A 131,022-nucleotide genomic window follows, 5' to 3' on the forward strand; every position below is an offset into this window, starting at 1 on the left:
AGCAATCACAGAAGTTGGAGAAGTAAAATATCTACGATTTTAGATAGCTGCGAAGAAATCACGGATAACGGAAGAAATTCATTTGTGATCGATGGAGGAAGGGACTACAGAAATGTTGGAGGAAAATCAGGAATACAAAAATGCAACTCACTTAGCAATGAGATAAACAGGAAGTGCAGGAAACTAAACCAAACTTTCCGTATGAAAAATGGGAAGAAATCGAAAAATAAAGGATTGTTGGAAGGACTGACTCAGCACATAGAAAAGTCAAAACAACCTTTGAGGAAATTAAAGGCAAGGGTGGTACATTAAGAGTGCAACGGGGATTACATTGCTAAATGCAGAGGAGACACCGTATAGCTGTAAAGAGTACATTGAAGGCCTTTATGAGGTGGAAGACTTGTCTGATGACGCAACGAAGATGACGCGAAGGAAATGACGCGAAGAAAATGACGCGAAGAAAATGACAGGAAGAAGATGACGCGAAGAACATGACGTGAACAAGAAGAATCACGAGCCAATATAGAAGAGATAGGGATCAATTATTAGAATCCGAATTTGAAAGAGCGCTATAAGACTTAAGATCGAATAAGGCATATGGGTTAGGCAACATCCGATCAGAATTTCTCAAATCAATGGGGGAACTGGCAACAAAACGAACATTCATGTTGGTGTTTAGAATGTATGAGTCTGGCGAAGTACTTTCCGGCTTTCGGAAAAATCATCATTCAGACAATTAGAAAGATTGCAAGAGAAGCGAGAAAATTATCGTACAATAAGCTTGACAGCTTATGGATCCCAGGTGTTGACAAGAATAACATACCGAATGGCAAAGAAAACTGACGATGTGCTGTATGTCAATCAGTTTGGCCTTAGGAGGCATAGAGGTACGAGAAGAAATTCTGAAGTTTAGGTTGATAATGGAAGCAAAACTGAAGAAAAATTAGGACACGTTCAGAGGATTTCTCGACCTGGAAAAGCATAGGACAAAGTCAAATGGTGCTAAATTGTCGAAATTCAGAGAAATATAGGGGTAAGGTATAGTGAAAGAAGAGTAATATATAACATGTACACGAAACAAGGGGAAAAATGAAGAGTGGGAAACCACGAACGAAGTGTTAAGATAAAAAAGAGTTTAAGTTTAGGACGCAGTATTTTGTTCCAACTGTTCAACCTTCACTTTGAAAAAGCTATGTCATAAACGAAAAGAAAGGTTCAAGAGTGGAATTATAATTCGGGGTGAAAGGATATTAATGACACTATCCGCTGATAACTTTGCTATCCTGACTGGAACTAAAGAAAAATTACATTACCTGCTGAGTGGGATGAACAATCTAATGAGTACAGAAATCGGATCGAGAGTAAATAGAAAAAAGACGAAAGTAGAGAGAAGTAACAGAAATGAGAACAGCGATAAATTTAGCTTCAGGATTGATGGTCCTGAAGTAGATGAAGTTCTGGAAATCTGCTACCTAGGTAGCAAAATAACCAATGACTGACGGAACAAAGAAGACATCAAAAGCTGAGTAGTACAGGCAAAAATGGCATTCCTGGGCAAAAGAAAGCTACTAGTATCAAACATACTTTGAGGAAGAAATCTCTGAGATTGTACCTTTGGTAGTGGAACTTCAATTGTGGGAAAATTGGCAAATAAGAGAATCGAAGCAGCTGAGATGTGGTGGTACTGACGAATGTTGAAAACTAGCTCGTGTAATAAGGTAGGAATGAAGAGGTTCTCCAGAGAATCGGCGAGGAAAGGAATATGTGGATAATACTGACAAGAAGAAGAGAAAAGATGGTAGGACATCTCTTAAGACACGAGGGAATGCCTTCCATGGTACTAGGAAATCTGTAGAGGACAAAAACTCTAGATGAAATCAGAAATGGGAATACATCCAGCAAATAGTTGAGGACGTAGGTTGGAAATGCTATTCTGAGATGAAGAGACTGGCACAAAATATGTAATCTAGGCGGGCCATATCAAACCATTCAGAATCTGCTAACTCAAAAAATCTTAGAGTGGTGAGGCAGTAACGACTCACCTCACTAACCCTGGCTGTGGCCGTTGAGTGGGCGGCGGCTTCTACCTGGTGATGCTGCGCTGGTGCCTCACACTTCTTAGGCCACCAGCCTCCGAAGACCGTGGGCACCGACGTCAGTGGCACGTCGTGTTGCGCTGCAGTGGCGCACCCGTCGGGGAGGCGGTCCCTCTGCTCCGCACCCGGCCGTAGTAGCACTGTGTGGAGTCTGCAGCGTGCTCCTTGTCCAGGCGTCGCGAAGGCGCGGCAACCCCTCACCCTGCTTGCGCCACCGCAAGAGATCACAAAGGCGGCAGTATGCAGAGTGCGACTTGCTGCCCGCGGACAGTTGTCGGCTGGCGTTTGGAGTTTTGCCGTCGAGTCCCGCTAGGTACTCAATGGTGGAGTCGGTAGGTGCTGACAGTAGGTCAGCAGAGCTCAGAAACTAAGTCCCGTGAATGACTTAGTCCAGACAGCAGGTACAGATGGTCTCGAACCGTTGGATACAGCAGCGTTCTGGCGTCACTGTGAAAGTGCTGCCTTCTGTAACGTCCTTCGGATCTTCGATCTTGGCTAACATTCAGCGGTAGAGCAATGAAATTATTATTTCTTATGTATCGGTATCGACGTTACAAAAAGAACATTGATGAAGTGAACTCGCGACTTGTGCGAGATATTTACTTCGCCAAATGTCGTAATTAAATCGTTTATAATCGATGGTTTATCAGTTACTATTTAAATATTAATGATAAGTTCAAATTAGTTCCAGTGACACCAAATTCCCTACAGACTGGTTGTAATCTCAAATGTATAATCAGTCGTAACAGTGTTCTTAATTCCTAACGTCACGGAGTTTCTATATATGCGCCGAGCGCCTCAGTCAAATAATATCGCAGCACGTTATCTCTATAAACAATGTTGTAAAACTTGAATGATAAATGCGTGAATTGACACGATATGCTGGTTTATTACACAATATTAGTCACTTCCTAACAGAGCCGTGAGGAAGAAGCTTTCCGAGGTGTTGGGGGGAATTACAAATTACATGCTTCGTAACTACCGCCAAGTTCCATTGTCCATTAGTTATTACGAGTGAAATTGTCTATCTGTGTTCACATCCTAAATAGTGTAAACTTCAGGTTATTTAATTAAAAGTCACTTCTGTCTAATATATGCAACTCCTCTATCTGAATTCTAAATAACGTAATATTTGAAGTCAAAGTATTGTTTCACTGCGTCATAGTAGATGGTAATAATCAATTCTGAAAACAAAGCAATCTAACCGCGCCTACATATACGAGCATTCAAAAGTATGACCTGCTTCGGCTAACTCTCGTAACGTACTGACAATGGATTGAATTATCCTTAGCCATTACTCACGAATCTCAAAGAGCACTCACACGGAGTATTCTTTAGGAACATTGGTTCTACTTTGCAAATTTTAAATATAATGATTTAGCGATGTACTATGATTTTCAATTTTGAGTTTGATTTTACTGGAAACCTATCTTCCTTCCGTATGTTAATAAATTACTAAGTATTAGATTTTTGATTCAGTTACTGGTTAATATCCAAATAATAGTGTTAACTGGAAATTTGTTTGCTTGTTCATTTTTCATGGAATTTGGGACTTGTTTTGGGGAAATCTTTGGGAATTTCGGAGCTAATTTTTTATTTTCATTTCACGTCCGAGGAAGTGGCATTACACTTCCGGCGATGGCAAGTAATCCGTTCCGTAAAATACAGACTTATTTACATACCTCCGGCGCCCGTCCTTTCACTAAAACCTGGTGCCTACTCTCGTTTCCAGAATACGAAACTTGCCACGGTGTGATGACACCACGCCATAGGCTTCACGGTTACGGTTGAGCAGCGTCGTTTACCGCTGAGCTCGGCTATCCTCGCTGTGCAGCCCACTGGCCCGGATGTTACTGTAACCAGTATGTCGCCACACTTGCGGCTTCCGACCCGCAGCGGTTAATGCTACACTGGTGCTTCCATGCTGCTGTTCTATATTGTTGTTGTTGTTGTTGTGGTCTTCAATCCTGAGACGGTTTGATGCAGCTCTCCATGCTACCATATCCTCTGCAAGCTTCGTCATCTCCCAGTACTTACTGCACCCCACATCCTTCTTAATCTGCGTAGTGTATTCATCTCTTGGTCTCCCTCTACGATTTTTACCCTCCACGCTGCCCTCCAGTACTAAATTGGTATTCCCTCGATGCCTCAGAACATGTCCTACCAACTGGTCCCTTCTTCTAGTCAAGTTGTGCCACAAACACCTCTTCTCCCCAATTCTATTCAATACCTCCTCATTAGTGATCTGATCTACCCATCTAATCTTCAGCATTCTTCTGCAGCACCACATTTCGAAAGCTTCTATTGTCTTATTGTCCAAATTATTTATCGTCCATGTTTCACTTCCATACATGGCTACACTACATACAAATACTTTCAGAAACGACTTCCTGACACTTAAATCTATACTCGACGCTAACAAATTTCTCTTTTCAGAAACGCTTTCCTTGCCATTGCCAGTCTACATTTTATATCTTCTCTACTTCGACCATCATCAGTTATTTTGCTCCCCAAATAGCAAAATTTAAAGTTTTTATTTCTTCTCCATGGATTTTAATACCTACTCCGAATTTTTCTTTTGTTTCCTCCACTGCTTGCTCAATATACAGATTGAATAACATCGGGGATAGGCTACAACCCTGTCTCACTCCCTTCCCAACCACTGCTTCCCTTTCATGCCCCTCGACTCTTATAACTGCCATCTGGTTTCTGTACAAATTGTAAATACCCTTTCGCTCCCTGTATTTTACCCCTGCCACTTTTAGAATTTGAAAGAGAGTATTCGAGTCAACATTGTCAAAGGCTTTCTCTAAGTCCACAAATGCTAGAAACGTAGGTTTGCCTTTCCTTAATCTTTCTTCTAAGATAAGTCGTAGAGTCAGTATTGCCTCACGTGTTCCAACATTTCTAGGGAATCCAAACTGATGTTCCCCGAGGTCGGTTTCTACCAGTTTTTCCATTCACCTGTAAAGAATTCGCGTTAGTATTTTGCAGCTGTGACTTATTAAACTGATAGTTCGGTAATTTTCACATCTGTCAACACCTGCTTTCTTTGGGACTGGAATTATTATATTCTTCTTAAAGTCTGAGGGTATTTCGCCTGTTTCATACATCTTGCTCACCAGATGGTAGAGTTTTGTCAGGACTGGCTCTCCCAAGGCCGTCAGTAGTTCCAATGGAATGTTGTCTACTCCGGGGGCCTTGTTTCGACTCAGGTCTTTTAGTGCTCTGCCAAACTCTTCACGCAGTATCGTATCTCCCATTTCATCTTCATCTACGTCCTCTTCCATTTCCATAATATTGTCCTCAAGTACATCGCCCTTGTATAGACCCTCTATATACTCCTTCCACCTTCCTGCTTTCCCTTCTTTGCTTAGAACTGGGTTTCCATCTGAGCTCTTGATGTTCATACAAGTGGTTCTCTTATCTCCAAAGGTCTCTTTAATTTTCCTGTAGGCGGTATCTATCTTACCCCTAGTGAGATAAGCCTCTACATCCTTACATTTGTCCTCTAGCCATCCCTGCTTAGCAATTTTGCACTTCCTGTCGATCTCCTTTTTGAGACGTCTGTATTCCTTTTTGCGTGCTTCATTTACTGCATTTTTATATTTTCTCCTTTCGTCAATTGAGTTCAATATTCCTTCTGTTACCCAAGGAGTTCTACTAGCCCTCGTCTTTTTACCTATTTGATCCTCTGCTGCCTTCACTACTACATCCCTCAGAGCTACCCATTCTTCTTCTACCGTACTTCTTTCCCCCATTCCTGTCAATTGTTCCCTTACGCTCTCCCTGAAACTCTGTACAACCTCTGGGTCTTTCAGTTTATCCAGGTCCCATCTCCTTAAATTCCCACCTTTTTGCAGTTTCTTCAGTTTTAATCTACAGTTCATAATCAGTAGATTGTGGTCAGAGGCCACATCTGCCCCTGGAAAAGTCTTGCAGTTTAAAACCTGGTTCCTAAATCCCTGTCTTACAATTATATAATCTATCTGATACCTTCGAGTATCTCCAGGATTCTTCCATGTATAGAACCTTCTTTTATGATTCTAGAACCAAGGGTTTGCTATAGTTAAGTTATGCTCTGTGCAAAACTCTACTAGGCGGCTTCCTCTTTCATTTCTTAGCCCCAATACATATTCACCTACTATGTTTCCTTCTCTCCCTTTTCCTACTCTCGAATTCCAGTCACCCATGACTATTAAATTTTCGTCTCCCTTCACTACCTGAATAATTTCTTTTATCTCATCATAGATTTCTTCAATTTCTTCATCATCTGCAGAGCTAGTTGGCATATAAACTTGTACTACTGTAGTAGGGGTGGACTTCGTGTCTATCTTGGCCACAATAATGCGTTCACTGTGCTGTTTGTAGTAGCTTACCCGCACTCCTATTTTTTTATTCATTATTAAACCTACTCCTGCATTACCCCTATTTGATTTTGTGTTTATAACCCTGTATTCACTTGACCAAATGTCTTGTTCCTCCTGCCACCGAACTTCACTAATTCACACTATATCTAACTTTAACCTATCCATTTTCCTTTTTAAATTTTCTAATCTACCTGCCTGGTTAAGGTATCTGACATTTCACGTCCGGAGATCCGAATGGGGGACTATTTTACCTCCGGAATATTTTACCCAAGAGGACGCCATCATCATTTATCCATACAGTAAAGCTGCATGCCCTCGGGAAAAATTACGTCCGTAGTTCTACGTTAAAGATTAATAATGTCTCGAGGAAAGACTGGGTTGCAGAATTATAGCATATAAAATAATTTTTTGTGATTTTTTTTTTTTTTTTGAAGTTTGTGGTAGTTCCTGTGGGACAATACTGCTGAGGTCATCGGTCCCTAGGCTTACACACTAATTAATCTAACTGAAACTAATTTTCGCTAAGGAAAACACACACACCCATGCCCGAGGGCGGACTAGAATCCCCAATGGATGGAGCCGCGAGACCGTGGTAAGGCGCCCTAGACCAGGCGGCTACACCGCGCGGCTTTTTGTAATTACTACAAAAATTAATCGCTATTGATCATAAACAGGTAGCTCGTTTAAATGCGTTCCTTGTACGGGAATATCCGTTTGTGATAACTTAATTCAGTACAACATGTACCATATACAGGGTATGCACCCAAAATATCTCTGGAACTATAACAGCTATTGGAAAACGACTTTCACCGGTATCAATGTAGGGCTGGGGACCTTGAATGTACATATTTGGAAACATTCTAAAACGAAAGCATATGTGCTTTTTAACACAAAATTACGTTTTCAAAAAAATAGACTTCCTATATTTTTTCTTCAGCAATCCATAGCATGACAAAGCACATACACAATGGCGTTGATTGCATCGCAATATTCCCATTACATCCCGAGATATTAAGACGCGAAGTTGACGCTTGAAACACCCGTCATGCGCTGCTAGCGCACGTCCTGAGGCTCAGGCGTGAACCCCATGCTGCCCGTAATCGCGATGTGATTGACATGCTTAATCACACTTCCATAATTATCAAGAGGTCCGAAACGAATAATACGGTCTGCTGCCATCCTGCATTAACGTCGTACATTCCAGCAGGTATTTATCCCATAGGCTAGGGGTGATGCGGTTCTGTAACATATCTGTGTACCGCAACGTTAGTCACAAAGTTAACTCATCTTATCGTTAATCCGTTACTAAAAAGGTAATGCCGTTCAACGTTAAAACTTTACTTTACTGTAGATCTAGCGCAAGTGACAGTTAATCATTCACTCGTAATAGTTAAATTCATGTTGATGGTTTTAGTGAAACGAGCGAGTGGACTAAAAGTTTTACCGTTGTTTAGGTAAAAAGGTTTTGATTTAGGAAGTTCAGGTAGGACATAGAAGATGAATGGAAACATGATTAACCAATTAGTTTTATCATCACATAATTATCAATGTTATGTTTATCTAATGCGTTAAATGACAAATTGTTGCAAACAAATGTTTCTTAACATCACTGGGTAAAATGGCCCTTTGTAGAAACTTCCACTGTGATACCAGCACTACATACTAAACATAGCGTTCACATCTCATGCCCAAAGTGATGCCCATTGGCTTGCATACATAGGGTCACTCTGCGGATGAAGGATGCCCTACTTCGTGCTACTGTTTCCTCTTTGATGGCTGTACAAGCATCAATAATGCGTTGCTTCATGTCCTCTGGTGTTGTTGGTTCATGTTGGTAAACAGCATCCTTCACTGCTCCCCAAAGAAAATAATCCAGCGGTGTAAGGTCCGGAGATCGGGCAGGCCACCTAACTGGGCCACCTCGTCCAATCCACCTACCAGGGAACTTACGGTTCAGAAGTCGTCGTGCTCGTAAAGCGTTATGTGCAGGGCATCCGTCATACTGATACCACATGACCGTTCTCTTGTTCAGAGGTACGGTGTCCAAGAGAACAGGAAGATTGTGTCGTATAAATCTGGAGTATTGTGTGCCATTTTGGATGCCATTTCTAAAGAAAGGTCCGATAATGGTATCTCCTGACGGAGCCATTTTGGATTGTCTGCGAACCAATAATGCATATTCCTCATATTGACAATTCCTTTGTTGGAGAATGATGCCTCGTCGGTAAAGAGAACATCTGTAAAAAAATTTGGATTAGTCAGAAGTTTTTGCTGAGCCCACCGACAAAATGTTACCCTATTGCGGAAGTCATTTCCATGAAGATCCTGGTGTAAATGAACATGGTAAGGATGAAATTTATTACGTTTAAGAATACGCTATGCACTTGATTTCGACACAAAAACTTCACGTTCAATTTGACGTGTGCTGATTTGAGGATTCACAGCTATGGTAGCGAGCACAGAAAATTCAGCACATTCATCTGCGCGTGTTCTAGGACGATTTCGAGGTCTTGGATTTAAGCTTCCCGTTTCACGTAGACGGGATGTGAGACGACCAAACATCCGGCGCGAAGGCGATGGCTTGTCAGGGAATCGTCTTCTGTATAGTCGTTCTGCCTGAACAGCATTTCGTCCACCTACAACAGGGTATGTACAGGTATGTAGAGTAGAGTAGAAAACAGACATATTAACTTAATAATCATAATGTTCGCTAACAGTACTATCAACAAAAAACCAATCTCATAACGTATTTCCCGTCAACGTACATTCTCCATAGATCAGCAGCATTTCTACCATATCTTCATGTGTGTACATTATACTGTACAGTATAAGTTCCACAACACAACGTTTATTCACAATGTGTACTACCTTCGTGCCGTCACTAGATTACTCTGATGCACGACTACACTGGCAAGCGGTGTACTGCACGCCAAAGCAACAACAAATGGGATGCTCGGAGGGTGGTGGAGTACAGGGGTTTGCATGGGACGCAAATCATAAACAAGGCGAAGTGGTAACTGTGGCAGTAGTGGGAACTACGTTGGACACTTGACTAGGTAGAGCCAGGCCCTACGCGACAGGCACAATGGGTCATATAACGCATTAGATAAACCTTATTTTGGGTGTGCAGGATAAATAAGACAACCTGACGGGTGTACACCATCGGTACTGGTTCATATTGTGTACGTAGATACGTAAGACGTGCAAGAGGGAAACCATTATGTGCTTAGCTTATGAGAGTAAATGGCAGCAGACCGTATTATTCGTTTCGGACCACTTGATAAGTATTGAGGTGTGAGTACACATGTCAATCACATCGCGATTACGGGCAGCATGGGGTTCACGCCTGAGCCTCAGGACGTGCGCTAGCAGCGCATGTCGGTTGTTTCAAGCGTCAACTTCGCGTCTCAATATCTCGGGATCTATTGGGAATATTGCGATGCAATCAACGCCATTGTGTATGTGCTTTGTCATGCTATGGATTGCCGAAGAAAAAATATAGGAGGTCCATTTAAAAAAACGTAAGTTTGTGTTAAAAAACACATATGCTTTCGTTTTAGAATGTTTGCAAATATGTACATTCATGGGCCCAGCCCTACATTGATACCGGTGAAAGTCGTTTTCCAATAGCTGTTATTGTTCGAGAGATATTTTGGGTGGACAAGATAGCTGTGACACCCTGTATTTGATTTGTCTCTTTCTTTATTTAACTCGCTATATGAAATTAAATTAAACCCGTTGGAACACTTTCATTACACATAGACTGGCACACATGTAAAGGTCCGCCAACTCGTTTATAGTGAGGAGATTTACACATTAGTAGCAGGTGTAACAACATACAAATTCGATTGAAAAACAAAGTGTAGTCCATGCAGTCTACGTGAACGAAGCAGCAGGCTAAGCTAGACTGGTATGTTTTGCGTAATAGTTTCCGTTTCATACCATGTATGATTCAGTTGCCACACTGACAAAACAACAATTCAGGATGAATTCATCCTGGGAGTGGTGATGGAAGATAGGACCTTTCTATTTTATTTATTGTTCAGTGAAGAGGCTACGTTCCATTTACGTTAAAAGTGGACCACCACATCAAAAGAAAATTCGAAACGCAACTTCCACATATCATAGTGCGCCACGAGAGATACTCTACAAAGCTTCGGGTGTGTAGTGCATTTTGCCGTGAACACAGTTAGGAAACTTCTTTTTTGTGCACAAAATAGTTTGCAGGAATCACGAGCCTCGATCTGGCTTCTCCCAAAATTGCGATAACGTTCATTCTTTTGAAACTGAATACTTGGTATTCTTATGTGTAGTGTGAAATTCATCCCAAATTATTATCTTCCTTCATATATAAGTCATACTCCGAGGGAAATTGACTATTTATAAAAGGAGCTATATAAAACGACCAATACATAACGATCTTTATAAAACGAGAGAGTCACTAATATTCCCCATAGTTGATTATGGTGATGCTATTCTCCAAGGTTTATCGTAAGAGGGTTCATGCGGGCACGAACTGGCACTGAATGGCTCTTACAGTACAATTATGACATACACCATTTCGACCATATCATACCTGCATACGAGCAGCGAGCATTGTTACGCTCCTTAAAGAGTAGAGACTTTGAAACCCTGCGTTTGCACTACCGTCTTCTCGGTCGTTGCACCCCCTCTTGCTTATCTTCAACGCTTACACTATCACCTGAATAGTTCACCTGAAACACACATTCACAACAAAGTAAAACTCTCTCTGTGCCGTTCCGTAGCACTGCAATTTTGCCTAATTGTTTTCTGTTCCAGGAGCCCGACCTTGGAACATTCTTCCTCAAAGTATCTGAAAAATTGAACCAAATTTAAATTTCAGAATACAGTTAACGGCCCTTCTTCTATCACAATAGTTATCTCTATTACATAGAACTCTCTTTCATATGATAGCCTACAGCTCACCCTCTTCAGCTCCCCTCGCCCACAACTTAGCCGTTCCCCTCGCGGATATATCACTGGAAGATCAGTTCTTCGTGGACCCAGCACAACTGTGAATAACTGCTCCGCGGGGTCTTTCTGTTCGTCTGTCTCTGTCTGCCTGTCAGTCCGATTACTACGCAGGTTTGGCGTTTCAGACTTTTTTTTTTTAATGACATGTTCAAAATACCGTTTAACACACATTCTAAATAAAACAAATTTTCATTAAAATTGTTTACTCATTGTTTGAAACGTTCAGTTGTAATGTATTTTTTCTCGACTACAGGGAAGCGACGGAGCGTTTATAGTATGATTTTAGCACTCAATGTATGTTTGTATGTGGCTATGTGGCTATGTTCATCTGTGTTCATCAAGTGTGAAAATCGCGACTGCTGGAGACCATTGAGGAGTGCGCGCTCACGGACGTCTCATGCCTCCTCCTTATCTGAGCCTCCAAGTTGTGAACAAACGATGCCAGTACCTGAGGAACACGATGAGAAGTCGTTTGCACAGTTCCTTCTTCGAAAATCTCTTATGGATTATCTACATCTACATCTATACTCTGTAAACTAGTGCTAGGCGCATGGTGAAAGGTACATTCCATTGTACAAGTTATTAGGGTTTCTTCCACATCCATTCACATATGCAGTGCGGAAAGAATGGTTGTTTGAATGCCTCAGAAATTATTCTAAATTTATCCTCACAATCCCTTTGTGAGCGATACGTAGGGTACTGTAGTATATTTGTGCAGTCATCATTTAAAGCCGGTTCTTGAAACTTTGACAGTAGACTTTCTCGGATAGTTTACGGCCGTCTTTAAGAGTCTTTCAGGCACTCTCCCACCGATCAACAAACCTGTGTCCATTCGTGCCGCTCCTCTCTAAAAATGTGCGTGAAATCTTATGGGACTTAACTGCTAAGGTCATCAGTCCCTGAGCTTACACACTAAATAACCTAAATTATTCTAAGGACAAACACACACACCCATGCGCGGGGGAGGACTCGAACCTCCACCGGGATCAGTCTCAAAGTCCATGACTGCAGCGCCTGAGACCGCTCGGCTAATCCCGCGCGGCCGCTCTTCTCTGTATACGTTAAATACCCCTGTTAGTACTATTTGGTATGGGTCCCACATCTCAGCAATGTTCTAGAACTGGTCACACAAGTGATTTTTAAGCAGTCTCCGTTGTATAATGATTCCACTTCCCCAGTATTCTCCCAATTCTCCCAATACACCGAAGTCTATCACCTACTTTGACCACAACTGAGCCTATGTGATCCTTTGATTTCATATCCCTACAAAATGTTGCAAAAAATTGTTCAAATGGCTCTGAGCACTATGCGACTTAACTTCTGAGGTCATCAGTCGCCTAGAACTTAGAACTACTTAAACCTAACTAACCTAAGGACATCACACACATCCACGCCCGAGGCAGGATTCGAACCTGCGACCGTAGCGGTCGCTCGGCTCCAGACCGTAGCACCTAGAACCGCACGGTCACTCCGGCCGGCTAAAATGTTGCACGCAGGTGTTTCTGTAAGTTGGCTTATCCCAGCGCTAACTCACTGGTGTTACAGTCATAAGATAAAACGTTTTTTCGTTGTATGATTAGCACAGTTTTACATTTCTGAACATTTAAAGCACCTTCACAATCTTTGCACCACTTTGAAATATTATCAAGTTCTGACTGAATATTTATGGAACTTCTTTCAGATAGTATTTCATTATACATTGAAACGTCCCCTTTGAACAATTATACATATGAAACGTCCACTTAGAACAATTGTACAAGACTGTGCTTAACCTGGCACACAATAATTTTAGCGCAACGCGATCTGACTATCAAAAATCCCTGCAAAAGAATGGCCCTGACAAACATTAAACTATACCTTTCACAAATCACTTACCTCACAAAAATCTTCGCTACTCAAGCTACTGCAAAACAGCGAGCGCCACTACTGCCAGCTAAATAAAAGATTCAAACCACTGAAGGTACTAACTACTGATAGGGATAGTTAGCAAATGAAAGATATTAATAGAGAACAAACAATGTATTTACCTTAATATTCATAATTGACATTCAGTCTTACAGATTATCAAAACTCCGCCATCTCTCTCCCCACGTCCACCACTGCTGGCGGCTCACCTCCAACTGCCCAGCGCTACGCGCTGTTCGCATCCAGCTATAGCAGTTCATGACAACAATGGCAGACAACAATGCAAACTAGCCACATACTGCACACAGCACAGCCACAGAGAGCGCTACGTAACGTTGCCAATAAGAAAACATAAACATCAAACTTACATAAAGAAAACATAAACAGCCTACTTACATAGAGAAAACATAAACAGCCTACTTACATAGCCCCCATGCTCCCCACAAAAAATTTTACAAAATGTTTTTGGCCAGTGGCCAATACAGATTTGATAAAATTTTTCATAATTACAATAACAAAGATATCCAATGCACACACTTATTGATACAATGTTGGTCAAAAGCTAAAATTTTCTCACAGTCCATAAAGACAGTCCTGATCGTTCATCACAATAGTAATTACAGTTTTTTTTTCAGATTGTCTCATTAGTAAAAAAAATTGCACACAGAAGTAGTGGATTTCCATGCAGTCTTGAAGAAGTAGTGTGGTCCTTCCAACGGAAAGACAGTGCTGACTCTTGACATGCAGACAGGTAATGGGCCACAACAGAGCAAACCCACAGCAGAGTCATTCGACGTTTTGAAGAAGATTGGTTGATAGGTCATCACAGAGTAGACCTACTGTAGTCCTGGTAGAGATTGTGGTATTGGTGGGCCACCAGAGATGCAGACCCACTGTAGTCCTTGTAGAGACGGCCAGCAGCCATCTGTTGCGACTGTGCGGGTGCACAATCACCAGTGAAGAGTCTTGCAGTTAATATAACAAGTCCATAACCACCACTTGTGCACTCACAAAGTTTTTGGAATTGTCCTTAGAACCAGCAATGCTGTTATCCAGTCCCTTGCTGAATTATTAACACACGTGCAAACACTATCAGTCCCTATTTCTCACATATTGTCCATATACTATGACCAACAGAAATGTGTGCAGTGAAATGAATGCTTACAAGTTACTTAATTTGATTAACTGTCGTCAATTACAATTATATAACATAAGAATACAATTACAAAGGTACAAAATACATCATTAAAAACATAACAATACAGATAACATTTGTAGTACAGGCTTTACAAAAGAATAGAAATAAACATATACATCAGTGTTACAAGAATTGTGACATGAGTACAAAAATAAAAGATCAGAATAACTTTTAAAAATTCAACTTCACACATGAGCATGAAAACAACACAGAATAAATAATGTCTAAGCATCTTTACAAAGAAAATAACAGAGTATTAGAAAAATTCTACAGCATAGCTTTCATCAGCTAAACACATAAAGACAGGAAAAACACAAATACACACAGGTACCCAAACACATAGTGGGATAACACAAAAGGAAAGGACAGGGTTTGTTTTCAGTGTAACATTTGGTACTGCAGTCCACCCCACAACTTCATTCGATAGATCTTTCGTCTTATTTCAACATTTGTTTCCACCAAAAAAATCCTATCTAAGCATGCTTTCTGTATTTATATGTTCACACATTGCTTACCTCATCATTTATTTCCAAGAAAATCCTACCTATACCTCCTTCCTGTATTCTATTCATATTTCTTTCAAAATGATTATTTCTGATTGTACAACACTCATTTGGGCCCAAATCTTTTTCATGTAACCTTGCAATGCATACTTTACCTATTCTCCATAGTCAGTTTCTTATATAGTCTACCCCCTCTTAAGCTAACTTAAATCTACTGAGCTCAGATATATACCAAGGGACGAGGCAATGCAGCATCACAAAACACAGTTAATATAAACAGCAATGAAAAAAAACGCAGATTTGCAAAGCAAGCAGCAGTAAGAAATTAGCAAAAGTCAAATTCAATAACACTATGCCTGGCAAACAGCAGCAACTTATACCTAAACATGACATAGCGCAAGCAGAAAAAATATTACACTAAAATGGCCATGTCTAATACCTATGTCACATCTTAACATTAGAGTGATGCATCACAAAAACTTACGCTAGTAGATAAGTTACCAAATCATAAAAAATAATTTATGCAATTCCTGTGAAGGGAAATGTCTTTTTGTGCTCCCTCATTTTTTGGATAGATCATAAAATTATTTACTGGATCTGTAGGCATAAAATATTTATATTAGTACATATATTAAATTTTATTTTAACCAATGCTGCAGTGCAGCTAGAAACTTGATATTAAACAAAATATGTAAATAAATACATAAAGCAAGCCATATGGCATTTTTCTCAACTAGCAAGACAATAGCTGTGAAATGTTTCGCATCGTTTCATTAGGCATTTCAATAAATATCATAAATTACGAGCTCCACAGTATGCTTTCAGTAGCGCGTACAATGGCCTTCCCTTTCTGTTTTTTTCTACCTGTGCTTCTAACGAGGCACTCAAACTAATGGCTTGTTCTCCAGGTGTCTGACACAGCTGTGTGCCCACGACGCACATGCAGGTGGTCACTTAACATTCTTATGGAAATATTTACGACAGCAGTTTCCACTACAGTGACAGTCTCATATAAAAACATTTCACAGGTCAAGAATTTTATTGACATAAACATACCTCAACAGCATAATACACATCGTCGTCGTAAAAATAACATCATAACACCTCAGTCAAATGTCAAAAACGTCATAGCTTCCTCCAATGATTTCAAAACCTAAAGAAAATTCTCTGCTCATTTCGGTAGTGTCATCTACCTCAAACGTACTTTAAAAATTATGATCTCATACCAAAATACATCATTCAAAGCTCTCATAGTATCACAATGGTACCAAAAAAATATGAACAGTGCAAAAGGTACAGACAAAGTACAATTTCTTAAGTGTGAAGTAATCCAACTCTGTAATTGCGTAAACATGTGTCACTGACGTAGAAAAAAAATGTTTGTTTCTCTGTTAAATGATCAGATAGCTGTGTAATTTATGTGTTAGAGAAATATGGTACCGATGTGTTAAATTGTATAAGCAAATACCATATTAGCTAGGGCTCCTTGTGCTTGCCAAACACATGGTACACAAAGTAGGCGTGTACCCCCCTGAGGTTTATTGTAATTGTATCCTCAGGTATTACAGCTTACAGCAATGAAATGAAATGTGTCACGAAAAACTTTCTTTGTAATTCAAAAATCTCTAAAAATAAATGTCTTAAGTACAAAATTAATCACTCAAATACGTGTCCAGTAGCGCTAAATGTGCGTCTTGCTCTAAGATAATCTCTGGGAAGTGTCGTAGTTATTGTCCTCCGAAAGCTAAGTTCTGCAGAAGTCAATGTACTTACCTCATGATACACAAAAGTGGAATGCTTTGCGTATAGATATCATACTTATTACGCTTATTGCCGTGATGAAGAAAGAACTGTGCTGTAACGTATTGTTGTGCTACAGAAAAGGCTGTCTCATTGTAGCAATAGCACAAAAGTCACCACTAAAACATGTCTCACTTTATAGAAGAATTCGGAAAAAACTGTGCAGATATAAAACAGATACACCGCAAAAGCGACATTGTAAATTGTCACTCATTAGTAACATCGTGATATAATCGTGTAGCTGTCACATAAACTAACCACTGTGTCATCTGGCATTTCACATAAAGCACCTCAAATCCAGAATCCACTCGTAAGCAAACCAAAATGTTGCATGTTAACAGTTTCTCAGTGTGACAAATTGTACAAGTAGCGTGAAGTGAAAATTGCAAAGACTAAGTTAAAAAGCAGATTATCTGTCAATAAATGGTTTTACATGAGAAATGTGGTGTAAACCTTTACTCTTCCTAGTACGCAGAGTTTCAACTTCAACGCAATTATCATGTGGTATACGTCGGATTCTGTAAGGTCCATTGTAAACTAGAAAGAATTTGTGACTCAAGTGTTTCTTCTTATGTGACAATGAATGAGCTTTAATGAGAACTTTCTGACCAATATATAATTTCTTTGCATTTGCTTTACCGTGTAGTTTTCTCCTTTTGTCTGCTGCAGATTTTATATTTTTTAGAGCCAAATCAATTATGTCTTTATGTCGAAGTTTACGTGTATTCGGGAAAGGTACAAGCTCTCTGATTCTGTTCGGAGGTTCTTCATTCTTCAGTACAAGAGTAGGTGGTAAAGCAGTGGAATCATGAGGCATTTCATTCAGCACATTTTGAAATAAGTGTAAATATCTGTCCCAATGCTGATGCTTTCTGTGACAATAAAGTCTGCAAAGCTTATTGATTTCTTTCATAATCCGTTCAGACGGGTTACAATGTGGTGAATACAATGAAATAAAAACAGGTTTGATTTTATGATTCCGAAGCATGCGTGACCAAACAGCAGATCTGAATTGCGGTCCGTTATCTGAAATGACTTTACTAACGTGTCCAACTTCACGTAAGAAATTTTTAACAAAGGCGTTGGATACAGACCGTCCAGTGGCTTTACGTAACGGAGTGAAAGAAACAAATTTTGAAGTAAGTTCAACAGCGACTAGAACGTACGAAAATCCATTCGATGTTCTGACAAGGGGTCCCAGGAGATCAACAGCAGCAAATTCTTTTAATTTAGAAGGAATGATAGGAAACAGCGGAGCACGATGCGAGACAGTAGATGGTTTCGCCTTTTGACAAAGTTTACAAATAGACAAGACTCTTCGAATTCTCTTTTCCATATTGTTAAAATAACAAGTCGTTCGAAGAATATGGTAACATTTTCGTGGACCAAAATGTGCGTAGCTGAAATGAATGTACCAAATGAGCTTATTAACAAAATCGTCTGGAATGCAAAGTACCCATAGCTTGTCATCAACAGTGCAGCGTTTGAAGAGTATGTTGTTTCTAACTAGGTAATAATGCCGAATCTGAGTGTGTGTCTTTTCATGCCATTTACCTTTGATGTCTATCCAAATCGGATCTTTATCTTGTTCATGAGCAATGTCCTTTAAAGATGTGGTGATGAAGTTTTCAAAGGCGACTTTCTGAATGTAAAGAATACTGAAATTTTTCTCGAGGTTGCCTTCTGTGTTACTTTTCTCAAGCCCAGCCGGTGCGCGTGACAGCGCGTCCGCAACAATGTTCTCCCTGCCGGGAATGTAGACTATTGTGAAGCGGAATTCTTGCAGAAACAATGCCCAACGTTTTAGCCTGTCATGATTTAATTTTGAAGACATAAGAAATTGTAATGCACGATGATCACTGTATACTTTTACGTGCTTACCAGAAAGAAAGAAACGGAATTTGTTAAATGCCCAAACGATAGCTAAAGCTTCTAATTCAGTAACGGAATAATTTTTTTTCAGATTTTGTTAGCACTCGGCTAGCAAAAGCAATGGTTTTCTGAACAGTAATGTCATCTTCTATGGCTTCTTGAAATAAATGGGCACCAAGACCAACTTTGGAAGAATCAGTGCTAAGGCAGAAATCTTGTGACAGATCTGGATGAGCTAGTATTGGCGCGTGAAGTAACGCTTCTTTCAAAGAATTGAATTCCAACTGTGCTTGTTCGTCCCAGTTCCAAATAGTATTTTTTCCAGTGAGAGAACAAAGTTTTGGTGTAACTAGAATTTGCATATTCAGAAAACGACGGTAAAAATTTACGAGACCTAGAAAACTGCGGACTTGTCTTTTTGTGGATGGAACTGGAATGGCTCTGATTGCTTCTAACTTTTCAGGATCCGGCTGAATGCCTTCAGAAGAAATGATATGTCCCAAAAACTTCACCTTTGACCTACCGAATTCTGACTTTTCCAAGTTAACTGTAATTCCAGATTCTGCAAAAATACGTAACAAACTGTTGAGGATGCGGTTATGTTGTTCCCATGAAGCTTCTGCTATTAGAATATCGTCCACATATAAGGTTATGTGACGTTTTAAGAACTCAGGTAATATGGAATTTAACCCACGAATGAATGCTGCCGAAGAAATGTTCAAACCAAAAGGAAGTTTCCGAAACTGATAACAAACGCCGAAACAAAGGAAAGCTGTGTATTTTCTGCATTCTGGATGAAGTTCGATCTGATAAAAGCTGGATCTGAGATCAATGGAAGACAACACTTTTACACCATTAAAATTTTGAAGAAGTTCTTCCATCGTCTGCGGCCTGTCTGTTTCAGGAATAATGATAGTATTGATTTGTCTCGAATCTAAGACAAGTCTGATCGATCCATTTTTCTTCTCAACAACATGTAACGGATTGTTGTATGAGCTTGCTGCAGGCTCAATAATGCCCTCGTCAAGCATAGATTGTATTTCTGTTCTAACACGGTCCCTATAATGTGCTGGAATTACGTATGGTCTAACACAAAATTTAGTATGCTCACGAACACGAAATTGGTATTGAAATCCCTTGATTGTTCCTGTTTTGTGAGTAAAAACTGTGGAATGTGCTTGTAAAATCTCAAAAAGGTCCTGCCTATCAGTGTCATTACAATTCTCAATTGTTTGAATTTTATTCTGAATTAACTCATTAATTTCAAATATGCCGTCGATATCATCCCTTTCAGTACTTGCAGAGTGATTGTTGGTGTCTACTTCCGTAGAAAATTCCGAACTGTTGTCTAACAGAACATAAAGCCGATTAATTTCCTCATCATGGTTTGAGAGCCAGTCTTCAAATTTCAAAGCTATTGACTTACCTTCTTTCTCTAAACTTATTTCAGCATCGTGAAAGCTTAAGATTGCTTTATATTCATTCAAAAAGTCTACTCCCAGTATAATTTCCGTCGACAATAATGGAACAATAAGGAAGTTCATAGGGAAGCTATGGCTTTGACAAAAGAATTCTAAGTTGGTTTGTTGGCGTACATCTACACTTTTTCCAAAGATTGCACCTTGTAATTTAATCTTACGTAACGGAAGTGTGGGGCAATCGTTCGCTTTGTTGCATTTGCTAAAAGCTGTTTCGCTAATTACTGAAATGGGACTGCCAGAGTCAAGTACTGCCGTAAATTTTACGTCATTTACAGTAATGTGAATCACAGGATATGCAATGGTGTTACGTGTTACGTCGTGTTCCTGGAGTAAGATGTCCCTAATGTCTTCCATTTTTACGTAATTACTAGCTACGGCAGCTGCGTCATCAGTTTCATAAGTACGTCTTGTGGCTGCCAGTGGTGTGAGTCATCGCCTATTGTCTCTTTGTTGGCGCGCGTCGTTATTGGGATTTGGAGACCTAACTTCTACAAATTCATCGTGACGAGAGTGCTCTGCTCTGTTTAAATCTCGCCAGTTCTGATGCAATTCAGGTCTGTCGTTACGATCATATCGTCTGTCGTCATGTCGGTAGTTTCCATAGTTTCTTTCTTGTCGGTCACATGGTGGAGAATTTCTCCTTGAATCGTAACTACGCGCTGGACCGTGGCGTCTAAAGTTATTCTGTCTCCCTTGATAATAGTTATTTTGGTTCCCATATTGTCTGTTTCTCTGATTGTCTCTGTGATAGTCATTACCGCGGAAAGGTGATCTTTCCCTGTAACTATTACTCTGCCAGTGGTTATCATATGGGTGGTGTCTGTTTTGGTCACGATTTACGTTGTAAGAATAGGTTTGTCGTGGCCATTTATTGTTTCTGTCGTCACGGAATTGTGACGGATGTGACCTGTAATGATTGTTTTCCTGTTTTCGCATCCCGCGACTGTCTGTGTCAATTTCCAGTTCTTGTAACAGTCCCTGAAAAGCTTCAATGTCGTCTTTGCAACGTCCTGCTGAAATAATATGTCTCAAATGTTCAGGCAGTTTGATTAAGCAAATGCGGATGAGTTCTGAGGGGCTGTATGGGTTTGACAGGTATTGATTCTTGTGCAACATGTCTTCAAAATATTTCACAAGACTGGAAAATTCAGATTGTTCAAAGTGTTTCATCATCATGATGCTATGTTTTACGCGATCTTGTGTAGCTTGTGACCAATATGCTGAGAGGAACGCATGGTAAAATTCTCCTTCACTGTGACAATCGTGAATGACCGATCGCATTCTTACAGCTGGTTCATTCTCCAAGTAGCCACACACAAATTCTAATCTGTGTTCTAATGACCAGTTGGGAGGAAAACAATGAGAGAATTGATGGAGCCACGCTTGTGGATGAATGTCGTTGGCAGAATTCTTGAATGTTTTGAATTTACGTGTAGTAATGAACAGCTTATAGTCAAAATCATCGTGTCGGCGAGTAGCATATCGTGTCGGCGGTTCTATCTCAAAATTCGGTGTACCTTGCCAATTTCTTTCATAATTACCGAAATGCCCTGTGTTATTATTTTGTGGCTTTTGCGTATTTCTAAGTTCCTCTTCCCGTGTTGGAGCGCGAGTGTCCTCTGAAATACGTAATTCTTGTATTACCTGTGTCAGCTGATCTTGTACTTCCCGCATTTCTCTTTTGTACTGTGTGTTGATTTGATTTTGATTTTGTTTGAATTTTCTAATTTGTTCATACTCTTCTGTGTCAGTGAAGGCTACGGGTCTTGTGTCATTCAGATCATCATCTACCTTTGTAGATAAGTTAGTGACCTGATCCGAAAGTTCAGCTACTTTCTCCGATAGTGAACGCATTTCCTCAGTGTGTTTTTCTGAACCAAGTTTCAGAGTGTCCATTTGTGTTGAAATCGAATCTACTGTGTTCTTTAAGTTGTCCTGAGTTTTTGCCAGTTGCGTAACCGAATCGGTAGATGCAACTGAGTCAATTTTAGCCCACAAGGTCTCATGATTTTCATGAACAATGGTTTGCAGCTCTTTTATGGCTGCTTCGTGATTCTGTAATGCATTTTCATGCCGCGAAAAAATAGGCTGAAAATGCTCACAAATTTGTGTTTTTACGTCATTACAGACTTTTTGACATTTCGATTCAATGTTATGTAACTCAGTAGTTAAATCTTCACGTGTTTGTTCAAGTGTGGTGTCTAACTTCCGAAGATTTTGTTCCATTGTGTCTAACTTTTGCTGTGTTTGTCTCTGGTGTTGTTCCATTGTGTCTAACTTTTGAAGATTTTGTTCCACTGTGTCTAACTTTTTAAGATTTTGTTCCACTGCGTCTAACTGTTGCTGTGTTTGTCTCTGGTGTTGTTCCATTGTGTCTAACTTTTGAAGATTTTGTTCCATTGTGTCTAACTTTTGAAGATTTTGTCCCATTTGTTGCATTAATTGCAATAATAATGTATTAGTGTCTGGAATCTGTTTCTCTATGCTTTTTGGCAGTGGATTTTCACCGGCAACATTCACATTTTGACAAGCAGAAAATGTGTCTTGACTCATTTGAGAAAACGGTGAGGACGCAAAACCTGAATCTACAGTATTTGCAAAATTGTGTCCTATCATTTCGGATTCCTGAGGCGAGCTGTTGCCGACCGATCGATCGATAATGCTTCCCTGTTCACTACCTGTTTGACTGTCTACGCCATTGTTTGACGCCCGCTCCATTTCCCTATGCACAGTTACCAAATTACTACTTTGAACATTAGTTAACTCATTACACAGTGGCGCTAACACATTGCTTTCGTCTTCACTGTCGTTTCTCAGTTTACTTTGGAGCCGAGTGTTACGTTTTTCACACGCCATTATTGTGACAATATTTCACACGATAACACAGAAAAGCACAATTTGAATAGCAAAAATAAGAGAACACATTAACATAGCACTGAAAATAATATGTAGTTAATTACAAGCGCAGCTGCGAAATACTTGTTGCAAATCTACATGCATGCCACAACTGTTTTACATTACAACAATGAAAGACTGCAACTACAAAGGAGATTCTCTCTACAATTACGCGCTAGCAATAAACAAAAGCTACACTAAATACACAAACTACAAGAAAAAAATCAGAAGATTCCAATGAGGTATCCTGGCAGGGTCGCCATATGAAACGTCCCCTTTGAACAATTATACATATGAAACGTCCACTTAGAACAATTGTACAAGACTGTGCTTAACCTGGCACACAATAATTTTAGCGCAACGCGATCTGACTATCAAAAATCCCTGCAAAAGAATGGCCCTGACAAACATTAAACTATACCTTTCACAAATCACTTACCTCACAAAAATCTTCGCTACTCAAGCTACTGCAAAACAGCGAGCGCCACTACTGCCAGCTAAATAAAAGATTCAAACCACTGAAGGTACTAACTACTGATAGGGATAGTTAGCAAATGAAAGATATTAATAGAGAACAAACAATGTATTTACCTTAATATTCATAATTGACATTCAGTCTTACAGATTATCAAAACTCCGCCATCTCTCTCCCCACGTCCACCACTGCTGGCGGCTCACCTCCAACTGCCCAGCGCTACGCGCTGTTCGCATCCAGCTATAGCAGTTCATGACAACAATGGCAGACAACAATGCAAACTAGCCACATACTGCACACAGCACAGCCACAGAGAGCGCTACGTAACGTTGCCAATAAGAAAACATAAACATCAAACTTACATAAAGAAAACATAAACAGCCTACTTACATAGAGAAAACATAAACAGCCTACTTACAACATGACTGCATCTTCTGCAAAATCTGAGGTCACTATTAATATTGCCTGCAAGGTAATTGGTATGCGTGATCAGCAAGGGTACTAATAACATTGCAGGCAATATTAATAGTGACCTCAGACGTTTGCAGAAGATGCAGTTATCTATGCGTGTTCAGCAAGGGGCTGGCCGTTTGGACGAGCGGTTCTAGGCGCTTCAGTCTGGAACCGCGCGACCGCTACGGTCGCAGGTTCGAATCCTGCCTCGGGCATGGATGTGTGTGATGTCCTTAGGTTCGTTAGGTTTAAGTAGTCCTAAATTCTAGGGGACTGGTCACCTCAGATGTTAAGTCCCATAGTGCTCAGAGAAATTTGAACCATTTGATTCATCAGCAAGGGTCCCAGGCCCCTTCTGTGATGCACACCTGAAGTAACTTTTACATCTGACGATCACTCTCCATCCAAGATAACATGCTGCTTCCTCCCTACCAAGATGTTCTCATACCAGTCACAAATTTCACTTGATACCACATATGATCGTACTTTTGACAATAAGCGTAGGTGCGGTACTAAGTCAAATGCTTTTTGGAAATCAAGAAATACTGCATCTCTCTGACTTCCTTGATCCAAAACTTTCAGTACTTTGTTTGGGATAAGTGCGAGTTGGGTTTCACATGACTGATGTTTTCGAAATCCGTGTTCGTTGGCGCTGAGAAGATCATTCTGTTCAAGACACCTCATTACGTTTCAGCTCAGGATATGTTCCAAGATTCTACAACAAACAGACGTTTAGTATATTCGACGGTAGTTTTGCGGATCACTTCTACTCCCCTTCTTGTAGTGTGCTTTTTTCCAAGGTTTTTGTTCGAGGAACCTACGATAGATTACAGTTAGAAGACGGGCTAACTCAACTGCAGACTCATTATAGAATCTGATAGGGATTCCTCCGGGCCCTGCACGTTTGTTCAGTTTTAACTATTTCGCCTGTTTCTCAGCACCGCTGACGGTAATACTTATTTGATTCCCCTTTTCAGTGTGTCAGACTTCTGACTGGTTTGATGCGGACCGCCTCAAATTCCTCACCTGTGCTAACCTCTTAACCTCAGAGTAGCATTTGCAACCTACATCCTCAATTATTTGCTGAATATATTTCAATCTCTGACTTCCTCTACAGTTTATGCCCTCTACAGCTCCCTCTAGTATCATGGAACTCATTCCCTCACGGCTTAACACATGTCGTATCATATTTCTCCTTATCAGTGTTTTCCACATATTCCTTTCCGCTCCGATTCTGCGTAGAACTTCCTTATTCCTTACCTTATCGGTCCACCTACTTTTCAACATTCCTCTGTAACACCGCATCTCAGATGCTTCAATTCTCTTCTGTTCCGGTTTTCCGGCAGTCCATCTTTCACTACCATACAATGCTGTACTCCAGACGCACATTTTCGGAAATTTCTTCCTGAAATTAAGGCCGATATTTGTTACTAGTAGACTTCTCTTGGCCCAGAATGCCCTTTTTGCCATTGCTAGTCTGCTTTTGATGTTCTCCTTGCTCTGTCCGTCATTGGTTATTTTACTGCCTAGGTAGCAGAATTCCTTAAATTCATTTACTTCGTGGCCATCAACCCTGATGTTAAGTTTCTTGCTGTTCTTTTTTCTACTACTTCTCATCGTCTTTCTCGATTTATTCTCAATCCAAACTCTGTACTATTAGACTGTTCATTCTGTTGAGCAGATCATGTAGTTGTTCTTCACTTTCACTCAGGATAGCAATGTCATCAGCGAATTGTATCACCGATATCCTTTCACCTTGAATTTTAATTCCACTCCTGAATCTTTCTTTTATTTCCATCCTTGCTTCCTCGAGCTACAGATCTAACAGTGGAGGCGAAAGTATACATCTTTGTTTTACACCCTTTGTAATACAAGCACTACGTTCTTGGTCGTCCACTCTTATTATTCCCTCTTGGCTGTTGTACATATTGTATATGACTCGTATCTCCCTATAGCTTACCCCTACTTTTATCAGAATTTCGAAAATCTTGGACCACTTTACATTTTCGAAGGTTTTTTCCACGTCGACAAATCTCTTGAACCTGTCTTCATTTTTCGTTAGTCTTGCTTCCATTATTAACAACAACGTTATAATTACCTGTCTCGAGCGTTTATCTTTCCTAAAGCCAAACTGATCCTCATTTAGCGTATCCTCAATTTTCCTTTCCATTCTTCTGTATATTACTCTTGTAAGCAACTTGGATACATGAGCTGTTAAGCTGATTGTGCGGCAACTGTGGCACTTTTCACCTCTTGCGGTATTGCGTGGATGATGCTTTTCCAAAAGTCAGATGGTATGTCGCCAGACTCATACATTCTACACATCAACGTGAATAGTCGTTACGTTGCCACTTCCTCCTATGATTTTAGAAATTCTGATGGAATACCATCTATTCCTTCTGCCTTATTTCATCTTAAGTCTTCCAAAGCTCTTTTAAATTCTGATTCCAATACTGTATCTCCTATCTCTTCTAAATCGACTCCTGTTTCTTGTTCTATAACATTAGACAAGTCTTCCCCTTCACAGAGGCTTTCAATGTATTCTTTCCACCTATCCGCTCTCTCCTCTGTATTAAACAGTGGAACTCCCGTTGCACTCTTAATGTTAATTTCGGGGTAGCTGCCCTACATTTCCTATTTATTTCATTCCTCAGCGACTTGTTTTTCTCTGTTCCTGAGTTTCCTGGAACATTTTTGTACGTCTTCCTTTTATCGATTTATTGAAGTATTTATTTTGATACCCATGGTTTCTTCGCATTTACCTTCTTTGTACCAATGTTCTCCTTCCCAACTTCTGTGATTGTCCTTTTCAGTGATGTCCATTCCTCGTCAACTGCACTGTGTACTGAGCTACTCCTTATTGCTGTATCTATAGCCTTAGGGAACTTCAACCGCATCTCGTCATTCCGTACATGGCACGGCCATCGGTCCGATAGAGCATAAAACGTGATGCAAATGAGAAAGTCACCCGTCCGCACTTATTGGACGTTCAGTTGCTGTACTGGCATGTAAAGTCCAGCCTTTATCGCCGATTAACAGCAGTCAGCATGAGTGCATGAACCGGCGCTTGCTTAGCAACGTTCGCTGAACGGTCGTTGAGGAGGCACTCCTGGTAGCTGCTTGTTTCATATTGGCGGTCAGCAGTTGCACGCCTATTCGTCCGTACACATGTCCGCAGCTGTCTTTCACCACTGTCATTTATGGTCCGTGGTGCTTAATAGTTGCCTCGTCGCCGGTTTTGGATAGCGCTGTTTTGCCATGCACACGAATGGATTACAGAGTCAGCCGCTTCTGAAATGATTCAGTGGTTCGCCCTAAAACCAGTAATCATGCCCTTTGGGACATCAGAAAAATTGCTCCGTTTCCACGTAGCGACAACGACTGCCATGCTTCCCGCGTGTGCCCGACAAGCCCTCACGTGCTAGTGCTGCTACCTGCCTTCTGTGAGTGTTTATTCCACGTTTAAGTCGAACATAGGCGGTGGTCGTAGCGGACAGTATAGCGTATGTTGATTTCATCGCCCGTAAGAAACATTAGGGTTTAGCACCCAGTGACGACGTAGAACCCAAGCGCGACTTCGGGAAAGATGAGAAAGGAAATCGGCAGTACTCTTTTCAAAACATCCATACCGCCATTTTTCTTGTGAGGTTTGAGACAATCAAGAAAAATACAGATCTGTCTGTCTGGGCAGGTACTTAAACCGAACAGGAGATAAAAGTCTTAACCGCTGCGTCACCTCTCTAACAGCAATCTAATTTCATTCCCCGGTAGTAAGACTCCTTAATCAGAGCACAGTAATCTGTTACATCTTCTGTGGCAACACACGGCAATTAAAGCAATCTTATCGGACATTTTGCTGATGTCCTTGAGTTACAAACCGGCGAGTAGCCTACTGTGCCTGTATTGCTTTGCTTGGAACCTGCGCTACAGCCACCGCGATGCAGTTTGATTGGTCACTAATCATAGCGTTGTTGCTGCTCGCTTTCGCCACAGTCATCCAGGTAATGGTTTTCTCTTATCCATATTCATTGTAGGTCATTGTGAAAAAAAATCGAAGATCAAGAGCGAAATACGGCCTTGATCATTTTCAAATCTTGAGTAGTACCTCCCTAATTTTAAATATCTTTTTATTATGTAGTGAAAAGTCTACTATATTTAATGATATGTGTTTGTTTTCACTTGGTCAATATTAAGAGCCAACTTATAATATGTTCAATTCTTACAAGTACTTTTTCTGATAAATGAGCATCTCATTTACTTCAGACAAATCTATCAATAACCAGAAGGTTTGTTTGAACGACATTTTCAAACTAATAAATTATTTCTTGAAGAGAAGAGAAAATGTCACAATAAACCTCTGGACAGCCTTTGAATCAACCATGGCTCTTTGTATTGGTAAACTGCCACTTGTTTGTACTGTGACCTCTAGAAGGTATTCCATGATGTTTATATTACTGAAGAGACTATTGTAATATAGCACAATGAGTTGTAACTAAAGACCTTTTGTGGCCAAATTATTAACATATAAAAATTTAACAGATAAACTATAATAAAGGAATTGAAAATAGGCGGACTGATTATTTAATCAAAGCAGAGATTTAGTTTATTCTCTGCTCCTCGCTCCCAATAAGTCACAAGTAGAAAGTACAACGGCGTGCTGAAGAGTAATGCTTCTTAAGTTTCACTCTAAAAACTCTTCGAACAGTTTTAATAAAATAAACGTCATTAATAGTCAACATCTTTATTCTTCATGTCTACATTTCTTTTTTGGTCATCAGTCTTCCGACTGGTGCGATGTGCCCCGCCATGAATTCCTCTCCTATGAAAACCTCTTCATCTCAGATTAGCACTTGCAACCTACGTCCTCAATTATTTGCTGGATGTATTCCAATCTCTATCTTCCTCTACAGTTTTTGCCCTCTACAGCCCCCGATAATAGCGTGGAAGTCAATCCCTCATGTCTTAACAGATGTCCTATCATCCTGTCCCTTTTCCTTATCAGTGTTTTCTTCATATTACTTTCCTCTCCGATTCTATACAGAAACGTCCCATTCCTTACTTTATCAGCCCACCTAGTTTCCAACATTTGTCTAGCATCACACCTCAAATGCTTCAATTCTGTTACTGTTTTCCCATAGTACATGTTTCACTACCATACAACGCTGTACTCCAGACGTACATTCTAAGAAATTCCTTCCTCTAATTATGGCCTATGTTTGATGCTACTAGACTTCTTTTGGCCAGGAATGCCCTTTTGGTCTTTGCTAGTCGGCTTTTGATGTGCTCCTTGCTCCGTCCGTGGTTGGTTTTTTTTCTGCCTAGGTGACCAACAATCCTGATGTTAAGTTTCTCGCTGTTCTCATTTCTTCTACTTCCCACTACGTCTTTCTTCGGTTTACTCTCAATCCATATTCTGAACTCATTAGATTGTTTATTTCATTCAGTAGATCATGTGAATTATGATGGGTGGAGGTTATACTCAACAACCGAGTTAGGTTAATAATTGTCTCCTTTTACTGACCCCCTGACTCAGCAGCATTAGTGGCAAAACAACTGAGAGAAAATCTGGACTACATTTCACATAAATTTCGTCAGCATGTTATAGTCCTAGGTGGAGATTCAAATTTACCAGATAAAGACTGGGACACTCAGATATTTAGGACGGGTCGTAGGGACAGAGCATCGAGTGACACTATACTGAATGCACTATCCGAAATTTACCTCGAGCAATTACACAGAGAACCGACTCGTGGAGTTAACATATTGGACCTACTGATAACTACCAGACCCAAAATGTTCGACTCTGTAAGCGCAGAACGGGGAATCAGTGATCATAAGGCCGTTGCAGCATCCCTGAATATGGAAGTAAATAAGAATATAAAAAAGGGAGGAGTGTTTATCTATTTAGCAAGAGTGATAGGAGACAGATTTCAGACTACCTAAGAGACAAAAACGAAAATTTCTGTTCCGACACTGAAAATGTTGAGTGTTTATGGAAAAAGTTCAAGGCAATCGTAAAATGCGTTTTAGACAGGTACGTGCCGAGTAAAACTGTGAGGGACGGGAAAAAAAGCACCGTGGTTCCACATCAAAGTTAGGAAACTACTGCGAAAGCAAAGAGAACTTCACTGGCAATATAAACGCAGCCAAAACCTCTCAGACAAACAGAAGCTAAACGACGTCGAAGTTAGCGTAAGGAGGGCTATGCGTGAAGCGTTCAGTGAATTCGAAAGTAAAATACTATGTACCGACTTAACAGAAAATCCTAGGAAGTTCTGGTCTTACGTTACATCAGTAAGTGGATCGAAACAGCATATCAAGACACTCTGGGGCGCTAATGGCTTTGAAACAGAGGCGACACGCGTAAAGCTGAAATACTAATCACCTTTTTCCAAAGCTGTTTCACAGAGGAAGACCGCACGGCAATTCCTTCTCTAAATCCTCGTACGAACTAAAAAATGGCTGACATCGAAATAAGTGTCCAAGGAATAGAAAAGCAACTGAAATCACTCAACAGAGGAAAGTCCACTGGACGTAATGGGATACCAATTCGATTCTACACAGAGTACGCGAAAGAACTTGCCCCCCTTCTAACAGCCGTGTACCGCAAGTCTCTAGAGGAACGGAAGGTTCCAAATGATTGGAAAAGAGCACAGGTAGTCCCAGTCTTCAAGAAGGGTAGTCGAGCAGATGCGCAAAACTATAGACCTATATCTCTGACGTCGATCTGTTGTAGAATTTTAGAACATGTTTTTTGCTCGAGTATCATGTCGTTTTTGGAAACCCAGAATCTACTATGTAGGAATCAACATGGATTCCGGAAACAGCGATCGTGTGAGACCCAACTCGCTTTATTTGCTCATGAGACCCAGAAAATATTATATTCAGGCTTCCAGGTAGATGCCATTTTCCTTGACTTTCGGAAGGCGTTCGGTACAGTTTCCGCACTGTCGCCTGGTAAACAAAGTAAGAGCCAACGGAATATCAGACCAGCTGTGTGGCTGGATTGAGGACTTTTTACCAAACAGAACACAGCATGTTGTTCTCAATGAAGAGACGTCTACAGATGTTAAATTAACCTCTGACGTGCCACAGAAGAGTGTTATGGGACCATTGCTTTTCACAATATATATAAATGACCTAGTAGATAGTATCAGAAGTTCCATGCGGCTTTTCGCGGGTGATGATGTAGTACTTCTGGTAGCAGTTACTTCTGTAAAATATCTGGGATTATGCGTACTGAACGATTTGAAGTGGAATGGGAATGATCATATAAAATCAACTGTTGGTAAGGTGGGTACAAGGTTGAGATTCATTGGGAGAGTCCTTAGAAAATGTAGTCCATCAACAAAGGAGGTGGTTTACAAAACAATGGTTCGACCTATACTTGAGTATTGCTCATCAGTGTGGGATCCGTACCAGGTCGGGTTGACAAGAGACAGAGAACATCCAAAGAAGACCGGCGCGTTTTGTCATAGGGTCATTTGGTAAGCGTGATAACGTGACGGAGATGTTTAGCAAACTCAAGTGGCAGACTCTGCAAGAGAGGCGCTCTGCATCGCGGTGTAGCTTGCTGTACAGGTTTCGAGAGTGTGCGTTGCTGGATGAGGTATCGAATATATTGCTTCCCCCTACTTATACCTCCCGAGGAGATCACGAATGTAAAATTAGAGAGATTCGAGCGCGCACGGATGCTTTCCGGCAGTCGTTCTTCCCGCGAACCATACGCGACTGGAACAGGAAATGGAGGTAATGACAGTGGCACGTTAAGTGCCCTCCGCCACACACCGTTGGGTGGCTTGCGGAGTATAAATGTAGATGTAGATGTAGAATGCGAAAATGTGGGTCCCTGGACCTCGTCTTCCCGGCCTGTTGGCACCTGCTGATAGAACTTACGTTTTAAATACACATAGAGAAATCCGGTGGCTTCAAATCCGGCGACACAGAGATCCAATCAATGCAGCTACCTCTGCTGATACACCGACCAGAGTAAACATGCTCTAATATCTCCCGTACTTCAATCGCGTAACGCGCTAGGCAGCCGTCATGCCGAAACCACGTAGTTCTCGAATGTCCACAGCACCATCCTGCGGTAGTAATGGTAGTTCCTGTTCCAAAAACTTTCAATATTTGCTTCAATTCAACGTGCCGCCGATAAAATACCGACCTATTAGTTTGTTACTCATGATGCCTAACTATACGTCAACCGACAAAGCACGCGAACGATCAAGTTGCCTGTGTGGGGCCGTGAGGTTCTAGGCGCTTCAGTCTGGAACCGAGTGACCACTACGGTCGCAGGTTCCGATGGTGCCTCGGGCATGGATGTGCGTGATGTCGTTAGGTTCGTTAGGTTTAAGTAGTTCTAAGTTCTAGGGGACTGATGACCACAGATGTTAAGTCCATAGTGCTCAGAGCCATTTGAACCATTTGATCAAGTTGCCGTAACCAGTGAGGATTGTCTATACTTGAGAAATGCATATTTTACCGGTTAACACTAGCATGTTTTGTGAATGTAGACTCATCCGAAAATAGTACCTCGTTTGTATTTTTTGACGTGCCCATTCAGGAAACACTACCCGATTATGGAAGACAGCGGCATGAAGTTCTAGATGTTGTGATACATGGTATGGATGATACTTATGACGATGCAGTATTGTAACAGTACTATTACCTATGGGGATACCAGAATTGCGGTGTAAATGCCCGGCGCTTATCCGTGGGTTGCGGTGAACTATCTTTAGTAGAGCCATTTCATTAACTTCTCCTCTAACACTATTGCTTTTGGCGGTCCGTACGCTGCCATCATACATAAAGGCGTTCACAACCTCGTAAAAGAACGAACACGAGCGAGATTTCTTTGCAAAACACTCGGCATACAAGGCAACAACAGCCACAACATTTCTCCTACGCCGGCCGCTGTGGCCGAGCGGTTTTAGACGCTTCAGTATGGAACTGCGCTGCTGCTACGGTCGTATGTTCGAATCCTGACTCGGGCATGGATGGGTGTGATGTCCTTAGGTTAGTTTTGGTTTAAGCAGTTCTAGGTCTAGGGGACTGATGACCTCAGCTGTTAAGTCCCATAGTGCTTAGAGCCATTTGAGCCATTTGAATTTGTCCTACATTCCCCGCATCATTGTACTTTTTTATTCTCTGGTTGCAACATTCATCGTCTACTTGCCTTCTGCAAATGACAGCTAGGTGTCCCGTCAATAAACGCTGCGCAACTACTGTATTTTTAGAGACGCTACCTCTTCTACGTCTACATCTACATCTACATCCATACTCCGCAAGCCACCTGACGGTGTGTGGCAGAGGGTATTTTGAGTACCTCTACCAGTTCTCCCTTCTATTCTAGTCTCGTATTGTTCACGGAAAGAAAGATTGTCGGTATGCCTCTGTGTGGGCTCTAATCTCTCTGATTTTATCCTCGTCTCTTCACGAGATATACGTAGGAGGGGGCAATATACTGCTTGTATATGTTCTCGAAACTTCAAGAAAAGCCCGTACCGAGCTACTGAGCGTCTCTCCTGCACGATACGTGAACTCCAGTCGCAGTGTACTGCCTGTCATGATCGTCGTAGTTCGCTACACGGCCGCGGTGGCGCTTGCAGCGATCCTCTGTTCTATGTGGAGGAGGAATACAACGTTGCGACTGGGGTTTCGAATTACAAGTCATGGAATACTGGCCTGTTCCTATCCTCGCATGGTGGAGGTGAGGTCCCATGTGCCATTGGATATTCAAGGGCCTTGAGTAGCATGTCGGAAATTACGATTGTGTTCCCGTTTCTATTCCTCCGATTACAGCGACATCTGTTGCGAACTGAAGAAAATGCTTCAGACAAAGCGTATTGCAAATCTTGCCGTAGATCGTAATCTGCAATAAAAAACGGGGGTTTCCATTGAAGATTTCAAATTGCTCCCCGCCACCCATGCACAGCGTGCAATGGTGTGTTAAGTGTGTATCGTTGGATGGCCACCTCCGAGACAGATAAATTGGAATCATAACTGTTTTCGATCAGATGTGTAGTTTTCGAGATATTCCAATGTCCTCATTTAAAAGTAACACCTGATATAAACTTAATGGTATTGAGATCTATTATACAAGAAACGTTAGAATCACATAGAGCATCGACATCAACTACCGACCTGAAGGATTTACTAAATGCAGGATGGTTTATAGATCGATAGTAAGTGACCACTTTAGTGCATGTATCCCAATCAAAATGTTTATGAAGTTCTTTGTTGATTAGGAATGATAAACAGGAACTGTTTTTGGTTCGAAGGTCTATGGATAATATACATTAATAACAACTGGCGTGAAGGAAAACGAAAATATTTTGCTGGGTGAATTAGTGTGGAAAGTGTCTCACATATTTGTATTAGATGAAGAGCATCTGAAACTTTTACGTGTGTTGTATGCAGGTGCTCAGTTACCAGTAACCTTCCGTTCATAGGAACTTTACAAGCGTGAAAAAGTGAATCTGACAACGTAAACTAAGCAATTCTATGGTGTACATAAATTCTGAGTTTTTTCCCATATGTAACTTATAGCTTGACTCGAGCAATAACAATGTCAGTCTCTTTTATGGCATGTACCCAAAGTTCTGCTCTTCTTAGTATGAAGGCGATGAATTTGGATGCATGCTCAGTCCACAGAAGTTTAAAGAATTATAGTCCATAGCGATGATAGACCGTTCAGTAGAAAAGAGGCAGTGAAAACCGCAACTGTAAATACAGATATTTAAATTGAATCATCAAAAAACGTGTCTCCACGCACCGGAGCATATGCATTGTAGCTGCTTGACTGTCTCATAAACAACTCATATCTCAGACGAATCGTTCAGTGTATAGTATAAATGTAGAGGTATTGCACACGTGTACGCTTTTTTACTAGAGTGCCTCTGAGTTGAAACACCATATTGGATGCGCAGTGGTTTCAAAATAAGTTTGGCCACTTTGTGTTTAAGGATGTTGCGTTCGTTGCATTATCTAACAATGGATGAGCTATGCTATTTCATGTCATGCTATATAACAATCGTTGTTTCACCCATACCGTTTAGTGTAGCACAATTTGCTAGGAGCCAATGAGCCACTGTATGATTGACTCAATTTTGCCATGGGAAGGACTGGGATACTGAGCGAACTTCTCTTGAAAATAATATGACATCGATCCGAAACTATCATCACACAGTCGAAAGGCCATGAAAATGTTTTGTACGTGGGTGAAATGTTTAAAAGCGCATGAATCCGAAATCTCAAAGGGTAAAACTGATCATCAACTGAAGACCCATTCAGCCGGCCGTAGTGGCCGAGCGGTTCTAGGCGCTACAGTCCGGAACCGCGCGACCGCTACGGTCGTAGGTTCGAATCCTGCCTCGGTCATGGATGTGTGTGATGTCCTTAGGTAAGTTAGGTTTAAGTAGTTCTAATTTCTAGGGGACTGATGACCTCAGATGTTATGTCCTATAGTGCTCAGAGGCATTTGAACCATTTTTTGCAGACCGAGTCAAATGTTTGTGTGTTTAAAATAATTCACAAATACTTTTACATTGGATTACGAATAAATGATACCGTATTTTAAGACTGTGCATTTATTTATTCAGCTCCCCTACACCTATTTTCATACGGAGGTAGTACTCGTTCTGCTGTGTAGTCCTGCCCCATGAGCCATCACGGCCACCACAACCAATGCACAGACACCATGTCAGGATCAGGAAAAGGCATGCTTCATATGTGGTGCATCAGACATTAAAAAGTGATGCATGACACGTGCTAGCAGCTTTCCATCGCCATACTAGTGGCTCCACATAAAAAAGCATGATGTATTGGCGTAATATAACATATGATGATTATGCATTGATTTCTCAATTCCGTTCACATGCTCAACCAAGTCATGATGGTGAGGTACTGTATGATTCTAACAAGACATGTGTTTGGTTCAAAAGCTACCAAATGACTGTAAGTAGTGAATAGTGTGAGATCATCCGCATCAGTACTAAACGGAATCGGTTAAATTTCGCTTATAAATAACGCAAATATATAAGCTTTCAGTTCAACTAAATACCTACAATACATCGAATATCAACAACTTAAATTGGAAACGAGCTCATAGATAATTTTGTGGGGAAGGCGAACAAAAGACTGTGTTTTATTGCCAGAATACCTGGAAGATGCAATGGATCTACTAAAGAAACTGCCTACTCAACGCTTGCCCTCCCCGGCTAGACCAGTGTTGTCTTTTATGGGATACTTACCAGAGGCCGCTAAAAACGTTCAAAAAAAGGACACTAGTCTTGTATTATTACGAAACAGGTGAGAGAGTATCATGTATATGGTGTGAGGGCTGGGGTGGCAATCGTTAAAACTTGGGAGTTTTTCGTCGTGGGGAGAATTTTTTACGAAATTTCAGTCATCAGCTTTATCCCCCGAAAACGAAATTATTTTGTTGACACCCATGTAGAAAGGGAGAAATCAGAGCTTAAAAGGATATATTTAAGTTTTCGTTTCTCCCGCGCGGTGTTTGAGAATAGAACGTTAGACAAAGAGTCTGAAGGTTGTTCGATGAACCCTCTGCAAACCACTGAAGTATGAATTATAGAGTAGTCATGTTTATGTAGATTTAACTGTAGATTTTATTAATTCCTATTCTATAGAAGGCGAGTGCTGACACGTGCGAATATTATCAAACCAGCAGTTTAATAAATAATGTCTGCAAAATATTGACACGAATAATTTATAAATGAATGGAAAAGTCAGTGGATTCTGACCACAGGAAAGGCCAGTTTGGGTTCCGGAGAAATACTGAAGCACGCGAAGCAATACTGATACCAGCAACTAGTTTAAAAGGTAGGTTAAAGAAAGGAAAACCAATATTTATAGCATTCGTACATTCAGGGAAAGCTTTTGATGCTGTTTTCTACAATACTATTTTTTATAATCTGAAAGTGCCAGGGATAAAGTAAAGGGAGTGAACAGTTGTCCACAACGTATTCAGGAAGCTGGCTGCCGTTGTAAGAACCTAAGGGCGTGAAAGGCTGTTGTGGTAGAGGAGGGAAAGACTAGGAGTTTTATGCTCTCTTCTATGGTATTCAGTTTGTCCACTGATTAGGAAGTAAAAGAAGCTAAGGAGAAATTTAACCAAGGAATTAAAGTTCATGAGGAAGAAATAAAAACTTTACGGATTCCCGACGACATTGCAATTCTGTGAGGTATTGCAAAGGACTAGGAAGAGCAGTTGAAGGGATGGGAAAGTGTCTTGAAAAATATTAATGGAACATAGTCGAGTTCAATCAGGAGACCATGTGGAAATTAGATTACGAAATGATGCACAAAGGGAAGTCTAGAATTCTGCTATTTCGCTAGCAAAATAACTGACGATGGTTAAAGTCGAGAGATACAAAATACAGACAAGCAACAACACAAAAAGAATTTCTGAAAACCAGAAATTTGCTAGCGTCTAAAACCAATTTATATGTTACAAACACTTTTTTGTACGGAAGTGAAACATGGACGATAAGTAGTTCACACAAGAAGAAAACAGTATCTTCTGAAATGCGATGCTACACAAGAGTACTCCAGTTTAGGTATGTAGTACGAGTAACTAATGAAGCGGTAATGAATCTAATTGGGGTTAGAAAGAAAAGTATGGTACAACTCGACTAAAAGAAGGGGTGAGAAGATAGGACATATCCAGAGGCATCAAGGAATTGTCAGTTTGGTAATCGAAGTAAGTGTGAGGGATAAAAATTGTAGAGGGATACAAGGTTTGAATACAGAAATCAGATAGATGTAGGTTTCGTTGATTATGCAGAGATGAAGAGGTTTGCTCAGGATAGACTAGCGTAGAGAGTTACATCAAACCTTTCTTTAGATTAAAGAACACAATAAGAACAAGTTCTGACGATTTATTAAAGTACAAAACACGTGCTACTTTCTGTAACTGTAGTCAAATCCAGAGCCGCCGTTCTGTGTGCACTTGCTATTTGTCAGTTTCCATTACATGCTCCGCGTTTCTTCAGACTGACATTGGGCACCTCCATGATTGTAAAAGGTTTTCCTTCTGCGTACGCAGTTCCAACGTCTTCCACAAACGGTTGCTGAAGTGTGTTAGTCGTATCTGTTCGGTCTAAATGACTCCAATGACTGTTAGTGCGCACCAAGGACCGTGTGAAATAAATATACTGTTTGCTAACTATCTTCATCGTTCGCGAAACAATTTGCCATACAACCAAGCTGAACATAATTTTGAAGCAACAAGTTTCAAAATGCTCTTATGTCAGTTTCATCTCCAACGTAAATCTGAAGAACAGTTGCATTCTTCCTAACAAATAATTCTGTGGCCACATTTTTGAGTACACTAAATCACGTAAGGTTATGTTCGCCAACAAAAATTGAACCTATTCCAGGCGGAGGACGTGCTGGTGACTGTGCAGCAGGGCACTCTGAGAGGGACCACGGCCACGAGCCTCTACAACACCTCCTACACGGCCTTCCTGGGCATCCCGTATGCTCAGCCTCCAATTGGAGAGCTGCGGTTCCAGGTGAGTACCCACTGTGTGAACCACACTGCAACTTTTATTCCACAAAGTAACAAATTATGTCTACCGAAGATGTCTTTCCTAGAATGCAGTAGAACCAATAGTGAACCCTCTTTGAGATTAAAGGGTCGTTTTTGGTCTTTGATGCAGCTATTTCCGTTTCAAGAGCATCACCCATCATCTGACGCTTCTAAGTATGCCGCACCTTTCGGTTGACGTTCACACCTCTCTCAGGCATATTCTGAAACGACTCTCACGTGATTGTACCATGTCGGTCCGAGACGTACACTGTGTGGAAAAAAAGGTGAAGCACTCAGAAGGGGAGGAGGAACGACATGAAACTTCACTGGTTTAAAGGAGTCCAATTAGCAAACAACCTCGCAATATGAGCCCAGTTAGCAGATTGGCGTTGCAGCCGCTCTAACCCGGATGCACACACCGAATCGGATGGGAAGAGTGTCTTAAAGCTGTTGCGCCCACTCCTGAGGCAAGCCGCTCCGCAACTGCTGTAATAGTCCTTGATAACCTGGCTTCTGGGTCTAGGACGGAGTTGTCTGAGCTCGACCCACACATGTTCCGTTGCAGACAGATCTGGGGGCCTTGCTGGCCTCAGGAGCAGACAGTTCATAGAGGCCCGTAGCATGTCTGGGCACGTACTGTCCTGACAAAAAATTGTACCAATATGCTGTCGCATGAAAGAAAAACACGAATACGCACGATGTCCAAGAGCTACCATAGTGCCGTCAGTGTTCACTCAATCATTAGCAGCCGCGAACTAAAGCCATACCCTATGGCTCCCCTTATCGTGATGCCAGCAGTAACACCGCTGTTCCCCTCTAAGACGCTAGAAGATGATGACCTCTCACCTGACCGCCACCATACTCGCTGATGATAGTTATTTGGGGTAGTGCAGAACCGTGATTCGTTGCTGCAGGAAACGTGACACCATTATTCAGCAGTACATGCTTCCATGTCGTGCTACCACTCCGAACAGTACCGTTGGTATTGTGCTGTTGACGGTAGCCTAAGCTTTGGGCAGTAAGTCCCTAGACCGACTGCTGTCGGCCAAGGATGTGAGATGACACAAAAAGTTGCAGGGTGTTCCTGGATGGCAGGCGCCGGTGTTATAGGGTTACGATGTGCTCGATGATCAGACGTGGCTGACCAGAATCTTGACAACGTGTTTGTCTCCTCTAACATTCCCATGCAGTCCAATGTCGCGCAACTGACACATCTGAATGGCCTACAAATTTTGATACACCTCGATTTACCAGCTGGCCAAATGGAGACGCCAGTTAAGCTTCTATGAAACTCTTTTTGGTGTTGATAACGCTATCTCAAACCACTATCCTTCACAGTGATAACACCTGACGCTGTCCAGGTTCCTTATAAACGCCATCAGCCCTAATTGCAACATTGAACACCAATAAAACTATTGCACTCTGTAGCCATTCTACCCGTCAAAGAGAATTGCAATGACAATAATTTATACACCAAGTACGTCAACAAAGTTATTTTGAAATCTAGCCACGTCATCTGGATGCTTCACCTTTTTGTTTGTCAGATTACAATGCTGCTGCAGGACTGGTCGAACGGATCACATTTCTTATTCCGCTAGGTCGGCTGTCGTGTCCCGATACGCCATCATCCAGGCGAACGGCTGCTCGAATTATGGACTGCCATTACGAACACGTGACGATTGGGACGGTCCTATAGTATGGGGAGACATTCACTTGGGCTTTCGTGGAACCTGGGGCAGTAATCAAAGGCAGAATGATATTTGTGTATTACGTGTAGATTACTGCAGACCATCTGCATTCATCATTAATGAAATCTTCTCTGACAGTGTTGTCATCTTCTAGCCGAGCGGTCTAAGGCGCTGCAGCCTTGGACTGTCCGGCTGGTCCCGGCGGAGTTTCGAGTCCTCCCTCGGGCATGGGTGTGTGTGTTTGTCCTTAGGATAATTTAGGTTAAGCAGTGTGTAAGCTTAGGGACTGATGACCTTAGCAGTTAAGTCCCATAAGATTTCACACACATTTCAACATTTTTTGATCTCATCTTCCAGGACGTTAACTGAGCCTCAAAGCCAGAATCGTGTCACAGTAGTTTGAGGAACATAGTGAATCCATGTTGATGACAAGGCTACTAAATTCACCTGATCTGAACGTGATGGAAAACATCTGGGACGCTGTCTGGCGCCAGCTTCACACCTTCATACCACTGGCCACTAGTATACCGTAATTTCGTGACATGTGCGTTCACGTATCTGGTGCCACATACCTCGGGATTAGTCTCATCGATGCCACGCAGAGCCGGTACTGTATTGCGTTTCACACCTGGCCCAGCACGTTATTAAGCAGATGGTCATTATGTTCTGGCTCGTCTAGTTCGCCATAGTGAACGCCAGAGGCAGTGTCTGGTATACGGATAGAGAAGGTCTCATTCTAGCCAGGAAGTGATGGTTCACCTTCCTGTAAGACTAAATGGATTTTGGTCTAGGCATACTAACTTGATTTTATACACGAGTAAATTCCCTAGGATGGCCGCTGTTTTCTAGCACATGTTCACACCCAATTCTGTAATGCCTTGGTAGTAAGTTCTCTCCTGTAGAATACAATGAGCAACAGAAGCCGGAAGAGACAAATGAGAACCCCTCAATTCAGTTACTGAGGCTCAATGGCTGTACGGGCTAAATTAAAAATATATATATATATATGTTCTCGGAACCGTTCGGAGCTTGCGGAATCGAGACGTCAGCTTGGGGTGGAGTAGAAAAGTCGTGTCCTCCTGCGACAGAGGTGATGTTTCGGTGTGTGTCTCTAAAGAGCCCGTAATTCTTGTTCACTTTCACTGAGGATAGCAGTGTCATTAACGAATCTTAACATTGATATCCTTTGATCTTGAATTGTAATTCCACCATTGAACCTTTGTTTTGTTCCCGTCATTGCTTCTTCACCGTAGAGATTGTACAGTAGAGGCGAAAGGTTACATCCCTGTCATCCCTATCTTATACCGTTTATAATCAGAAAACTTCGTTCCTGGTTTTCCACTCTTTTGTTCCCTCCTGGCTCTTATTCATGTTGCCGGCCGCGGTGGTCTAGCTGTTCTAGGCGCTCTGTCCGGAACCGCGCCACTGCTACGGTCGCAGGTTCGAATCCTGCCTCTGGCATGGATGTGTGTGGTGTCCTTAGGTTAGTTAGGTTTAAGTAGTTCTAAGTTCTAGGGGACTGATGACCACAGATGTTAAGTCCCATAGTGCTCAGAGCCATTTGAACCATTTGAACCATCTTATTCATATTGTATATTACCTGTGTTTCTCTATAGCTTACCCCTAATTTTCTGAGAATCCCGAACGTCTTGCTCCATTTGACAGTGTCCAACGCTTTTCCTAACGGACTAATCCTATGAACATGTCTCGATTTCTCTTTAATCTCGCTTCCATTATCTACAGCTACGTCAGAATTGCGTGCCTGATACCTTTGCCTTTCCTAATGCTAAACTGATAATCACCTAACGCATCCTCAATTTTCTGTTTCGTTCTTCTGTATATTACTTCTCTCAGCAATTTGGATGCATGAGCTTTAACCTGCTTGTGCGATAATTCTCGCACTTGTCTGCTCTTGCAGTCGTCGGAATTGTATCGATGATACTTTTCCGAAAGTTTCATGGTATATCGTCAGACTCGTACACTCTACATGCCAATGTGAATATTCGTTCTGGTGTCTCCTCCCCCAAGGATTTTATAAATTCTGATGGAATGTTATCTTTTCCTTCTTCCTTTATCGATCAAAAGTCTTTAAAATACATTTTAAATTGTAATTCTAATACAGGCTTCCCTACCTCTACTATATCGACTCCAGTTTCTTCTTCTACCACGTCATCCTACAAGCCTTCCCCTCATAGAGGCCTTCAGTGTACTCTTTCCATCTGCCCACAGTCTCCTGTGAATTTAACAGTGTGTAAGTAGGCTGTTTATGTTTTCTTTATGTAAGTAGGCTGTTTATGTTTTCTTATTGGCAACGTTACGTAGCGCTCTGTATGAAAATCACTGGCTGTGCTGTGTGCAGTCTGTGGCTAGTTTGCATTGTTGTCTGCCATTGTAGAGGGGCAGCTGGATGTTAACAGCGCGTAGCGTTGCGCAGTTGGAGGTGAGCCACCAGCAGTGGTGGATGTGGGGAGAGAGAGGGCGAAGTTTTGTAATTTGAAATTGAACTGCTATATATATTATGATTATTAAGGTAAATACAGTGTTTGTTCTCTATTAATATCTTTCATTTGCTAACTATCCCTATCAGTAGTTAGTGCCTTCCGTAGTTTGAATCTTTTATTTAGCTGGCAATAGTGGCGCTCGCTGTATTGCAGTAAATCGAGTAATGAAGATTTTTGTGAGGCAATTGCAGAGGAGGAGAAACAGAACGATCAGTTGTTGCGGAGAATGCTTTCCACCCAGGGAACCACAATATTCGTTTCGAGGAGACGCAAGTACTAGCGGCCAGAAGCGGATATTACGAAAGGCTCTACAGGGAGGCAATGAAAATCACTGGCTGTGCTGTATGCAGCCTGTGGCTAGTTTGCATTGTTGTCTGCCATTGTAGTGTTGGGCAGCGGCAGCTGGATGTGAACAGCGCGTAGCGTTGCGCAGTTGGAGGTGAGCCGCCAGCAGTGGTGGATGTGGGGAGAGAGATGGCGGAAGTTTTGAAATTGAACTGCTATATATATTATGATTATTAAGGTAAATACAGTGTTTGTTCACTATTAAAATCTTTCAACTGCTAACTATCCCTATCAGTAGTTAGTGACTTTCGTAGTTTGAATCTTTTACTTAGCTGGCAGTAGTGGCGCTCGCTGTATTGCAGTAGTTCGAGTAATGAAGATTTTTGTGAGGTAAGTTATTTGTGAAAGGTATAGTTTAATGTTACTCAGGGCCATTCTTTTGCAGGGATCTTTGATAGTCAGATTGCGTTGCGCTAAAAATATTGTGTGTCAGTTTAAGCATAGTCTTGTACAATTGTTCTATGGGGACGTTTCATATGTCGACCCTTAGCCTAGGATAACTCACTGGAATCTTCTGATTTTTTCTTGTAGTTTGTGTATTTAGTGTAGCTTTTGTTTATTGCTAGCGCATAATTGTAGAGAGAATCTCCTTTGTAGTTGCAGTCTTTCATTGTTGTACTGTGAAACAGTTGTGGCATGCATGTAGATTTGCACCAAGTATTTCGCAGCTGCGCTTGTAATTAACTACATATTATTTTCAGTGCTATGTTAATGTGTTCTCTTAGTTTTGCTATTCAAATTGTGCTTTTCTGTGTTATCGTGTGAAATATTGTGACAATAATGGCGTGTGAAAAACGTAACACTCGGCTCCAAAGTAAACTGAGAAATAATAGTGACGACGAGCGTAGCTTATCAGCACCACTGGGTAGTGAATTAACAGACATTCGAAGTAGTAATTTGGTAATTGTACATAGGGATATGGAGCGGGCGGCAAATAATGGTGTAGACAGTCAAACAGGTAGTGAACAGGGAAGCATTATCGATCGATCGGTAGGTAACAGCTCGCCTCAGGAATCCGAAATGACAGAACACAATATTGCAAATACTGTAGACTTAGGTTTTGGGTCCTCACCGGTTTCTCAAAGGAGTCAAGACACATTTTCTGCTTGTCAAAATGTGAATGCTGCCGGTGAAAACGCACTGCCAAAAAGCATAGAGAAACAGATTCCAGACACTAATACATTATTATTGCAATTAATGCAAAAAATGGAACAAAATCAGAAACAAACACAGCAACAGTTAAACACAATGGGACAAAATCTTCAAAAGTTAGACACAATGGAACAAAATCAGAGACAAACACAGCAAAAGCTTCAAAAGTTAGACACAATGGAACAACACCAGAGACAAACACAGCAACAGTTACACACAATGGAACAAAATCAGAGACAAACACAGCAAAAGCTTCAAAAGTTAGACTCATTGGAACAAACTCTCGAACAAACACGTGAAGATTTAACTGCTGAGTTACATAACATTGAATCGAAATGTCAGAAAGTGTGTAATGACGTAAAAACACAAATTTGTGAGCATTTTCAACCTATTTTTTCGCGGCATGAAAATGCATTACAGAATCACGAAGCAGCCATAAAAGAACTGCAAACCATTGTTCATGAAAATCATGAGACCTTGTGGGCTAAAATTGGCTCAGTTGCATCTACCGATTCGGTTACGCAACTTGCAAAAACTCAGGAAAACTTAAAGGACACAGTAGATTCGATTTCAACACAAATGAACACTCTGAAGCTTGGTTCAAAAAAACACACTGAGGAAATTTGTTCATTATCAGAGAAAGTAGTAGAACTTTCGGATCAGCTAAATAATTTATCTACGAAGGTAGATGATAATCTGAATGACGCAAAACCGGTGGTCTTTAATGACACAGAAGAGAGCGAATAAATTAGGAAACTGAAACAAAATCTGAATCAAATTGATACGCAACATCAAAGAGAATTCCGGGAAGTACAAGATCAGCTGACACAGGTAATACAAGAATTACGTATTTCAGAGGACACTCGCGCTCCAATATGGGAAGAGGGACATAGAAATACGGAACAGCCACAAATTAATAACACAGGGCACTTCGGAAATTATGAAAGAAATTGGCAAGGTACACCGAATTTTGAGATGGAACCGCCGAAACGACGTAACAATGACCGACATGCGACTCGCCGACTTAATGATTTTGATTATAAGCTGTTCATTACTACACGTAAATTCAAAACGTTTAAGAACTCTGGCTACGACATTCATCCACAAGCGTGGCTCCATCAATTCTCTCATTGTTTTCCTCCCAACTGGTCATTGGAGCACAGATTAGATTTATGTGCGGCTACTTGGAGAATGAACCAGCTGTAAGAATGCGATCGGTCATTCACGATTGTCACAGTGAAGGAGAATTTTATCATGCCTTCCTCTCAGCGTATTGGTCTCAAGCTACACAAGACCGAGTAAAACATGGCATCATAATGATGAAACATTTCGAACAATCTGAATTTTCCAGTCTTGTGAAATATTTTGAAGACATGTTCCACAAGAATCAGTATCTTTCAAACCCATACAGCCCCTCAGAAATCATCCGCATTTGCTTAATCAAACTACCTGAACATTTACGGCATATTATTTTGGCAGGACGTTGCAAAGACGACATTGAAGCTTTTCAGGGACTCTTACAAGAATTAGAAACTGACACAGACAGTCGCAGAATGCGAAAACAAAAAACCAATCACTACAGATCACATCCGTCACAATTCCGTGATGACAGAAATAATACACGACAAGGCTCTTCTTATAACGTAAATCGTGACCAAAACAGACACCACCCGTATGACAACCGTTGGCAGAGTAGTAATAATTACAGGGAAAGATCACCTCTCCGTGGTAATGACTATCACAGAGACAATCAGAGAAACAGACAATATGGGAACCAAAATAATTATTATCAAGGGAGACAGAATAACTTTAGACGCAATGGTCCAGCGCGCAGTTACGACTCAGGGAGAAATTCTCCACCACCTGACCGACAAGGAAGAAACTATGGAATCTACCGACATGACGACAGACGATATGATCGTAACGACAGACCTGAATTGTATCAGAACTGGCGGGGTTTAAACAGGGGTGCGCCCTCTGGGCAACGTGAATTTGTAGAAGTTAGGTCTCCAAATCCCAATAACGACGCGCGCCAACAAAGAGACAATAGGCAATGACTCACACCGCTGGCAGCCACAAAATGTACTTATGAAACTGACAATGCAGCTGCCGTAGCTAGTAATTACACAAAAATGGAAGACATTAGGGACATCTTACTCTAGGAACACGACGTAACACGTAACAACATTGCATATCCTGTGATTCACATTACAGTAAATGACGTAAAATTTACGGCAGTACTTGACTCTGGCAGTCCCATTTCAATAATTAGTGAAACAGCTTTTAGAAAGTGCAACAAATCGAATGATTGCCCCACACTTCCGTTACGTAAGATTAAATTACAAGGTGCAATCTTTGGAAAAAGTGTAGATGTACGCCAACAAACCAACTTAGAATTCTTTTGTCAAAGCCACAGCTTGTCTATGAACTTTCTTATTGTTCCATTATTGTCGACGGAAATTATACTGGGAGTACACTTTTTGAATGAATACAAAGCAATCTTAAACTTTCACGATGCTGAAATAAGTTTAGAGAAAGAAGGTAAGTCAATAGCTTTGAAATTTGAAGACTGGCTCTCAAACCATGATGAGGAAATTAATCGGCTTTACCTTCTGTTAGACAACAGTTCGGAATTTTCTACGGAACTAGACATTAATAATCACTCTGCAAGTACTGACAGGGATGATATCGACGGCATGTTTGAAATTAATGAGTTAATTTAGAATAAAATTCAAACAATTGAGAATTGTAATGACACTGATAGGCAGGACCTTTTTGAGATTTTACAAGCACATTCCACAGTTTTTACTCAAGAAACAGGAAAAATCAAGGGATTTCAATACCAATTTCGTGTTCGTGAGCATACTAAATTTTGTGTTAGACCATACGTAATTCCAGCACATTATAGGGACCGTGTTAGAACAGAAATACAATCTATGCTTAATGAGGGCATTATTGAGCCTGCAGTAAGCTCATACAACAACCCATTACATGTTGTTGAGAAGAAGAATGGATCGATCAGGCTTGTTTTAGATTCGAGACAAATCAATACTATCATCATTCCTGAAACAGACAGGCCGCAGACGATGGAAGAACTTCTTCAATATTTTAATGGTGTAAAAGTGTTGTCTTCCATTGATCTCAGATCCAGCTTTTATCAGATCGAACTTCATCCAGAATGTAGAAAATACACAGCTTTCCTTTGTTTCGGCGTTTGTTATCAGTTTCGGAAACTTCCTTTTCGTTTGAACATTTCTTCTTCATTACCCGAGTTCTTAAAACGTCACATCACCTTATATGTAGACGATATTCTGATAGCAGAAGCCTCATGGGAACAACACAATCGCATCCTCAACAGCGTGTTACGTATTTTTGCAGAATCTGGAATTACAGTTAACTTGGAAAAGTCTGAATTCGGTAGGTCAAAGGTGAAGTTTTTGGGACATATTATTTCTTCTGAAGGCATTCAGCCGGATCCTGAAAAGTTAGAAGCAATCAGAGCCATTCCAGTTCCATCCACAAAAAGACAAGTCCGCAGTTTTCTAGGTCTCGTAAATTTTTACCGTCGTTTTCTGAATATGCAAATTCTAGTTACACCAAAACTTTGTTCTCTCACTGGAAAAAATACTATTTGGAACTGGGACGAACAAGCACAGTTGGAATTCAATTCTTTGAAAGAAGCGTTACTTCACGTGCCAATACTAGCTCATCCTGATCTGTCACAAGATTTCTGCCTTAGCACGGATTCTTCTAAAGTCGGTCTTGGTGCTCATTTATTTCAAGAAGCGACAGAAAATGACACTACTGTTCAGAAAACCATTGCTTTTGCTAGCCGAGTGCTAACAAAACCTGCAAAAAATTATTCCGTTACTGAATTAGAAGCTTTAGCTATCGTTTGGGCATTTAACAAATTCCGTTTCTTTCTTTCTGGTAAGCACGTAAAAGTATACAGTGATCATCGTGCATTACAATTTCTTTTGTCTTCAAAATTAAATCATTATAGGTTAAAACGTTGGGCATTGTTTCTGCAAGAATTCCGCTTCACAGTAGTCTACATTCCCGGCAAGGAGAACATTGTTGCGGACGCGCTGTCAGGCGCACTGGCTGGGCTTGAGAAAAGTAACACAGAAGGCAACCTCGAGAAAAATGTCAGTATTCTTTACATTCAGAAAGTCGCCTTTGAAAACTTCATCACCACATATTTAAAGGACATTGCTCATGAACAAGATAAAGATCCGATTTGGAAAGACATCAAAAGTAAATGGCATGAAAAGACACACTCAGATTCGGCATTATTACCTGGTTAGAAACAACATACTCTTCAAACGCTGCACTGTTGATGACAAGCTATGGGTACTTTGCATTCCAGACGATTTTGTTAATAAGCTCATTTGGTATATTCATTTCAGCTACGCACATTTTGGTCCACGAAAATGTTATCATATTCTTCGAACGACTTGTTATTTTAACAATATGGAAAAGAGAATTCGAAGAGTCTTGTCTATTTGTAAACTTTGTCAAAAGGCGAAACCATCTACTATCTCACATCGTGCTCCGTTGTTTCCTATTATTCCTTCTAAATTAAAAGAATTTGCTGCTGTTGATCTCTTGGGACCCCTTGTCAGAACATCGAATGGATTTTCGTACGTTCTAGTCGCTGTTGAACTTACTTCAAAATTTGTTTCTTCCACACCGTTACGTAAAGCCACTGGACGGTCTGTATCCAACGCCTTTGTTAAAAATTTCTTACGTGAAGTTGGACACGTCAGTAAAGTCATTTCAGATAATGGACTGCAATTCAGATCTGCTGTTTGGTCACGCATGCTTCGGAACCATAAAATCAAACTTGTTTTTATTTCATTGTACTCACCACATTGTAACCCATCTGAACGGATTATGAAAGAAATCAATAAGCTTTGCAGACTTTATTGTCACAGAAAGCATCAGAATTGGGACAGATATTTACACTTATTTCAAAATGTGCTGAATGAAATGCCTCATGATTCCACTGCTTTACCACCTACTCTTGTACTGAAGAATGAAGAACCACTGAACAGAATCAGAGAGCTTGTACCCTTCCCGAATACACGTAAACTTCGACACAAAGACGTAATTGATTTGGCTCTTAAAAATATAAAATCTGCAGCAGACAAAAGGAGAAAACTACACAGTAAAGCAAATGCAAAGAAATTATATATTGGTCAGAAAGTTCTCATTAAAGCTCATTCATTGTCACATAAGAAGAAACACTTGAGTCACAAATTCTTTCTAGTTTACAATGGACCTTACAGAATCCGACGTATACCACATGATAATTGCGTCGAAGTTGAAACTCTGCGTATTAGGAAGAGTAAAGGTTTACACCACATTTCACATGTAAAACCGTTTATTGAGAAATAATCTGCTTTTTAACTTTGTCTTTGCCATAAAACGTTTCACTTCACGTTACTAGTATGCTTTAGAAACTGTTACCATGCAACAATGTTTAAAGTTAAATATCCAGTCAAGAACCAAGAGAACTTATTCAAACAGAAATTACAAATGCATTGTTATTGCGAACAGATGACACAGTGGTTAGTTAATGTGACAGCTACACGAGTTTATCATGACGCTACTAATGAGTGACAATTTACAATGTTGCTTTTGCGGTGTTTCTGTTTCATATCTGCACAGTTTTCTTCTGGAAAGTAAAACATGTTTAATAGTAACTTTCAAGACGCACATTTAGCGCTACAGGAGACGTATTTGAGTGATTAATTTTGTACTAAAAACATATATTTTCAAAGATATTTGAAGTACAATGATACAAAGGTTTTCCGTACTACACTTCATTCCATTCTTGTAATCTGTAATACCTGAGGCTACAATTACATTAATCCTCAGGGGGGTACACGCTTACTTTGTGTACCACGTGTTTGGCAAGCACAAGGAGCCCTAGCTAATATGGTATCTGCTTATACAACTTTACACATCGGTACCATATTTCTCTAACACAAATTACACAGCTATCTGATCATTTAACTGAGAGAGACAAAATTTTTTACTACGTCAGTGACACATGTTTACGTAATTACACCGTTGGGTAACTTCACACTTACGAAATTGTATTTTGTCTGTACTGTGTGAACTCATCATATTTTTTTGGAACTATTGTGATACTATGAGAGCTTTGAATGATGTATTTGGTATGAGATCATGATTTTTAAAGTACGTTTGAGGCAGATGACACTATTGAAATGAGCAGAGAATATTTGTTATGGTTTGAAATTATTGGAGGAAGCTACAACGATTTTGAGAATTAAATGAGATGTTATGATATTTTTATGGCGACGATGTGTGTTATGCTGTAAGATTTTGCTTCTACACATTTGCAACGCAAATTCTTGACCTGTGAAATATTTTTATATGAGACTGTCACTGTAGCGGAAACTGCTGTCATAAATATTTCCGTAAGAAAGTTAAGTGACCACCTGCATGTAATGCGTCGTGGGCACCCAGCAGTGTCAGATGCCGGGAGAACAAGTCAATAGTGAGGGCCTTCTCAGAGGCACAGGTAGAAAAAAAGAAAGGGGAGGCCATTATCCTCACTATTGACATTTCCTTGTTGAAAGCATACTGTGGAGCTCGTAATTTATGATATTTCCTAAAATGCCTAATGAAATGATGAGAAACATTTTACATCTATTGTCTTTGTAGTTGAGAGATTGCTCATTTTGTTTAATATCTGGCTTCCAGCTGTGTTTCAGCATTAGTTTTATAAAATAAACTTCGATGCATTTGCTAATGTGAACACTTTCTGTCAACAGATCTATTAAATAATTATTTTATGACCCACATTCTTCGAAAAAGGAGCTCTTGGAATGGAAAGAACAATAAAAAGGGACTAATAACAGGAACTGCATACATAATCTTCTTTTCAACTACTTGGCAATTTTTTTTCGTAGAGTAAGTTTTTGTGATGCATCACTCTAGTGTTAAGATGTGACTTAAGTATTAAACATGGCCATTTTTACTGTAATATTTTTTCTGCTTGAGCTTTGTCATGTATAGATATAAGTTTTATATTTTTTATATTTGCTGCTGCTGTTTGCCAGGCATAATGTTACAGAATTTGACTTTGTATTATGCTGTTAAGCCAGTTTTACTACGGATTTAGTTTTCTTGTTGCTGCACATTGGCTCATATTAGTTGTAATGTTGCATTGCTCGGTAATTTAGATTTACTGTTGCTTGCATTGCTGTTGGTGTTAATTTGTTATGTGCTGCTGCATTGCCTCGTCCCTTAGTTTAGCATCTGAGCTCAGTAGATTTAAGTTAGCTTAAGAGGGGTGGACTATATAAGAAACTGACTATGGAGAATAGGTAAAGAATGCATTGCGAAGTTATATGAAAAAGATTTGGGCCAAAATGAGTATTGTACAATGAGAAACAATTATTTTGAAAGAAATATGAATAGAATACAGGAAGGAGGTATAGATAGGACTTTTTGGGAATAATGAAGAATGAAGGGAGATCTCCAAGAAGCAAAGAAAGTTTTGTTTGCCAAATACTGCAGTAAAACAAACCCTGTCCTTTCCTTGTGTTATCCCACTATGTGTTTGTGTACCCTTGTGTATTTGTTTTCTTCCTGTCTCTGTGTAGTTTCATAGAATTTTTTTTTCTTCTAATACTAAGCTACATTCACTATGAGGAGGGATACTGTTATCCTCAAATATAATTGGCATTAATAATATGTTATTTACTTTGTAAAGATGTTTAGACATTATTTATTCTGTTTTGTTTTAATGCTCATGTGTGAAGTTGATGTTTCAAAATTTATTCTGATCTTTTATGTATCTACTTATCTCATAATTCCTGTAACACTGATGTATATGTTTATTTCTATTATTTTGTAAAGCCTGTATTACTACAAATGTTATCTGTATTATTATGTTTTTAATGATGTATTTTGTAACTTTGTTATTGTATTCTTATGTTATAAAATTGTAATTGACAGCAGTTCATCAAATTAAGTAACTTGTAAGTTACATTTCACATTGCACAAATTTCTGTTGGTCATAGTATATGGACAATAAGTGAGAAGTAGGGAGTGATAGTGTTTGTACGTGTGTTAATAATTCAGCAAGGGACTGGTTAACAGCATTGCTGGTTCTAAGGACAATTAGAAAAAAAACTTTGTGAGTGCACAAGTGGTGGTTTATGGACTTGCTATATTATCCGCAAGACTCTTCAATGGCGATTGTGCACCTGCACAGTCACAACAGATGGCTGCTGGCCATCTCTACAAGGAGTACAGTGGGTCAACACCTTTGATGACTCACCAGTACCATTATTTCTACAAGGACTGCAGTGGGTATGCACCCCTGGTGGCCCACCAATACCATACTCTCCACCAGGACTACAGTGGGTCTGCTCTGTGACGACCTACCTAACAATATTCTTCAAAAGTTCGAATGACTCTGCTGTGGGTTTGCTCTGTTGTGGCCCGTTACCTGTCTGCATGTCAAGAGTCAACACTACTTCTTCAAGACTGCATGGAAATCCACTACTTCCGTGTACATTGTCTTTTACTGCTCAGACTTTGAAAAAAAAAACACTGAAATTTTACTGTGATGAACAATCTGGACTGTCTTTATGGACTGTGAGAAAATTTTAGCTTTTGACCAACATTGTATAAATAAGTGTGTGCATTTGATATCTTTGTTATTGTAATTATGAAAAATTTTATCAAATCATTATTGGCCACTGCCCAAAAATATTTTGTAAAATTTTTTGTGGGGAGCGTGGGGGCTATGTAAGTAGGCTGTTTATGTTTTCTTTATGTAAGTAGGCTGTTTATGTTTTCTTATTGGCAACGTTACGTAGCGCTCTGTATGAAAATCACTGGCTGTGCTGTGTGCAGCCTGTGGCTAGTTTGCATTGTTGTCTGCCATTGTAGTGTTCGGCAGCGGCAGCTGGATGTGAACAGCGCGTAGCGTTGCGCAGTTGGAGGTGAGCCGCCAGCAGTGGTGGATGTGGGGAGAGAGATGGCGGAAGTTTTGAAATTGAACTACTATATATATTATGATTATTAAGGTAAATACAGTGTTTGTTCACTATTAAAATCTTTCATTTGCTAACTATCCCTATCAGTAGTTAGTGACTTCCGTAGTTTGAATCTTTTATTTAGCTGGCAGTAGTGGCGCTCGCTGTATTGCAGTAGTTCGAGTAATGAAGATTTTTGTGAGGTAAGTTATTTGTGAAAGGTATAGTTTAATGTTACTCAGGGCCATTCTTTTGCAGGGATCTTTCATAGTCAGATTGCGTTGCGCTAAAGATATTGTGTGTCAGTTTAAGCATAGTCTTGTACAATTGTTCTAAGGGGACGTTTCATAATATTTTTAGCGCAACGCAATCTGACTTTCAATAATCCCTACAAAACAATGGCCCTGACTAACATTAAACTATACCTTTCAGAAATCACTTACCTCACAAAAATCTTCATTACTCGAACTACTGCAATACAGCGAGCGCCACTACTGCCAGCTAAATAAAAGATTCAAACTACGGAAGGCACTAACTACTGATAGGGATAGTTAGCAAATGAAAGATATTAATAGAGAACAAACACTGTATTTACCTTAATAATCATAATATATATAGCAGTTCAATTTCAAATTACAAAACTTCGCCCTCTCTCTCCCCACATCCACCACTGCTGGCGGCTCACCTCCAACTGCGCAACGCTACGCGCTGTTAACATCCAGCTGCCCCTCTACAATGGCAGACAACAATGCAAACTAGCCACAGACTGCACACAGCACAGCCAGTGATTTTCATACAGAGCGCTACGTAACGTTGCCAATAAGAAAACATAAACAGCCTACTTACATAAAGAAAACATAAACAGCCTACTTACAAGTGGAATTCCCATTGCGCTCTTAATGTTTCCACCCTTGCTTTTAATTTCACCGAAAGTTGTTTTGATTTCTCTGTATGCTGGCTCAGTTCTTCAGACATCCATTTATCTTTAGATTTCTTCACATTTTCCGTGTACCCATTTCACCTTAGTTTCCCTGCATTTCTTATTTCATTCTTAAGTAGCTTCCGTTTTTGTGTTCCTGAATTTCCTTGAACGTCTTTTTACTCCCTCCTTTCACAGATCAGCTGTAGTATTTGTTTTGTTATCCATGGATTATTCACATTCTTCTTTTTATAGATGTGGGTGCATTCTTTTCAACTGAACTGCCTACTGAGCTATTCCCTATCGCAAAATCTATATCCTCGGAGAACTTCAAGCGTACTTTGTCATTCCTTAGTACTTACATATCCCACTTCTTTGTTCATTGATTCTTCCTGACTAGTCTTTTAAGCTTCATTGTACTCTTCATCACTACTAAATGGTGATCTGAGTCTATGTTTGCTCCTGGTTACGCTTTACAATCCAGTACCTGATATCGGAATTTCTGTCTGACCATGGTGTAGTCCAACTGAAATCTCCCCGCCCTTCCTGCCTCTTCCAAGTATATCTCCTCCTCTTCTGTTGTTCGCTGTTAATAGCCGAAATTTACTGCCGACTATAAATAGTGTTTGTCCTCTCACATTCCCAGTTCGAAGTCCATATTCGCTCGTAATCCTTTCTTCTACGCCTGCAACCTTTTAGATTTTCATCTGGTTTACGTACCGAATTACCCGTTCAATATCCTCATACGCTTTCTCTGTATCTTCATTTTTGGTTTGCAACATCCGCATTTATACCTAACTATCGTTGTTGGTGTTGGTTTGCTGTTGATTCTGATGAGAACAGTAACTCACTATTTGTCCTACCACCAGATTCATAACAGACCCTGCTCCCATTATGCCATTTGCTGTTGCTGTTGATGTTACCCCAATTGACCACAAATCTTCGTCTTCTTCCCGCTTCTATTCATTGACCCCACTATATCTAAATCTACGCTTAGCATTTACCGTTTCAGATTTTCTAGCTTCCCAACCACGGTCAAACTTCTGACGTTCCATGCCCTGGTTCCTAGAACGTTGTCCTTTCCTTGGTTCTCCGGTCTTTTTCTCATAGTTACCTCCAATTGGCAGTCAACTCCCCACTGTGACAAAGGAATCTATAAAATAAGTATGTCAAAATATCTGCTAAAAACGGATAGCTACTTCAATTTCAGAAAAGCTTAGAGTCCAAAAGTCACTTTATTGAGATATAGCTACTCATCTGAACCATGAGAGCTGAAAAACACCGAGTAGATGCTTAGTTCGCCATATAACGGCATAGACAAGCAAAAGCAAAGGAAGGACGTAGATGGCGTCGTGGATCATATATAAACATACATGCAGACGAGAACCAACAATACCAGACAGTCTGTCCCTCAGTTCCGATGAAGTTTTTCAGGAGGTTTGCTTTGAATGACGGGCGTTTTCTGTTCATCTCCAATTGGAAAAAAATTTCTGCTACTCAAGGCTCTTTTCCAATTACCAATGAGAATCGAGTTCTGTAACAGACTGTCCTATCATTTAGCGAAGGGAATGAAAACACGAAGCAAAAGGAAAAAGAGATATTATTCCAGTCTAGGCAGCGAGATCACAAAAGACTACTGCACAGAGCACTTGAAGAACAAACAGAAATTAGCAGACTAAATATTATAATAACGTGACACTGTCAGTGTTGTAGAAAGCGATATTTAAGTATAGTGTTGTAGTTTTCTTTTGGAAGTCTGGAAATTAATTTCACCTGGGTAGATCCATGCGACACTGTCGACAGACAAGATTGCTGCTTATATTGCGTCATTTTACCACGATTACGCATCTTTCTTGCCACACAATAAAGCGTTTCACAGCATAAATATATTGCGCAACAATATTAAAGGCTCACTTTTTCGATGCACAAGTTTGAAATTTGGCTCAAACGTGCCTACAACCTACCTGTAACGTAACCCTCGGATTCGGCGACTCTTGAAAAGGCAATGTGTCGACATATTCGGGAATGTAGTCCACAGCCCAGAAGTTCGTGTGGATCACAATGAGGATTATTGATATCAAATTGGCACCAAATTTTAGCATAATTCTGTCCAACGCGACAGTGGACTTCTCACACGGCCGGTTGGAGTGGCCGAGCGGTTCTAGGTGCTTCAGTCTGGAACCGTGGGACCGCTACGGTCGCAGGTTCGAATCCTGCCTCGGCATGGATGTGTGTGATGTACTTAGGTTTAAGTAGTTCTAAGTTCTAGGGGACTGCTGACCTCAGAAGTTAAGTCCCATAGTGCTCAGAGCCATTTGAACCATTTTTTGCACACGACGAGGCAGTCGTTACACCCCCTGTCACCCAAAATTCACCCCTTCTTTCGACCCCTCTCCGATAGACGTCAGAATCGCTGAAGCTCTAGCGCCTGAAGGAGTCAAACTGCACCTAAATGGTGGCGAAGGGGTTATGTAACTCTCAGGTGCTAGAGCAACCGCGAAGTGAATGTGTGTCTAAGTTCCTGACAATTACATTTGTAATTTGTTTAAAAAGTTGCACGGGTGCCACGAATGATGTGCCTGATTTGGGGACTTTCTGGGGCTCTTTGCCGTCTAATTCAAGCTCATGTTAATATTGCAGCTGCCCCTCCCCCCTCTCCGCCCCCCCCCTTGATATGGCGCAGAAGGGTGCGATAAAGGAAGGATGAAAAAACATAAAAACGCTTTTAAGCTTAGGATCACGTTCAAATGCATTAAAATAAGTTGGAACCTTGTGGTTCCAACCAATATATCGGGCCATAAACTGCTGCTGCTCTACACTCCACGGACGTGAGATGACTTTTAATTGGCCTAAAGCCCCATGATGTCCTTAGAGTTGGGTTGAAACGCCCGCGGGTTCGCAGAAGTGTCTAGAACGTCGATCTGTGGCTCATCGCACTGCGAACTGTCAATGTTGACCACGAAATGTGCAGCAATCATAGCCCCAAAGGAAGGCGTGGTTTCATTGACGTCCTTTATGCCACCCCTGAGGCCTTCTCATGCTGATTCTGAGCCACCCATAACAAAATCGAGTGATTTCAATACTGGATGTCGCGATTCTGACCTACATTGCAGATGCGTCAAAAGAAAGGGTGAAATGTGAGTAATAGGGGCTGTGTCTACCTCCCTGTAATGTGACACGTTCACAGTGACGTTGGGCAGAACTGTGCTAGTATTTAGTGTCAACATGACATCAGTAACCTACTGTACAGCTCACATGAACTGAGCTGTTGCCTCTCTCTTGCTTGAATCGATACCTTCGTGTTCGAAGTGTCTCCCAGCCTGAGAGTGAAGTCGCGAGCCTCCGTGTCTTTGCATCGTTACAGAGAAAGCTTGTAGACATCTTTGAGCTAAATTTCAAACGTGTCGCAATGTCCATTTACAATAGAAAACATTTGCGGAGTTTCCAAAAAGTGATCATTTAATTACATTCTTGCGCAGTGATATTGTAACTAAAATTTTTGAATTTCGAATTATGAAGATGATGGTGATTCAGGGACTCGAATTACTAACCCATGTAGACACTGGTTTATATTAAGTTATCTGAAGACGACCATGTAACTTTTCGAAGCTAGTAAGCTCTCTATCGCTCCTTGCAATCTAGGCAAATTAAAAGTTTTCCAAAAGAAGACTACAACACTAAACAATCTGCCTAAATCAGAATCAGCAACGAAGCCAGAGATCTGAAATGATTCTTGGATCTGTCCGATGCACTGTGGATGACTATAACATTTGCCGAATTTAAGAATCGTCTGTAAGAAGATTATTTCCCGGTTCCATTACTTCAGAGTCAAAGCACGCGGAACATACTGGGAGTCTTGGACATCACGCCCCTGCTGTTTCAGGCTCCTCAACCACCACGTAACTGGGAAGGCATCCGTGATGCCACGGAGTACGGTAGCGACTGCGTGCAGAACACGGGCACCGGTTCGGAGGACTGCCTCTACCTGAACGTGTTCGTGCCTGGAGTTCCAGAGGAGGGCGCCGGGCTGCCCGTCGTGTTCTGGGTGCACGGCGGGGGCTTCTTTACCGGCAGCGGCTCAGACGACGAACACGGCCCAGACTTTCTCGTTTCCTATGGCGTCATACTGGTCACCATCAACTATCGCCTAGGACCGATAGGTATGTCCGTTGCACTTCCATCAGAGTGATACGACTAACTTCTCTTCTTGATTCTGAAACAGTTGCTGCTTTTTATGGAGCTACTGGAATTTTCTCTCCATACATTCATAACCCTTCCTTTTTCCATTTTAAATTCCGCCTCTCTGTGGATTTAACTTAAACGATTCTTTCTTCTTCTCTTCCTCATCGTCATTACACTCTCTACTTCAAGTCACATTAATTTGATTTTAATGGTTAATTGCTTTGCAGTTTAATCCTGCTAGAGGTGATCGTACAGTCGATCTGTATGTTTCAACGATTATCTGTACTGTATCGCTAATCTACACTCCTGGAAATGGAAAAAAGAACACATTGACACCGGTGTGTCAGACCCACCATACTTGCTCCGGACACTGCGAGAGGACTGTACAAGCAATGATCACACGCACGGCACAGCGGACACACCAGGAACCGCGGTGTTGGCCGTCGAATGGCGCTAGCTGCGCAGAATTTGTGCACCGCCGCCGTCAGTGTCAGCCAGTTTGCCGTGGCATACGGAGCTCCATCGCAGTCTTTAACACCGGTAGCATACCGCGACAGCGTGGACGTGAACCGTATGTGCAGTTGACGGACTTTGAGCGAGGGCGTATAGTGGGCATGCGGGAGGCCGGGTGGACGTACCGCCGAATTGCTCAACACGAGGGGCGTGAGGTCTCCACAGTACATCGATGTTGTCGCCAGTGGTCGGCGGAAGGTGCACGTGCCCGTCGACCTGGGACCGGACCGCAGCGACGCACGGATGCACGCCAAGACCGTAGGATCCTACGCAGTGCCGTAGGGGACCGCACCGCCACTTCCCAGAAAATTAGGGACACTGTTGCTCCTGGGTATCGGCGAGGACCATTCACATCCGTCTCCATGAAGCTGGGCTACGGTCCCGCACACCGTTAGGCCGTCTTCCGCTCACGCCCCAACATCGTGCAGCCCGCCTCCAGTGGTATCGCGACAGGCGTGAATGGAGGGACGAATGGAGACGTGTCGTCTTCAGCAATGAGAGTCGCTTCTGCCTTGGTGCCAATGATGGTCGTATGCGTGTTTGGCGCCGTGCAGGTGAGCGCCACAATCAGGACTGCATACGACCGAGGCACACAGGGCCAACACCCGGCATCATGGTGTGGGGAGCGATCTCCTACACTGGCCGTACACCACTGGTGATCGTCGAGGGGACACTGAATAATGCACGGTACATCCAAACCGTCATCGAACCCATCGTTCTACCATTCCTAGACTGGCAAGGGAACTTGCTGTTCCAACAGGACAATGCACGTCCGCATGTATCCCGTGCCACCCAACGTGCTCTAGAAGGTGTAAGTCAACTACCCTGGCCAGCAAGATCTCCGGATCTGTCCCCCATTGAGCATGTTTGGGACTGGATGAAGCGTCGTCTCACGCAGTCTGCACGTCCAGCACGAACGCTGGTCCAACTGAGGCGCCAGGTGGAAATGGCATGGCAAGCCGTTCCACAGGACTACATCCAGCATCTCTACGATCGTCTCCATGGGAGAATAGCAGCCTGCATTGCTGCGAAAGGTGGATATACACTGTACTAGTGCCGACATTGTGCATGCTCTGTTGCCTGTGTCTATGTGCCTGTGGTTCTGTCAGTGTGATCATGTGATGTATCTGACCCCAGGAATGTGTCAATAAAGTTTCCCCTTCCTGGGACAATGAATTCACGGTGTTCTTATTTCAATTTCCGGGAGTGTATGTACCTTGGTCATACCAGTTAATATATGAAAATCAAACTGTCAAATGTTCAAGGAAAACTGCCGGTAGTTGCCCTTGACTGGAAACATTAGCAAACGGCTCAAAAGACTGTCGAACATATAGAGGCCAATGAAAGACACTGTGCCACGTTTTTAGCAGTAAATGCGTTCTTGCGCTGACGGGCCGCAATCGGTACTTCTCGCATTATCCCTGATATATACAGGCTGCACCGAAAAATAGAATGCGGGAAACGCTTAGTAAATTGTGTAGGATGGCAAACATTATATTTTGCAGAGGGAACTCTTATCCGGAAATGCGTTATTCCGTGGGTGTAGGGGTTAGAAGTTTGATGGTACTGGCGTCAAAACTTCTTCACACTGTAATTCGTATTCCCACGTATTAAGAAACCCATTAGCTATCAGTGTAAATTAGACACACGGACGACAGCTGTAGATGTCACGATTAGCAGAAAGACCAACTTTAGTGCAGAGCCCATTTCAACAAACTCACAAATTCATCGTTTTTGCTATGTGGGGCTTCAGATTTGTATAACGGTTCGCATTTGTTGATAGATAAGTGTTTCCCTTTTAGTTATGAATCTGTCATAGAATTACATTGTGCAGTACGCAAATAACATGATAGTTTGGCCCACTTGGTTTGTTCGGTGACTAGGTGCAAGTCTTTCTACACTTCCGGGAAACAAATTAGTGCAACTGGAGAGGTGCAAAATCGCTATGTTAATAGAGTTAGCGGATTACTTGTTTGGGCAATATGTATTGCCATCATCAGATGGTAGTTATACCATACAATGATTAAACCACTCTGTCACATTAGGCTTACCAAATATGCATAAGAAAGGGGAGACATTACCACGAAATGTATTTGTAAACTTTACTCGAAATCCGTGGTTGCTGCAGAAAACATGTACTTAATTCAAAGACTTACTTAATCGTTTAATCACTAACTGTTGTTTTTTGGTTAATGTTCGTATTAAACAACGAGTGAAAGGATAATGAAGCATTATGAAAAGCCATAGATAACTTATATTTTCTGTGCTGAGAAATTTAATCACAAGTAACTATTCCTGAAAAAAATATAATAACACTAAAATAAAGGAATGGCTGTTGCAATGTGTCATTTGAATATTTTTTGAAAATAATGTTTAAAAAAAAAGTAAAGCATAGCCCATATGTACGTAGAAATGGTATTAATCGGTATACACAGCATAAAAATAAAAATACAATGCATCTTGTGTCTATTTTATGTGTAGATACTAAAAATGAATACTAGTGACAAAACCCAATAACCAAGGTTGCTAGAACTGAAGTTATAGAAGCATTCCATCGAATAAGTACTATCTGTTGATGTTACTATCTAGTTAACTGATATCACATCGTTACATCATGGGAGATTTTTGCATTGCTGAAAAGTCCATGTGAAGTACACTACAGACAACTGTCAGCAGACTGGAAAAGTCCTTGTGAGAAAAAAGTGGACCTACCATGATAGTGTCAGGGAATATAGGGCAAATTGAAGTTCATATGTCAAGCTGACGTCCAACTATCAGGTGGCAAAGAATGAAGAACATTTTAAAAGAAGGGTGGCAACTTGCTGAATAGTAATGTATTCTTTCCTGTTCTTGAGCGGGTAAGAAATTGTCAGGTCCGTCTCAAAAATAAGAACATCCTACGATCTTCGATTGCTCAATTTCCATACTCGAAACTGATGGTAATGAGAAATTGGACGCATCAGATATTGTAAAAGAGTTATCGTCTCTCAGCCGATTCAAGGAACTAACAAAGAGAAGGGTTTAAATTGAGCATATTAGGAAAAAATTGAGAGCAATGGAAATTTGGCTGTACTTTCTGAAACTATCGACAAATGAGATGTCGGTCTAAGAGAAAAATGTCGAAAATTTTAGGATTTCCACCATATTGGATTCATAATTTTCATCTTTACAATGTTATATAACAAATTCGCAGGTAGCATGGTCAAAAATTGCGATACCAATTTTCATTGAATAAAATTGTTTTCCTTTCGTTTTTTTTCGTCACTTTCAATTCATTGAATTCGTTATCACATTCTTTATTAGCAAGACAGGAAACGCACTCTTCTCTTCTTTCTTCTATCTTTCGCTTCTCTTGAAGCTCATCGAGGTTTCAAATTTCGGTCATGCTTTCGTAATTCTGACCAATTGCGCTCAGGTGAGGAAATATGTATAAGCGTTAGAATACTGTATTTCCACAGGGAAACTGCCTTTCCGAATTTATTTCTGACGGACAGTCATCACTATTTACGTATATATAGTGAAGTACTGAACAAAAGTGTTTGAGATGTTATTCGGATTGGCTGTTAGCATTTAACGAGACCGGTAGTAATATCCCAATAAACTGATGAGTAAGGAGCCGCTTGCTTAAATATCAGCCCTGTTCCTTCAGGTTTTGTGAGTACGGGAGACGCTGTCGCACCTGGCAACGCAGGACTCAAGGACCAGCAGCTGGCGCTGACCTGGGTCCAGAACAACATTGCCAACTTCGGCGGCGACCCTCAGCAAGTGACTCTCCAAGGACAGAGTGCTGGAGGCGTGTCCGTCTCACTCCACTACGTGTCGCCCACGTCCGCAGGTGAGCACCGTCCGGCTCCACACTGCTGCTTCCGGTCAGTCTTTCATTCTACAGACATAAGACTTCGAACAAGCGCAAAAGGAACATTTTAAGAGCGGATATGGTGGTGGTGTGAATGGCTCAAAAACTGAATGGGATACATTTTGAATGTATTCCTCTACAACTCAGTATTATAGGGAAGTAATAACACACTTCAGCACAATAAGATTGGACCATGACTGTATACGATACACTTACTTCATTCCTTAATGAAATTTGTAACAAATAAAATAGCAGTTTTCCAAACCCACAGTTCACGTCATGGAATCAGTAATACAAGAATAATCTTCTTAATGAAGGCACATAATTTCATCAAGAAAGACATCCATTATTCACAAACACATGTTTTCAAAAACTTGCCAGAGCCACTACAAGCTCAATTAGCAATATAGTTCAGTTTAAGAATATTAGAGTAAAATACAGTGAGAAACAGCACTTTTCGTGTGGTCGAGTATTGCGTTTCGCAGTTACTGGAGCTTCCTTTTCGAGATGGTCCAGTCGCATTAATGTGACGACCTAGCAAAAGCCTGAATAACTGCCTTTTGCAGGTAAGTCAGAAAATGTAAATGATTTTGTTAAAATTAGACAAAATCGAAATTTGTGAAATTCGGTGACAGGAGGAACAGGACTTCTCTTCAGATCAGTGCAGTGTTATAAATACAGAAACTAAATAATAGTAATGGAGGAATAGACGGAACAATGAATAAGAAAATAGGGATGTCGGTAGACTACAATGAACAGCATTGTGAACGCATTGGCGTAGCCTAGATAGTCACTAAGCCAACCCCCCCCCCCCCCATACACACACATACACACACAAGCACGGAAGAACAAGTTTATATGCCAACTGTCTCCACTGATGATGAAGAGATTGAAGAAATGTATGATGAGATAATGAGAAATAATTCAGATAGTAAAGGAAGACGAAAAATTGATTGTGATATGGGAGTAGCATTCGATAGTAAGGAAAAGAAAGAGAAGGAAAAATAGTAGGTGAATATGGGTTGGGGCAAAGGGATAAAATAGCAAGCTACATAGTAGCATTTTGCACAGAACATAATTTAATTATCTTTTTCTCTTGGCTTAAGAAACCATGAAAGAAGAGACATGGAGACACAGGAAGTTCTCATACTGATTGTATACTGGTAAGACATTGATTTTGGAACAATATTTTAGACTGTAAGACTAATATCAGAGGTGGTTTCTGACCACAATTAAATGGTTATGAACTATAGATTAAATCTGTGCAAGTTAAAAAAAGGCAGGAAACTAAGAAGATATCATGTGGACAAGTTGTAAGGACCATTCGTTGTTGAGAATCTCGATAGAAGAAGGCATCGATTGACTACAACAGGGGAAAGGAATACAGGAGAAGACAAACGGGTACGTTTCAGAGATGAAATGGCGAAGGAATCAGAGGATTAAATAGGCAAAAAAGACAAGGTCCAGTAGAAATATCTAGTCATCACTTGAGAAATTGAATTTTATAGATGAAACGAAACAATATGAAATGCAGTAAATAAAGCATGCGAAAGTGAATACCAAAGTCTAAGAAACGAGGCTGACAGCGAGTGCAAATCACGAAGCAGGAATGACTAGGGAATGAATGTGAAGATACCGAAGCACACATCACTAGAGGAAAGGTAGATACCTCCTATGGGAAAATTAAAGAGATCTTTGGAGATAGAGGAGGCCCCCGCACGAATATCAAGGATTTAGATGGAAAACCAGTACTAAGCAAAGAAGGGTATGTACAAGGGAAACGAACTTGAAGGCAAATTATAGAAAGTGAAGAGGAAGTGCATGAAGATGAGATTAGAGATATCATACGGCGAGGAGTATCTGACAGAAAGCACCGAAGACCTAAATTGCAACAAGGTCCCTGAAGTTGAAGGCATTCAGATATGCTCGAGAGAGCCAGCCATGACAATACTACTGAATCTAGTGTGAAAGATGTGCAAGACAGAGAAAACATCACCAGATTTTAAAAGGATGTAATGATCTCAAATCCAAGCAGATGCTGACAAGTGTAAATATTATCTTCTATTAGGTTAATAAAGCAAGATCGCGAAGTACTAACCTCCAGAAAAGATCATTTTGGATTGCGGAGAAATGAAGAAATAGGCACGAAGCAATACTGACTTTACAACATCTCTCAGGAATTAAGTTAAGAATAGGCAAACCTACATGTATAGCGTTTGTAGAGTTAGGGAAAGCTATTGACATTGTTGAATGGAGTACACTCTTTGAAAGTCTGAAGCTGTTGACAGTGTTGAATGGAGTACACTCTTTGAAAGTCTGAAGGAAATAGGGACGAAATATAAGGTGAAAAAGGCTACGTACAACCTGTGCAGAAACGGGACAGCAGTTTCGAGTGGCACGAGAGGGAAGCAGTGATTGAAAAGGAAGGGACAAAGTGTCGTGGCCTATCCCATACATTATTCAATCTGTACACTGAGAAATCACTAAAGAGAACCAAATAAAAATTTGGAGAAAGAATTGAAGTTCACGGAGAATAAATAAAATATTTGAGGTTTGTCGATGACATTGTGATTCTGTCACAAACAGCGGAGGACCATTTGAGTGGAATGGACAATGCCTTGAAATGAGTATGTAAGATGAAGATCAGCTAAAGCAAAGCAAGGGCAGTGGAATGTAATCGATTTAAACAGGCAATGCTGGGGAAATTAGATTAGGGAAAGAGACACTAAAGGTAGCAGAGGAGTTTTGCTATTTTTCAGTAAAATAACTAATGATAGCCGAAGTACAGAGGATATAAAATGTAGATTACCAATGGAAAAAAAGCATTTCTGAAGAAGAGAAATGTCTTGAGATCGAACATAAATTTAAGTGTTTGGAAGTATTTTCTGTAGGTATAGTCTTATATGGAAGTAAGACGTGGACGGTAAGCAGTCTAGACAAAAAGAAAATAGACGTTTCGAAATGTGGTGCTACAGAAGAACACTGAAGCATAGGTAGAGAGAAAAGCAATTTGTGGCAATTTGTGTTACTAAAAGAAGAGGTCGGGTGATAGAACGCATTCTGAGACATAAAGAGATCACCAATTTAGTGTTGGAGGGAATTGTGAAGGATAAAAATAGTAGATGGATACTAAGAGATGAATACAGTAAGCAGGTCGCACTTAGTAGTATCTGAAGGAAAGACAGCGGGTAAAACAAAAGTAATAGCTGGCGTTCACCAAGGAAGTGTTATAGGACCTCTGAGGTTCCTGAATTACGTTAACGATTTAGGGGACAATTTGAGCAGCCTTCTTAGAGTGTTTGCAGATGATGCTGTCATTTTCTGTCTTGTAAAGTCATTAGATGATCAAAACCAATAAACCGTTTTACACATTATATTCGTTAAGTGCGAAAAGTGTCAATTGACTGTAAACAGTAAAAAGTGAAAACTCATTCATATGAGTAGTAAAAGACTCGCTACGTCTTCTACGGGCCATTCTGAAGCCGCTTATGCAAAACAACAGCACGAAAGAACAATTCCAGTGCGTTCAAAGGGCCGTATGATCACCCGTTATTTGGCGCTTGCAGGCGACGCTACTGGGGCCCATAATGTGCACCTACACTGAATCCTAATCCTATGCACCCCTCGTCGGCGCCAGGACATGCTCTTAATTCCACCTAACTTTCATACTTCCTTAAAGGTGTTGCATTTTGGGTGACCAGCAGTGTAAAAGTCAGAGATCTCACGGTAACATTCAAGTGTTCGTTCCTACCGCACGCTTTTCTAGTGTGGAACGGTAGAGAAATAGCTTGATTCGAAAAACCCTCTGCCAGGACTTTAAATGTTACGTGGTGAGTAATCACGTAGTAGTAGTAGTGGTAGTAGTAGTAGAGGGTTTGTTTGGGCGCACGAGTGCAAGGTCTTCAGCGCCCGCTCAATAACAAAGGGAGACGGGTGTCAAGAAAATACTCAGAACATAAAACACAGGTAACAAGCTTTGAAAAATATGTGCCTACCCACACCGAAGTGTGGGACGAAGCAGGGCGCCAGCAGTAAAACATGGACAACACAGGAAGAAAGTGGTAGAGGGAGCTAAAACAATGTAGCAGATGGAAGTGGCTGGCTAACCGCAAGGAAAAAAGGAAGGAGTCAGCCACTCTGCAATACACTAAAATCTCCAGCCTAAAAGTTTAGGCCAGAGTCGAGACACATCACAAAACTGTAAAACCCTAGACACACAAGTCTCATCGTTAGCTAAAACACAAGGCAGATCCCCATCAACTTGTGCTTCTGCCCTGGCATCACGGAATAAAATGCAGTCTGTTAAAATGTGCCGGACAGAGATGTGCACGCCACAAACATCACAAAACGGAGGATCCTCCCGCCGTAATAAAAAGCTATGAGTGAGAGGGCAGTGCCAGATCCGAAGACGTGTGAGGGCCACCTCTTCCCGCCTGAGCAACCGGCAGGAGGAACGCCGCGGCCGAGTTGTGGACTTCACCAACTGCAGTTTATTGGTCGTCACCGCCAGCCATTCTTCCTCCCACAACTCCATAAACTTCCTGTGGAGTGCAGAGATGACAGACTGCAAGGGAATAGGACACTGGACCACATCCTGCTCTCTGCAGGCCTCCTTGGCAGCCCGATCGGCCTGTTCATTGCCCCATTTTCCCACATGACCAGGCACCCAGCAGACGGATACCTCCTTACCCCTCAGTTGGGTACAGATTCTGCAGTGATTGTAAGGCACTAAGAGAATCGGAGCAGAGAAGAAATCGATCGCCACGAACACGATTCATCTGCTCCAATGCCTTCAGGATCGCGTGGAGCTCCGCTGCGAAAACAGTATATTCATCAGGGAGGCGAAGCCGGGTAGCATGATCAGGGAACACCACAGAACACCCAAGGAAATTCTCCTGTTTGGAGCCACCAGTAGTCACGTAGACGTAGATGTAGATATGTAGGGTGATGTAGCCCTTACCTTCGCTAACGTAGGCTTGTTTTTACTATCAAACCGTCATTAACTGCGCGTCACTTTTCGTATTGTTTTTTCTTTCTCCTCCCGCATGCTTCTTCTGCCAGCTGACTGAATTACCTTGCAACATTCCAATAATTCCGACACCTCTCGTTAACTCTAAGAGCAAAACGAGGTTGTATCGTAGATCCTTCCATTCGTGGGCCACTGTAGAACCTGTACCGACATACTCGCCTACGTTAACAGCACCAACTACCTGAACAATAAATTCAACCTATCAACATATCCTACCGAATATATTCCACTTACGCAATATTTACGTCAGTGCTGCAGTATACCATTCATTCATCCTCACGTAAGTGAAGACTAATTCCCAACAGCCTGATCCAGCTCTAACCACCGTCGCCCATACTTCCCAACATCCAACAACCAAATTTACTCCGCAGGTATAGTACCTAGTTCCTACACTTTCCTATTATGCATCCTTCATCACAGTGTACTTCCCTTCTAGGCTTACCACATTTCTCCTGAGCGTATCATCACACATACACTATGTGATCAAGAGTATCCGGACACCCGCAAAAACATACAGTTTTAATATTAGGCGCATTGTGCTGCCTCCTACTGCCAGGTACTCCATATCAGCTACCTCAGTAGTCATTAAACATCGTGATAGAGCAGAATGAGGCGCTCTGCAGAACACACGGACTTCGAACGTGGTCAGGTGATTTTGTGTCACTTGTGTCATCCGTCTGTACGCGAAATTTCTACACTCCTAAACATCCCTAGGTCGACTGTTTCCGATATGATAGTGAAGTGGAAACGTGAAGGGGCCCGTACAGCACAAAAGCGTACAGGCTGACCTCGTCTATTGACTCACAGAGACCGCCGACATTTGAAGAGGATCGTAATGCGTAATAGGCAGACATCTATTCACACCATCACACAGGATTCCACATTGCCTCAGGATCCACTGTAAGTACTATGACCGTTAGGCGGGAGGTGACAAAACTTGGATTTCAGGGTCGAGCGGCTGCTCATAAGCCACACATAACGCCGGTAAATGACAAACGACGCTCTTTTGGAGTAAGGAGCGTAAACATTGGACGATTGAAAAGTCGAAAAAGTTGTGTGGAGTGACAAATCATGGTACACAATGTGGCGATCCGATGGCAAGGTCTGCGTATGGCGAATGCCCGATGAACGTCATCTGCCAGCGTGTGTACTGCCAACAGCAAAATTTGGAGGCGGTGTTGATATGGTGTGGTCGTGTTTTTCATGGAGGGGGCTTGCATCCCTTGTTGTTTTTAGGGGCACTATCACAGCACAGGCCTACACTGTTTTGAGCACCTTATTGCTTCCACTTCGGGGATGGCGATTGCATCTTTCGAGCACTTTTTCATAATACACGGCCTGTGGCGTTGTGGTTACACGACAGTAACATCCCTGTAATGGACTGGTCTGCATAGAGTCCTGACCTGAATCCTATAGAACACCCTTGGGATGTTTTGGAACGGCGATTTCGTGCCAGGCCTCACTAGCCGACATCGATACCTCATCTCAGTGCAGCACTCCGTGAAGAATGGGCAGCCATTTCCCAAGCAACCTGCCAGCACCTGATAGAACGTAAGCCTGCGAGAGTGGAAGGTGTCATCAAGGCTAAGGATGGGCCACCACCATATTGAATTCCGGCATTACCGATGGAGGGCGCCACGAACTTGTAAGTCATTTTCAGCCAGGTATCCCGATACTTTTGATCACATAGTGTAACAATACCCACCGCTCAGTAGCCAAATGCAGCTGCATCCTTCATTGCACTAACCATATAATCGACTCCTATATTTCATAAATACTTGCAATAAATATAAATATTTTATAATACTTCTTATTTTATTAATGTTAAATACTCATGTCCTAAATTCTACTAGCTTGATGAGCAGAAATGTGGTCGTACCAGACCGCCCCTTATCCCACATAAGAGGAAGGGAATAGAAAGGTCAACAGTGAAAACAGAACCACTTGTGTTCACATGCATACTGCTTGCTTCCATAGGTCTGTTCTCACGACTCATCATAGAGAGCGGCAACTTCATCGCCCGACCTCCACTGCCGGCGGCAGTGGCGCGGCAGCATGCATTCCGCCTGGGCGCCGTCCTCGGCTTTGACACGGACGACTCGCAGCAGCTCATCACCTTCCTGCGGTCCGTGAACGCTACAGACCTACTGGTAGACAATTCACTCATCCTGACAGAGGAGGTGCGTGAAATCTCGCATTGTAATGGTTCACAAGATTTGGTTTGTAGCTTTTCATAAACATCTAGATTTTGGAAAATTATCTGCCTTTATACCTTACCGCTTGTTTAAAGCCCTATTCCCAGTACAGACAGCTGAGAACGTACACTAAACAAAGGCGTTCTGCCAAGCCCGTGTACCAGGATCTTGTGTTTCCCCAAAGATTGCTTGATAGTACTCAAATAAAAGAATGCTTGGAATCTTCTCACGTCCTGCTTTAAAACCATAGTGCTCATCCACCCTTTCTCATAGGATGTTGTCAGCATAAATATAAAACAATGAAAGGTGACATACTGCAGCCCTGACGTAGGTCCTTTCTCACATTTACTGCTTTACTCACCTTTTTTGTTGGTTTCTTTGATTATTTTTATACGATTGAACAGACTATTAAGAACTTTAAATAACTGTCTGGGGTAGCTCGTTTTACCAGCCCCTCTTATCCATCATTCATCAGAACCCCCTCCTCTTCATGGTCTGTAAACGCGAGACGCGTTTCTGGTTTGAATTCTCTATGTTTTTCAGTAAGTTTATTCACTACAAATATTTTATCAACACGTGAGTTGCCTGGCCTATAGTCATATTGTTCCTCAAGCAGTAACACCTTTATAATCGCTGTTGTTCTTTCATTTATTGATTTTGTATAGATTTTGTAGCCGGTTGTCATAATATCGAATTCTTAAAAACTGAGATAACTATTATTATCGTCCAGTCTGCAGTATTTGTTGTTGTTCTCAACACAAATCGTACAAATGAAGCAACGGATGTTCCACCATGCTTCAGAAGTTTCTCATTTATCTATCTAGACAGCTTTCCTATTCCTATTCGTTTACAGAGTTTATTTTAATTCTTCCTTTGATATTAAGCTAACACTTAAATTTTCTTGTGAAAAATCTCTCACTAGTTATATTTCGTCATGTCATTACTTTTTATACTACTTAATACAATCCTTTTCTTTATAATTTTCAGTCTAACGACGTCTCTTTTCGTTTTGGTTAGGTCTTTAATCATCCTAAATGCTACTAATTGATGTCCTTTTTCCTGTTAAGGGTATTCGTTATTTTCAGCTGAATAAAATTTGCCAAATCTCTCAGCTCTCCTAATTTGTCGGTCTCACAAGGTACCCCAAAGTTTTGAACTACTTTTGGTATTGGTATATTGTCAACTACAGCATTTAAATGTCCTCTCGTAATAAGGCAGTCATTATTGTTCAGTTCATTCAGCTGTTTCTCAATACTCTCATAGAATATTCCTGATTGCTCGTTCCTTCCACTGGTGCGTGTACTGAAAAGAACTCCAGTTTAAATATAAATGTCTCTCTCCATTCATTAATATAATTGTAGGACACCAATTTTTCCTTGGATTTAGTATCTGTCAGAAGTTCCACAAACGCCTGTTCTATAGTCTACATATACACCCTGCTGTGTATCATAAGATTCCTAGATTTTAAGTCCCGTTAAACTTCTTTTTTCTTTCTGTTATGGCAGCAATATTTATTCTCCTTAGTATTTGTATTAACTCATTACCTTTTTTTCTAGCAAGTACATTCCAGGTACTGAAATTCAATTTGTAATTAAATATAATATTTTTCCTCATATACACTATGTGATCAAATGCATCCGGACACCTGGCTGAAAATGACTGACAAGTACGTGGCGCCCTCCATCGGTAGTGATCGAATTCAGTATGGTGCTGGCCCACCTTTTGCCTTGATGACAGCTACCACTCTCGCAGGCATACGTTCAGTCACGTGCTGGAAGTATTTTTGGGGAATGGCAGCCCGTCCTACACGGAGTGCTGCACTGAGGAGAGATATCGATGTCAGACGGTGAGGCCTGGCACGAAGTCGGCGTTCCAAAACATCCCAAAGGTGCCCTGTAGGATTCAGGTCAGGACTCTTTGCAAGCCAGCCCATTACAGGGATATTGTTGTCGTGTAACCACTCCACCACAGACCGTGTACTATGAACAGGTGCTCGAGCGTGCTGAAACATGCAATCGCCATCCCCGAACAGCTATTCAGCAGTGGAAACGAGAAGGTGCTTAAAACATAAATCTAGGCCTGTGCTGTGATAGTGCCACGCAAAACAACATGGGGTGCAAACCCCCTCCATGAAAAACACGACTACACCATAACAGCATCGCCTCCGAATTTTACTGTTAGCACTACACACGCGGGCAGATGACGTTCGTCGGGCATTCGCCATACCCTCACCGCGCCATCCGATCGCCACATTGTGTACCGTGATTCGTCACACCACACAACCTTTCTCCACTGTTCAATCGTCCAATATTTACGCTCTTTACATCAAGCGAAGCGTCTTTTGGCATTTACCAGAGTTATGTGTGGCTTATGGGCAGCCGCTCGACGCCGAAATCCAAGTTCTCTCACCTCCCGCCTAACGGTCATAGTACTTGCAGTGGATCCTGAGGTAGTTTGGAATTCCTGTGTGATGGTGTGTATAGATGTCTGCCTATTACGCATTACGACCCTCTTCAAATGTTGGCGGTGTTCAGTCAATAGACGAGGACGGCCTGTACGCTTTGGTGCTGTACGTATCTCATTACGTTTACATTTCACTATCACATCGGAAACAGTCGACCTAGGGATGTTTAGGAGTGCGGAAATCTCGCGTACAGACGGATGACACAAGTGACACAAAATCACCTGGCCACGTTCCAAGTCCGTGTATTCTGCGGAGCACCCCATTCTGCTCTGTCACGATGATATGGAGTACCTGACAGTATGTGGCAGCACAATGCACCTTAATGAAAAACGTATGTGTTTGGAGGTGTCCGGATCATTTCTATCATATAGTGTATAATCCGGTTGTCATTAAATGGTGCGTCTCCGGTTTCTGTTTCGAAGCTATTCCGTTGATTCTTCTGAGGACACTCCACTTCCCTCTAGAAGAGGTTACTAGCCTAACTTCCTAGAGTAGTCCGGCGCTGGGTCTGCCATCTACAGGTCTCCTGACCCGTCTTTCTGTCAGGGTTTTCTTTCTTAGCCGAAAGTGTTATTTAAAACACCGAGAACTCGCCCTCCAGTCTCTTCCGTCTGCTGCACTTATAAGCACTTATAAGCAACTGCGGTCAACGCAGTTTACATCATCTTAGACATGGGTGTAGGATTTGCTGCTACAGCTGTGTAGAAACGTAGTAGAGGTGGTACCCAGGGTTTTTTTTGTCCCAGGTTACAAGATATTATCTACGACCATAACAGCCTTTGTGCAGGAATTCTCATGGTATAATATGAATTTTGAGTTCCAAAATCCAAGGCCCTAAGGACGTGTCCATACGATAACCGCGACTCAGCATTATATGACATTATTTTGAGCTACAAAGATGTTATTTCCAGAAAATGTGCTAATTCATTAGCCCATGTGCAAATGTAAAAGGAAAGCCGATAGCAATTCATTTCGATTTTGTCTATGCCCTAGGTAGCTCCATATTTCCTTAGCCCTAAGTTTCAGATATGAGGTATACAAATTATACGCTGGAAAGTATTAACTTTAGGGACACTTAGAGACAGTGTTATTTGCATAAATACATGGAACAGTGGAATTAATCAATAATGTAATTACTTTCTTCTTTTGGGCAATGTATGCCACAAGATTGTAACTGAAAATTAATGTTTGGAATTTTCGGTGTTATCAGAAATATATATTTACCACATGGGATGTATTTAGCTCCCTTAGGGAACTCATTATTGTCGGAGAGAATTTTTGAGCCAAAACAGCTTTCGCCTAAAACCAAGCGTGACAATTCCTTCCATTTGTTTCTGTGGTTGTAGTGATTGCCATTCCTTTTAAAATACAATTGATTAGTTCTATGATGGTAAATCAGCTGCGTATGTTTGGGATAAGAAGTGAAGCACTGAGTTCAAGATGGGGATAAGTCCATAAGCAATCATTTTGAAAAAATAACAAAAAATATTTAAATTGTATAGTTTTGCAATAAGCTTAATTCGGGCGTTGGGTGTGATACCGTACATGTTTAGAAACAAATTTTCGAATCTGCTTCATAAAAATGACTATAAAACCTACCAACAAATCCCCTTTTTACACTGAACATGAACGCCATTTTGAATAATTACGCAATATAAAAATTACCTATACATTCAATCTCTTTATACACTGGTACACTCAAGTAAAGTTAATTGAACAAATTTAGATTCATTGCTAATGGATGTTACAGGCTAATTTAAAATAACTCCGTGTCCCACGCTACTCTTTCTGAATCTTGCGGTGTTTTTTTTGTTGTCGTTTGTCAGAAAATCGCTCAGTAATGATCTTGAAATAATTCTGATAATGTAAAAGTATCAATGCACTCATTTTACCAATATCATTGGCCTTGGCAGATTTTATTGGTACTAGGACAAAGTAGGCTGGGGGCAGCCCGGACATAGCAAGATGCCTACCAGTTTTTACAAGTGAAAAATCGTATGTAACTAGGCCACAGCTATGAGGAAATACTGAATCATATTTTGATGCTGCTGAGAACTCAAGTATTTTAAGAAGTTACAGCTCATTTTACTGTTTCAGTTTTTTTTGTTAGTTCTATTACACGGGAGTCTCGATCACATACCATCTATGAATGGCGAAGTGAAAAGATATATGGCGTAGTACAGAAAACCTAGTCTTGAGCACGAAAAGTGTACCAGAAATGAACAACCAAACGATTCCTATTTTGACTCGTACATGCATCTGAAAAAAACATACCGTTTCCTTACAGTAATAGTTACATGTTTTTCAATAATACTCATTAGCAGAAAAACAACTTCGTTTGGGTCTTTCCTAACAGTTTTCTCATCATACACGTACGTGAATGTATTATCATCAGAGAACCTGTGTACCCCAAGAAACACATACCCAATGTTGCCTCTAATAGAACATCTCCACAACAGGTATATGTGGAACCGGAATCTTCTGTACAGAAATGATTATTTTCGTTATAGGAACAGAAAGCTGGCTAAAGCCGGAGATAAATTCTGCCGAAATTTTTACAGAGGCGTTACTTTCTAGTCCCCTTTGACTAATTCCTCACGTTTTTTCTTAGAATCAAAAAATGAATTGTCTCTTAACTTTTAATGGTTAAGTTCCCTTTCCTCATGGTGTACATCAGGTGCCTGAAGAACTGGGAACGCATAAACCCTTTGCAATTAATGAAATAGCGCATGCATACGTACAATTACGAAGCTTTGTCTTAAAGTATTTTTAGTATGATAAACAGTGAAATATTTACATGTGCATTTTACTTCCACCTGCTATCTGTGAGCTGTTATTCCACATTGGCGTCGAACATAGTCGGTGGCTACATTAATGTGACTGGACCATGTATGAAGATACTGTACGGCGAGTGCACAAATTCATCATTTTGCTACGAGATAACAATTCCTAATTGCTGAATGCACGAGTTAAATTTTTAAGGGAAGTTAGCATGCAACGTAAAAGTATGTCTCTGTTCTAGGAGCAAAGTCGCATCATATCTCAGCTGTGGGCTCCGAACATAGAGTCAGATTTGGAGGGCGCCTTCATTCCGGAGTCTCCAATCCAGGCTCTGATCGAAGGGCGATTCAGCCTGATGCCTGTCATGACAGGGACTACTTCTGCAGAGATCGGTTAGTATCCATTAAGTAGCAACACTTATTTTGTAGTGTTGAGACCACAGAATCACTAATGCAGGACACTCATCAGTACTTTGGATGTTGATGGACACGGTCGTATCGTTTCGGAAGTACTGATTTCTATCATGATAGTAGCGTTGTACTTAGTGATGTTTAGTACCTCTAGAATTCTATGTGCTCTCCAAACAAACACAGATATTATTGTACAATTATTGGCCTGTTGAAAATTCCTTACCCATTCAACGTCGGATATTGGTGTCGTCGTATTTTAACAGCAAACGGAGGTTACGTAACTGGTTTCCATTACACTATGACCCACTAGTGACATCATGTTTACATGATCATGTCGCTGAATTAATAACGTCAATGGGTAAATTATTACGTACTTCTGGAAATAAGCTTCTGTTGGGATGTAACATCCAAAATTTTGTTACAGAAACCTGAAATAGGCAAGGAAAACGTACAATTAATACAAACAAAGCTATCTGACTTGTGATAGAAACCATTAGCAAGTTTTTGACTGCAACACCTGTGACAAATTGATGGGTCATGTCATAAGATCGAAGTGTGAAGTGCGGTGAGACTAACTCCGACCAACTGGCAGTTTTGTGAGGAAGTGTAGCTCATCTACGTCCCTTCCTTGCTACACTACATCTGACTTGGACGTGAAGGCCTTTAATACTTGTCAGTGCTACAAAATCTTCTGCGGTTGTTACCACTCCAATAAGCGGTTCGACATGGTTAGAAACCTGGGAAGATTTTGATAATTCTTTTCTGAATTTCTCACCGTGTAGGAACGGTTCGAACAATTAGGAAGTATAATGCATAATTAAAAAGCTTTCGTTCAAGAGGGGAGTATATTTCAGGAGGAAAGATAAATCCCAAATATCTGAAGTTCGAATGATTATAAGATGCACCTTATTCACCGTTTTGACAATATTTGAGTTTCAGTTACTAGCATTATTACGGTAAATCCTGGGTGAAGGACGTTTAGAGTATACTGAAGATGGCGTACGTAGAAAAATATTTTGTATACCTCCAGCAACTGCACCACCCAGAGATGGAATGCGTTCACAGGACAATACATTTGAAAACGTTCATTAACTTAATAGAAAATTACGTCTAAAAATAATGCTCCGCTGCTGGATCAACTTTAATCTAGATTACCTTTAATATCCCTCTAGTACTGTAATAAGGAAAAAGAAAGGGAAATAAGAGAATTCTGGAAACGGAAATTATGGCCATCAAATCAAAAACAGAAAGACGTAGAATGTGTTCTGAAGACCTGCAACATTCGGTTTTCGTCAGTATTTCTCCATCGAGGCCTCTTACTCTCCGAGATACAGAAAGCATTAGGGTACTGAAATGGCTGAAAGCAGCATATTATCACTAACAATAAACTTAAAAGTAATTTTAAATGAATGTAAGGAATGACGAGACTTGTTTAGAAAAAATAGTAGATCTGTGCACCAACATTATCATTTACTAATGAGGAGGTGGGTGTCTCTGAAAAGTAGGTAAAACTGGTAAACGACAATAAGCCCCTTTACGAGTTAATAATGACGGATTTTAATGAGTAAGCTTGGCACAGGGTAGCTTGGGTAGATACAATAGCAGAAATGAGAAAAATATATACGTTAGAGTATTTGAGGGTTTGTCCTCAGTACTTCCTTCCAGAAAGCAAAACTAACCAAAATCATAAGGATGGTGCAACACTGCAGTGCGTAATTAGGAATCATACAAGTGGAGATGGTTAACCCTTGCCCTCCTACAAGCTTCATGTTTACTGGAGAACGTAATATTTAGCATGTATTCAGAAACACTTCGCAGTTTGATAATTTTCACATTAAAGAATCATTTCCGGAAGTCAAAGAAGCAATAACTAAACTATGTCCGTCTGAGAACTGGACTCCCGAGCGTTCTATTCGTCATCTGATAACTATCAACGTAGCCACTGACTCAGAAGTAAACAAACAAAAAATAACTTAGTAATGACTAAATGCAGCTAAATGATAAATTGATTACGTTTTCTCAGAGTGTAAAGAAACTGTATGGCAAGATATTAAATTATTTTAACTTACGATAAGCCATTAAGATTTTGAGTAAATTTGTATACAACTGTAGAAAGAAACAGTATTAGCAGACAGAAAATTAGAAAGCGGAATTTGTGAAGTTATTTAAGGAAAAGCAGGTATAAAAGACAAAATGGAGATAACTCTACAGAGTTAGAAAATGAAACTTATACAGACATCGACAAAAATGAAATTATTTAGGAAACATAAAAATACATTGCTGATCTGAAGAAGTAAAAACAAAACAAATTCAGAAATGGAGTATGACCAAACAGAAGGAAAGAGTTGTTGGCAAACATTTATAAAAACATAATAGAGTACGGGAAATTAAACAAAACTATTAGGAAATGTTTTGAGTGGTAAGGAGAAGGTACGGTGACAAGCTGACAAGACAAACAACTGAAAATAATAAATCACGACGAAGAAGACGTTGATATTTACACTGAGTTACCATCACTCAAAATGGCATATCCCAATTAACAGCTGAGAGAAAATGATAAAAGTATACGAAGATTTATTTAAATGTGGTGTGTCAGGAGGTGAAAAAGTACCAGCGTTGGCCAATAAAGAAAGTGGTGGTACTGGGGAAGCATTGTCAAATGAGGTACATAATGTACTTCACCTTATGATGCAATGGATGCGCCTGGAGATGATGTTTTAATATACACTGATGAGCTAAAACATTATATTTGTCCTTCTTTGGAGCCCAAAAAAATGGGCGTCGTAATTATTTGCATGACTTTGGAAGCAATTGGCAACAGATATCTACGCACAGGTCACTCAGTTCCCGTAAATTACGGGACGGTGATTTATACGCATGGAGCTGGCACCCGACCGCTCCCAGATGTGTTCTACTGCGTTGAAACGAGTCAAATTTGATGGTCACGAAATCAACATTACTTCTCTATCATGCACTGCACGACTCTGGCTTTGTGACGTAGAGAGTTATCCTGTTGGATGAACCCATTGAAACTGGGGAAGGTATCGTACAGGGTGTTCCACAAATAAATGTAAAGGGATGGTCCAGCGGGTTATAACAGTCTCCTTTCATAAAGTAACCCATGTCCGCATCAGTCAGCATTCACCGCAAAGCGTCATTTAACAGCGTCGAATGCCGCCGGGAAGGTAGGCTTACAATCCGCCATCCGGGTCGACATGGTAGGAGGTCGGTATTACAAAGTTTTCCGTTTCTTTGCGACATCAAGGTAAAGGAGAGTAGTGTTTGACGTTTCATGACTCATTTGTAAATGAGTCATGAAACGGCTCGAAATTCCGCTGTCCTGCTCGAAAGCTCACATGCAACGACGCCTGAATGATTGTCGCACCCTTTCAAACATCCCAGTTAAAGTGGGGACTGCGTCGCAGCCTGTTATAACTCGTGCTATCAGATCTTAATCCATTTGGACAGTTGTTTCGTAAACAGTAGTATTCAGACGTCCCTAGACGAAATGGTCAACTGGCGTGAAGTCGAGGGAACGTACAGGCTTTGCCACTGGTCAACCGTGCCGTATCCAGTTTCCATCAAACGTCTCCTCCAAATGATTTTGCACCGCATGAGCGAAGTGCTCAGATGCACCATCATGGTGGTAAGGCATGCGCTGTTGCGCACTGAGTGAGACATGTTCCAATTACCAAGGTAGTTTATGTATGTTTGCAGGTGGAGTTATTCGGCTGCCGAATAATTGTTAAAATTCGTGGTGAAATCTTCAGCTGTGATTTATTTTGCACAATTCGCTACTAGTTTCGATCAGTGACCATTATCAATTTCAACTGGCAAAAAGGCAAGTTAAAATTATTGTACAAGTTTCGTGCCGTTTATGCCAGCTAAGCTTGATAATGGTCATTGACCGAGACTAGTAGCAAATTGTAAAAAATAAATCACAGCTGAAGGATTCATCACGAATTTTAAGAAATATTAGGGCAGACCGTGGATTGGCTTACACTCAATTCTCGAGCAACACTCCATGAACTTGCTGCGGACGTGATATGCAGCGGTGCTGACGCTTCCCCATCAAACTCTAGTTATCGCACTCTGTTTTGACAACCGAGTCCATTTAGCCATAGCACCTGTTGGGTCTATCACATAATAAATGCATTGGGTACCAATGGAGGCATTAAATACACACACGCCATTACAATTTCTTGTCAGGAGTGAACTCACCTCAAGCGCACTTGTCTCTTTTAGGCAACTGTAGATGGTCGTGATTGTGCTCGGCGCTGGCACTCGACGATTCGGAAATAGCTAAACATACAACAATTGATCAGAGGGAGCATTTCCATCCCCGTCCCGTAAGCACAGTACATATCTGCCCTTTATTCACAAGAAAAGCGCTCCATTTCTAGTCTGATGCTCACAACACCGAACACAAGAGCGTCCCCGACTCTTGACACACTGACGCAGGGTGAACCAGACCCTGCAGTGTGCACGAGTGGCACGCTGGTGTCACATCGTAACAAACAGGCATTTGCACTGCCAAAGGCAAATCGTACGCGTTCGAGCAAATGCTGGAAGCAACTCCGTGGTATTCGCCCACAAAGAATGTCTGCTACCACTTTGACTTGGATGATGGGTTAGATGCCTAACTTCCCGGCGGTTCGCGGCGCTGAAGATGGCGGCTAGCGCGGTAGGATGCGGACATGGGCTGTTTTGTTAGAGTTTCTTCTTACGAGCCACTGTGCCAGGGCTCCCAGTTTTTACATTCGTTGTAGAAACACCATGTGTATGAGGGAAGCACAAAACAGTTGACAGTTATCATTAAGACCGCTTCGAAGCTCATGTGAATGTCCCCCATAGCATAGAACTGCACTGACCTGGGTGAAGGCGTGTCAGGACACAGTGATATCTGACGTAACATGAAACGTGAGTCATCCGACCAGGCCACATGCTTCTTTGACTACAATGGTCACATGCCAACGTCCAGATCTCATGGTCTTCTAGTTAGCGTTAATGACTCTCCATCGCGGGGTCGCGGGTTCGATTTCCGACGGGGCAGAGATTTTCTTCATTCGGGGACTAATATATTTCATTTCATCTTTATCGGCACGTAATACACCGAAGCGGCAACAAACTGAATCACGCGCACCTGGTAGCCGAACAACTCTCTGGCAATGAAACCTTACGATTTCATTTCTTTCCGTTCTCTCAACAATCGTAAGTGACAATGTCTTGTGGCCAGTTGTGATACACGCAGCGGTCGTCTGCTGCACAGTCTCACTCTCAGTTGTGTGCGCTGAACAGCGTGTTCTGAAACTCTAGCGCCTGCAGCAGAACTGTGCTGTTGTCAGATCGTCTCCTATTCTGCTATACAGAGGGGACGAACCACCGACTTTCGCCTACTGTGATGACGCGTGGACGTCAAAGACCTTGTCTTCCATTCATGGACTCACAGCCTATCAACCAAAATCTACAAGTGCTCACGGCGAGCAGCCAACAGTTTCGCAGTTTCCGAGGTTTCCCAGGTGACGGGTAATAGCCCTTTGTCAGAATTTCTTATCCCGTTTGCACCATATATCGTCGCTAGAACGAGTCAACATGTCTCTGCTGCGCTTATACAGAGCGGTTAGAAACATTCCGAAAAGCCTGTAACAGTGTTGCAGGACGGGTTATGCTGAGAAATAACTGTTAAGCAAAAAATTCGATACCTTACGCCATTCCCGCGCTTGTGCCAGTACACAGTCTAATTTAAGCACGCCACCAGATGCAATTAGTGTAGATGATAGCGCAAGAGACTGCTCAGCCTTTGGTTCTGATTCGGTCCTTACCGCCGTCCCATGTCTAACTTTTTGTATCTGTCTTGTTTTCGGATTTAGGAAACCGAACGTAGCCCAAGTTTGCGACACGGTCTCTGGCGGGCCGCTTGAATTTACACGAATAACGATCTAATTGGCTAACTTCAACACTAATTAGCTTGAAAACGGCGCAAATAACCGAATATTTTTCTCACTTATTGTTTCACAGCCAACCTTCCCTGCAACATCCTCACAACACTGATTCTGATCACCCCATATCCTTTGCTTCTGCGTCATGTGTCCGTAGAGCAATTACGAGCCATCCATTCTAGCGGTGGGTTGTGATGATAATGATTTGCTCCTTCATTGTGTTTCAGCGCGAGGTAGATGAAAATAAGAGAAACTTGAAAATTACTACAGACTGATCATACAATGTGGGCTTTGACGGCAGGTACTGTCTTCACTAGAAACTTATAGGCTGATAGACCGTGGTCTATGTATAATATCTCCCCTGATGTTTCGGGAGACATCCTCCGAGGTAAAGCGGCGAACTGCAAAGAGAACTCGAGGAAGCGCCGATTATATACGCAGCACAGAGGGCAACACTATCCATCACGTGGCGTCGGCTATGAGACTGTCTCTGGAAATGCAAACGTCCTCGATTTAAAGTAATCGATCATCAAGCTTCCGGTATAACGCTGACATCCAAATTTTATCCAGTTTAACACCTACCCCTTTCATGTTAAAATTATTACGGTGTTTATCAATCTCGGTGGCCTTTCTATTCATGCTCGCATAATAAAGCGAAGTTTTAGATGAGACGCTCGTCTCGCTGAATTTTACCTTCTGCTTCGGCCGATTTATCCATGCGCCCCAGGTGGCAATTCCTCTTATGTTCAGATGGTTCAGATGGCTCTCAGCACTATGGGGCTTAACATCTGAGGTCATCAGTCCCCTAGACTTAGAACTACTTAAACCTAACTAATCTAAGGACATCACACACATCCATGCCCGAGACAGGATTCGAACCTGCGACCGTAGCAGCAGCGTGGTTCCGGACTAAAGCGCCTAGAACCGCTCGGCCACAGTGGCCGGCTCCTCTTATGTTCAACAAGACGGGTGTTAATACCTCTGTTTGTGGTACCGATATAGAGAGAGGAACAAGTAGGTATAAAGACGAGGGCTAGTAGAAATCCTTGGGTAACAGAAGATATATTGAATTTTATCAATGAAAGGAGAAAACGTAAAATTTTTGCCCCCCCAGTGGAGGGTTATGAAACACGTATGTAACATAGCAGCGATGGTGAGGCACGTTAAAATCTTTGACCAGAGAGCCTATTTTCGTGGTTAGTCTGCGCTTGACCGCGCGAGTGTTGCGAGCTGTACAGTTATAGTTGTCGTACATTACAGTAGTGGTCTGGTCCTGTCACATTTTTGTTGCCTTTGTCAGTACATTTCATTGTGGGGAGGTTACAACCTTCCGCCGACCACTGGCGACAACATCGATGTACTGTGGAGACCTCACGCCCCACGTGTTGAGCAATTCGGCGGTACGTCCACCCGGCCTCCCGCATGCCCACTATACGCCCTCGCTCAAAGTCCGTCAACTGCACATACGGCTCACGTCCACGCTGTCGCGGCATGCTACCAGTGTTAAAGACTGCGATGGAGCTCCGTATGCCACGGCAAACTGGCTGACACTGACGGCGGCGGTGCACAAATGCTGCGCAGCTAGCGCCATTCGACGGCCAACACCGCGGTTCCTGGTGTGTCCGCTGTGCCGTGCGTGTGATCATTGCTTGTACAGCCCTCTCGCAGTGTCCGGAGCAAGTATGGTGGGTCTGACACACCGGTGTCAATGTGTTCTTTTTTCCATTTCCAGGAGTGTATTTCTGAAGAAGAGAAGTTTGTTAATATCGAGTATAGATTTAAATGTCGGGAAGTCGTTTCTGAAAGTATTTGTGTGGAGTGTAGTCATGTGTGGAAGTGAAACATGGACGATAAATAGTTTAGAAAAGAAAAGAATAGAAGTTATCGAAATATGGTGCTACAGAAGAATGCTGAAGATTACATGGGTAGACCGCATGACTAATGAGGAGGTATTGAATAGAATTGAGGAGAAGAGAAATTTGTGGCAGAACTTGACTAGAAGAAGGGATCGGTCGGCAGGACATGTTCTGAGGCGTCAAGGGATCACCAATTTAGTTTTGGAGGGCAGCCGGGAGGGTAAAACTCGTAGAGGGAGACCAAGAGATGAATACACTAAGCAGATTCAGAAGTATGTATGTTGCAGCAGGTACAGGGAGATATAGCAGCTTGCACAGGATACAATAGCGTGGAGAGCTGCATCAAACCAGTCTCTGGACTGAAGACCACAACAACAACAACACCGTTGGGTATATTTTGTTCGTCGTTGCTCCTGATTCTCTGCCTAGAGTGAAGGGCTCGATCTATTTCGTTGCTAGAATAGCCCTTTTTCACGAAAGTCGACCGCAGATGTTCAATCTCATTTTACAGATGAACAACTTCACAAATTTTGTACTCCATGTTTACTAAGGGTTTTATTACATCTATTTTTTGTCTCGGGTGGTAGTTTGAATCTTAATTCAGTTAACGATGAGTATGTGTGGCCTTTCTATATACCGTACGGTCCAACGTTCCGTCCCGTCATTTAATCACAGGCACACCCAGAACATTCAGTTGTTCATTACTCTCCGCCTCCAGCGTAAATTAGATTTTCAGGTTAATGCTGTTTAGATGTGTCAGGAAGGCATACAGATCCTCTGTTCAGTGTGTTCATACTACGAAAGTGTCATCGGCATACCGATACCATCTGGATGGTCTCTTACTGGCAGTCTGCAGCACCCGTTGTTCAAAAGTCTCCACACACAGCAGGATTAAGAGGACTGCCTATAGCCACCCCGTCAATCTGTTCATAAAAGTCGCTTTTGTGTTGAATGTAGGTTGTTGTGACGCAGTGTCGGAGTAATGCCCCAGTATCGGTTAGAAAAATATCTGCTAGGTGTGAGGTATTTTCGTTTACCGAAACCATGGCAAATAACGACACAATACCAAAACTAACGAGGATATCATCCGGGCCCACGCTAATTTCCTTTAACTTGTTAATGAACTTAGCTGAATTTTGATTATGACTGTCAATCCTACCAACATGAGGTTGCAGCAATGAGAAAGATGTTTAACCACCTACAGCGCTGACAATTGGCCTCAAAGAAATCTCAGGTTTATGCACTTTGGGTAACTATAGAGTCTAGGTTGGTACGCTTCTGTTTCACAAAGCAGTTTCTTATCATTGGAGCAGAATGATGACACTTTCACCTGACGGTTGGTCATTTCTAAAATCTTCATAGTCGGATGCGTTTGAAGTTTTTGTAACTGGAGGGAACCAAAATATCATTGATCTTTCCATGGTAGTCTTCACTCTTCAATATGACGGTGGCATTCCCCTTATCTGCAGTAAGAACAGTAATGTTTTCGTCTACGTTGATATCTCTCAGGGCCCTCCTTTATGCCTGCAACAAATTTCTGGTCGGTGGCTTACATGTACGTAGAATCGTAGCTGTTTCCATCCTAATTGCATCAGCGGGCTGCTGATTTGCCAGAATTTCAAATTCCTGTACCAGCCAAGGCAGGCAATTGTGCTGTGACCCCCCCCCCCCCCCTAAACGTACCCACGGAGGATATTGTAGCAAATATTAAGGCAGGTATCTGTCAGCTTCCACAGCAGTCCGCTGATGTAATTAGGATGAAAACAACTAGGTAAAGCTATCTCATACATAGCGGATATTTTTTCCAACCGATACTGTGGCATTATTCCTACACTGCGTCACAATAACCTACTTCAATACAATAGCAACTTTTATGAAGAGATTGACGGGGTGACTATAGGCAGTCCTCTTAATCCTGCTGTGTGTGGAGACTTTTGAACAACGGGTGCTGCAGACTGCCATTAAGAGACCAGCCAGATGGTATCGCTACGTCGGTGACACTTTCGTAGTATGGACACACTGAGCAGAGGATCTGGAAGCCCTCCTCACACATAATCAGCATTAAGCCGAAAATCCAATTTACTATGAAGACGGAGAGTAATGGGCAACTGAATTTTATGGATGTGTCTGTGATTAATTGACGGGGCGGAACGTTAATATAGATAGGTCACACATACTGACCGTTATCTGCATAAAGATACGAACCACCACTCTGCACAAGAAAGAGATGTAATAAAAACTTTGGTGGGCAGGGTGTACGAAATTGGTGAACCTGTTTATTTCAGAGATGATACTGAACATCTACGGTGAACTATCGTGAAGAATGGCTATTCTAGCAACGAGATAGATCGAGCACTTCGCTCTAGGCAGAGAATCAGAAGCAACGGCGAACAACAGCCGCCCAACGGCAAAGTTTTTCTTTCGTTCATCAATAAGTTCACAGATCTCATTGGGGAAGCGTTAAGCCAGTATGGCGCAGGAACTATTTTCAGACCCACCACGAAATTAAAAGAATATTTAAGATCCGCAAAAGATGCAAGACATCCAGTGGTTACAACGGGGGTATAGAAAATTCCTTCTTGTTGTGTTGGTACCACGAAGAGAAGTGTTAACACTCGTCTTGTTGAACAGAAGAGGAATTGCCACCTGGGTCGCATGGATAAATCGGCCGAAGCAGAACATGTTTACCAGGAAGGTAAAATTCAGCGAGACGAGCGTCTCATCTAAAACATCGCTTTATTATGAGCGCATGAATAGAAAGGCCACCGAGATTGATAAACACCGTAATAATTTTAACAGGAAAGAGGAAGGTGTTAAACTGGATAAAATTGGGATGTCAGCGTTGCACCGGAAGCTTGACGATCGATTAATTGATATCGAGAACGTTGGCATTATCAGAGGCAACCTCATAGCCGACGCCACCTGGTGGACAGTGGCGCCCTCTGTGCTGCCTATGTAATCGGCGCTTCCTCGAGTTCTCTTTGCAGTTCGCCGCTTTACCTTGGAGGATGTCTCCCGCAGTCGGAGACGTAACGTCGAGGGAGAGTTTTAAACATCGACCACGTTCTATCAGCCCAGCAGTTTTAAGTGTTACTACAGATTGTTTGCGAAGGGATACCGTTTCTCAAAACTACGCTGCAAATGTCCTCTATCACAGAATGTGAATGACTGAAGAATGTAATATATGAAGAGGGAAAGAGGAGTCATTTTCAGTAACGTATGTCAAATTATGGCAGATGTAGGTTACTCGTTTAATTTTTGTCTAATAAGAGGTACAGCCAATTTAAGAGTATATCATTCCTTTGTACGACCAGTTGTTACATGTGGGTCAGGAAGGCGGACGATGACAGAGACACGTATTAACAACTTAAGGACATCAAAGAGAAACATCCTTTGAAAAATGTTATGGGCCTGTGAGAGAGGCAGAGGTCTAGAGACTAGGATACAACAACGAGCTGTAACATCTTATTCAGGCGAAAAATACAGTACAATTTATTACATGTAGAATAATACGCTGGTTAGGACATATGAAGAGCACGGCAGGTGAGTGGTGGTCCAAACGAAAACGAAATACAGATTGTATTCTACCAGATTTAAATGATGACAAAGACGTCAAACATGTCCTTAAAAATATGGAGAGCCGAGGATGGAAGAGAATAACAGATACGTAAGGACGCAGATTGTTGAGAAAGGCTAGATCCATCAAGGGCTGTAGTGTCAAAGAAGAAGAAAAAAAATAGTTTTAGTGAAGTAGTGGAAGACCTCGTCTTTCAGCGAGCGATAACTTTGCACATCAGTCATCAGTGCCACCGAAGCCCTTTAATGTCAAATCTATTGTAGAGCTGGTTTAGTCTGGTGTTCTTTAATACAACTGTCTCGTAGCCACTGATGGAAAGTTGGAAATTTGTGGTAAGTTCCTATGGGACCAGACTGCTGAGGTCATTGGATACTAGGCATACACATTACTTAACCTAACTTAAACTAACTTACGCTAAGAACAACACTCACACCCATGACAGAGGGAGGATTCCAACCTCCTACGGGGGAGCAGCGCGAACAGTGGAAAGGCGCCTGAGACCGCTCGGCTTACCCGCGCGGTGCCACTGACGATATAACTATCCAGAATGGAACCATATTCTTATTTTTTCCGTCTAGAGATTAGTTTTTATGTTTATGTGTTTCACTTTTCCATAGGATTTTCAATACTAGAAGACCCAACTCTTATTGCTGGTCTCAGTGATGTGTTCGAGGATACAGTTGGCCCCTGCCTTCATTTGCCGACGGTGGAACAACAGTCAAATGCGGCCGATAAGTTGAGAGACTTCTACTTCGGCAATGGCACCATTTCCTTGAATGATTCGGATAATCTGGTCAACGTGAGTACTCAATTAGTAATTAGCATCACCTCATGTCCTGAGAAACTTGTAGACAGTTGCATATTAAATGTTATGTAGTATCTCATACAGAGTGTAACGAAAAGGTGTGACCAAACTTTCAGGAAACATTCCTCGCATACAGAGGAATAAAATACGTTACCAACTTTTAATTCTTAGATTCAAAGCTAGTGTTTGTTGCTTCAATTTGAACGAAGGTAATGTTAATATGAAACTCACTTCAATGACTGTCTTAATATGCGTCTACCTTCGTTTCTTGTGCTGACATGTGAATAAATTTTCTGATCGTGTCGACATGTGGTTAACGTCATTGCTCTACTAACGTCAAGCACATAGCTGCAGCTGTTTACTGTTCATCACGAACGTTGTTTCCAGTGCAGTAGCAATGTACTCAGATCCGTGGTTGGCAGATGCCTGTTTGCTGTGCGAATTAGCAAATGGTGATGGCTGTGGAGCTCAACGTTTTACTATCGGAAGAGATATCCAAAAAAAAGGAAGACGCTTGCAGCAATTTACAATTGTCATAGGGGGCAAGGAATGTTTAAGCAACTACTCGCGACTGGAGGAGGCCAAGAAGGAAGAGGATACCACACTTGGGTAGGAACTTATTCTTACACTTGACGACAACCCTAGTACAATCATTTACAACAAGTAATGCTGACCACGTAACCGCCTGGAGAGTGGCCTGCTTTATTCGTGCCAAGTACAGATTTTGCAGGCCCTATCAGCAGCTGATTTTCCCGCAGCGCTACACTTCAACCAATCGTTCATTCAACTATGTGTCCAGTCGCACGTCAGTGCAAATGTGCTTTTCACGGATGAGATTTCGTTTCAGTGATCATTACACTCAGAACGTATGGGCTGTCGAGCGTCCTCATGAAATTGTGCAGCAACGTTTTGGCTGCCATTGTTGGTGACTATTTCTTAGGCTCAACAGAGAAACTTAAATACAGTTTCTTAAAGAATACTCTATATGTTCTGCTAAGACATGTGCCTTTACGAGTGAGACAAAACATATACCTCATGCCCAATGGAGCTCCTCCTGACTTCAGTGTTAATGTTCGCACGCTTCTAAATAACAGTTTCCGCGACAAACGGATGAGTAGAGGTGGGCCAATTCCTTAGGCTACATGCACCTCGGACCTAAACATACAAGACGTTGTGACGGCTTTCGAAAGCTGTTGCGTACTGAAGCCCAGTACAAGATATTCAGAGTCTTCGTACTTGTACTGTGGAAGATTGTAAAACAAGCGATTCTCTAGGGGTACGTCGGAGCATCAGAGATTCAGTGCATATGCGGGTTGATGAATGTATGCTTGCTAACGGTGAGCATTTTGAATATTTCAAACTGTGCTGATACGTTCTTGTCCTGTGTGTTTTCCATGGTTATTGCTTTAGAGAGTAGTAAAAACTGAACTCTAATATGAAAATAAAGCATTCCCGCTCCCTCGACAGTATGACACGTTTTCTTCCTCTTAGTGTGAGGAACGTTTCCTGAAAGTTTGGCCACAGCATTTTGTTACATCCTGTATGGATAGTGACGTATTTTCTAAGAGGTCGTGAAAATTTACTTTCACGTTGCATCCCATTCTTTTAAGTTGAGAGTTTAAAAACAACAAGATACATTGCAAGGTATTTGTACATCTTGGATGTACGAATGGTTGGACGCACAAAAATACATGATAGCTATCTAAGAGCGGTAACTAGACAAAACTTCTACATGTAGTATTACAGAAAACATTACCAATAGGTTTAGGGTTTGGTCACACACAATGAGTAAAGAAGTAATTACTATAATATTGTGACATTTATTTGATTACAATATGAAATACAGTAATATGAGTTATGATGTAATTTCCCTCAATAGAATAAGGAACTCTCAGTTTTACTGATTCACTCCTAAATTAAAAATAATATACTTCACAAACAATTTCATTACATTATTTGTAAATATTTTCGTGCGTTTGTAGAAGAACTGACCACTTTCTCTGTCTAATCAATGTGGGCCTGTGAAGCATCTTGCTTCTCGTGATTTTCCACTTTCCCAAGCTTTTCCATTTGACGAGTAACCTTATTTCGGAGACGTGGATTGTTAATTATCCTCTCCATTAGAGAAAAATACTTCTTTTATCAAACCTTCCCTCCATGTAGTTGGGATGTTGCTGTGAAAAGATACTTATTATACTCCATCCATTACGTTTGTCCATAAGACAATGTACCATTTTTATGAGTGTCCCTTTCAGATATATGTACATGCCTACTGGTAAAATGAATCAACTCCTGATTTACACTCTTTATAGAATAAAATTTTCTTATTTGGTTTTTATGTTCTTCGGCTACAGTGGGGCTGTGTTGTAGCGTACTTACTATAGCAATATCGCCGAAGCCTTTATTTGGAGTAGAATTTTCTACTTTACTTGTTACACTACCTCTTGATAGACCGGGTGCAATTTTCATGATACTATGTACACGTATTCTACTCATCTGTGGCAGTGATTTACTCTAATGATTTCCATCATGAGGTATAAGGAAATTAGAAATTCTGTCCTCTGTATCATCTAATTCTTCACAGTTTGTTTCCCTTGGGTTCATTATTCTGGCATCGATGTCCTAAACTCTGCGATCTCCTTGATCAAAGAGAGTTTGATCATCAAGTCATCCTGTAATTCATACCGCAGAAGATGGACTCTCAATACCCTAGTACAACAAGCAGTCACTGGACGATCACTTTAAACCTTCATACTTATGTCATCATTGTCTTAACACAGTTCCATTGGTAAGGTTTTTTTTATCAGTTCTTCGCGGTTAATGAGTGTTCCCTTAATGTCCCATTTTTTTCCTATTTATGACAGACCAGAGTTGACTGAAAAGGTTTTATCCACCCGAAACAGACGTTGTATGTCCTGACTGCACTCCTCTTTTAATGTGGACTGCATTTCAGCACTACGTTCAATAAGGGGTCAACTTATTAGTCCTCTAGTCTGTTATATTACAGATTTGGTGAGCGACATCTTTCACTACACGGCGTCCATTACCACTGTTTCTGCCCTCTACATTTTAACTTCCAATGACACGCTCTAGTTCCCCATGTCTCTTACTGGGGCATGAGTGCCCATTAGCACTGTTTCTGTCCTACAGGCCTTATCTGCAGTGAATTGTTCTTATTCCGTAGGTATTTTATTGGGACATCAGTTTTGTGGCTTTTGACATTCAACTAAGATGTATAAATTCAAAGTTTAGCCTTTCGTTTATCAACCTTTGAAGAGGCTACGAAATTAATCGGTTTATAACTTGAGCGTTAAGACATCGCGCATTCTCTCTAGCCTTATGAAGCGAGAAATTGTGGGTAAATACCTGTTCCATTTGCTCGCTGTTACGTGATTTGTATTAATAGAATTTTGTAAAACACAATTTTGTATTCAACACAGGTTATCGCCTGAAGATTTGACTACGGTGATATGAATCGGGTTGTGTTGCCTAATAAAGGAACATATATGTAGATAATGCGACCTTGAAGAAAATAATTTAAGATTATTTCGGAGAATTTTAGAACTTTCTTTACACTAACGCCTCAGCATTCGTTGATACAAAATTTCAATGACTTGTGCTGATTTCAGTTGATAGTTTTTCCTTTTACTGATAGTATGGATAATGTGTTCTAAGTAAAGAATAACGGTTATTCTATTTGGGAAAGGGAACTGAGAATTAGACTTATCTTCATACGAGTACACGGTTATAACTTTCACAGTACAAAGAGTTTAATGCTTCCAAACTGACAACTGTTATCAGTAATCTAGCTGTTTCAACCCACCATTAAGATAAAGGATAAATAAACTGCTGGAAGATGGCTGGTTCACTAGGGAATTTAAAAGACCTTTGTCATGCACCAGACATGTAGGATTATAAAGCTCATAATACAAAATATTTAATTTGATTTTCAACGAATCATGTGTCTTTCCGCTGAAAATCAATTGTATTTCCAAGGATTGCACAGGACACCAACAACATTAAAGGAAATTTAATGAAATTTATTGAGAAAATGAAAGGTTTCTCGCTCTAAAAGAAGTGTTTCATGCATCGAAGGTTAACACCACACAGGAGAAGCAGCCACATGAAACGTTATGGTTGTGAAATTGCTCTCGAGGTGACATGCATATTATACACTTAAATAAAATTTGAGCTCTAGCAAAGTGAGAAACTTAACACAGAATTTAAAGCGTAGGAGATGGTATTTGTGATCGTCTTATCGGAAAGTTCAACTATAGACATGGTTTCCATCCATGACGTTAGATGTCTTGTTGTTTGCACTTAGCTTTGATTATGAAAGCGATTCAAAACCGGTGAGTTTCCTGCCTCTCCACAGGGGATGAAACCCGTGATCCATTGCGCTGCTAAAGCATCCATCTCATTGACTTTAGGACAAAAGAAAATGTTTAATGACGAATGTTGCTACGCTATTTTGAATTGCACCTCGGCAGTCCAAGACCATCAGAAGCTTTTGGATAGCGTGGACAAAGGCTAGGCGAACAATTAAAGTAGGGTTTCAGATATTGATAAGTGGTTCCACTCTGGCAGTAAGTGTACTCAGCGTAATAAATTAATCAGGAAGATTTCTTGAAGTATGGACAGAACTACAGTAGGAGCTATAACAGAGAAATTGTGTCCTTATCTTTGAAAGACGTAAGTCATACCTTACGTTAGCTGGAAATTCCAAGGACGTTTCTACATTTTATTGTGATTTTATTGGCCTTGCCAATCATTGCGTACAGGGGGGAGGGGGGAGGGGAGAGACCATGGGCAGGAGTGCAAATGTTCTCTTTGTGCTACTGAAGAATATACGACAGTACACAACATGTATATCATGCAACAAATAGTGAGGAACTAAGGATTAAACAAACATATGATTGTATGAGCACTGAATCGTATCACATAGCATATATCAACCAACAAAATAATTTTCACAATTGCAATAAACATAAAAAGTCACAGAGTAAACAGCTTTCACCTAATCTGCGTAATAGTATGACAATCTTCTACTATACACTTCGTACAGTAGCCTACGCTCGTCCTCAGATTCCAAGCTATCTCAGTACAAAATTTCAGGGAAATCGGTTCAGATGGTTAGTCGTTAAAATATAACAGAACGAGTTAGTTTAGAGTTTATAATATTAGTATGAATACCACTTTCAATAACAATAACTTTTCTTCCGTGATCCGATTCTGGTTCCGATTCTTCGTGCCCCAAGCTATTCTGAAGTTACCTGCGAAAACCGCAAGAAAATATGTCTAGTAATTTAGGAGAAATTTGTTCAAACATTCAGACGTGACAGTTTTACAGATTTATTATTAGTATAAATATAGAGTTCTATACACTCACATAGTTCTATTCGGAAACATTTTGGCTCTTAAAACAGTATTTATTTTACTTTTTTCTTTGATTATTTGAATAGCAATGATGATGACCTTATGGCATTACTGCCTGGGAGACACCGTCTGCAATTATTCGGCCGCCTATTGCAACTCTTTCAACTTTGCGACGCTTCGAAGACTTGAGCGTCTTTTTCATGAGGATGAGATGAAATGGTTAGTACAAGACAAAGATCCAGTCCCCGAGTGAAGAAAATGTCAGGCCAGACTGGAAACTAAGCGCGGGACCCAGTGATCTGAAGGCAACGATGCTAACCACTGGACCAAGAGCTGCGGACATTTTCATAGTATTTCTTTCACTGCTTAACGTCTTGTGGAATTACCGTGTTATGTGCAAAAGTTTTCGATTTTATGCTCGTCTTCCAGTATTATAACTTAAAATATACTGTCCAGTCACATTAATGTGACCATACGTCAAAAGCCTTTTGTAGCGTGGACGTCTGGGGGACGTTGAGAAAGAGAGTCAGTGAGGTCTGAGATTCTGGAAGAAACTTACAGTGATGTGGAGCCATGCCGACCCCAATGGCTTTCTGTCGTTTCACGTCCTACACGGCAACAGCAGTCTGAACGTTGCAGCATAAAACGTGAATCATCTGAAAAGGACACCTGTCGGCATTCAGTGGACGTCCAGTTAAAGTATTGTCGGGAAAATCCCAAACGTCGTCGCTAACGGACAGCAGTCAGCATAGGTGCATGAACCAGGCACTTGTTTCTGATAGAGCCATTTTGCCACGAACTATATACTTTAACCATAGAGGCACGCGAACAGTTTTCACTCGACACGGCTTGTATTGTATACCATCCACTGCTAGTGCTGCCACATGACGCTGCCAGTGTGTGTGGTTATTGCACGTTGACACTCAACATAGAAGTGATCACATTAATATGCATGGACTGTGTATCTCTTCAAAGAATGGAGAAATGTGCAGAGAATATTGGTTTTATTTTTTACTGAAGTGAAACGATGCTCGCTAGTTTTTAAACATTTTCATCATGTTTCCTTTGGTTTTAAGAATTCCACGCGGTTCCTGACCACAGCATGTGACGAGATTCTGAAGGCTAAGTTAATGTAAGCACATGATATTTCAAAGTACCCCAATGACAATACTTGAAGGACATATTTATTTTGTTAGCTGCAAACTCATAGAAATTTCATTTGTTCTTGCCTCGCTTACAACTGTAAAGTATATGTGTCAGCCAAACACATCTGAAGAAGGTACATGCCAATCGTGAGGGCATTAGGCTGGCTACTGGGGCTTACAGATGATATGTCTTATCCATTTTCCCAGCAGAGTCGGAAAATTCGCTTTTACTCTTCAGCCTGCAGCTTCTTTTGATGCGAAACAGTTACAGATGCCACTCCATAGATCAGTCGAATACTTATTTTTCACTTACCCATCTGGGTATGTTGCATCTGTATCAATGACACCAGAATGTAGTTAGGCTAAGTGCGATTAGGGCAAGCAGCTTTTGATAGATTCATGCGGCAGGCATAAGTGTTCTATGTCAGGATATGAGTGGATCACGACCTTGATTACTGGCAAGGCCCTGTACATTTATAAACCTGATGGTGTGTGTGAAGTCGTGTTTCCCAAAGTTGTATTCGTAAAACAAAATTTAAGTTTTTTTGATCAATGACAAAGGATTTGAGGTAATATGCAAAGACGGGTCTAAAATGGGTACAGCTATAGCTAGCTCTACAATATGTGGGAGAGGTTGCTTTGCACCATTAGTAGTTATTATATTTCACGTTTTATCTGCAAATCTAGCGAAGAAGAGCTGATTGCCTCCGTGCGTCTGTACGAGTCATAATCTTTATTTTATTCTTAACGTCCTTATGCAAGATGAACGTTGGAGGTAAAAGAGGCTTTTTTTTTAATTTGTGGTAAGAGAAGAGACTATGGGACCAAGCGGCTGAGGTCATCGTTCCCTAAGCTTACACACTGCTTAATCTAACTTAAACTAACTTACGCTAAGAACAACACATACACCCATGCCCAATAGAGGACTCGAACCTCCGACTAGGGGAGCGGTGCGACCCGTGACAAGGCGCCCCAGACCACGCGGCTACCTCGCGTGGCATAGTAGAGTTGTTCTATAGTTTGCAGCAACGCTGGTTATGCCTTTCCCGACGACAATCGTTCATTGCAGCCCATTCCTACTCAGTGAATTATTTTGCTCAGTGTGGGATCTTCGGCAGTTTCAGAGATCACTATAGCTCGAAATAGTGGCAAGGGCCGTTAGTAGAGCCAGTATCTTCTCTGCGGAAACATACTACACTTTAATGTGTTTAATATTAGAGATGTAAGAACTACGATGTTCTCCACTTCACATGTTTCGTTTTGGGCGAGGTGCGTGTCTATTGCAATGGACTTGCTGGTGCTGCGTGAAACAAGGCAAATGGCTAACTTCAGATTTTTTTAGTATCTGACAATCTGTTCACAACCTGTAGAGCGCTCATATTTAGCTTAGAAGTGGCTCTAACGGATCTGAAAAGTGTACAGCTTTCGACAGAATGTAATAATAAGTTTTTCCCGTACATCTCTAAAATAATTTTGAAGTCGTATCAGCAGGCTTCTTTTATGGTTGTAAGTTTTAGAAATTAGACCGAATAGTCTCGGTTGAAATAATATAGATGACTGACACACGCGGGAATTGGATTAAGACTTACGTAACTCTAATTAAAGTTAAAGAAAGTTTGGGCCTCTGACAGTGCTGAAAAGAAGCCCTTGCTAATGGAATGGTCCGAACGGGATACGAGACAATGACTGAGTATTAAAATTGGCACGTAATCTTAATTTCCATTGTGCTTGCTAATCACTCTGAGCGGTAATGTAGATTGTCTGCGTTAGATTAGACAGCTAAGCTGTCTTTGTCTTAGATGTTTTAATTCAGCCTTGGAACGTAAGAAGTGAGATATTCGTAGGGCCTAAGCAAAGTTTCGAGGAGCCTACTGTGACATCATATGTGCTGCGAAACTCTTGACTTTCTCTAAATTGAAGTATCACGACGATGTCGCCAGCGGTGGTGTAAGAGGCGCTCACAGAATTACTTATACACCGTCAGAACTAGTTTCCGACCTCACTGGGAATCGGAGATGCAACCTGCATCATTTGAAAAGACTATTGTATGTTTTGAATAATCTGATCTCAATAAGAGTCTTATCCGACCTTTAAATCCCTAGTATCGTTCTGCCGTGTGAACGACAGTGTTTCCTCCAATTCGTGCTGTATAGAACAACAAACAAGTAATCTATCGTATATCACTTTTTTCAACAGATTTTATGTTGTTTGGCCCCAAACATTTCCAAGAGAAAATATCTATCACGATATTTCAACCGTTGTCTTTACTGGATGCCGGTTTTATGTAGTTAGTGCACATTGGATATTGGACAGTTGTATGTATACACATTCAGATTTGGTTATTTAATAATTTTTTATTCTCCATAATTACAGCCTATTATCTGAAAAGCTGAAATAGGCCACAGACGCCACGCCGCATTTCCTTGGATAGTAATAATTTATGTATTAACTATTTATTTAGTTATCTTCTCTCCATCTGCAGAGTACGTAATATAGCTTGGATGGAAGCATGCTGGCTTGCGGTTGACTGTCTCTTGATGCCTTCCTTGGCCTTCAAGGATATTGCGGCTATAGTTTCGTTCAAGATTCGCCAGGTCGACTCACTCCTTGGTGCTGCTTTGGGATTCAACAATCTTAAAACCTTACATCCATTATCCGCCGCGTCTTCATAGAGCGTGCAGCGCACAATGTGCGTTCTGGTGTGCCCACACTTCCGCAGGCGCAGTTATCATTCATCCGTCTTCTGATTTTGTATCGATACGTAGCATAAGGGCCATGGCTATTCACATAATGTATCAATCTACTCGTCGCGTTAACAAATCTCATTTATAACCCCTCGCTGATGCTTGTGCATGAAGTCTCCTACTCATTTTGCCACAGTTGGATCTTTTCCGAACTGGCCTCAGTTCCAGGCACCCTTTGTTCTTACATTTGATTGCCTTTCTTTAACCAGTAAAAGATTCCCTTTCCATAATTTCCAATTTCAGTGGATATTCCTAGAATTATTAACAAAGCATCATTCGGGGTAGTGCAAGGGGCACCCGTTAATCTTAGTAGCATTTCTCGTTCTACTTTTCTCACTAACAAGGATAGCTTCAATAGCTTGATCTTGTGTTGTTTTGCATAATAGTTTTTCAAATATCTTACCGAAAACGTACGAAAGACAAATTATTCTGTAGAATTTGGGTATCATTGGATCCTTAACTTGCCCTTTACTAATTACTTGCACTTCAGCGTTCTTCAAAGGTGCAGGGACCCTTCCCTGCAAGAGACACTAGTTGTACAGTTCACACAAGAAACTACCCTATTGTACACATAGGGCTTGTATTACTTCGCCATGGCTCCCGTCGGCTCCTGGAATTTTTTTTTTTCTTTTTCGGTCTTACAACTATATGCCTAATTTCTTCTTGTGCCAAGCGGTACACAAGTTTATTGTCTACATTATCAAGTCTTCTCATAACATTTTTCGTAACCTGTGCTGAACATCTGTCTCCACCTCTTCTTCATCGTCAGAAAGTAGTGTTCCCATTGCCAGGACGGCTGACTATTCCAAACTTTCTGTTACCGTCCCATCATTCCATCTGACCTTCGATAATACTATTGGTGTTCGTATTTTCTCGCACACTATTTTTTATGGTACACTCCAAGGATGGGTTTCCGAGTTAGCCTCCTCGAATTGCTTTCATTGTTCCATTTTTGTTTCCCAAAACTCTCCCTTAAAGCTTTGTTTACCATACCTTTATTCATGAAACGTGCGGACTCTTTCTTCTTGGGTCGTGCTGCTCTGGTACACCTTCCTGGCTCTTCTCGTTTCACGTCTTAATTTCTGCAACACCTCGATCCAGATGCAAGTTATTCCTGACCTCTGCTGACAAGTATTGATACCTCCATTGTTCTATGTATAGCCACTGGCATTCCTTGCGCCTTAAAATTTGCATTATCACCCAGCGATAGACTTCCTGGACACTGAAACACTCTTCTTAGTTCTTCCCAGTCAGCATCCTTGATTGGGCCTTATGCGCACGTTTTCTGTGGCGACTTGGATTTCCATTCCAGTGATGGTAAAGTGTACGATACTGTGTTCACTCGATGTCACTGCACTCTCAAACATGTAACCTTTGACACGACGCGCTTCTGTCGTATTTGCTAATGTGACGTCAGTATATGACCTTGCTTCGATCCTCGCTACATAGGTTTCCGGATTGTGAGGCGCATTCAATACTTGTAGCTTGAGTTCGATAATGGCTTATTCAGGTTGTCTTCCACGGTCATCAGTCATGCGGAAATGTAGCACTACTGACTTCACATTTGCGTCAGTGGAGAACACGAGAGTCTTAGCAGATATTCGTCGATCTCATAACTAAACTGAAAGTACATTAAACTGGGATGCAGCTCTCTCTTCCGGTTTTTTTATATTGCGCGTTCTGAACAGTACTGTGACATTTTTGTCAGTGTTATGGCCTTGTGTAATGCTGTTATTGCTACCATAGGACGTTTCCCTTGTGTGACTATCTAGGCATTTATTAGCGTGGAGGTGATCATTCCTACCTTTGTATACGGTCTCATGGCTTTAAGCAGTCCTCTCTTGATCACCATTAGGAATGATGGGTATATATTTGACAATCTTGCCCTGCTCCTCTGTAATCCCATGCTATATTACCATGCGTCATCACAGAGTGTTTGTACAACGTTTCTAATGAGAATGATTCATGTCTACTGACAGGAACTGCGTCAACAACTTCTCTAGTTATCCACAACTGTTGGCAGATTGTTCACTCTGAGATGGATTCTATCTAAGAAATCAGGTACGGAAAAAGTAGTATACTCCTTTTTTTTACCTTTGTATGTCTTAACGCTGTAGTAAGCATCATGGGCTCTTCCAGTCTAGTGAGATGCATAACGTTCTCTATGCTTTCATAAATCTGTCGCGGATCTGTTCTAGTTTGTGTTTTATTGTTTACTTCCTTGTAGTAGGAGTTTGTTTCCTGTACGTACTGCACTGAGTTTCGTACCGTTTTTGTTGCAGATTCACGTCCTACATCGGCGGATCTTCTTTTACTTGAGTAGACAGCGCAGTGTATTCCTCAGGATGTGTGTTGTTGCATTCTACGTACAACTGCCCGGTTTATGTCACCAAATCCTTATCGCCTGAATCATTCGTCACTCCTACATCTGCCTCTGTTGTTGCTTCTCTGCTATGCTACCTAGTTCTGACATTTCGGCAAAAACTTCTTTGCTGCTTTTTCGTAAGCGCATTATGCTCTGCTTCGGTCTGTGTCGCACGTTCTTTTCTGTGCTACTTACTGCTCACTTTTTGTCAGAAATTCCTCCCTCTTTCGGGGTTCCTCCTCCACCTCGATAGTGATTTATGTTTCTTACATAGACGTCACTTGATGATGTCATTAGAGTCCTCATTTCTCTCTAGTGTTACGCGAGGAGTACCGATAATCCGTTCTTAAAATCTGCCTTGTTAGGAGGGTTTGATAATGTGACAATCATCTCTGTTCCCTGTGCACATTTTCCCCTGTATTTACACGGCATGCACACTGCCGCTTGTTTGATTTTATTGCAATCTTGTCCGGTATGACCTTCTTCGCCACAATGTCAAAAATTGCTACTTGTTTATTACTATATTTTGCCGAATGACCAAGATCTTGAAATGTAACGCACCGTCTCGCTTCTAGATAGCTTCACTGAAACCGAATGAAACTCAAGATATACTTTTTGTCGCTTCATGAGAGCTGTTCTAATCTCAGGGCACACATCAAGTACTTGACGGACCACTTTTCTTCCCCTTGGTCCCGACCTGGAACACACGTCTCACACTTCAAAGCCGCTTTCGAAGCGTTTCTTAATTCTTCAAGGTTCTCCATGTATATTGCCTCTTTTAGTGTCTTTGCATCTGTATCCTCTTGGATATCATACAGTACGTTAAAGATCTCTTTGTCTTACGCTGTTTACAAATCACTGTCTCTTGCACCTTTTTGTTGTTCATTACATTTCCCGTGACACATTGCGTAGCAGATTCCATGATGACTATATTATTGCTTTGCTTTATCTTCTTTGTGCAAATTTTCTCCTTGGCGAGTTTTATTAAGGTCATTATGTCTTGATGAACTACCTTTGCCTCTTCATTTGTTCTTGACTTATTGCAGATATTTCTTGCATTGTTTGCGCTGCCGCTATTTTAGTTGCAGCAGTTGTTTCGGTTACATCTCTAGTAGGTCACGCTTTGAGCACCGCATATGCGTTTGTTTTCTAGTTTTTGTGAATTTTCTCTATAACTTTCGTTTCCTTTTTGTAATTGTTCCAACCTTCCAATTAATAACGGCTGCCCTATTGCCCATTGCGATGTTTTCTCATTTAATGTCATTTCCATTTCACTTGCTCTTACCTGTATCACCTTTTTCCCAAAACATTAATCTTCAATAAATGTCATCAAATCTTCAAGCTTCTGTTGTATATTCACCGTTAATCTAGTCGTTCAACTTTTCCCTTCGGCATCAGATTCGGTTGTCAGTTCTTATAAAAACGTAAATGAAGGAAGACAAGATAAATTAAACATACCGTTGCAACTTTCAGACAATTGCGGATCAGGAAGTCATTGTTGGGTTGTTCAAAAAATCATAACGTCAGTTTAATCTGATCTAAGGAAAATGTGTTCTAGTAAATAAATTATTCTCCGGAACATTCAATACATTATTTCGACACTACCACGATACTACTCTTTTTCATTTTCCCACTCGTTCAGATGGTGTAAGATCTTTCTACTGCCAGCGTTATACCCATGAAGCTGTAACGTCTTTAAATGATTTTCCCGTTGTTGCAGTTTAACAACGATATTGGAACCTTCGAGCCCACTGATTCGTTGATAAGAAAATTGAGCAGTATCTCCAACGTGACTATTTATTATTACACCTTCGACTACGCAGGAGTGAACGTGCCTACTTCACCGTGGGGTAAGCTCTACATTAATTTGTATTCTATTACACAAACTCAGACTCGTAAAATAGAAAAGGCTTTAAGATAAAACTTCCTTGTAATTTAACGTGTTACTAGTTAAAAGTCAAGCAAATATAAAGTAAATAAGATCCACAGCAGCTTTTCTACATGTTGCCAGAGAAATTATTTTTAATCAGACTATTGTTTTTAGGAACTTCGATCACTCAGCCGAAACACTTTTACGGACAGTTTTGACAAGTCATTTCACAGACCAAAAGTCAATGGTTTTGCGCCCCGTCAAGGAGGACGTGATTAGCTACGCAGCATAAGCGAGTCTGGGGACAGGCGGCGAAGGAAAACGGTTTTTAAGGAACCATTCCAGCCTTATTCTTAATCTCAATCTGGATGTCCATAGAGGCATCTCAATCGGCGTCCTGTCAGATACGAAACTAGTGTCTTATCCTCGTTCGGCAATTGTAAAATTGAGATTGTGATTAAACAGGTCACTGTTACCATCAAAAGGGGGGCATTTCAGACCTGTCATTATTTTAAGGCGCCGTACAGCTGCTGATAGTACATCTCTTTATCATTTCTGTGATTCTTGGATCAAGGGCATGTCGCGAGGTGGAGGCAGTAGTATACGGCCTTATATATCTTGTAACGTACACTACCGGATATTTTATCAGTAAATTTGTCTTTGATGTCTAATGCTTTCCCTGTGTCCGCCTGCTTGGCTGGGTGACAACGTGCTTGCCTCCCGTGCAAGCGGTCCCGGGTTCGATTCCCTGCCGGGTTGGAGATATTCTCCGCTCGTGGACTGGGTGTTATATTGTCTTCATCATCATTTCATCATCACCACAGGTGCGCGGATCGCCCAGTGTGGCGTCGAATGAAATAAGACCTGCACTTAGCGGCCGAACTTCGCCGAATAGGGGCCTCCCGACCAAGAATGCCATAGGCTCATTTCAATTTTCTTCCTTCCTGGTGGCCTCAGATACTGACTTTGGACACATCTCTGGTGGTCTCAGGTGGAGTAAGCGAACCCAATGTGCCGGCTCCCTAACTCAGATTAAGACGTTCATTTTCTGAAGAGTATTTAAGATAACCTCCAATCCGGAAGGGTGCAGTACTGTAACAATAAAGTTCTTCTTTTAATCTTGGCCGAACAACAGAAATAGCGGGGTTAGCTATAAATCACCTGGAAAAATTAATTTACCAGTACAGAAAGCATGAGTGGGGACCTAGATTCAGAACCTGACTGCCTTAAAAATGGTTCCATCGCTCCGGATGCACCTTACAAAACAAGATGTTAGAACAGAGAATAAATGTCTGCGTTGGCCTCACGTAGCGATTTAAAAACTGCACACTGCACAAAGTTACTGGAAACAAATAACCTCATTTTCATATTAATTTAATCTATAAAAGCTCAGCTTAAAAAATATAAGTTTTGTTCCGACGGCTGCCAGGTAATAAAGAGTAACTCAGTCCGATAATCAAGTAGTCACACGGCAGAGCTTCCTACATTATTTCAAACACTGCGGCCGGTTGCTTTTGCGACACCGCCGATGAGCGAAGCACGAAGACCCACTAACGCAGCAACGTAGTATAACATCTTGTAACATGGAGCACTTGCGTGCTGCGAAAACTCACACGTTTGCAAATATGATAGCTCCTATCAGCTCGTACTCAGTGGGGAGCTCTGGAGCGAGCCAAAGGGACGAGTAATGTGGAACAAATTCGCCCCTCCCCTCCAATAAGCCTACGCCTGAAGCGTAGCAATAAATGTATTAACATTCGAGCCTACAGGATTAAGGTAATTAGTGGTGCAGTCATTCAGTCTGCATCTTCAACTGGAGAGAATGAGTGTCTGTGTTCAAGGGCAACCATACTAATAATTAGGATGATGGAAGTCTGCTCGCTGCATGTCCGCTGACAACTTGTCAAGTTGTGGCCAGAAGCACTGCTGGACAGGGAACCTTTCCCGGTGAGAGAAGCCTGTGTGGCCAGCGTCTGCCCTTGGCCAACGGACTGCAACCTTTCTGCTGTCGGACTGAGGGTGGTGCGTCCTCGCGGCCTCCAAGCCACCTAGACGTCATCGGCCACCGTACCTGTCGACCCCTGGTGCGTGACGGGTGCCGTTGCTGCTCGGCAGCCGCGGGTAAGCCTGTGGGTGCATAGCCGGTCAAGATCCGGAGGTTGTGAGCGGGCTGCGCTCGTTCCTCCGCCTGCTCCTGTACCACACGGCTGCTAAAGCCGCCCACGAACATGGGTAGCGGACGTCACGAGCGCCATCGACATAGCGCCGGCATGCGTGCTGGATGGCCTGGAGGATGGCCGACGCGGTGTACATTGCTGCTGGGAACAAACACTCGTTTATGCTACTTCTGTTTCACTGCGCGGCCGAATAACTTCCTAACAGCCTTAAAAAAAAGATACTGATAGTAACCGCGAAACCCGTGATGCAATAACAGATCGGTGTGTCTGGAATGAATACATAACAACACCTCACTACTACAGTCTTAGATTTGTCCGTCTTTTTTGCAAACAACCCTTAGTTTTCAATGCTGTCCCTCTTAGACTCACATTCATATCAGTTTCACAAATACTGGGTTACCTGGACCATGAAGCTGGATATCAGCTCAGACGTTCTTTCAAGTACACATGTAATAACTCTTTTCACAATTATTAATCAATGAATTGTTCCCTCTTGTCTTCCCTCTTCCATCACTTAATGACAATCTGAAATTCATTATCCTAGGTTTGCATTTGAAATTTAATACTTTACCACAGAATAAAAAAAATAATATACGTATGGTTCATTATCGCGTCAAGATTGCTGCACTGCCGGCTTAAAAAAGAATGCTGAAATGTCTACAGACAAAAGTGGGTATTAATTCCTCTATCAATAGAAAGCATACAACTTCCATCGTCATATGTCAGGGAAAAGATGTAGCCAAAAATTCTACAAAATTGTGGTCCTGATTACGGAAAGGGTCGATGACTTGTATTGAGATACACGTACACCAGTCTCATGTGGCAATAAAACGCACCAGCACGAAAATGTAGTTTTAAACTTCGCGTTTAAAAAACGTTTCATGCAGGAAGATCGTGCAGCGATACCATCAACTACACAAACTCCCGTGTGGAGGACAGAGAAATGGGCATCTCTAGCGCTGAAAAGCAACCTAAAGAGCTGAACAAATTTAATTCAAGTCAAGATGAAATCCAAATTCGGTTTCAGAGAGAGTACTCCTCCACACTGGCCCTATACTCAGCCTGCATCTATTGTGAATCTCTGGCCCAGCAGAAAGTCCCAAGTGACTGGAAAATGGCGCAGTGATTCCCGCACACAGGGGTATAAACGATAACTATTTACAACGTACCACAGTAGTGTAGGGGAAGTCGAGACTCACAGTACAATGCAAGACACATGCAGACTGGGGAACTGCCTCAAAGTGGCCTAGAATAGCCACCTAAGCTACAGCGCAAGTGCGCAGAAAGGGTATTCCAGAATCCCTTTTGCTTTCCTTCGTCACCGGCTTGGTTAGTTATTTTGATAACATCATTAATTTAAACTTTTTCGCGAGGGAAATGAATGAAAAAAATTTTTCAGTACACGTTATGTAACAATTAATTACATGTAAAATTCGATTTAAAATTAACCTGTGTAAGCCTGGTGGTTTGTGCTGTTAAAACTCACGATAATTTTTAAATGAAATTTAAACAAACAACAGTTTTACACTTTGTAAAAGCAAAAACAAGGGGTTTTAATATTCAAGGACGAATTTAGGCAAAATCTCGGGCGATGCTCATGTGGCGTAGCTTGGATGTCTTCTGTAGGCCAGTTTGAAGCGGTTTCCCGGCTTGATAGACCAAATATACCACATATCAATTTGTTCGTTTCTACAGCATCTACTCCAGAGTCACAAACGTACATTTCGTTTAAGGACCACGAAGACAAGAGAAATCGGGGCTCGTTCGAAAGCATATAGAGTGTCTTTTCTCTCGCTCCTTTTGCGAGTGGAATGTTGTAGAGAATGAGGGAAAACCACAAATGTCAATAATTACCAGCCAGTATCCTGGCTTACAGCATTTACACAAATCTTTGAGAAGGTAATGTACTCAAGAGTGGTAAGCCATCTCAACAGTAATGGGATACTTAGTAAATCACAGTTCGGATATCAGAAATGCTGTTCCCTGAGACAGCAATATACAATTTCACTGTCCACATAATAGAGTCTTTAAATAGTAAAATGTCATCATTATGAATATTCTGAGACTTATCCAAAGCATTTGATTGTGTGAACCATGACATTGTGTTAGAGAAATTACAATTCTATGGTATAAATGGGACAGCATATGCGTGGTTTAAGTCATATCTACAGAACAGGAAGCAAAAAGTCTCTGTATATGATTCAAGTGATTCAAAGGAGTTTGCCACTTCACCTAATGGGGTGAAATTACATTAAGTGTTCCACAAGGTTCGATCATGGGTCCTCTCCTGTTCTTGATATATGTGAACGACCTCCCTTCTTATGTGAAACAAGATGCTGAACTGACACTGGTTGCTGATGATACAAGCATAAATATTAACCCAGTAATAGAAAGTCCGATAGAAAATGGTACAAATAAGGTCTTTGGAAAAGTTATTAGTTGGTTTGCTGCGAGTGGGTTTGATCTGAACTTTGAAAAAACACAGTACATCCAATTTTCTGCTGCAAAAAGTATAATTCCTTCAATAAACATAACACATCAAAAGAAGTCAGTAGCCAGGGTACAGCATACTAAGTTTTTGGGTGTACATATAGATGAGAATCTTAACGGAAAAATTCATATTTGGATCTCCTAAAGCGACTAGATTCAACAACTTTTGCAATCAGAATAATTGCCAATTCTGAGGATGTAGAAATTAGTAAGCTAACATAATTTGCATACTTCCACTCTCTGATGTCATATGGAATAATATTCTGGAGCAACTCAACACTTAGGCAAAGGGTATATACCGCTCAAAAGAAAGTAGTTAGAATAATGTGTGCGGTTCATAATCGCACACCTTGTAGGCATTTGTTTAAAAGGTTAGGAATTCTTACAACTGCTTCACAGTACATTTACTCAGTAATGAAATTTTTTCTCAACAACATGGACCAGATTGAAATCTACAGCGACATTCATAATTACAATACCAAAAAAAAAGACCTACACTATCCTTTACTAAACCTATCTTTGGCAGGGGTAAAATATGCTGCTATAAAACTTTTTGATAAATTACCAGATGAAATAAAATGTCTGGCAGACAGCAGTAATAGTTTCAAAAACAAATTGAAATCATACCTCCTTGACAACTCCTTCTATACCATAGATGAATTCTTGAATATGACTAAATAAATCTGGACATACAATATATGCATTTTGTGCCATTTTAGATAGATAATATATAGATAGATAATAGAAATATACATTGTAAACAAAAAAATTGTTACCCGTGTGCTTTCTTGGCATTTGAGATGTTCCACATCATAACGATTTTTCCGTGCTGTTGTTGATCAGTGGAAAATGTAACTAACTAACTAACTAAGTAACTAATTAACAGTGGTGCAAGGTAACCTCCGCGACGCACTATATATGTGTAATCATGTAGGTAACTGCCATGGATCTCTCTCGATTGAGAAAACAAGCCTCCGACTTACGACTTTCTGCTGCTGTTGACTGTACCGTTCACGTGAAAAAATTAAATTGGTATGAACTGTTTTTGTTTCGGAATAATTTAATTTACAGTGCATTTTTCAGTTTTCCTGGCTATACTATACCGCACTAAAACACATGGATTACACTTCTGGACCTGTGAGAAGAATTTAAAACGGAAAATCTTCACCATTTTCAAAGTGAATCTGTTAACTCACATAACAAATCCTGATAACTACCTTATAATAGAGGTTTCAGAACATACTGAATTAGAAGCTGAAATTGTCCTCGATCAAAGAATGGTCAGAAAACCACAGAGCTCTACTTCTTGGTGATCATAAGGGCATGCCTTCCTCAGTCTTGGACCAACTTACCCAGCGAGTTGTAAGAGATAATACATTTATCTCTGACGTCCGATCACTGTGTAGCTTGAATTTTCCACATAATATAGAAATGAGATGAATTGACGCATAAATCCTAAGAACGACTGAGAACTGCACCGGAAACAATCGATTTGTAGTCTGATACTTGCAGAATCAGCCTGCGAGTAACACTCTTGTTGAACTGTTTATTAAAATAAAGCAGTTATGAATATAAATCCCTTCAAAAATGCTCAGTTTGCAATGTATGAATGTAAAACCCTCCAAAAATGCTCAGTTATCAATGTAATGAGTATGGTTTGATATGGTTAATCCAGATAACTAATAGGAGAGTACCAATAATGACAACGAAACTTTGGGCCTAGTTTGTAGGTATGCTGCAATCCGCTAAATGGGTAAGCATAAGAACAGAATTCGTATAAAAATTTACGTCTGTACTCCTCATGTCACAGTACAGTGACTGGTGTGTGACCTTAACTTTTATTTGTCGCAAAAGAACTTCTTTATAGTCACATCTTTGAGTTCAATGTAATCATCTTTCTAGAGTTTGTTAGTGGAACTAGACCAAGAACAAATCTTAAATGTAATAATGTCTGCAAAAGAGTATTATGTAAAACCTGTACTTTGATATTCTCATCTTTATTAGTCTCTCTACGAGAATAATGAAAACAACCATTTTTGCAGGCGTCATACATGGCGGAGAACTGCCGTCTCTCTTTGTGCGGAAGGATACTGAGTATAATTTGGATCCCGAGTCCGAGGAGGACCGAGTACGCAGAAACGTGTTACGTCTCTGGACCAACTTTGCAAAATACGGGTACGTGTCTATGAAATAAATGTAGACTAAGGAGTAATCTTTAATTCTGCTCCTTTTTTTCTGTGCTTAATTTTTGTTCGCGTGTTTCTGCCGTTTTCGCGTGAATGTTATGTTCAGTCTTGGTTGTTGTAATAAATATACCTCTCGCGTTTTTGGTTCGTTTTCGCATGATTTCTTTGAATTATTCACACAACAGCAGTTACTTCCTACTGTAATCATTTCATTTTCCTTTTGAGACGATGACTCTTTCACAATGACCTATATGCCTATGAGGCTTTGCGTTTCAATTTCCTGACTGCAGATGAACATCAGAAATAAAAAAAAATCTTGCATAGTTCATTTTACTTCTCGTAATATCCTTTTAACCACATATAATTATTAGGTACAGGCTCCTGTGTAATGGAGGTTAGTCTGCATTCTCAGTGCAGTTCAGTAGAATGCACCTAGTCTCCAATCGTCAACGGGAACTGCGGCGTTTGTACACTGTTCGGACTGCCACCACGCCTGGTAAGGTAACGTAACCTTAAGCACAGGTCATGTGTATAGTGTCCCTTGATGGCAAAAATTTTCCGACAAGAGCACGGGAAGCTGATCGCCTAATTGCAGTACATCACAGCGACTACTTCCAAACATACTGTCACTATAGCAACTACAGAACAATGAATAGAGGCATCGTAGAGATTTCCTGCCACCAATTATGGTTCGTAGGTGTGGCGTTGTTCAAAGAACGAGATGCTGCGGCAAAGTTGGTACCTCGCGACGAAAACACAAGTAAACATAGTCGCCGCCAGAAGCAACGAGGAATGAGAGACGATGGCGTAGACACGCCCAGAAGAGTTTCCACACGCCACCACATCGGCTGGCTTACCTACGGCAGAGCGAAGTGCCACTCAGCCCAGTCAACAATCATCACCGAATATGATTCAAAAATGGTTCAAATGGCTCTGAGCACTATGGGACTCAACTGCTGAGGTCATTAGTCCCCTAGAACTTAGAACTAGTTAAACCTAACTAACCTAAGGACATCACAAACATCCATGCCCGAGGCAGGATTCGAACCTGCGACCGTAGTGGTCTCGCGGTTCCAGACTGCAGCGCCTTTAACCGCACGGCCACTTCGGCCGGCGACTATGATAGCATCGTCTTTCTACCGAACCATTAGTGCAACAATTGTGTTAAACGGTACTCTGCGTAAATTTTCAATTGTACACTGTGAGAAGAGACTACTATCTCACTCTGTATCAAGTGATACAGATGTTCTGTGACAGTAGTAAATACTCACGACATTCCTGTGCACATCGATGGTGGAGGAGGAGGATATTAGTGTTTAACGTCCCGTCGACAACGAGGTCATTAGAGACGGAGCGCAAGCTCGGGGGAGGAAAGGATGGGGAAGGAAATCGGCCGTGCCCTTTCAAAGGAACCATCCCGGCATTTGCCTGAAGCGATTTAGGGAAATCACGGAAAACCTAAATCAGGATGGCCGGAGACGGGATTGAACCGTCGTCCTCCCGAATGCGAGTCCAGTGTGCTAACCACTGCGCCACCTCGCTCGGTTCACATCGATGGTAACAAAGCTAATTTTTTTTTATTTTGTTCAATTCGAAAAAAAAGTGATCTAACATTTTGTATGTTGCACTATCAAATCAGCCTCCTACAACGGTAAAGCTAAGAGCCCACCACTGTACTGACGAGTATTGTTTCGTCTAGTACAAGAGTAGGTATTCTGAAGAGAACCAGACAGAGCTGCGTGGTGTTTTTAAAAGACAAGTAGAATGACTGGGTCAAATGAACAGTACATAACCATTTCCACACGACAAATAATGTCTTGTGGAGCAGAGATAGAACAGAACTTGGATCAATTTCATCGAGTTCTCTCAGTCGGAGAATTCAGGATTTTGCTGACATCTGATAATCATCCAAGAGGAGTGAGGAGACGTGTAATCCCCGGCACATCAGTAAGGTGGCTCACTATCAATCTGGTTCGCAATTACGATGTCAGCCGCCTATCAGAGCGAGGGAAACCCGGGAGCTGTGTCCTATGGAGGCGTGATGTTCCTAAATATGGTTCAGCCAGAAATTCATTTAAGGCGATGTATATCAGCTCGCCATGTCAATCTCGTTAACATTTTTCTCCAGGGAACCTGAACGAACTGAATGTAATAGCATACTGTATCTTCTGACGTGAATCCGATTGAGAAAACTTGGAAAAACTTAAGACTTGCAGGAATTCGCGCAAGAACCTTCTCTGCGTAATGGATGACCTCGGTAGAGCCGCAACCGAAAGAGAGGGACAGTCATCAACAGTCACGTCTTGACCACTATGTGGACAGCATACCATTGTGTACCCAAGCATATCCCAAGAACGTTTTGAGACCTGATTATAAAAAGAAAAAAAAAGAAAAGTTATAATAGTGGTTTTAACGCTTCAGCTGTTCTTCATCCCCCCTCCCACCGCCACCACATGAGGAAAACGCTCAGAACGTTCATACAACCAAGTAAAACTGTCAGAAAAGCTCTTCTTGGGGATGTCTCATTGGCTTCGAGGTCGGTTATGTCTTTAACGCGTTAACATTTCTTGCGAATTTCTGACTATCGGTTTGTGATAGTTTCCTATTGATAACACCAGGTCTCGTAAAGCATGATGATTTTTTTACAGAAACGAAATGTCCGCGTTTTGTATTTCAATCCAGTCGTGGGAGGCATCCACGCGTCATTGGTTTTATACGGGGGTAAACGTGTGCGCGAAAATCTTTGCATACACTTTTATCTTCTTGAAAATATCCTGGAGAATTCTTGAACGTTTGATTTAGATATGTTTCCCCATTGAGACTGGTGACATAACAATGCTGACACACTACGAGCCCAAATACACAGCCGGCCGCTGTGACTGAGGGGTCCTAGGCGCTTCAATCCGGAACCGCGCTGCTGCTACTGTCGCAGGTTCGAATCCTGCCTCGGGCATGGATGTGTGTGATGTCCTTAGGTTAGTTAGATTTAATTAGTTACAAGTCTAGGGGACTGATGAGCTCAGATGTTAAGTCCCATAGTGCTTACAGCCATTTGAACCATTTTGAACCTAATCCACACTTTCATACCACCTACTCATAAATGATTACTATAAACCATCTCTTACTTTCCTTATTTGAAGCTGGACCGTAGTTAACTGCGCTAACGTCAGGTATACATCTACTTCTACATGATTACTCTGCAAATCACACTTCACAATGATTCTCTATTAATCCAATCTCGAAATACACGCGTAAAAAAGGTGAACACATTTATCTTTCTGTGAGAGCTCCGATTTTCCTTATTACACTATCATGATCGGTTTTCCCTATGTAGGTTGGCGTCAGAATCGCAAGAGGAGGAGGTATACTTGTAAAAGGCCGGATGATACGGGAAGATTTCAGTTACATTACATCATGGTGAGACAGAGATTTCGAAATCAGGTACAGGATTGTAAGGCGTACGCAGGAACAGATATAGACTCAGATCACAATGTAGTACTGACGAAAAGTAGGCTGAGGTTTAAGACATTAGTCAGAAAGAATCTATACGCAAAGAAGTGGGATACGGAAGTACTAAGAAATGACGAGATACGCTTAATGTTCTCTAAGGCTGTAGATACAGCAGTAAGGAATACCTCTGTAGGCAGTACCATTGAAGAGGAATGGACATCTCTAAAATGAGTCATAACAGAAGTCAGAAAGAAAAAACGTAGGTACAAAGAAGGTAACTGCTAAGAAACCATGGGTAACAGAAGAAATACTCCATTTGATCGATGAAAGGAGGAAGTACCGATATGTTCCGGGGGACTCAGGAATACAGAAATACAAGTTGCTGAGGAATAAAATAAATACAAATTGCAGGGAAGCTAAGAAGAAATGGTTGCATGATAAATGTGAACCAATCGAAAAAGGAACGATTGTCGGAAAGAAAGACTCAGCATACAGGAAAGTCAAAACAACCTTCGGTAGCACTAAAAGCAAGGATGTTAATATTAAGAGTGCAACGAAAATTCCACTGCTAAATGTAGAGAAGAGAGCGAATAGGTGGAAAGAGTACATTGAATGCCTCTATGAGGGGGAAGATTTGTCTGATATGATAGAACAAGAAACAGGAGTCAATTTAGAAGAGATAGGGGATCCAATACTAGAATCAGAATTTGAAAGAGCTTTGGAGGAATTGATATCAAATAAGGCAGAAGGGATAGATAACATTCGGTCAGAGTTTCTAAAATCATTGGGGGAAGTGGCAACTAAACGAATATTCTCTTTGGTCTGTAGAATGTATGAGTCTGACGACATACCATCTGATTTTCGGAAAATTATTCACACAATTCCGAAGCTGACAAGTGCGAGAAATATCGGACAATCAACGTAACAGCTCATGCATCCAAGTTGCTGACAAGAATAATATACAGACGAATGGAAAAGATTATTGAAGATGTGTTAGGTGACGATCAGTTTGGCTTTAGAAATCGTAAAGGTGGGGGAGAGGCAATTCTGACGTCGCGGTTGATAACGGTAGCAAGACTAAAGAAAAATCAAGACACGTTCATAGGATTTGTCGACCTGGAAAAAGCTTTCGACGGTGTAAAATGGTGCAAGATGTTCGAGATTCTGAGAAAAATAGGGGTAAGTTTTAGGGAGAGACGGGTAATATACAATATATACAAGAGCCATGATGGATTAATAAGAGTGGGCCACAAAGAAGGAAGTGCTCGGATTAAAGAGGGTTTAAGACAGGTATGTAATCTTTCCCCCCTACTGTTTAATCTGTACATCGGTACTTCGAAGAAGCAATGATGGAAATAAAAGAAAGGTTCAGGAGTGGAATTAAAATTCAAGGTGAAAGGATATGAATGAAGCGATTCACTGACAACATTGCTATACTGAGTGAAAGTGAAAAATAATCGCATGGTCTGCTGAACGGAATTAACAATCTAATGAGTAGAGAATAGGGATTGAGTGTAAAATTTAAGAAAGACGAAAGTAATGAGAAGTACTAGAAATGAGAACAGTGAGAAACATAACATCAGGATTGATGGTCACGAAGTAGGTAAAGGAATTCAGCTACCTGAGTAGTAAAATAGACACGGACGGAGCAAGGAGGATACCAAAAGCAGACTAGCAATGGCAAAAAGTGCATTCCTGGCCAGGAGAATTCTACTAGTATCAAACATAGGCCTTAATTTGAGGAAGAAATTTCTGAGAACCTACGTGTGGAGTACAGCATTGTGTGGTAGTGAAAGATGGACTGTGGGAAAACCGGAACAGAAGAGAATCGAAGCATTTGAAATGTGGTGCTACAGACAAATGTTGAAAATTAGGTGGACTGATAAGGTAAGGAATGAGGACGTTCTGCACAGAATCGAAGAGGAAAGGAATATGTGGAAACACTGAACGGAAGTGCCAATATGATTACACATCTGTTAAGACATGAGGGTTGACTTCCATGGTACTAGAGGGAGCTGTAGAGGGCTAAAACTGTAGAGGAAGACAGAGATTGCAATACGTACATCCAGCCAATAATTGAGGGCATAGGTTGCAAATGCTATTCTGAGATGAAGGGGCTAGCACAGAGAAGCAATTCATGGAGGGCCATATCAAACCAGTCGGAAGACTGATGACACCCCCGCCCCCCAAAAAAAGGGGTGGGGTTGGCGTCAACAAAATGTTTCCACCTTCTGAGGAGAAAGTTGGTGATGGAAAGTTTGTGAGAAGATTCCGCCACAACGGAAAACGCCTTTGTTTTAATGATATCCACCAAACTCCTGTATCATGTCCGTGACACTCTCTCGCCCATATTATAATGCAAAACGTGCTGCTCTTCTTTGAACGTTAATCTTATCTGGTAAGGATCCCAGTTCACGCAGCAGTACTCCAAAAGACGACGGACGATAGTAGTGCAAGAAGTTTCTTTAAAAATCTGTACGTTTCTGCCAATAAAACTGTCTTTGATTTGCTTTCCCTACAAAATTTTCTCTGTATTCTTTCCAATTCAGCTTGTTCGTAATTGTAGTTCCTAAGTGTTTAGTTGAATTTACTGCCTTTAGATTTTACTGATTTATCGTGTAACCTAAGTTTTTACAGATTCTTTTTAGAACTCAAGTGGGTGACCACACACTTTTCATTATTTAGGAACAATTGCCAATATATTCGCAGTACAGATATCTTTTCTAAATCGATTTGCAATTTGTTTTGATCTTTACTGGACGATAAACAACATCATTTGGAAACAACTTAAGATGGCTGCTCAGTTGCCTCCTATATCGTTTAGGTAGGTAAGGAACAGCAGGCGACCTATAACAATACCTTGTTGAACGACAGATATCACTTCTGTTTTACTCGATGATTTTCCGCCAATTACTGCGAACTTTGACCTCTCTGGCAGGAAATCACGAATCCATAAACATAACCTAAACATATTCCATTATACTACAAGCCACTTGGGTGGTACAGTGTCAAACGCCTAGAAATACGGGATCAGTTTTAAATCCCTTGTCGATAGCTCTCAACACTTCGTGCCTAGTTGTGTTTCACAAGAATTTTTTTTTTCTAAATCAGTGTTCACTATGTGTTAGTAGACCGTTCGCTTCTAGGTAATTTATAACGCTCTAACACAATATCTGTTCCAAAAGAAATCCTGTTGCATATTGACTTGAATGATACGGGCCTGAAATATAGCGGATTACTTCTGCAACCTTTCTTGAATATTGGTGTGACCTGTGTAACCTTCCAATCTTTGAGTGTGAATCTTCCGTCTAACGAGCGGTTGTACATGATTGTTAAGTATGGAGCTCTTGTAGCAGCATACTCTGAAAGGAACCTAACTAGTATGCAGTCTAGATTGGAAGGCCTCCTTTTATTACGTGATTTAAGTTGCTTCACTACTCCGAGGTTATCTACTTCTAAGTTTTCCATGGTGGCAGCTGCTCTTAATTCGAATTCCGGAATGTTTACTTCTTTGGTGAAGGAATTTCGGAAGGTTGTGTTTAGTAACTCTGTATTAGTAGTATTGCTGTCGATAGTATTTTCATTTCTATCGTGCAGAGAAGGCATTGATTGAGTCTTTCCACTAGCATACTTTACATACTACCAGAATCTCTTTTCATTTTCTGCCAGGTTTCGTAACAAAGTTTCTTTGTGGAAACTATTAATAGCGTCTCGGATTGAAGATCGCGCTAAATTTCGAACTTATGTGACAGATCGCCAATACTGGAGATTTTGGGTTCGTCTAAATTTGTCATGCTTTTCTCGTTGCTTCTGCAACAGTGTTCTGACCCGTTTTTTGAACGGGTGAAGTCACCACTAACTAAATGAGTCGTGTACGTGTTCGAAATGAAAGTCTTGTTTGAATCTTTCAGCAGTTGTATTATCTGAATTGGGAGATCGGTGAAAGAACCCATTATTATTTTATTCTGGGTGCCAAGAATGTCCTCTACCCGTACTAACTCATAGAAACCATGTCCTTCAATTTCGCTACAAGACAAATTACTTCTAACAGCAACAAACACGCCTCCACCAAATGTGTTTAGCCTGTCCTTTCTGAACACCGTTAGGTATTTCGCAAAAATTTCGGCTGAACTTATCTCTGGCTTTAGCCAGCTTTTGCTGTCTGTTAGGATTTGAGCATTTGTGATTTCTGTTAGCGTTTGAAGCCCTAGTACTTTCCCAGCACAGCTACGATAATTTACAACTGTTATACCGAAGGTTCCTGTATCTACGTTCATACTGTGTTCGGCCTGCAACCTTGGAGACTGAAGCACTTTTGGTGTTTTCCCGAGAATCTCTAACCTAAAAAACCGCCCACTCCACACCACAGACACAGCTACCGGTGTAACCGTCTCCTGCGTGTAGTTGACACATGAATTATTCAGTGCAATACGAGAACCAACTATCTTTTGGCGCAAGTCGATGAATCTGCAGTCTACACGGTCGCAGAACCGTCTGAGTATCTGATTCAGACCCTACACTCTGTTCTGTACCAGAGGTCGGCAATCGATCCTGTCGACTATGCTACAAATAGTGAGCACTGCTTTCATCTCTCAAGCAAGACCGGCATCCTTCACAACTTTTGCTAGCCTCTCGAAACCGGAGAGAACATCTTCCGATCCAAAGCGACACACATCATTGGTGCCAACATGAGCCCCAATCTGCAATTGGCTGCATCCTGTGCTCTTCATGGCATCCGGAAGGACCCGTTCCATGCCTGGAATGACTCCACTCGCTATACACAAGGAGCACACATTGACTTTCTTCCCCTTGTAGGGAAGCAGCCTACTCACGCTGTAGTAAATTCACATCAGTTTCCATTGTGTGCCAGCCAGTCTGCTGTAACTAGCTCTGACGTCATAAATGTTGCGCAATACCTTAAAAATCAAGCAAATGACCTAAAACTTTTCTAGCATGTCAGGAATAATACTAAATTAATGTGTGTTAAATATCAGTTCGATAACTTCAGCCATTTTTGAAATTTGGACGTTTTTCTAAAAAAATCATTGGCGCAACAGAAAAGAGCTAGAGACTTCAAAATTTATATTTAGATTCATCTTTCATAATGATTTAATAAAAACAGTACTTTGGATTTCACAAATTAAGACTTTAGTGGAAATTCATGATTTTCTGGTTTTCGTCTCAAAACTGAAGGAAGCAAGATAGATTAAGTAGGCTAATAAATAAGGCTAGGATGTTTAGATTTAAATAGGTTGGAGGTCCGCTATGACTATGAAGATGTGAAAAGTTTCTTTTGAATACCTATAAAATTATAGCGATAGCGGATCTCAAAAGGGCCAGTTCAGAGCTCATCTACTGCGTGCAGTGTAATTTAATTAATTCTCTCGCCCAAAATATTGAACTCAGCCACGTCAAAATTTTATTATCAATACTTACCTGCGTGTTGAATGCACGTTTAAATTAAGAGCTTCATCGGCCATCAGCAAAAGCTATAAATTATTATGTAACTTGAAGTGGTGCGTTACTAGCCCAGCGGCTAGTCGGGAGAGCCGATTTGATCTGGCGTTCCCTTAGCCGTCTGCTCCGCGGCTATATATATAAGAACGCTGCGCGAGGAAGGAATGCCCCAGTTCTCTCCAGACGCTGAATAACACGCCATCTGTGTCGGGAGTCGCGTCGCATCGGTATCCCTGCTACAAACAGCCTCGGGTGCCGTATTAAGTTACTAGAGATACGCGGAACCATGAAATCATTTCAAGTGAAGGGTTAATTCTGGGATGATTTTCATTATCTAGCTTCAGTTTTCGTATTGTCGTATTTCCACGTGCCGTCGCGGGACAGACATTCTACCAATTATTTAGTGTGGCGTTTGATGAAATATTCTCATCAAATTTTGGCGAGCATTCTTTTTAACATTTAATTCGGACATTTATAGTTGCATCAGCGCATTAGACTCTGAACTGCTCTGTTAGTTAGGTTGTAGGGATACTTGTGTTGTTATCAGTGAATTTCAGAATATACTCAACTATTTTGGAAAATCGTTTTTGATTAGAAATCCCGGACAATCTCCTAATTCCTCAGAGCTATAAGCTGCATCTATAATGGTATTCTCAGATGAAGTGGGCGCTAGGAACTCTAATTACAGGCTTCACGTTTTGTTAAGTCACTTTCTGGGGGCTAAAAAGTAAATAGAGAGCCAGTGCTGAGAACGGCGAAAGACAGCATTAACAACATTCAAAAAGCCTGAAACTGATTCAACATTCAAACATTTATACAGTAATTATATTAATTTTCACAAGTATAACCGCCGCCCCACACCCTTTTTGGCAGCCATGTCCCTAAGTGGCCCGATAACGCGCCTAGTATTGGAGATGCCAATTACAAATAACCCCACCTTAGTTGACTACCCGGATCTTGCTGGTTGAGAGGTTTCCTCTGGAACAGGACAAGCGACTGCGTCTGGTTGAAGGCAGTGTCAGCCACGTACGGCACCCAGAACCCTTTTGTCAGACTAACGGGGAGGCCTCACGTGCAGCCCACTGGGATGTATTTCTCCACCCGCAACGTCCCGAGGCAAACCCCCATCGACCATACGTGAGGGGCCAACCTCAGTGCGAGCAGTAACTGGGCTGGCCACCGGTGGTGACCGATCGGCGAACTGAGAAGTGGTGGACGTCCGTTGGATCTCCACAGCCGGCCCACAATTGTGACACCCGTCCACTGCAGCTTCAAGCTGTGAGCTGTGTAACCGAAACCGTCACAGCCTGGAGTGGAGAGCGAAGTGTCGCCAGCTCGGCTCGCGTCCGCACACAACTGTCACAGACACTGTCAGAGACCGTGGAAAACTGCACTACACAGCCAAACAAAGGTCAGTCGACACGAGCTGCGGAAATCCACTGTAAGTACAGAAGAAAACTCAAGAACTGCGACTAAAAAATTAGATTAATTATATTAATACTATCAAAGCACTCAGCTGACACTAAATATTTCGCGGCTGATTAAGAACTTGTAATACGTCACAAAATCGGTTTACTTCCCAATACAAACGAAAATGCGAGAACTGTGTCTATTAAATATTAAATTAACACGCAAAAACTCAAGAAACTAAACTGCGAATGCATAATTCGCTCCTGGTTAGGAACTCGTAAAATGTCACAACCTCTGTTACTTTCCCGTTGCTGCTAGTGTCTTAGACGGCTGTTGCTGCCTGACCCGACAGGAATAAAATCAGTCTCAGAACGTTTTGGACGGAAGTGTATTACAGTACATGAGCAACAAGGTTGACTTGTTCTCTTCCTCCACTCGTGTGACCCCCAGAAGACCACCGATCATTCAGTTGACCCCGCGCATTGTCAGCGCGTGGCTCTAGGATACAGTACGCGGCCGCGGCTCCTGTTGCCGATTGCGTGCAGACCGGAGAAGTGTTCAGTGCGGTTTTCAGGTTACGCTTTTTAGTTAATAGCTATTCGCTTGACGGGTCTTGTCCCGGTAGAACATCCCTCCAATGTGTTGCAAGTACTTCTCGGTTTTTAACGCAACACTGTCAGCCCCCGGTAGCTGCGTGGTCAGCGCGCAAGACTGTCAATCCTAAGGGCCCGGGTTCGATTCACGGCTAGGTCGGAGATTTTCTCCGCTCAGGGACTGGGCGTTGTGTTCTTCTAATCCTGATCATTTCATCCCCATCGACGCGCAAGTCGCCGAAGTGGCGTCAGATCGAAAGACTTGCACCCGGCGAACGGTCTACCCAACAGGAAGCCCTAGTCACAAGACGTTTTTTAACGCAAGCCTCAAATAAGGTCTTAAGAGTTTTTCATTATTTTTCACATTATCAATGGATCACTATGGTATAATCTGTTTAGGACCCATCCACCATACTGGATTAGAATTCTGCTGTGTTGTTCCATGACATTCCGCGTTTTAACGGTGTTTTGTTCTGACGGACAACGAATGTTGTGTACAAAGTTCTGAGCTTACTATATCTAATGTTTTAGTTATGTGAGTAGAAATATTTTAATATTCTTATGTAAAAGTTTCTAACAGTTTTCCAAAAAATTTTAAATCTTAAAACAATTTTTCAAAATTATCATATCAATAGAAATATCAGGGTTGTTGTCCTTCTGGAATTATTGTTATATAGACGTTAACCACAAGACGTGGCTTTTAGTGCCACGAAACTTGTAATGATCTAAAGATAAAGGAGTAAATACAGCTGAAGCGGCTGATTAATACCCAAGATGATTACTCGCAGCTGTGGTTGCCCTATTCACAAGGTTGTCTGTTAAAAACATTAACTGTAATAACTGAAATTATTGTAGAGAATATTGGGTTTGGAAATAAGTGGAACACATTAACTTCAATAGAAACTGGTGTGGAAAGAACGTTAAACTGGACAAAATGAATCTGGAACATTCTGCCTATCGCGCCTATGAAACATCTTCTGTATCAGATAAATACATGATGAACAACGTAATTTCGAGCTAGTTTTTTTAGTGAAAATGATTGTAATTTCCTGCAAGGTATTTGCTTTACGGATGTTTTACGACTACTGAAATAAACAGATTCTCAGATAAAAATATGTCTGCAGAAATTATTTTACTTAATACAACGTAAATTTGAATGCTGGAAGTACGAATTAAGATCAAAGCGACGATTCTGTAGAAATAGCAAGCAGTTTTCAGTTTATAGGACTGTGCAAAAGCAGAGTGTAAAATGTTGACAACGAACTGTTAATAGACTCACTGTTGACATTAATGAAGGATAAAAAAAGCGCGACTGACATTCTTGTGGCCGGCCGGGGTGGCCGAGCGGTTCTAGGCGCTACAGTCTAGAGCCGCGCGACCGCTACGGTCGCAGGTTCGAATCCTGCCTCGGGCATGGATGTGTGTGATGTCCTTAGTTTAGTTAGGTTTAAGTAGTTCTAAGTTCTAGGGGACTGATGACCTTAGAAGTTAAGTCCCATAGAGGTCACAGCCATTTTTTTGTCATTCTTGTGGTTTCCTCTCCCAGAAATCCCACTCCAGAGGCGGATCCTGTGGTGTGGGAGCCGTACGACCTGAGCAGCCGCAGCTACCTGCTGATGCAGGCTAACTTCTCGCTCGCACACGACAGGCTTGGCGAGCGCATGGACTTCTGGAACGAGAACGTACCACTGTTGCCGTACCCTGGCACCTACTAGTGAGAAACGTTTTCAACAGCACTGGCTCACACGACGCTGCACAAAATACAGAACAAGTTGTATAATATTATGCGTGGTTCGCCACAACCAAGATTTGTGCATTACCTGGTATATTTTATAATAAACTCAGTTCTTTTATTCAGTCTCTTGACAAATAGAAGTAGCAAATGGTACGTTGAAATCCGCTGGTAGTGGCTTAATATTAATTAATTCCACGCATCACTGCAAATGAATATTTGGAAGTTAATGCTCTTGTTGTAAACCCATTCATGTGTACCTTTTATCCTCCATCAAACACTGCTCTATGGAAAATACGTACTTGCCCTTAGACAAATATACAGACGAAGATGTATGTAACTCTGAGAGTTCTTAGTGGTTCTTCTTCGATTAAACTGATTTTAACAAAATAAAAATGTTTGTGGAGTTGTAATACGTAAAAAAAAATGTAGAAGTATGTACGCGGTTTTCCATGTAGCACTGGCATACCGAAATAAAATACAAAGTGATATGACATATTTTTACTATCGTATTAATGTTAAACATCCTTTCCTATCCCCAGACGCTCGCAACACAGTAGACATTCAAGACCTACGAACTCTCATTATTCCTCTTTCGGGCGTGAAATGATACAAAAGAATGCTACTTTTGCCCAAAACTAACGACAAAAGGATAAACAGAAACAAGCTTAAGCCTTATATAGTCGTAATACATTGCTGAAAACCTCTCAAAAACTGTTACCATTGTAACTTCAGTCTACGTAGCTCCATATTGGATGCAGTAGTAATGTCACTCGTTAATAAGTCAAAATATCACTGCCAGAGATTATTGAATCGACGCTCGGATTTCCTCTTGTTAGCACAACGGCATTCTAGTGCTGTATTTATCTTCATTGTTGTGCAATCAGAAAGTTAAATTGCACTAAAGCACCTTTTGCTTTGGTGATGATCTGAAGAAGAAGAGAGAGAGACAAAAAATTGACGTGACCTTCTGGAAAATATTGGTCTGCAGTGTCACAGATTCTGTGGATTCGAAGGCCAGAGCAGTTGGTACTATGCTAGACGGCCAGCAGCGTACTTGTATGTCTACTTGATAAATATGCAGATAAGTCTCGGTGATTATGGAAACAGTAGCGTCGAGATTCATTCCCGGATGAATGGAAGACATGCTGTTATGCAGATCATGACGCCTTCTATTTCCGGAATTATTACTTTCGCTTACTATTTTTGAGCAAAAATGAAACCGCGTCTCCAGCTGTGGGCTTGGAACCGAACACCCACTACCCTACTCCCTGCGGTGACCATGTGTGAAACACAGAATTAATTTCCTACTAAAGGTGTGACTCTATCTTGTCTTCACCATCACAGTGATGACACATTAATGGCGGAACAGGAAAGCACAAAATTACCTAAATAAGACTGCAGACTGAATTAAATATGTATATTTTGATAACGACTCAAAAACATATTAACAAGGAACCTCCACGACTGAACAAGATAAAGGCACTGAAATGGGATGTAAAACTGCCAGATTACGAGTAAGTTATTACTGTAGCGATAGACAACACTGGGTCATTCAAGAAAAACTACACACATAGGTAATCAGACGACGCTTGCATAATGAATAATTATTTGAGGGCGAATGGAAGAGTTACTAATAGTGGCAGTAGAACGTGGAACATTATCGTAGCAATGGCGCGGAAGATTCAGAGATCCCGGTGCGATCGTAATTACGAGCTGGTATCGTAATTCAGGAAAATCTGACTGTCGTAACTATAGTCCGGTTAAAATTACTTTGCGACTGACGGATTGCAGTGCCGAAGGATAGTGTTGCCACCGTGCAGTTAGCTACGCTGTACAAAGCGCTGTTCCTACCTACAAATAAGGCAACACAGCGAGCACCTGGCGCTCGAGGAAGAACTATGAGTGCATGGCGGCTGGCTCCTACCACTCGTCTCGTCGAAACGTCAGCCACAAGGTAATCCTTAATCGGAGTACAGAGAGCAACAAGATCACTATTGTTTCTCCGAGTAACCGGCATTCTACTATCGACCTCTTAGTGGCTGTAGCACTGAGTTAAAATGTCTCACTATAAGGGGCTTAACGGTAGCAAGCACCATGTGGTGTGGAGACCACTAGCAAAGGAAAAGCAAGTAGAAGCCAGGAAAACTCAGTTCCCAGTGAAGCAGAGCTCTTGCTGTAGAGATCATTTAAAAATTCTGGTTTTGAATATAACGGCAAATTACACAGAGGGCTCTACATTTCATTGCCAACGTAACTGTGTTCATTTGCACAATTTTGAACAGGTTGCTTAGTTGCTTAACGTTGTCAGATACAGACCTCTTCTAACGGGCAGAATCGCATCTTAGGCACCGCTGTAGTATATTAATGCGCGAAGAACCGTTCAAACATTGGGCAACCAATTCCATTACAACGGAAAAAATTACTGACGTCTGCAATAACTGCAATTGCGACCAAAAAAATAACTATGGACAATACGCTGTACCATTGCTATCTGTTTGGTATACTTAGAAAGCCTCACAACACACATCGAATCTTGAATCAAATTATGGCCGAAATTAATTGTTGTAATTGATAGCTTCAGAGACTTGTTAATCTCAAAATTAGTGCCGTTCTTACGTGGAGAATGTAGCATAACTGTCTGAAAAAAAAGCAGTAGCTAATACAACTACAAGTACGTGCTACAAAAAGTGAACTGTTTGAGAATGTGGAACTCATTAGTAAGGAGGCATTATTTTGTGTGCCGGAGTGGCGGCATTCGGTGAGGTAGTTGTATGGCGGTACTCAGTGCAGACAGCGAGACGTGGGTGGTGTTTGCAGGTACAGAAAATCGTAGTTACAAAGTTATATTTTGATTTCCGCTAGAAATAAAGAGACCTGCAGTTGCTGAAACTGAAGATTAGTTATATGAAAAAGTCAAGTAGTGTATTACATCCGTACTGTGTGCAATACGATTGCTTGACCAGTGCAGTATGCGTGAAGTTTCTACATGAAGAGTCATCTACAAGAATTATGCAACAATCATTCGATAACCAGATTTTCTCTGGGAAAGTGGCGAAATCACTATTTTGTCCACATTTTATGCTGGATAAGACTTAATATTAGTCCTGTTTTTTATTAATTTACCTGTTGACATCAACCTGAAATCAACTGATAACTATCTACTCAGTATGGCGACATACTACAAATACACGGCGAAAAACGTCAGAATAACAGACTTTTAACGTCGCTAACAGCGTCAAATCAATCTAAATATATCGCTACCTACATGATGATAAATGTATTTAAGACGCTATAAATTCATGACGGTCAGTCGAAGGTCTTCGTTAATTGCGGTTAAAAGAAACAGCCAAGAGCTGCATATACAGTTAGTAGTACACAGCAAAACAGACTACCAGAGTGATTCAGTACGTCTGTCCAGGCTGCAGACAACACTGCTATGGACGCAGAGAGTGCGTGCTGCCCGCTGGTTTCAATTACTGAGAAGAATTAAGGAGCTTCATCGAATGTTTCGAATGACAGGCGTATGGCCTGTTTTACACAACTCCAAAGGCTGTACTTAGGCGAACACAGTAGCAACGAATAACAGAAGTACGAACTAATAAGCTTAAAATGTAAGTGCAAGATAATGAAACTGACATGACAAAGACACAGAGAGAACAAAGCAAGAAAACTGGATTATGTGATGTGTATTACTTGGAAAATGAAAGAACCTGTTTACACCATATAACAATAGAAGGAAAAAGGAAATATTCGTAACCCGTATGAGATATCGAAGAAGAACATAGCCGGTACTAACGAACGATGTCAGTTGTTAATGTCTGTTGTGTATGAAATGACTGGTGTTGAAGAATGAATGAGCAGTTTAGCACTAGCATGTTATGTCACAGATTAAATTATTTGGAACTTATCCACAAAATAGTGCTGTTCACTACAGATAAATCGAATCAGATTACCCCGTTTAAACAATGTGGCCCTGTATTCGGAAGAATGAATGACCTAATCCATGTCTGGCAAACCTGACCTTCCTTTCTTCGTTGTTTTCCTAAATTGTTAGGTGATTCCTCCTCAGAGTCATGAACAACCCATCTTTGGCGAACTAGGCCTTAAGTGTGTAAATCGCTTTCAATAGTAAGTATGTTTCTTGTTCATAAAATGTAGTAACATGATATACCCATTACCTATATAAAAGTGATCTACAGATGAGCGAAGTTATTACTACTTCTGCTACTAGTTTTGTGGCAGTGACGAGCTAACTGACGTACACAAGGAGCTAGTGTGTCACAGAAGGTGGTCATTAAAATTTGTTGAAGGAATGAGTGTCAGATTTCCTAAAATATATCCTTGAGGACTACACAGGAAAATACAGGTTCGTCCATAGGCGTGAAACAACCTCTACAAAAGAAATAGATGGGAGACATAATTCAAAGTCATGTCGTTGTCAAGACGATTTCGATTATCGCCATCAATGCGGTGATGAATGTTCTCCCAAAAAGTGAACGGCTATGGATGAAGTATCAGCTGCTGTCCTATCACCGCTCATTAAGGGTCCAGAGCACAGAACTCGTCGCATCTCCCAGGGAACTGTGGTCGTCCATTCATCAAAAGTGAGGGTTTGGGATGAAAAAGTGACATAAAAGTATACTTTGGAACGCATGGAGAAATTTCAACCAAATTTGGTAGATACTCGACTTATTATTTGCATAAAATGCCGTGGGTGTATGGTGCCCTTACTACCATTAGGAATGTGGGTGATGATGAGAATACGTGACATGTGGAAACGTCCGTGAACGAGGTGTCCGTATTTCTTTCCTGAAATTAGTTTACTTGGAATCCAATAAAGATTTAAAGCTGTCTCTTATTTGTGTTATCCAAGGCAATGACAACACCGTGATCAAGAGCACTGGAATGAGTAAGTAATTTGACGTGTGTTAGGGGGCAACGATTATGCCACATGCTATAATTTATACCTACCCTAAAATAGCACAGAATCACTCAGTTGCCAGAGACAGTACCTTTTCGAAACGACCGTCATTTCCTGGCGGAATTAGAAGTTCCTCCAGAATTCAAACTGCAGAGTGAAATTCGCTAGGGTTACGGGTAAAGTAAGTGTACAAAACGTGTGAAATACGTTAAATGTATGTGACATTTATATAGGTGTGTAATATATATGGCATACGCATACAAGGGCGAAACTGTGGCCGGAACGTTAGTCTAGAATAAAAAAATGAATGATTTGTTTTTTCATCTTCTGTGTGTTCCTGAGCCATTCATGCGATTATGACGAAACTTTAGTAAGTTGATGGGCCCAAGCCCACGAAGGACCTTCCTCATATAGGAATTTGGGTGAGACTGAAAACGGTGTAACGCAGAAGTAAGTGAAAAGCGGCTAATGTAGAAGTATAGCTCAGCAGCTTCAAGAGAAGTTTCAAATTTTGTATGTACATGGCTCATTATGTGCATAATAATTCTGATAAATATGTAGGAGGAGTAATGGAGTAATACACGTAAATCACCTCTAGCAGTGGAGGGGTGAGTGTAAAGACATTTAAAGTTAGTCTCTAACAAACGAGATTAGTATCAAATCCACAGTTCTTGGGCTCACTGGACCTAGTTGTGGTAGATAGTCAAGTCCCTATAGTTGGATGTAGGAGGCAGGAGAAAAGACAGTGCCACATTGGTATTGGCACAAAGACCGAAATGGCCCAACCTGCATCGTTGCTAGGTCTGCACCGAAATATGGCGCACTCTGCATTGTTGTCAGGTTACCTATCTCCCACTCCCCCCCCCCCCCCCCCGCCCTCCAGAACAGTTGGCGAATGGGTAAGTTAGAAATTCAAATGAACTTTTCCCTATTGGTCACAAAGGCTGGTCCAAACTGTATAGTTACCAGATTTGCCCAACTTCCGCACTCCTCACAGCCTCCTATTGGCCATGGAAGCTGGCCCAGATTGTAAGGTTGCCTGATTTATTCAGGCACACTAACCATCTGACGAACTCGTGTGCTGTAAAAAACTTTCAAAGGATCATGAAGTGCCAGAAGCTGAGAACAGCCCCCATCCCCAATAAGAAAGATTAATTTTATGTTTTAAAACGAGTGTCAACAATTTCCACTGTCAGAAATGAAAACAAGTATTAAGTTAAATTACCCAAACCTAAATTACAAGTTTATAATGTCATGAAATTAAAAAAATGAAAAATGACCCAGTTGCTTTATGTTTTTAAAACGAATGTCTAAATGAAGCATATATTATGTTACAAAGACATCAAATTACACTGTCAGCAGTTATTTATGATTTATATGCACAATTACTGTTGTATTATCCCCACACTTGACATTCATTCAATGAAAAAACGGCTGGCTTGGGCAGCTAAGGTAAACCTACGTATTAACTGTAAATTCATGTCCAGATCAATTCGAGAGACGTTTGTGGGAGGATGTAGTATCCTTCCCAGATCATAATCTGAAGCATATTTTCAACAGTAGGCCTCTCCGCAATGAACAATGCCTCTATTGTAGCGACTGCCAGTGGAATTTTCTGTTTGACATTTCCTTAACGCTCACATGCCACTCTGCAGTGCATCTTGTACGTTTTTTATATTAATTCAATCTTGTGCTGATAAAGGTTAGGGAAAATACATTTGCGATAGTGATAAACGCGTATTTCATGTAATGGTCTCAAAGATATGATAAAAATAAGAACTCATGCGTAAGTCTCTCCCCTCACAGACAAATGACTACTTAAAGACTAAGCCAGTCCGTCAGAACAATTTATCTTTAGTGCTAACATCCGAAAACGTGTGAAGTTCTTCAAAAATGGGAATCACTGTTAAATTACGTATTGGTGTACATCATTGTGCCGAATCTGTGATACTCAAGAAGAGAATATTACTAGTGGCATTGATAAATGTTGAATACTACACACAAATGTGAATTCCATCCAGTAATCTATTAAATTTTCCTAAACGAATTGTACTATTTGAAGTCAATGAACGCTTGCACTGTTACTGCCAGCGGTTTTCGTTTGTTACGAACACTTGTTCTAGTTGCTTTAATCTGCTACATACGCATCTATACATGAGGTATGAACATCTTATTTTTCCACAAGATTTTTAAATCATTTCTTGTTAATATTGGTGCGGTTCCTTCAACAAGGTGCTTAAGTCTTTCTCTGACCAAGGTGGCAGATAGCCATGATAGGAAGGTCTGCTGTTAAATTCAAAGGTAGACTGCTTACGATATCTAAGGATCATCAGCAGACTGCATTTAATAACAAACCCCTTCTACAGTGGATTCTTCCAGGTTTCCAGAGCTATATGACATCATATGTTTTAAAGAATCTAAAGAAACAGGACATCAGACAAGTATAATGTTAAATAAAGTGAGATGTGAGGAACTTTGGAAAAACTAAAAATTTAGAGTAGTTGTAGGAATAAATGAGATAATATCATATGTTTGTCTCTCCTTCATCTTCAGTCAGACCACATTCAGTATTCCATTATTGATATATGATTCAAGTCTCAAGAATGATATTGTACACAAGTGTTACATATTTTACTGTTATAACCAATGGCTGCAGTAAACTGTCGGCATTCCACAGTTCGTAATTGATTATATTTTTAAAAAAAGCGACTATCATCAATACACCTATCACCAGCCAATGCGTCAAAAGCTAGCTCCTAGACTGAAACAAATAAATGAAAGGCTTAAGCGTTTTTGGTGTGAACAGAGAATATCTTTTAGGAGTTTGATACGGTTTTTAGCATTAGTACATTACCCAAAACTCATCTTAACATAGTCGCAACACCGCTACATCCAAAAGCACATAGTAACATAGTGGCCGGTATGAGTTTCATGACATTGTATTAGACAGCCCTTACAATGAATTACATACACCATGAAATTATTCTGCTGGAAGTATAGTGCATACACACAGCTAATTTTCATTATTTTTCCTATGTAAATGCAGTGGTACTGCATAACTTTATGAAGATAAACCTCAAAAACTGGGTATTATCGACAAGTGGGGTATCAGTGCATTTAGTTCTGAACTTGGCAGTATCTTATTGATCTACTAACACCACGAACAGAGTAGAACACTGTATCACCCTCATATCTCTCCCGCAATAAATGTCAGGAAAGTAGCAAAAGAATATAGTGCATAGTGCTGACAGATGATTTTAGTCAAATCCGTTTTCCAATGTAATAGATGTGGCAGGGAAGATTGCTTTATGAGTTTGATACAGAATTTACAGTACGGTATTTCCTACAGTTTATCTATACTTGCCTTCAACGGTTTACACTCAGTACAGCACAGTATTGGTAAGAGGAGTGTAATGAATGTATGTATTGGACTGCCATTACAGTGAACTACACAGGACGAATCACCTTAATCTTGTACAGGAAATATTGCGGTAAAGGAAAGTGCTATTGGTGTCCACTTCTCACAGAACGGATTGGCAGTCAGGAAGTGGTATTGTTAACCAGTAAACTGATTTTAATAATACTTAGAAAGTGTAATTTTTGTACAAACATACACTTATTGAATGGAACAATACCTATTGAAATTAACAAAATAAAAATAGGGTAAATTATAATGTCAGTTGTGTTCGTTGCACGGTTCTGAGAGTCATTTACGAGATGTCGTATTTTGAAAAATTCCCACACTGACTGCTGTACAATACATGTGGTAGCACACACTAAAGAAGAACGCAAGTGCATGTAAGAGTTATGTAGATTCTGACTAGTAACGAGACAAGTGAGCATTACAGGTTGTGTTCAAAATTACCACCAGCAGCAGGAACATGCTTGCAGTCTGCACATGTGTTAACATTTCTGCTAAGGTGTTCGAGCAGGCTGCATTAATACGTCTTTGCGTATCACTAGCTATAGCTGCCGTGTACTTGTGTGTCTTTCAGCTTCCCCACAGAAAAAGTATACAGTTGTCAAATCCGGGGAATGGGCTGGCCAAGGTACAAGTCCTTTACATCCAGACCAACGATTTGGAAACTATTCGTGGAAACATGCTATAGTACTTCGTGCACTATGGGCTTGACAGCAATCATTTTGGTACCACAGGTTCCTCCTAGTCTGCAGAGGAACTCCTTATAGCACCCATGGAAGATGGTTTATTAGGAGGCTGCAATATTGTGTGAGTTCAGTATTCCATCTATGAAAAACGGGCCTGTGAGCTGATAGTTTACTGTCCCACATCACACGTGTATACTCCATGGACGCTACGGTTCCACCTCACGAAGCCAACGGAAATCGTCAACAGACTAATAGGTTTCCGTGGTTTATCAGACAATGATTGGTAAATGTGGCATCATCACTAAACAACATATCAGATACATCTGGAGTATACTGTCCATGTCCCCATACACAGAAGTTAAAACGATTCTCATGATTGGTTCAATGGAGCTTTCCACGGAGAGAGATGAGATATGGATGGCCCATGTCGATGGAGAATATATATGAGAATTCTCTGACTCATGTTACTTCCTTGTGCGATTGCGCAGGAGCTAACATGTGGGTTAACTGCAACAGCAGCAAGAACACAATATCCCGCATGTTATGTCATCACTTGTTTCCTTCTGTTACAATTTCTAGGTGTTTACAGTGTCACTCTCACGTCATTGATTGAAGAGGTTGATAAATAATTGCCGAGATGGTTGCGTCTGTTGGCATATCTTGCCTCATACACCATACAAGAATGAACTGCATTCTTCCAACACTCTCCACACACCACAAGCATGTTGACATGTTGCACTGGTAAATCCCAACGTCTACTCACGACCTTCTGCTTGGACCGTCATACACGTACTGAGCAGATAGTCGCAATGCACTCAAGGATGACGAAAGAATACTGTAACCAAACACAACAAAATTGTACCTAGAAAATACACAGGTTGAATGGCACAAACAAAAGTCAGTATAGACAATTTTCCAAATTCGATATCTCGGAAACGTCTCGCACTAGAATCCTGCAACAAATACCACTGACATTCTAATTTACTTTTCTCTTAGTCTTTTGATGTCGATAGTCACTGTTTCACTTGAAAAAGTGTTTGTTTGCACAAAAATACACTTTATCAGTATTATTATAAAATGTTTATAGGTTAACAATACAAGCCACTGACAATTAATCCGTTCTGTGAAAACCGTACATCAATAGCACTTTCCATTCATGAA

The 131,022-nt window shown here is 41.1% G+C and overlaps 1 protein-coding gene across 1 annotated transcript; it reads left to right on the forward strand.

Annotated features, from left to right (window-relative positions):
• Positions 1-27,922: 27,922 nt before the first annotated feature.
• On the forward strand, positions 27,923-121,272 carry LOC126175417 (cholinesterase-like). Its single transcript, XM_049922216.1, has 10 exons — positions 27,923-28,044; positions 38,449-38,583; positions 58,112-58,388; positions 62,573-62,758; positions 69,786-69,988; positions 75,493-75,640; positions 87,648-87,829; positions 101,186-101,315; positions 108,045-108,177; positions 120,645-121,272. The coding sequence occupies exons 1-10, from the start codon at positions 27,982-27,984 to the stop codon at positions 120,811-120,813; spliced, it is 1,626 nt and encodes a 541-aa protein (XP_049778173.1). The 5' UTR covers positions 27,923-27,981; the 3' UTR covers positions 120,814-121,272.
• Positions 121,273-131,022: the final 9,750 nt, after the last annotated feature.

Source organism: Schistocerca cancellata, chromosome 3 (genome assembly GCF_023864275.1).
Source record: "Schistocerca cancellata isolate TAMUIC-IGC-003103 chromosome 3, iqSchCanc2.1, whole genome shotgun sequence".
Taxonomy (NCBI): Eukaryota; Metazoa; Arthropoda; class Insecta; order Orthoptera; family Acrididae; genus Schistocerca; species Schistocerca cancellata.

Bases quoted from the DNA above. Each gene is read 5' to 3' on its own strand.
- LOC126175417 (XM_049922216.1), top strand. From the start codon at position 27,982: ATGCAGTTTGATTGGTCACTAATCATAGCGTTGTTGCTGCTCGCTTTC. The intron at 87,830-101,185 runs GTGAGTACTCAA...CCGTTGTTGCAG, and splicing joins ATTCGGATAATCTGGTCAAC to TTTAACAACGATATTGGAAC. The intron at 101,316-108,044 runs GTAAGCTCTACA...CCATTTTTGCAG, and splicing joins CGTGCCTACTTCACCGTGGG to GCGTCATACATGGCGGAGAA.